This window comes from Aythya marila (assembly GCF_965140915.1).
Source record: "Aythya marila genome assembly, chromosome: 2".
Taxonomy (NCBI): Eukaryota; Metazoa; Chordata; class Aves; order Anseriformes; family Anatidae; genus Aythya; species Aythya marila.
This window is the reverse complement of record NC_139043.1, coordinates 135,648,037-135,791,448: the sequence shown is the minus strand read 5'-3', so window position 1 is coordinate 135,791,448 and position 143,412 is coordinate 135,648,037. Positions and strand designations below refer to the sequence as shown.

Below are 143,412 nucleotides of genomic sequence, written 5' to 3'. Positions count from 1 at the left end.
CCATAACGATGCCCTCTCCAGCTCCTCCTTCTGTCCTGAGGACGTTTATCACAAGTTTATCATCATTTACGTTTTGGGTATCAAAGGGAGAAAGGGGAAAAGTGCATGCTATCAAGGAACAGGCAAAGACAACCGGTGCAAGCCAGAAAACATATGCCAAAAATGCTTTCACTGCTATCTCTTCAGCAGCTACTGACACCAGGAAGCCTTCCCGTATTATCTGTGGAGGACGAAGTTGCAGAAACGCCTGCCAGAAGTGCTGTGTGACTGCAGCGTGTGCAGGAACAGCCCGTTCCCCTTCCGAGAGAAACTCCAGGGCTTTCTTCAGAGCTCACATCTTCAAAGTGCTCTGAACCCTGCTTGTACACTAACAAGGAGTCAAGGGCATGGCAAAGCCTGGCTATTTAGAGGACACCCAGCTAGCTGCCAGGAGGCACAAGGTGGTCTGGAGGGAAGGCGCACAGAGGTGTCCTGATGAGGACTGGCAGGGAAACCAGGCATAACCAGCTGTTCCTTGTGTCCAAAGCCGACCAAGATGGATTTTTCCCCTGTGGTCAGATAATGCTGCTTCCACAGAATCTTCTCAATTTGCCTGTTTTTCACATTTCCCAGGACCCTGCTGCCTGGTGATGGTCTAACACAAACAGCCTGACGTGTGCGCAGCCCTGGGTGGGTGGTCAGCAGGGGTGGGCTCTTCCCACTGCTGGTGTGCAGGGATGAACAAACAGGCACCAACAGGGCTTCTGGGACTGGGCTACAAGACATCATCATCCTGTATGTGGGAAAAGGGGTCTGCAGTGCCAACTTATCTGCTTTTTGGGGCCTTAGGGCAATGGGAGGTGTGCCAGGGTGGTGGTGCCTTCAATGGATAAGGTGGCACTGGGACTTCTGAGTGCAGGCAGTGAGATGGCATGAAAAAACGCTCTGAAATTATTATTTTTTCTTCTTTTTAATAAATCAGGCCATTTATATGCTGGTATATTTAGCAAGAGTGTGATATAGTGCTTCCATGTGAGGGTGCAGGCTGGCAGTTAGTTATTACAAATTAAACACCAGCAGCTCCTTAGATAAGATAAGCTACACGGGAGTGAATGGCAGCAGCTCAAGGAAAGGGGTAAGAAAAAGTGGAGAAAAATGAGGGAGTGGAAGCACAGGAAAAGAAAAATGAGAAAAGAGCAAAAACATTTGAAATTTGCCAAGTGTGATAAATGTTGCAAAGATTTTTTTTATTTTTTTTTTGAAGTAGGAAATGTTCCTTTTCAACATAGGTGGGACTGAAACACAGATGACTGAATTCCTGTTACAGATTTCTGTTCCTTTCTCCCTGCTGGAGAAAGATTAATTTGGGAGCAAAAGGATATTTCTATCTTGTTTCTTTTGTTTATCTGCACCCGCTATCGCTGTGTGCACGGTTGGTTTCCACCAGGCTGTCAGGCACTTGGGCTCTCATCCAGCAAATACTTAAGCCCACGTGTAACATCCCGGCCGGCGTAAGGTTATCCATGTGCTTGGATGACTTTGGGTCAGGATCTTAATGTCTCTGCTGCTCAGATGTGACTTCCACACAGCAAGGAGGAGATGCGAAAGAGCCAGACAATTAGAAATGTTATTGTGAGACCACAGAGATCCTGGCAAGAGGGCTCAGGGGGTAATTCACTACCTGAAATATTACTTGGACACTAGGGAAGAGAAAAAAAAAAATAAAAAAGGCACATCAGTTATTCTCCAGAAAGTGCTGCTTTGGGGTATTGGAAGCAATCAGCAAATTCAGTCCAAATGAGCCAGGTTAGATTAAAACATGGAAACGGGAGCAGGGTGAGTAGTGGGGCTGAGAGCAAAGGGGCCGTGCATCCCGGGAGGCACCCTGCCCACAGAGCTCTTTGCTGAAGCCCCACTGCAAACAGAGACCTTTGTCTCCAAATAGCCTTGCTTGTTTTAAAAATGTTCAAAATGCCTTCTTTGATCCAAAGCGATTTTTTTTCCCCCCAGCAAGTTGCCAAGTAATGCGTTCTTCTTCGATCCAAATGGCTTTTCCTTGGTTTCTTTCAATTTGGCCCTCAAATGAGAAAAAGAAAAAAAAAAAAAGAAAGAAAAGAAAATGAAAAAATGAAAAGAAAAAAAAAAAAAAAAAAGCAAGTGCACACAGCTCAAACACATCAGTTAGTGGGAAGCATCTGCATTCGGCAGCAGAGTCAGTCTTCTGGCTGGTCCCTTAGGAGGCGCTGACGGCAATTACTAGATGATGGGGAGTTTTTCCAGCTAGGAGTATTTTGGTTTTCATCCTCTCTCTCACGTTTTTGAACTTTTCTCCCGGTGCTTCAGTGCCCACCAGGTGGGATCCCTGCCCCTGCTGCTGCCCAGAGGCCACTTCAGCTCCTCTCGCTCCCCTGGCTGTGACCAAGGATGTCTTGTGGTGCACCAGGAGCCCTGAGCATCACACCTCCGAGGTGTTTGTAGGGGAAGGGATGCTTGCAGCCCATTCACATCTCCAGCCTGGTGGCATCTCCCACTGCAAGGTTGGGAAGTCCCCAAAACTGCTGCAGGCTGCTGCAGGGGAGCCCAGGGCTGCTGCTCTTGGACAGGGAATTGCTCAGCCCCTGGGAGCAGGAATAGCCCCACTGAAGATCCGAGGCACATACACGGAGAGCACGGGGTTTTCTTACAGCGCTGCATTCCTGGGAAACCATCTTCCACCTGATTTGGCCTGAACAATAATTCTTTCTCTGGGCCACCTTCGGTGAATGGGGTGGGCCGAGCCGCTTGTGCTCATTGTTTTGCTCTCAGCACCCCCTTTGCCTGTGATGCCGTGTCAGCTGCATGACAACCAAAATGTCTTTTCCTGCGGGTTGTTTTTTCCACCCGTTTTTTTCTACAAGCGCAGAAGTCAACACGGCAACATTTTGCTGAGCCCTGTTTCCGTCTCTTTTTTATCTGTACTTCTTATGCCAATGGAAACATTACCCCTCTCTCAAACTGCAAACTGCAGTCACCAGCAAAACACATTGGCTTTTTTTTTTTTTTTTTTAATGGAGTACATTAAAATCACATCTACTTGCTTCTTCTTTTTTCCCCCCTTCTATTTTAAAAAGCAGTAGATGTCATGGATATTGGGAGGGAAGATTGCAGCACAAAGCACTTTTCTGAGCATCATTTGTGGAAGAGAAAAGTCAAGTGGATTCCCAGCTGCCAAAGTGATGGGGATCCTTTCTGGGGGCAAGGTTGCCTTGCTGGCTGATACCGGGGCAGATTGAGCCTTCTGTGGGTTCAAAGACCAAGCCAGATAGTATTTCTGCTCGCTGTGTGTATTCCGGTTTATGGGCAAACAAATGTTATCTATTGTTAGCTCTGCAGAGCCAGAACAAGAGCGGGATGAAGAGCTGGACCCGGTCCCACTCTGCAGTGCTGTAACCGAGCGTAAGTTATTGCATATGTCTGGAAGCGAGCCTGCTCGGGGTGTTTTAGATAGATACAGACACAGATATAGATACAGATACAGATTATAGATAGCGATGTGTGTGCTGTGATCATGGCACTCATTACTGTGCTCGTTGAGGCTCCAGCAGCCTGTCCTTCGTGCTGAAGGTGAGGGCGGGAAGGTCCAGGATGCAGGACGGACACATCTCCTGCACCAGGGTGAGAAGCACAGGCCCAGGTGGATAGACACATTTGCTCCTTCGAGGGCTTCAGCCCTTAAATATCTTTTTATGTGTTTTTTTTAACCAGTGCCAGCATCTCGCTGCTTTCTGCTCACTTGGCTGACTGACACTACAAAAGAGACAGATTTTGCACTGGGGGATTTATCACGGAAAAGTGAAGCTAAGTCAGGGGATAGCCACTTTTCTGCCACGTTCAGCTGGATTTTGGGGCCTTCAAGGGATGAATTCTGCTGCTTTCATCTCTGGGTGGTGCCTTCCCCCAGCCTGAGCAAAACACCTTACAAAATGCAGAGGTTTATAGCATCTGTTTTTGCAAAAAGGACTTTTAAAGGAGTTAAAGCCTTTAAATTCCCCCCCATGTGCACACATCTCTGCCCCAGCAGCAGTTTTGGCAGTAGCGCACCATGCGGTGCCTGAGTGATCTCTTTCTAAACTGAGATCCCAAACTTTCTGTTGCATTTTACAAACATTGCCATTAAATGGAGAAATATATCTGTGTGTTGTTATGGGACGGCTTTATTGGTCGGTGTTGACACGCAGCTTCAGCCCTCTGTGGTGGATTAACACATGTGGTTATATGCAACACATGTAGCATACGCCGGGCTTTTAAAAACCCATCACATTATCCTTGTTCTGCTAAACTGTCACAGGCTTTGCAGCGAACCGTGAATATTTTCTTTTTTAAGGCAGGGTTTTGAGGCAGCTGGGGCTGCCTTGATGTATTGCCACCACTCCCTGTGCCCTCTTCGCTCTGAGGAGAGGGACGAGCCGTGAGGCGGCGGAAAGATGCGCACCGCGTTTCACTCTGCCTGTCTGTCCTTCCAGGCAGCCCACGTATTCTCAAAGCATTTTCCAGTTATTTGGGGGCTAGGTGAAGGTTGGGGGGGTGTCTGGGGCCAGGTGGAGCTGGGAGCTGCTTTGTCCATGTCTCGGGATGTCCCGGTGGCCGCACATAACCGAGGCACCCCGTATGCGGATGCCCCATCGCGTGGGTGCACCAGGCAGAAAACTTTTGTGGCTTGTTTTCTTTTTTTTTTCTTTTTTTTTTTCTGCTGCATGTGGGGATGCAGGAGGAAGAGGAAGAGGGAGGTGCATTTTCTAGCGGGGACACGTTCCCCATCGGTGCAGTACGGGGCCGAGCCCCGGCCGGCCGAGCCGCGGGAGCCCCGGGTGCTCGGGCCGCCCGTGCTGGTTGGGATGCGCGCCCCGTGTGACAGATGACCTATTGAAATAATTTCGGAGCAGTGCTGGGGTTGCCACGACAACCAATGCTCTCTTGGCTTTCATCTGGCCATGTGACAGCCACTTTGACGTCAGCTGGAGGCAGAGCCTGTGGTTTCGGCCGCGCAGCCAAAGCCTTGTGAGAACCTAGTGGATGCTGGATTTATCCCCGCCGCCGCCGCCGCCGCTGCTGCTGTTTCTCAGGGGCTGCCAGAGCATGGACTATTAAAAACTTGCATTTCTGCAGTGTGAGGTAACCCTTTGCTTTATGTTCTCCTCAGGTACTTCCCCCTCCTCCTTTTATTTGTCCTTTTTAAAAAAAAAAAAAAAAAAAAAAAAAAAAAAAGAAAGGGGGATAAAAAGCAGTTTATCGTGACCGGTATTTCTTTCACTTGTTTGTTTTGGCTGGAAGTTTGCCTTGATGAACAAGCCCGGCGCTATCAGATAAATGCAAAGCAGCTTCCAGTTGCTAATTCTGCGTGCAGACGGCTGAGCAGAGTTAAATTTAGATTAATGATCCGTGAAAGCGGAATAAAATGATATTGTTCTCGTGTGACACCCTAGGAATATAGATGAACGTGAGTAATCCCAGGCTAACCCATCCGGGGGTCCAAAGAAATATTGCCTGGCTATGTTGCTGCTCTGAGCATCTACCCAGCCCTGTACCTCTGCTGGAACTTGGGTAATTTTTTTTAATGCTGCCCAATCCGGGCGGTTTTGTCCCCAGCGTGTGCAGGCAGCGGAAAGCCCGCGACAGATGCTGCTGGGAGCAGCTCCCCGAGTTGGCGGCCGTAAACCAGCTTTGTTCACGGACACGGCTCGTGCTGCCTGTCCTGGCGGGAGGGACGGATGGGGAGCTTCCTGAAAAGCCACCCGCAGTATGCCAGGAGAACCAGCGGCTTCGGCGTTTTGACCCTTTCTCTCTCAAGCACGGCTTTCCCGTCCGTATTTATTCTGCTGGGGGTGCAGCGTGGTTAGCAGAGTTAAAAAAGGAGCCGCAGGCTGAGCAGCACCATGGCGATTGAAGAACGAAATGCTGTTTGGGTGTTTTCTTATAAAAAGGGAGCTCGGCTGTCTGTTACAGTGGCTCAGAGGAGGCTGCTCTGGAGCAGGAGATTGCAGGGTTGCTGAAGTTGAGTGCCGCAGACGGAGTTTGTCTGCGTGTGACCATCTCCGTGCTCGCCTTGAGAACAGGCTGCCGACGAAGCCTCGTGTGCGTTATTTCCTGGAAAAGTACGTTAGACCGTTCTTATCTGCGCTAATTAAATACTCCTGTTCCCTTCCTCCCAAAGTTCAAAGGGTTTATTGATAATGGTAATGATTTGCTAAAGGCAGCTGCCACTCCGAAATGACTACGGAGCTGCCAATTTAAAATACGGTGCAATAAAAGATGAAAAAGGGAAAAAAAGTGTAAGAATGATCCTGATGTCACTAAGTGCAGCAGAAATAAGGGATTCAGAAAGGGAGCCAAGGCGGAGATTAAAACTTAAGGCACTTCTGCAAGGAAAGTTATGGCTTAGTGCTCTGGGTTTGGCACTCCTAGCAGACCCGCAAGGATAAATGCAGCTCAAACCCTTGAACCGTCTCACTTGGCGTTATCTGCTCTTTCCAACATAACTCGTGTGTCCGAATGATCGATGTTTTGGAGACTGAAATGTTTTGAATCGTGTTTATTAAATTCTTCGCCTGATGCCAATGCATCAATGCGTGAGAAATCCCCACTCGCTCCTCGTAGGTGCAGCTGACAGCATCCCATGCCCGCCTTCCCTCCGGGCTGCCCTTATTTCACTGTGGTCACGGTCTGTGCCCCCTGCCAGCCTGCAGGCACCCCAAAAACACCCAGAGGGTTTGTCCTGCCTGGCTCCATCCCCTCTGGGGGGCTCTGGGCACCCCACTGTCCCCTAGGAGCCTGGGGACAGGGTGGCCGTGACGGTCAGCGAGGCAGCTCGCAGGTGCTGGAGGCTGCAATGCGTGGGGACGGCACAGGAAGGGAAGTGAGAGTGGCTTTGGGTCCGTGCACTTCTTTCTGCTGATTTTTTGCTCTGGTTTCGTTGGTCAGCTCCGTACCAATCTCTTTGACCAAACGCTTGGGTTTTACCGTGGTAGCGTGTGGATTTCCAAGGAAGCAGAGCGCTCAGCTCCGGTGTTGGAGCACTTCACCTAGGGGGGACCTTGCCTGAAAACCAGGCTGAGAGCTCCTCGAGTCACTGCTCACAACTGGATGCAGCCGGGGAAATTAAAAACAGGCTCAAGCTGCTGATGCCTCCAGCCCAGTAATAACAACACGCTCAGGCCCTCGGTGTGCTCTACCTTGATCTGGTTGAGTTGATGGGCAATGACAATCTAAATTTAGGCTAGGAGCATAATAAAACCTTAAAAAAAAAATCTTAAAAAAAAAAAAAACACACCACTTGCAGCACAGATCACTGACTCCTTCTCGCATTTCTCAGACCAAGGAGGTTTCTGCTGTCATCTTACAGGCCCCAGATGCTACTCAAGGCGGTGTTTTGGGGGGGAATAAAATCCCCCCTGTGGGGAGAATTGTCAAACAGCGGGAACTGCTGTAGCTGTATTGAGTTTCAGGCTCTTAAATGACGCGCTGCAGAAGTTGGTTTCCACCCTGCTCAGAACCATTACGTTGTGCTAATTTAATGTCCCGCCTCGACTCGAGCAACAACTGGTTTAAATGATGGCTGAGCGGCAGCAGAGGGCTGGCGCTGCAATCAGCAGTCGCTGTCGCAATTAAACCCAGATGCCAGGCGTGTGGTGCTCCGAATGCAGGATAGAAGTTGACCCCACGGCTGGTCCCGAGCTCAAGCGCAGGAATCCTCGCTCTGGGACGTGTTGGTGGCCATCTCTTGGAAATAACTTTCCCTGGCGAGCCAACGTCTACGCAGACAGCTCCAGTCAGATAGCAGCTTGAAAAATAGACTCTGTTTTGGCTGCGCTCTCGCTGCTGTTAAATTTGTCTTCTTAAATGGCAGGGAGGATGAGCTGGGGTTGGAGAAACAGTAATTTCGTAATTATTTTACATGGATCGAATTATTCTGTCATCAAATCTGCATTTCAGACAGCATTACAGTACGGAAATATAATTAGAAACTGTAATTCAGGAATTGCTGAACGCGGTATTTCCCAGCGGGAGCGCCGCGAAGAAGAAGCTGCCCTTCGTAGGGCTCCGCCAAACGCTGAGCTCCTGAAGGTGCAAAGCGTGGAGCTGCAAAGTTCCTCTCCGTCCTGTGACCACTCTGCGGCCTCAACATGCCGTTGACTTTCTAATGAACTTCTTTTTTTTCTTTTTTTTTTTCTTTTTGTAAGATTCATTTCCACAGAAACTTCTAATCATTAAGAGCTGAAGTGCTCAGATCCTGTTCTGCTGAATTTCGGTCTGGCTGTGCTGATAGCTGCCGAACTGCTTGCAGCCACAAAATGCACGAAGATAATGTAAGGATCTGTTTTACGCCCAGAAAAGCCAAGAAGCTCACACTTGGGGCTGAAATGCTGCTTGGAATTTGCCCAAAGCCTGAAATTCTCAGCAATGCTCCCTCTCGTTGGGGTTTGGCTTAGCTCTGTTTCTCCCCTTTCATTAATTCAAGGTGTTTTGCTGCTCTCATTCGCAGCGTTGTACAAAGTTTTAGCTGCATAAATCTCACTGATGTCAATCCTTAAGCTCTTATTCTAATGCTGATGATGATCTCTGGCTTATCATAGATATCTTAGCTGGAAACAAGCGCAACCTCCTTGTAATTGGGCTCATGCCGAGAACCCCCTTCCTATTTTCCTGGAAACACACGCTCCGAGGGAGAGCACCATCCCTGGCAAGTTCTTCCCACCACCTTGCTGGGACATCGGACGAGGCAGCGTGCGGAGCAGAGCTCGTGATGCACAAAGCACAGCTGAGAGGAGGCAGAAGCTGAGTGTGAGGCTTGTTTGGTGGTTCCCTCTCCCCAGCTGTCCTTCAGGGTCCTGCTAAGGAGGGTCCTCATGGCCCCTTTTCCCATGCCAAGGGCCACCTTCTGCACCCAACCCACCCGGCCGTGCTGCAGGGGCAGGCGTTGCCCCATCGCCTGCATTTTGGGTGCGAAGCATCAGCATCACAGCACCAGCACAAGCTGGGAAGGCAGTTTTGTGAGGAAGGATGAAATAAGGCAGATTTGCTCTTCCTGAACTGCCCTGTGGCAGGAGGGACGGGGAAAGCATCACGGCCAGCTCCTCTCCTTGCTGACGGTCCCAAATTACCAAAGCACAAGGGATGCAGTCCGTCTAAGTGCCCAATTTCACCCGGGGAGGCTGCAGCCATCCTGCCCTGAGCACTTGTAGCTCCATCAGAGAGCTCTGCTCCCGCTGCGCAAACGCTCCTCGCGGCAAACCCCAGATGCCAGGGGGAGGCGAGCACAAAGCTGCTGATTATTCCCCCGACTGCTGCATGCTTCCTATCACAACACTATTCTTTTGTGCAGAATGGCAGCCTGATTGCACAGCCCTCTCTAACTTTACCATTTTAGCCAGCCCAGGTCCAATTAGAGCAATTATATCTCAGCAGAAACACTGCCTGTTGTCCTCTGGACCTGCCCGTCAATGTCCTATTCAGGGCTGTTTGTCTTGTGTGGGGTTTTTCAGATAGAATCGCTCTGACCCTACTAAAGCAGCCTGCATTTCTGCGGAGTTGTTTCACAGGCTCACGTGAACAGGGAGAGTGCAGACTTGCAGCACCAAGGATGCATCTTCCAGTCTAACTGCGGTGCTTGAACACTGATTCGACGTGGGACTCTTCGCTTTCTCTGATTTTACTGCTTAAAATGGATTGCAGGATCAGAATTTGAGCTCTTCCTTGCTGTGTTGGATGGTTTCTTTGATCAAAATCCCCAATCTGAGCTTCAAGTAGTGTCAGACAGCACGTGCTGTTAGACCCCACAGCATTCAGAAGCCTGTGTGGGACCGTTTGGTGATTCAGGAGCGCAGGCACTGCTGCAGAAATCCCATCCACATGCTGTTACTTCTGCTGTAAAGGCTCGCTGAAGGAGCTGAGGGACTCCTGCAAAGGAGGTCTTGCTCGCCATCTCTAAAATAGGAGAAGAGAAGCGGAGCCATGTGAAAGCAGAAGCCCTGGGACTTGGGAATGTCAGAGGTGGTGGAAAGAGGAACTGATCTCCTGAACAAAACAGCCTTTTATTTTCTCCTACTTCCCCTGGAATGGGAGATTTAGGGTGCAGGTTTTTCATGCGTTCAGAGTTTTCTTCCCAAAATGAATTTAGCTCTTCTTTGAGAATTGAGAAATGAGGAGCTGAAAGCAGGAGCTCAGACCTGAGCTGCTCCTCCTCCAGCAGCACCACAACAGCGGCTCCACCGCCCGTTTCCCAGTTCAATTAATTCAATGTTTAATTTAAAAGTGTATTTTTGCTGATATTTCGCTGTGCCTTAGCTATGAGCTCGCTGTGGCCTTGCTCCCATGCTGGGAACCTGCAGTAAAATCCTTTCCCTGCGCTCAGCTCCATCCGTACTCGTGGACGGTGTTCAGTGCAGGGTGGCAGAGAAGGGGTTAAACCAAACCACGGTTCCCAGTTCGAGGCCTTTTCCGAAATAGCAGCTTTTCTTTTGTTTGCTGAATTCCCCGTGCTTTTCCAGTGCTGCTCCCATTATCCATTTCTCGCCCGAAATAACAATTTTTTTAACCAGAGGAATGGCTGGGGCTGGGAGAGGAGGGGACCTGCGGCCGGGGCCAGACAGCTGCAGGCTCTCGTGTGTCTGCATGAGCAAATACTGAGCTGCAACGGGATGCCTGTGGGACACCGCAGGGCAGGTGGTGATTCCCAGCACCTAAAGCAATCGTGTCAGCCTTTTTGTGACATCCCTCAGCGGTGCTCCTTGGGGAAAGCTTCAGGAGCTGCCCCAGAATCATGGCAAAAGTCAGCAGGCACCAGGGTGGCCGTGCCCGGAGCAGCCACCCGCTGCTTGGACAGATGCTGCTGCTAAATTCACACACCTCAGCTGTCTCTGTGTTTTTTGGGATGAATCACCCAAGCCTTCCGTGCTCGGTGCTGGTAAAGGCTGAGCCCACAGAGGGCTCACCCCTCAGAGCCTCAGCATGTCCAGCACAGAGCCAGAGGTGCTGGCAGAGCACATCCCACATGATTTAGAGCCTAGATCCCAATCCCCTTCCAACTCCTCTTTCCTACGAGGTAATAACTTGCTTCCCCCGGGTCCTGGCATTCAGGAAGGTGAGGGTGTTCATCAGCAAGGAAGAGGGGATTTCCCTGTCAGTCAGCCCCTGTGCTGAGGAATGCTCCCAGATGCATTTGCTTTGTAATTGCAGGTGATGTGGTGTATGCCGTCAGGTGTAATGAGGTGGAAATTCTTGGAAAAGCCCTTAAAAATAGAAAAGCAGTGTTCCTGAAACCTGGTGCTGGGGGAGCTGGGAGCTCTGGCTGCTACCAGCAGGAGCCCACCCTCAAGGGCACAACCCCCAGGCTGGCAGCTCGAGCCTCTCACACAGAGCATCCCACCTGGTTCAGTTTTAAAGCATTTTCAGTTCACAATGCATTTATTTTAAAGACGTGAAAATTGCAGATGTGGATATCCCGTACTACACCCCTCCTGCTCTCCAATTCCTCCAGAATGAGTAAATTGTTATCATCTGTATTAACCCTCTCAGAGATCAGCATGACCCATGTTTCCAACGCCCTACTGTACCTAATATCTGGGTTTTAAACCCCACCTTGCCTGCAGTGAGCCCTGTGTGCCGCTTAACTGCCCTGCAGCTCCCAAAATTTCCCCCAGCATCACCTCCATCCTGCTTTGAAGCATTTCATAGCTTGCCCTGGCCAAGAGATGTCTGAGTGCTCTCGTCGTAAAACCTGAGTGTTGGAAGAGACGGAAAGCAAAGACAATGTCTGGGTGATGTTTTCCCCCAGTGTTTCTATTTTTTTGTATCCTACAGTTGCATTTTTGGCCTTGGAGCATCATGAGGTGGGCTGTGCCACCCAGTACCGGGACTTGTCAGGCTGGGGTCCTCATCCAAACCCCCCCACCGACCCACCTGTAACCTCAGGCAAGTCCCAGTCAGGCACACGGGACCATGACCGTGATGTCTTGTCAGGCCCTTTCATGGGAGCTGTCACGCAGTAGCACCCTTTGATATTATTTCCAGCTTTACATCAAAGCCAAACATTGCTGGGCTGTATTTCAGGCTGTGCCATTTGCCAAAGCAGGACCCCAAAACGTGAGCGTGCCCACATGAAACTGCAAAGTTTTCCCTTCCACTTCCAAACAGAAATTGTGGTGCTCATATTGCCCCAAATAAGGGGCAATGCTTGTCTTTAGGAAGACAAGCATTAAGACATTTTTCAGAGTCACTGAGTGTTTTTTAATCCTTATTAGCCCTGAGCAGTTGTCTCCCGGTGAACTCACGGAAGGGGAGGTGTAATTAAAGACGTGCCCGGCGCAGCCTGCCGTGCGTGCACAGCCACACAGCTGCTCTTTGTAGTACAGCTGAAATGTCTTTCTGAACGACAGCTCAACAATGGGAAACATTTCTTTCTGAAAGAAAACTGAAAACAAGCTTTTCTTCCAGGAGTCATCAGAAAAAAAAAAAAAAAAGAAAAAAAAAAAGAAAAAAAAAGAAAAAACTTCCTTAAATTTCTAGTCCCACTAAGCATCTGGCTCTAATGTACAGTTCCTTGACTTTGTTCATTTCTTAACCAGAATGTGCTCCTGTTTCAAAGCACAGTCGTTTCATCTGCTAATAAAAGCCCATTCAAGTGTCTGAGTGCTCCGGCAGTCTTTGCCTTCATTGTTCTGGGCCATCTTCTGCTTTCTGCCTCGATCTTCCCACTGTGGATCGGCGTTGTCTGCGTCCCCCCTCACTACTCCTCGCTGATCCAAGCTGCTCGTCTGAACCTGCTGGTGGGTAGTTTCGATTGAGATTTCAGAGCATGCTAAATTTGTCCACACGGACAATATGGTGACAGGCTTTTCTCCCCAAGTCATGTCTGAAATCCCCTCTCCACCAGTTTTGAGCCTCTGTCTTCAGGCTCCTGGCACCGATGGGAACTGGCTGCTGTGGGATGTGCCTTCACCTGCAGGGCTGCTGCGAGCTGGATGCTTTCTCACATCCATTTGAGCACATTATTTCTGAGACCGCTCCTCCTCCAATCAATAAAAGACTCCTTAAAATTGTCTACCCATATTGACAAAAACGCAATTTGCTCCAGGAATCTTCGTTGTATTTCATTACGAGACGCCAAATCTAATATACAAAGATCACTTTAATTGTAAGTGGGCAAAAGGAAGATCCACGCCACGCTCCCACTAAGCGACTAGCAGCACCATGCACCCTCTCCACCTAATGCAGTTACATAAACTAATTAGGTTTGGGGCTTCTGATGGGAACAGTGCTTAACGACGTTACACGTCCCCCGAGAGAAACCGGTGTCAGATTAATTTGTTAGGTATCGTGGTATCTATTCTCAGATATTTTTTCCTGCCCCGAGGAAACTGGTGAGGTCTGCCTGTGTCCTCTCCAACTGGTTTCCCTTTGCCCTGCAGAGAGCAGGGCACAGCAGAGCTCCTCTCCCTCTGCAGCTCCACGCAGCACGTGCAGGGCCAGGGTTCATCTTACAAAGCTAAGTACTTAGGTGTAATTCACCACTGTTTTGTGCTTTATTGCTTACTGCTTTTATTTATTGTCAGCTTGGGCAGACAGTTTCACGGAGAGGAAAAGATAACACCCAGTCCAAGGTGGCATCCTCCAGCTCTGTTCCTCCCTGTTGGGCAGGCAGCTGACAAATTGCATGCAGGTTAACTTCTTGTCTTTGTGCACAGAAGCACCCTGTAGCTAAAAAGCAGAGCGGAACACCTCCTGTACCCTGCAGCACCCCAAGGATCCGTGCTACTTACCGCAGTGGCAGCTCTCCCTAAATCTGTCATTTATAATAACTTGAAACATCAAGAGAAGACACATCGAACTGTGAACATCATGTCATTTTGCTGACGTCCTTGTCATGCTGCTAATTGCTGTTTAATTACTATAACTACCTAGGAAGTAGTTCCCAGATGTGAATAGCTGAGGGACATTTTTGGCCTGTGGAGCAATAGGGGGTTGTGAAGATGCAGAGGTGATGTGGTGCTGGGGCAGAGCAGGGATGCAGAGCACGCAGCTGAGCAAACTGTGGCTGTGAGAGACGAGCAGCCCCGTGTGGCCAGGTGATGGGTGATAGGCAGAGAGGCCGTCTCTCATGGTGGGTGAGGTGGGGAGTTGTACGAGCCAACAGCCTCTGAGCCCTGGTAGAGTCGTACAGCATCTGAGGAGTGTCCATCCTGTGCCTGGTCCCCTTGAGAGTCCCTGTGGGTGCAGCCCCAGGAACCGATCAGCTCCTTGGGATCTTCAAAACCTGACCCCAAGTGGTCCAGGAGCACAGGACCAGCTGATACAAAAAGCCACAGAGGTGCTGTAGAAAATCCTTTCCTGTGCATTGCTTCAGTCAACACTGCAATGCAGGCGCCACAATCCTAGTAGGGCCATCAGAGATCTTAGATGAAAAAGCTGTGTTATTGTGTTGCCTATAGGAGAGGAAGGGATCACATTGAGAAAGAAAAGCTTTGTAGAAAACCTGAACTGACTTAAAAAATACAGTTGCCATCTGCCCCATCAATACTGAATGGAAACTGGGCACGTGGTCCCCTTTCCAAGAAAACCAAAAGCTTATTATTTCACAGATTTGGACAGCACATTCTGTACAGCCTCTTGACCCCAAGGTTAAACCCAGCTAGCTGTGAGTTTTATTGAGGCTACTTCTAGACCGTAATTTCAATTAATTTATTGTGATAACTGTATTGCTGCTTGTAATGCTCCCTAATGCTGAATTGACACAGCTCCTCTTGACCTGTCTGCTGCACCCTGGCTCTCAGTTACCTGCTCGCATAGCCCTGCACTCAGATTCCTGCTGCACCACTTTATGTGAAGTGCTGTGGGGGAGATTGCACACTGCAGGGATGGGCAGGGGTATTGTAAACACTTTTCTGCCTTTGGATCTCCTCTTGGACACCCTTTATGCTCCCTCACATGAGAAGCACACTCACCTTTTAAGATACCATTTCTCTTCCAGAGGAGGACAGGCAGGAGGGGACCTCCTGAGGCATCCAGCCTGGTGCAGGTAATGATGCTATGTAAGCCCAAGTCATGCATTTTTCAGGCTCTGTTTTCACATGAGCTAGGCCTTTTGTCTTGTGATCTTAGGAGAAGGCTGTTCCACAGACTTCGCTACTCCAGTGGTTAGAGATTTGCTTCTCATTCCCAGCCAAACTTTATTCATGGCTAGTTTATACCCATTTGTTCCTGTGCCAGCATTGTCCTTCAGTTTAAATAGCTTTTCTCCTTCCCTAGTATTTACCCCCTCTGATGTATTTATAGATTACAACCATATCCCCTCTTGGCCTTTCTTTAGCTAGGCTAAACAGCCGAGTGCTTCTGGTCTCCTCGGAGAGTGCAGGCTTTCCATTCCCTTATTTAGCCTAGCAGCCCTTCTCTCATCCCCCGTGGGCCTGGCTCCCTTTCCAGGGCATGCCAATTCCCTCTCCATGCACTACAGAGGTCCAGGTGAGTCCTGGTATCACCAAACCCTTGTACACCCCGCTGTGTTTTCATCAATGGCAGTGATGCTTCCACTCCCTGGGCTCACCAGATCGATCCCAGCAGGTTCGTTAGGAAGTGGCATTTGCCTCCTTTGGGTCTGATCACTCTGGTGCTTTATAGTTCCCTGCTGGCTGCATAAGAACCTCAGGTCTTCCTCCCATTACATCATTTCTAGTTAAAAGTGTGAATTCTTCCTGGTGGTCCCTCAGAAATTGCACTTTCTAATTTGCACTATTCCGGTGTTAAAATTACCCCATTTTTCTTGAGTGATAGCCTGTCTCTCCACCTAATGGTGCCTCCTGCCTTGGTGTCATCAGCAAAGGCACTGCTCTGAGATTATGCGTCATGGTTATTAACAAAAATGCTCAACGAGATCCATCGGGAGGCTCCTCTCTGAAGAGCTCCATTGTAACCATCTTCCACCTGAGATTTCCCCTTTCAATTCAACCCATTACCCTGGAAGAGGAAACATCTGTCAGATTCTGGCTGGCACGTCCCCCAGCAGGGGACAATTTACTTTGATTTTCTCTAAGTGGTTTTGAATTAACCTCTGCGTATATCCATTTATATATCTATTAGAAACGCGAGCTTATGTGCTGGTTTGTGAGCCAGTGCAGAGGACTTTCTGTGAGGTTTCCATATAAGGTCCGTTCTGCCAAGAAACTTCAGTTCTAACCTCTCACATTTCTACAACTTCGCTCTGAGATCCCTCTTCAGCAGGACTTGCCAATTGTGGTGCTCAAGTCGGGGTGTTAGCAGACATGTTTTGCTCTGCTTCAGTCTCCCAGCGGCTTATAAAGCCAAATTCATGATTCAAATGACTAAACTCATTATTCAGGCTTAGTACATTTTTTTATAGGAATTTGGAATGGGGTGAAAATTCTTTTGTGCTCTGGCCTGTGTTGCTCAGATCTTGGCCTGCAGAGGAATAGCAAAACTGATGTTTGTACCCTTTACATTCAAAATGGGTGAGACTATAAATATCCCGTAGTCCTAAAACAACATTCCTGCTAGTTCTTCAATTAAGACTGTGAGATTCTCCCCCAGCATCTCCCGGCACTTCCCCACAAAGATCTGACTGTCTTCCTTTCTTCTTTGTGCCAAAGGCTTTAGAGACTTTTGGAGGACTTGGTGACAACCCGCAAACCAGAGAACAGAGCTCCATCTCTTTTAGGCTCAAACAAGACAGGAGAGATTATTGAATCTTTGGCTGCCCTTTTGATGACTGAGAAATTAGTTCTTGCCCTCCTTCCTTTGAACAGTTCAGGTTTCGGGTGTCTATGTTATCACCAAGTTCTGAATGTGCTGTTCAAATGAGAACTGAATGATTCTCCCTTAAAAAATAATAATAAAATAAAATAAGATAAGATAAGATAAAATAAAATAAAATAAAATAAAATAAAATAAAATAAAATAAAATAAAATAAAATAAAATAAAATAAAATTCAGAAAAAATAATTCAGTCTTTAGTTAAGGCTGTTCCCTGAGTGGTATATTTTTTATTATTATTATTAACATTAGAGCATACTCTGACCCTAAGAGCAAGCTATCACCTTTGCATGTGGAGGGATGGCTGACAATTCTTCCCCCTTTGCCCAAATCTAAGCTGATCTAAAACCAAGGACCAGAAACCCCCATGACACTCCAGACTTCATTTAACTCTCTTGGTGGGCAGTTGTCCTGGTACAGCCTGAAGAACGATTGATTTGAGGATTTGCCTGCTGAACAGAGCAATCAGGCAGAAAAGGCTTTAATTGGCATGAAGCTGCATTTTCCAGCTCCTTTTGCTAAATCGAAGGAGCTCCACGACAACAAATGATATAATTTAATTTGACACTGGATGTCGAGCAAACGGAGGCCATGTGGAACCAGCCTCTGATATTTCTGCTTCTGCCTGAAATCAGGCAATGAATGTGGGGTTTGCTCAGCCATCCTCCAGACTCCAGCAGTGGCATTGACTGGCCTTCCACAGCTTGCATGGAGACAGCTACATTCGGGTTTCTGAATCTGGAGCGGGATTCCCCCTGCCTTTTGTAGATAAGTAATGTGGAGAGCTTGATACTAAAATGGACACCTCCTGAGCTGCAGTGCACAGTCAAGAGCCTGGAGACAAATCTCTCCTCTCCTCTCCTCTCCTCTCCTCTCCTCTCCTCTCCTCTCCTCTCCTCTCCTCTCCTCTCCTCTCCTCTCCTCTCCTCTCCTCTCCTCTCCTCTCCTCTCCTCTCCTCTCCTCTCCTCTCCTCTCCTCTCCTCTCCTCTCCTCTCCTCTCCTCTCCTCTCCTCTCCTCTCCTCTCCTCTCCTCTCCTCTCCTCTCCTCTCCTCTCCAAGAAAAATTGTATGTAGGAAGCATCTGAACCAAAAGCAAGGGGAGGGGACCGTAGCAGCCTGCAGCTACTTAGCATCTCAAAGGAAAGACTGAATTCCTTGTATCTGGCAATCAAGATTCAAGCAGTCACTTTATTGACAGAATTAGTTCATATTCCAGTCCATCATGTGTACAGATAATGCACTCTGAGATTAAGCTACTGTAGCAATAAATTTGCTAACCTAATTTTGAAAGATAAAAGCTCCAGTGAAGTGAGGCTTCATGATGCACTCCACTCCATTAGATTTCCAGCACTTTGGAGGAGCAGACAAGAAAGCCCTCCCTCAGGTAGCGGCTCCCTGCCTCTGACCTCCTCCTCTGAAAGCAAATCTTGCAGGGAAGGAAATAGAGCAGCACTAAAACTCCTGTCCCTCTGGGCACGAGCATCTGCCATCGCTCTCAGCAGCACACATGAAAGGCCGTACAAAACAGGAGGCCTGCATCCCCCTGCCCTGGGGCCCTGGGTCTCTTACTGGTCTGGAAACTGGGGTGCTCTGAGCACTGGCGGCACAGGAGATGCTCATTGCTGTGGGCCACTGCAGCAAGAAGTGGGATCAGGAACAAGAGGGAGACAGCATAGACTCAGAGAGTCATTAAGGTTGAAAAGACCCCAAGATCACCTGGTCCAACCATCATGCTGCCATCAATGTCACCCACTGAACCATGTCCCCAGGCACCACATCCAACCTCTCCTCAAACACCCCCAGGGACGGTGACTCCACCACCTCCCTGGGCAACCCGTCCCAGTGCCTGGCTGCTCTTTCTGAGAAGAAATCTCTCCTCATTTCCAACCTGAACCTCCCCTGGCACAACTTGAGGCCATTCCCTCTAGTCCTGTCACTGGTTACCTGTGAGAAGAGGCTGACCCCCAGCTCCCCACACCTTCCTTTCAGGTATCTATAGAGAGCAATGAGGTCTCCCCTGAGCCTCCTCCTCTCCAGACTAAACAACCCCAGCCCTGCTCTGGGCACGTGCCAGGGCCTCACAGCCTGTGACATGGTGGTCCTGGGCAGACACCTCTCTGGGCTTGAAGACCTTTGTACGTGCTTTGAGGTAAAGCACGGCACGAGGTCGGATGGTGGCCAGGGATTGCTCAATATCCACAGGCCTCCTGTGGCAGCAATTCTGGGAGAGATTTTGCAGCTGATAAGGAAACCTCAAAAGCTGAGCACTACAGCCCGATGACAGCTCAGACCTCAGCAGAGGAACCTTTGGCCTTGTCCATCTCTGCAGCCTGAGAGATGGGAATGGCTCCACCGGGAAAGGGGTGGCTGTGTGTGCATGGGGCAGCTGTGCAAGGAGGCCATCAAGAGTCCCCCCACAAAAACATCTCAGGTCTTAACGGGCCACTGATTTTCACCCATGATCAAGCTGCCTGGTGTTGTTAGCGGGGTGGAGTTTCTTATGTAACTTAACTGAATTAAATTCTTCATCTGGCCATGCTACAAGGATGGCGTTGTTGAAAACCACAGGCATGAAGTCCATGTAATGTTGGTGGCAGTAGCTTTATTGATCTTGGCCATGCTAGGAAAGTTTGCAAGCTGTGCCGAACTTTGCCTCATATTTAATTTTCTTCATATTTTGAAAGGTAATATTTACATTCCAGATTCACAATGTGCTCTGTATGTCTTATTTGAATGTTAATTGGGAGCTGTAATCAATCAGGTCAAAAAGAAATTATTGTGTTGGTTATGTTGTCTTCCTTTACGAAGGCCTAAATATATGATGCTGCAAAACATGTACCAAAAGCATCTATAGCTAGCTGATTGTGGAACCTTGTTATCATGAAACCCACCAGGAGCAAATACATATCACTTCTATATGACTTAAATCCAAACATATTAGTTCTGTTTGTGCTGCATGAGTGCTTACAGCACACAAAAAATATAATATTTTCGGGCACTCCCATCCTGTCCCTGGCTATTACCCGTACAGAAAGCTGTTACTACCTACTTACTTGAGGTTCACACCAGTTCTAGGTGTGAGCCTCAGACCAGGTTTTCAGGAAGCCTCCAAAATTACAAGTTGGTGTTTTTAGCTGGGTTCACCAGTACCAGCTCCCCACACCTTCCTTTGTCTGTTTATTTTCAGCCCTTCTAGACATTTCACGGTGTGTGCTTTTCAAAGAGGAGCAATTTCTTTATGATATCAGGCAGTTAGGTAGAAACATGTTAGGTAGAAACAGTGTGTGGTGGGATGCCAGGTGGAGATGCAAAGCATTTGACCCACATTCCCCAGGCAGGAGAGCATAATAGGAGACACTGGAGGTATCTGGGCAGTGAACAGGTTTGTTAAGGGCAGGGGTGGTTCATCAGTTCTGTCAGTTCTTCCTCGATCAACCCAAGGAGATCTCCAGGCTCAGATCTTCAGGATCCTCCAGGAACAGTGCTTTCAGACACTGGGATTCACTCTGGTGTAAGCAGCTACTGCTTCACTGACCTAAGGAACCCAAACAAGTACAGTTAGGGAAGATCAGGCCCTCTTTCACCACAATGCTTTGCCATTTTCTACAAAAGCATTTAACAGCAATTGCTCCCATCCATTGCCCAAAACCAGCAGTTTTTCTTCCTTCAAATAAAAATGAGATTGATACTTTAGCCACACCATGCTCTTATAAACGGTAGTTTCTCGCAATAAATGTGCCACATACATATGAAGAAATCATAGCAGAGGGACCAGAGCCCTCATCAAGGCTCTGATTGCAAACTTCCAGCTCTGGGAAGGAGATGAGCAATCTTTATGTTGAATTATAACTGCAGATATTTCCTTTTTTCTAAGCTAGTGTCTGTTACCATGGCCACAACCTTCAGAATATTCTGGCTATTCTACAGTCATTAATAGGAGTGAAAGAGCAGATGTTTAATTATGGTCTTATTCCATTCGTCAAAGTACAGCTGACATATGAAAAGTCTTCAGTAGAAGAAAAAAATAAAAATAAAAAAATAAAAAGTATTGTTTATCAGTTTTCCTAGGGAAAAAAATTTGCTTGGTCTCAAACAGGCTGTTCTTCATACATTCCTGTTTATTTAGATAAAGTTATCATGTGTGTCACAGTACAGAAGATCTCTTTATCAGATATCTCTGGATAGAGAAACCCAAATATAGGGCTGAATTCCTCTGCTCTTCTCTTTCCTTCTGATCACACAAAACCTTTTATCAAACCCTTCCATGTAACTGGTACTGATTTAAAGCTTTTGTAAAAAAAGGGCAAAGGACAATCCCAACTTTTCCTCCAAATTAGAGAGCAGCCTATGGAGGGAGATCCAGCATGGGATTCTCACTGAAACCCCAGATGGAAAAGAAGATGCTAAAGTAAAAGGTTTGGGTCAGGGTCAATATTTATGGAAAATCCAACAGTGAGAGAGGTGTGGTCAGCATACAGCAGCTTCTCACAGTCTCTGCTCCGATGCGGTGCTTGCAGCATCCCCATGGCACCGCTGCTTCTGGGTGGGCAGTGAGCAGCTGCCTGGGGAGCAGGCTGCTCACACCATGCAAAGGCTAAATGGCATGTTTTTCTGTTTATTTTTGGCCACACAATTATTTTGCTACGTTGCAATCCATTTTCCTGCTGTAAAAGCTGCTTTTGTCTACAAAATAATTTGTAGACAAATTATTTTTAATTTGTGTAATTAAATGTGTCCCCTCTCATTTCATGCCTACAGTGCACTACCCAAAACTCTCATTTCCCTGCACTTTATCAGTTCACCTGTTTTTCAGAGGCAGTGTCATTCCCCCAGTGGCAGTGAGCCCATCTCACAGAAGGCATGAGCTCTGGGCCTTGGGAACTGATTTTTTCTACATGAACAGTACTTTGCGACAGACTTACCCTAAAAAATTGTGCCAAAAATTAATGCCATGCTACCAAACTTGGCTGAATTAATATAGGACAGAAATAATATTGCTTATATAGACCAGAAATGTAACATCCCTGGAGAAAGCAAGGAACTGAGAAAGGGTCCATTGAGTGGGCAGAACATTTTTAGGCAATCCTTTACTTAATTTTTCATTTGCTGTCATGGAAGAGAGGCACGCACCCAGCTTCCAGCATCTGCTTCGCACTCCACGCATGCCTGACCACATCTCTCTCTGCAGCAGCTCGGCAGACCTGCAGCTCCAAGGGCATGTGAAGGTGCAGTCAGTTCCGTGCAAAGCAGCTTTGATGGCTGAACTCAGATCTATCCTATCAAATCCCATTGCTAGATGTGGAGGAGCCGTTCAGTTCTCTCCTCAAAGCACTTGTCGTTCTGTTTGGCAACCCACTTCTGCAGCCCGCTCCCTTCTCTGGCTTGTTTTAACTTATCCAGCAAAGACATTATAGGGAGGTCCCTAGGTCCCTTGTTTTGTCCTCTTCTGGCAGAGCATGCAAGTTTCCATATTATTGAATGCAATGTCATACACAGATATATTTATATATACTGTATGTACGTATACACACATGCATATTATATTAAAATATAATGGTGAATTTTCAAAGTCAAACACCTGGAAAAATTAAAATTTGAGTGATCTGTGCTTTCATTTCTCATACCTTTTAGCTTGCATCTATATTTGTATAATCAGAGCATATACATTAATACGGTGAGATCTGGCTTTCCTTTATTCTTCATTTTTGTGACATGCTGTGGAAAATTGTTGCAGAAATTCTAGAGTGAGATCTCTTTGTGAATAAGATCACTTTGGAGAGGAAGAATTTACTTATGATTCAAAAGGTGTGCATCCCTGAGCCTGTTATTCAGCTCTTCCTTAAACACAGAGAAAGCCTTTGTTTGCAAATCAATGGAACCTCCCCTGCATTGCACCACGGCTCTCCTCCCGAAATAGCTTGAGCATGTATATGTGTGAGTGTACAAAAAGACTTATTACTGTCCTGTAAGTTCAGCTTTACCCATTTACTCAGGTATGGGTCTGTGAACATCAAGAAATACCTGGGGAGATTCCTGTTTCAGGCAATTCAACCTGTGCATCATTCCTGGAAAGCAGGTGCAGCCAAACATTCTTGTTCTGTGGTGATTTCCATGCATCTTTAAGTAGGGTCTCGGTGTGTTTCTGGAAGATGATCTCATCAAGGAACCTGATTTTCTGCTGTGAATAAGATATTCCAGATGCTTTCCAGTCTAACATTAATTAACTTTGTTTTTGTTATCAGCTAGCTTTGTAAATGAGTGGGTTTAGAAAACATAAGAGATGGAGAAATCCTAGATGAAAAAGTGATTTCCCGAGCAGCCATTCAATGGAGAAAAGAGTGGTAATCCACTGAGACAGACTTGTGCAGCAGAAAAATCAACAGAATAATTCTTTTTGTTTTAGTTAATGTGTTGCATTGTTTTAGGAAGCAACATATTGCTGAGTTCAGTGATAAAATTTTTGACCCTTTGTACATCATTTACTTGCTTTGCTTAAATTTGGGTGTGAAGTTTGGCAACAGTATTGGAAAAAACAGTCTGTGTTTTGTGTGTAGTGTGTATATATGTAATACAGTAAGGTTATACAAAATTAAATAATTATTCTTTCATCTCATTGATCATTAGTATGTAGTTAATTCATCATATTATATAGAAAATGGCTCAGAAATGAGTCAGAATTATCCTTACTAGGACACGATATCAAACACTGTTGAATGTAGGATTTTAGTCTCTAAAATGTAGCTTCTTTCATCTTTTCTCCGGTTCAGCTACTATATACAGATGCTACTTTCTTTAAGTTTCTCACTCACATTCTCAAGAAAAAATAATTTAATAATAACCCTGAGTTACCTAATCTTTCCTGAGCATCCTTGTTTATTTGGACCCACTTTAAACCTGTGCTTGAAAGTGCTGATATTTATTTAACGAATAATAAAACTGGCTTCTAGATGAAATCTGCAAAATACCAGATGTCCGTGCTGGTGATTCCAGCCCATACTCTGCTCAGTGTAAGGCTTCGTGTGCTGCCCTGTGCAGAGAGCATTTGGAGGTACGTGCTCCAGTCATTTTTACATGCTTGGCTTAGGCAGCCCAGCCCTGACAGCCTTCTGCCTTGGGGTAAAAGGAAAAAACTGCCCTGCAGATTTGCATAGGGTTGTAACTTGAACCTTTTAGTTGATAATGTGTTGGCAAAACTGAGCATCTGCTTAGCTGTGGGATGTCTGTGTTTAGACCTCTTCAGGAGCTGCCACCTTCATTTCTTCCTGCTATACCTTACTGTCACCAGTCAAGAATTAGACAAGTGAACACAAGTGTGCATGGAAATATCTGCCCTAACCATGAAGGTCTAAGAGTATAAGAGAGTTGTAAAGGAGATAATGTTTTTATTAGACTAATTTATGTACCAGTAAAAAAGTAGAACGCACTTTTCACATACGCTTGCGAGTGTTACAGGTTGAATATATATGGATAAATCATTAAAGAAGTATAGTCTGTGGTAGAACGAGGTCACACCTTGAAATATACATTCCCCACAGTCTCCCATTTGTTTGCCAATCTCCTCCAGCCTTGCCCAGTTCATCAGCTGAAGTCAATTGTGCCAAGAAATAATTAAGTGAAATCAGGTCTTGCCAGAACCCCAAAATCTTCAAAATTCAGTGGGTTCCACACACATCTGTCCCTATATATTGTGCCTATCTTCTGTGTATCATCTGCCTCCTCTAAAATGAAGATCACAGGATCAGAGAAAGCTTTTGGTAGGAAGGGACCTTAAAGGACTTTTCATTCCATCCCCCTGCCATGTGCAGGGACACCTCTCACCAGCCCAGGCTGCCCAAAGCCCCATCCAGCCTGGCCTTGAGCACCTCCAGGGATGGGGCAGCCACAGCTTCTCTGGGCAGCCTGTGCCAGGGCCTCACCACCCTCATTGTAAAGAATCTCTTCCTTTTATCTAATCTAAATCTCCCCTCTTTTAATTTAAAGCCATCCCCCTTTGTCCTGTCACTATGCTCCCTGACAGAGACCCTCCCCAAGATGAGACCACATAAGGTCTGCAAGTCAGAACAAACTCACATGGGCAGCTGAGAAGTACAGAGATATATAATCATGATTGGGAAAATGTTTTTTTGTAAACTATCCAGTCTAATTCTGGCCTTGCTGTCCTGATCCTTCGCACAATACCTATGTAAAATCTGTAATCCCAAAGTGTCTAATTCAGACTGTGACACAGCTTGTGGCCCTCTCACACTTTTGCTAATCTGCTGCTTTCCAGGTGCTAAATGCCTGTAGCTGTTCCACTGAGGTTAACCCCTTTAGTAATACCCCTCTCCAGATGTGATGATTGCTTCCAGGAGTTCCAAACAGGCTTCCAGCCAGAAATCAGACCCACTGTTGGATTTCCAAATGCAAGTCTAAGCAGTGACCGTAGAAGTGTACACGAAACTTGTTTGGAAAGACATTTGTTCTTTATGGCTGAGCCAGCATCAAGGGTCACAGATCCTTTTCCAAATACTCACATTCCTTGCCCCTTGTCAGAGGCCCTAACATGCCCATGCCCCATGCTCCTTTGGAAGGAAATTTAGATATGTGAGCAAGAAGACTGCTTCCAGGATTATGTAAGATAAGGCAGAATTTATTCAGGGACTGGGAATAGGGGGATCACCATGTAATGCCCTCCACCCATTGATGCACAAGTTTCTGTGCACATATAAATCTCAGAGTAAAGGGATCCCATCCTTTAAGTGAAGTGCATGTAGTTGAACTTTGGCCTCGACTGCTTTGACTACAGCAGAAAACAAGGGTCTAAAAATAAGGAAATGTTTGCCTCTTGGAAATTTTCTGAGCAATTAATCTAAGAATTATTGATGTTTCTAATTTTGTTAGCAGAGGGAGGACCATCAGTCACGCTCAGAAATGCCAACTCTTTGCTGATAAGTCATAAAGTGGTAATAGCTGTTTAATGAAGTTGCCAGAAGAAAGGTTTGCTGCCAAAATCAAGGATATTGCTCTATCTCACTCCTACTCCCTCATCAAGGAAACTTCCAAGAAAATTCTGGCTTTTTTCCAAAGTTGTCATGTGGGGGGTTTCTTTTCTCCCCCCTCTCCACCTTTTTTTTTTTTTTTTTTTTTTTTTTGTGCTTGGAAACCAACTCCAAAGCCAACTTTACTGCCAACCTTTTAAAAATCAGAGGAACGACAAGCTATGGTGATAAAAGGTTTCACAAATCATTCATTATGAGCTCACTGAAACCAGTTCCCATCTGATCACAAATGAATGAACAATGTGTGGGTTTGAACTGTGTTCCTGATATGATGATAGTTACATCTTTCATTTAGATTGAGATCAAATGAATCTTACCAAGTGCTGGGTGGTAAACTGTTGATAAGTGACTGTTTTATCATTCTGTGGAGACTAATGTGAAAACATCCCTATTTAAATTTAACAAAGTGACAGATTTTAGAGCACCTTGCATGAAATATATACTGTTTCTTCATGAATGTCTCATTTTCCTAGATCGTTCATTAAAAAGCTGTAAGTCTCACAGGGAACATCCTTCATTTAATAAAGAAAAGCAAGTGGAGAATCAGAAGTTTTATATCTATTTGCATAGCTATCCATTTCTTAATCTTTCTGGGAGGATTCCTTTGTCAATTCACAGGAGGATCCCTGCCTTGCTCACTGATTTAAGTGACTTTCCAGTGAAGTCATTAGAACATTAAGATATGAGACATGTTTGGTGGAACAGGATGTGCTTTAATTATTGAACAAGTAATTTGTATGGTGATTTTATATGGCACTTTACAAACAGTGGACTGATTCTTCAGCGTTTGTGCTCTTTCTAAGCAGTGGAGCTTCAAGGATTTTCATAACATTGGTAGCAGGAGAGATAATTAGGAAATGCTAGATGCCTGAAATGAGTGGAAATATGGAGTGTTCGGGGAGTGGGGTCGGGATAGAAATTATTGGTGAAGATGATGTGTAGGACAGAATTGTCAGCTAAAGACAAGGACATTATAAGGACATTTTAAAAACTATCTGTAGCAAACAACAAGGGGGAGATGTTTCCAGTAAGAGGTCTTTACTTTTATAGGGCATGATACTGAGAATGCCAGAAGTCAAGGTTAGAAAGAAGATTTTGGGAGTACACAGCAAGAAAAGAATCTGGAATCAATAGGGCAAGAGAATGAGATCTCTATTGGTGAGATTATGATAGCATAAATGCATACATCTCTGAATGGGTCTGAATTACTGATCATCATGTAACTAATATATCCTCCACTAGTTACAGGCAAAAAAATATATATAAAAAAAAAATATTAGAATTAGTGTCTCTCATGCTTGCTACCACTTCTTTCAGTGTCTGAAAATTATTGTTTCCCAGGAAAAGAAATCAGATCACCAATATGTGAATTTCTAATCAAATGTTTGTGATGACACTGTAAAGATTTCAGAAAATGCTTCTAGTGGTAGCAGTACTGGTACTCTACCATTAAGACAAAAGCAACAAGATGAAATTATGGTAGATGAAGTGGTAATAGTTTGCAGGGAATCAGAATAGGACTTCCCTACCTACTTCTTTTGGATAATTTCATCAGAGAGAGACACACAGAGGTTGTGCTATAGTTAACCTCCTTCCATAGTTTCCAAACCCTGCTGCTTTGGTCACAACATACTTCATTTTTAGGATACTGTTTCCAAACACTGCACATTGTGGGAATCATGAATACCCAGAAATATTTGTAGTTGGAATAGAAAAACATAGGAAATAGAGAAAAAGTGAAAAGAAATGATATGACATGGACATTTTCAAAGATAATAGAAAATGTGAGAATAATGGGTTTTATTCTAAGGAGCTAGGAAATATCAGAGAAAAGTAAGAGATAAGAGAAAATGAAAAATTAAATCTCAGAGAAAGAACAGAGCTTTATACAGTAAATAAACACAACTCTCAGGAAGTGAAAAATGGGTAGAGGTGCTGAAAGTCACTTACAAGAACAGAGAATTGCAAAATGAAATCTCAGAGCAGCTGACATCTTGAGAACAGCGGAGAGACAAAACCAAACAGGCCTAAAAATGCAATAGGAACAGAATTTTTATTTACTTACAGTCACTAGGAAGTGACAGTTTATTTCATGTTGGATAAAATCTGGTTTTCCTGGAGTTAAACTTCAGAAAGAAGCTCTCTCATTTTGCCACTTCTATTTTTCAATAATAATGCAAATTGTTGTTCACATGAGAAAAAAAAAAATGGTTCATTTGTTTGAAAACAGTTATCTGATGAACTTTGTTTACTTCCTCCGAGGATGTTAATAATGAAGGCAGAAATGCTGTTAACCCATTAATTTGCAGAGGAGTTCATCTTAGTTGGACTTAAGAAAAATTATTGTTAGTGATAGCAGGAAGTATTCAAACATATAATTCAAATTTTTCAGTCTAGATGCAGTTCTAGTTTTTATACAATGTTTCTCCCTGCAGTTTGTGCAAGGCTATGAACATATAAATATTCTTCTTGACTTCATGCAAACAAAATTATTTTTGTTTTACTAGATGGAAATGATTATTATCTGTACTGTGACTATTTAATAGATGTCATTACAAGGTTTCTTTTATAAAGCAATACTGCTTATATGAGCAGCCACTACCTAAACTTAATATGGAGAACCACCAGGGTTTTGCCTATTAACAAAGAGAGTAAGAAAATTCAGATTATACCAGCATGTGCCCATATGTGTGTGAGAGAGAGAGACACAGAAGTGCAGTAAATTATTTTTGTGCTTCGTTTGTAAAATGTTTTCCTATGCCTCTTAAGGGAGTTTGCTTACCAACCTCCACCATGTTGTTCAAGCTCCCAAATTCATTCCCGTTGAGTAATTTCTAAAATCAGGCACTGCACTGTTTTGCACAAAGCAGCAGTCGGGTATGACATGCGTCTGTGTTTTTCACGGCATCCTGTCAGGGCTGGATGTCATTCTGACTTTCAAAATGAACACAAATCAAAGTCTTCTTCTAGCACCGTTAGATATCATACCCAAGATAAGTTTCCCAAAAAGTTAGTACACAACTGGTGCTCGGGGGTGCCAGAGAAAGCACTGGCTCCCCATTTTGGGGGCATTTAAGCTCCAGTTGAATGCCCCATGATCCAGCCATCCCACGTCACCCACCACATGCCCGATGGAGTGGGGAGAACCAGATACCACAAAGACAAGCCCAGCTCCACCTAACTTCACCTCATCCCTCTTTCCATTGCTTGTGTAATGAATGAGGTGTCTGAAGAGGACAAACTGCATCTAAGTGCATCTAAGTGAAGTGTCCTCCTCTCTCAAGGACAGGTTATGTTAACTACCTTCTAAAAATGGACACTGAGCTTCTCTAAAAATGGACAGCAAGAGCAGCAGAGGCCTCACACCTCGGGCAGTTTTCTTTATGCTGAGATGGCTGTGAAGGACATACTCCATGCTTCACTCCTGGTGGGGTTTTAATTCTGGTCAGGTTGAGTAGATCCCACATCCCCCTTGAATTATCATCATATTATTGATGATATAAGTCAAGATAATTCAAATCATCATATGACTCGAATTATCATCATATTATTAGGGGAAAAAAAAAAAAAAGAGACACAATCATCAGCAAAGCTAGTTACATTCTTGTTGACAGGGAACTTTTCAGAGGACATAGCAAAATTCATGAACTGGGGTTGTGGCTGAACTTAGCAACTAGGTTGGGTTGCTGGACTAGCATTGTGTGGTTGGTTTATTTTTGTTGTTGTTTTGTTTTGTTTTGTTTTTTTTCTATACCTTATCTGCAGAATGAAGAATATATCTAGGAAAACAGAGAAGAGTTTTGGGGGAAAATAACAGACATTGCCTTAAACAATAATAAAAATATTACTTTATTTTGTTGATGCTGAAGTCCATCATGCCAATGTGACTTCTCAAACAGAATTCAAATTATGACTCATCTGAATGAAGTTACGAAACACAGATTTTTCTTCCTAGTAATGTTCAAAAAAATAGGAAATAATCACGGAGCAAATATTTTATTTAAATTTTCGAATAAAAACCATTGCAAAATGAAGGTAGCTTGCTGTATTGCAGTTTGGAAAACATTCTAGCTGTTTAAACAAGATCCCTTCAGATGCAGGGGCTGTAGGCTGTGCCATATGTCACTGGGAGGATATTTTCTCAGACATTCACAGGAAAATCTTGGGTTTGAATGATGAATTCCTTGAATTTGGCAATGCAGAATGGAGAATAAAAGTGGCTAGCCTAAAACTCCCCTAGACAACTAGGAGCTAGAAACTCACCATATGTCATTGACTTCCATGAGCTATGCTGAGCAGCAGAATATCACCCTGTTCTGCAGAGCTACATACTGCCCTAAGTCATTAATACAAAGCAGATGGCTTTGTTGTTGATTAGAGCTGGTTAGAATCTGAAATTCCCATTCCACAGGAAACTTTGACATTTATATTTATTTTCACTACAAATCGGAACAAAACATCAAAATTTCCCGGTGGGATGGAAGTTAAAAATGATTTGGAAACACTGAGTTATTTCATTGCACTGGTAATAAATTGTTTTCTCAATAATGTCAAAACCATTGTAATAGTAAAATTAACATCTAAAATGAGTGTCAAAAAATTAATAGTAAGATAAAGTCACATTGAAACTTTACACTTTGTTAAAAGGAAATGTAAAGTTGATAAATGAAATGATTAATTCTGACATTTTTCCAGAATTTATTTTCCTGAATGTGACACATTTCCATTAAACATTTAGATTTCAACTAAGCTGCATTATTTGATGTAAATGGATTCTACTGGAAAAAATGTTCCCCCAGTGCTGCTCAGAGGATCATCCTGTTAATAAAGGGATATAAAAATTCTTAGAAAAGACATGCACAATGAAAAAAAAAAATAATGTTTTCTCTGCAGTTAAAAAATTTTATTTGAAAACTGTTCTTGAAAATTATTACAATTCCTACAAGATTCCTTTAGTTATAAATGTCATCTCTTACTTAAGTCTGTTGAGTTCAGGAACACTTGACAGCACTAGGTGCTGGACAAGTCATCCCTGGCATGGGCTTTCATATTCATGAACTTGTAAACTTCAACATTAACTTGGAGCATCTTGTTTCCATCTCTTAAGATTCTGGTCCTGACTGCCAAAGCCTCCTACTCCCATTCTCCTGTTGCTGACTTTCCCTGAGAAAGTTCCACTAAATTTCTTCACTATGGAACAAAACCTCATGGTTGCTCTCCAGGTGGAAACCTCCACCATCATTCCTTTTCCCATCACAGGAACATCTTTATGAATATCTAGTTTGCCAGTTAATGGCTCAGTTTTTTTCAATATCATGCTTTCATTTTATCTGTCAACACCAAGTCTCTGCTGTGGGATAGAAGACCATCTGTTAGCAATTTTTTTAAGGGCAGAGTAAGCACAAATGTCACTCTTTGGGAGTCACATGCTATTTATTTACAAAGATTAAAAAAAAAAAATCAAGATCATGAATTCACATCAGCTTCTCATGTTACTTTGTGCAACAGTAGCTTTCTGCTTTAGTTTCCACTACCTTCCACCAAGGTATTGCATATATGGTTACATAAAGGGACTGAACAAGATGTAGGACAGATTAGAAACCTGATAAAGTTGCTGCTAGATGAATCCAATGACTGGTCTGCTTGGGTGCATTGGGGAGGATTATGTTACTACCCATGAGTGCCTTACACAATGGAGAGAAGCACTTTAGAAGAGAGGAGAATAAACTGTGTTTGACATAGCTTGAGCTGTGAGTATCAGGATAAAGACAAATTACGGTGAGGCAGACATGTAGGAAGGTTGGCTTTTCTAAAGCACTCAGGCCCTTGTTAGGTACCAAAATAAATGGTGTGATTTTCTGGGATAAAATCCTGGAGAATTTGAGAAGCTGCCTATTATGCAGGTGCCCAAATGGAAGATGAGTTTCTTTTGAGAAGCCTGAATTAAATTGTGGGTGCTGAGCAGTTGAACAATGTGACCTCAAGCATTTTAGAAAACATGGTCCTGAAAGGGATTGTTAAACAAAGACACTTCATGCTCCTGAGCTGGTCTCAGAAGACAAAATCACTGTAGAAAATGTTGGCCATTTGGATCTTGATATAGGGTCTCCTTTTGAACGAATGCTGCTAGATAAAGTCACCCCCAGTTGGAATGGGCTGAGAGATTTTGTCAGCTCCCCTGCAGCTAGTTCAACACCAGTGTTTATAAATGCTGTGCTTAATGAGACAGTTGAATGCAGCAAAAGCTGGAAAAGCATCCTTGTAAGGATGGATGTCCTCATGTACTGCAGTAGCAAAGTCTCTGCTATCCTTTATCTTAAAATATTAGGCAAAATTAAACATACTTCTATAAAAATGCTCTGTCTGTACAGTTTGAAAAATCAAATATATATGAATGTGTATCTAATTCACAAAAGAGTCATCTCAAGTCTGCCAAGACAAAGAGTTAATCATTTTAAAGACCTTAGATGGTTCTACGTAGGATGAATGGGAAAAAAAAATGTTTTGGGGTTGTTGTTATTGTTGTTCTACAAGACCTATGGCAAACTGTTGTTCCTCAACTCTCTATAAAATAGTAACAATTAACCAAAAAAAATCATGTGCAACTTGTTGTTTTTGTTGTAGTGAGTTCTTAAAGAATGAGGGAGAAATGAAATGGTGAGACCCTTTGGGATCTTGGGAAGAGGGCTTAAAATGTGTGCGAGTTCTTCCCCTTTTGCCTGCTTTCTGCTATCTTATCTCCTTATTTCTCACTAAGCAGAGAAAACATTACTTTCAAGCTGTTCTGGGTGGGTGAAGCCTGTGCTGGGCGGCCCGGGGGGATGACTAACTAGCACTTACTGCATTATTTTTCACACTGCTCATAGAGTGATGGGTCCCTCCTCACTTTCCAACGTATTTTGGACAAAGCCCAGGCACTGAGCAAGTCTGGAGGGCCAGACTCCCACCACGTTCACAGGGAAGCGGAGTGCCGAAGCCCACTGTTTACACCTTGGAGGGCCACTGTAGGGTTTGGGAAGATTGATTGCTTTACGTGTAGTTCCAGTAGTCCCTCTCCTCACAGCCTTCACTGCCTGTCTGCACCTGTGTGAAGACAGAGGCTATACCTTAATTAAGGAGAAAGCTCTTTCCTAAAGAGCTCTCGTTGAGCTGCTCTTGAGCTGGTGGAGATTTTGTGCCAAGGGGAGTGACCCCATCCCGTGTGCTATGACCGTGCTCGCTGTGCAGCAGCAAGTCACTGACTGCCGGTAGCTGAAGAGCAGGCCTGATGAATGTCCCCCAGCAACCAAAATCTGGTGGGCGGAGATGGAGCAGACAGGGCCCATGGGGTAGATGTACATCAAGTTTCAATTAGCATGGTTTCACAGGCGAGCTCTGTGAAGTCCTGAATGCAGGGCTTTAAATGGAAAGAGTGACTGACTGCAAATACAAGAGTAATTAATGCACTATATGCTACTCTGTGCAAATCTGCATAACGTGGTCTTTTCCCCTGACTCCAATACCAGGAATACTCGTGCCTAGTCATATTTTCCTGTAGCACACACTCAGCCTTGCAGGAAACAGCCTGGAAGCAGAGACCTTCTCCAGAGGCTCTGCAGGCTGAAGATGCTGCAGTTGAAGGAGGCATAAGGGCATCAACCCGGTGAATGCTCAGGTCCACAGCATTGCTTGCTGGTCACAAAATGATTCCAGCCTAACCCATGAACATTGCCGAGAGTACCATGATGAGTTTTGGGCAGTTAGCTAACATCTACCACTGATGCTGAAGACCTTGGTAGTAATGCATCAGCATTTATTGGCTGGGCAGTGCCTTTCTGTTCCTTTTTCTCTCCTCCACTCCTATTCCAGCTCTCACTGCTAAAATGCACAAAGGAATTATGATAAAGAGAAATGGGAGACAACGTGGAGCAGCTGTAGCATTTCTCTGCCAGGGTAAATCTGCAGGGATAAGAGCCTGGGCTTTTGATGTTCAATACCCATAAGCGCCTCCAAGTTCAAAACGCATGAACCCCGTGCAGCTGCTCCTCCTTGGGCAGCCCACCCCGTTTCAAGCACGAAGCTATAAAGGTTTTGCTTTTACTTCTTATCCTTCATTTCTCCCGGGCGCTGTACCAGGAAAGCAAGGAACAAGTCAAAGGGGAAATTAGGGGCACTTTCTTCAGGGGAAGGCTCCCCTCTGAGGCGGCTGGAGAAGCACAAAGTTTTACTCTGTAGAGTATGTTTCAGGCATTGTGCACTTGTTACACTGCACTGCAAAGCTGTTTACTGCTCTTCCTTCTGAATATTCATAAGAGAATGTCAGATTTTTTAAATGAATCTTGCTGGTGAATTTTATCCTTTTTTTTTTTTTTTTTTTGCCATTTGCCAATAAAATCAGAAAAACTGAGGGTGGCTAGGCTGAAAATTTTACTCTGCATGTGTTTTTCTAAGTCCCTGTGTGATTTTTTAATGTTTGGTTTCCTTTCAAAAATATGTTCTGAGCTGCTGCTTTAAAAAAATTAAATAAAAGCCTTCCCTGGCAAGCACCACCATGCTGGTTACTCAAATGAACTTCTGAAAACGAACTAGAAATGGCCAGAAGGAAGCAAGGTGGCTGCTTCCAAGAGCCTGCAGGTTTCTGTAGAGCTGAGAAGAAAAACCTCCTGACAAGACAGGGAGCTGAGCAACTGGAGAAGTTGTTCTGCCCGATGCTCTGACCAAAACCATGACATCCCATGAGCATCAGGAGCTCCAAGGAGCTCAGTGTATGTCCACGGCCTCCTGGGCCTGGGGACTGCAGAGGTCACTGGACACGCCACCTTCCCTGGACAACCCAGGCCTCACTGGAGAGCTACAAGGTGACGAGGACACGCCACCTCCCCTGGACGACCCACAATGAAAATCCATGCCTTGCCCACCTACTGTTGGGCCCACATGGGTTATCAGCCCACACCAACATCAGCATTCCTGCTATGGGAAGCAGTACACAGAGATACAAAGAAAATGTGTAATTTTAGGTAGCTGCTGCTTTGAACTGTCTCACTGCAGTTTGTACAGTGGTTAGCAGCATTACAGCCTAAAGAAATAACCAACCTTAACAAGGAAACCCAGCTTTTCTACCAGAAAGTACTCTCAGGGGCCCTGATTTCTGTGACCAGGCACTCCTTCTCAGTGTGTTAGGGCACTGATGAGGAGCAGCCACGGGTGTCTCTGGAGCTGCAGAAGGAGAAGGCCAGGGAAATGAGCTGTGCCGTGGAGGCTGGCATGCAGTGGCAGGAGATGACTGTCAGTGGGTAGGGCAGGAAAGCTGTTGCAGAGTGATGCTTTTATCCCACTCAGCTCTCAGCTCGTTCCAGCTGCTGGCAGGAGCTGCTTCGGCTGCCTGGCAGAGAGCGAAATACCACCACCGCTATTCTCAAGGAAGTTCTCAAATTAGGTGTTAGAAACGTAAAGACAGCATCGTCCCGTAAGTGGATTTTTTCTTGGAAACAGATCAGACTGTGTGTATAATAAACCAAGAAGTGGCAGCTTCCGAAGACAAACAAAGAGATGGTTCGTCCTTGCTTTCTGTAACATTGCAGAGCCATGCTGCTGGTCGAGCAGGATGGTAGTGGTCTGCCTTCATTTTGACAGAGATTGTCTCTACAGACAAGTCTATGGTGTGATTTGTCTCGCTGTCCCCATTGGAAATATATTGGGCAGGACTTGTGTCTCCACTGGTTCTTTACATCTTTCAAATGCTTTCAACAAGCTAGCTACAACCTGCCCAACATTATACATTTTCCATTTTCAGAGCAACACTTCTCCCTGGACAAGTGCTCTTTTTTTCATTGTACTTTTTCTCAGCAGTTCCTCCAGGAACTGGGGAGAAAAAAAAATAAAATAAAATAATGTCTTTATATGATGGGTGTCAAGGTAAAAGGGCAACAGATCTTGTAAGCATTTGAATATACAATACCCTTCGTGCATCCCACACCACAGCCGTTGTTAGAAATGTGTTGCTAGCAGTTGCTTATGTTACAGACAGAAATATATATATTTATTTATTTTAAAGAAATATGTTCAGATGCTTCCATTGTATTCACATACATGATGGTGATGGATTAGCTGCGTGTCCCGGGCTGCCGTGGTGTCAGCAGGCAGGTCCCTAGGGGACAGGCGATACGGTTGCTTTATCGTGAGGTTTCAGATAAAGGTGATAACTGCACACGCTGTCTGGGGACATGGTGCAGGAGAAGGCTGGTTGCCTTCCACTCCACCAGGTCTCTCTGCCTGAGGAGAAGGCTGGAGCAGTGCTGCTGTCCCGTCTGCGTCCCAGGGAAAGGCAGCCCAGCAGGAGCCGGTCACTGTTTCATTTATTTATTCTCATAGAATTGCTACGGCGTGCTGTCTGCCAACAAGCTCTGCCTTCAGTCCCATCTGCAAAACTCCACTCTTAGGCCTGATTAGATCTAGCTCTAAATATTTGATTTATGGAGCATCCCCTATGACATTTCCTACAATAACCAGCAAACAAATTCTTCCCATGGCAACCACACAGCAGTGACACTTCCCTTTACCATCTTCTATCTTCTGTTGGCTGAAATGGTATGGACTCTTCAAGCCATAAAGGCATCAACAACACCTTCTTTTACCAAACAATATTTTCCTCAGAAATAAGACATTAATATTTTTGTATGTCATGTTGACCCACAGAAGAAGCCATTCACGTACATTATGTCCAGCACCATTGTATTACAGGAAGAAACTGGTGCAGAAATGTAATTAAACTTAATCATTAAAAAATAATTTCTCTTTTTTTTTTGTATACTTCCAGCCATTATTTTTCAGAATTGTCAATGTTTTACTTCACAATTGTCATTGCCATTCACTACTTATTTGCTCTATTATAATGTCTATCAATTTATTATAATTCTGAAAGATCTACAAGAGGTGATAAATTGTGGAAAAAAGGCCTGAGATAAGATCCAATTTTATTTCATCCTTTGTATTTATTGCTGCCATTGCTAACTGAAAGACTCTTAGCTCACTGTACTCTGTCCATAATCCAATCTGTCCTGAAGAGGCAGGCAGCAGCGTATGAAGTGATTATAAGGATCTTCAAGTGTCCTCAAGGATTTTCTGTACTTGGACTGCAAAAGCATTTTGGTCTGTTGTTGATAGAATGGGCACAATAAATCCCATCGTTATTGTTCCTAGAACACCGGCTATTAATAATGAGCAATTTGGAGGGCAAAGACCATGATACATATTCAGCACAAGTGTACTCAGGAATAATACCACAGCTTTTGACTGTGTTGCCTGGAATCACGGTGGCTATGACTCTCATCCCCTTTCTGCAAGCCACGTACGATTGGTTCTCCCTTTGTGCCTGGAAAACAGATTTTTCTCGTTCTGATGTTTTGCTGTTACCAACAAAAGGCAAAGAACAAAAGCTGTTCTGTTATTCTTTGTTGGTTTTTTGTTTGTTTGTTTGTTTTGTTTTTTTATTACTTGGTAAAAATATGTTGCACCTGCAGCCATGTGCAGCTATAAATGCACCATTTTTTGGACTGAAGCACATCACCTTTGGCTGCCCCATGAAGGCCAGAGACTTCATGCTACCCCACGATTTTGTTTTTCGTAAGACTGTGGAAGTGCACAGGCTGAGTTTTGCATTTTCTGATGTTTGAGGTATTAAAAGGAGGCAAGGGATTATATTGCTAATGCCAGCTCCCTCCTACTGCAGCTGGCTTGTGCGTGATTCAGAGACCTTCCCTTCCCCCTCTCACCCTCTGAAAAGCCCCGGGGCTATGGAGCAGTGGCAGGCCGTGGGCGTGGGGAGCTGCTAAAAGCTCTGGGGACTGTGCTCCTTGCTTTTTGTTAAACTGGTGCCGCTTGAAACCAAGCCTCACCACTTCACTTTGCCCAGGTGCTTTAGTGTCCTGCTGGCAGAGCCTGCTCCTGCCGTTCCTCTTAGCCTAAACCCTTCTCATGTGGTCCATTCGCTCAGCTCACCCCCGGCTTGTTTATTGTGGACCTCATCCAATGCCAGCTGAAGGCAACGCAACCCTCAGCTGCCTCGGCAGCTGTTGGAAAGGGCCTATAGAACAGGGACATTTTTGCCATTTTCAGGGTATTAAGAGCTTGGATGACTTATAAACCACACACTAGGCTTTCGTCAGGAGGAAAGGCAGCAGAAAAAAAATACCTTTGAGGTTGTATCTTCCACTTTCTGAGTGTTTTAGAGATGCTATGGGGGGAAAAGACATCATTTGGATTAAGGTAATCATCCAGGGTCCTGAAATGTCCATGAGATGCAGAAGCTCCCCCTCTCAACCCTGTCATCCTCCCTGTGGGCAGGGGATCTTCATCTCCATCAGGGCAGCAGTTCAGATGAGACATCTGGCTACCAGCCAGCCATGGATCCTGTGAAGCACGGCCAGATCTAGGATGGATCCCCCCATTTTACCTTTGAGCAATACAGCTTTTGGGTTGTTGTGGTTCAAGAACACAGGAGATTTTAAGGCAGTCTTCTTATTCCTGGGGGGGTTCAAATTCACCTTGTGAGAAGTTCAGCTTCTCACCAGTCAGTCAGAGGGAGCCTCAATTTCTTCCTCATTTTTTTTTTATTTTTTTCTCTATTTAAAGTATTACCATGATCTAGAAAGAACATTTTACTGGATGTTCATTTGCCACACTAGATATAATTCATAAATCCATCTCTGCAACTTGAAGACTCTGTTCTGACAACAGCGTGGGAGTCTTGTATAAATTATTTTGCAATTCTGCTGAAGTTGTCCATACATCAGATTTTAGTGGTGACTGTCATTCCCATGATAAATTCTCAGGAAGGTTTCTGTCGATAAAGCACAGCTTCCCACAACTCAGGTATAATGCTAAGCTTCCAGTAAAACTGATGATGCGGGCTTTTGGAGCCAATGCACTCACACCCCTAAACCTAAAACCCAAAGGGCATCAATCGTTAGCAAATCTGCTGCACAATGTGATATGTAGCAACTTGCCTTAAATAAAACAGAGCTAGGGTGATTTAACTGAAACAGCGGAGATAAAAGCTGCTTCCAAGAATATTTCTTAATTGTTAAGTGAAATGAATTTCCAGTTTTGTTGTCTGGGTATTTTTTTTTCTAAAAGCCATGACCACCCAGCTCACTATTGCTCAGTTATAGCTCCAATTTATAGCTACAAGGAGAATTTAAAAAAAAAAAAAAAAAAAAAAAAAAAACATTTTTAGTTTGGGGTGGGGGAATCCACCATTGATAAAATCTTGCCAGATTTAATCTGCATTTGAATTGAAATGAGAATTGGTCCCTGCCAAACAGAAGAGGCAATTTATGGGTTGCTCTGACTGACTCTGGCTATAAAGATGTGACTAGAAGTGGAGTTCCTGGTTTCAATGCATGCTGCAGATGCACTCTGATCCCATTTTGAAGTAGGACCAAGCAAATGTAACCTTCTGCAGCAACCTGGTTTCAACCAGGGTTATAAAATATGTTAGCTTCTTCGGGTGAGGTCCCTGAGTTATTTGGGTGCCCTGGCTGGAGGCTGTGCCGCAGCACACGGCCTACTGCTTACTTTGTGATGTAAAAAGGAAAGTGGGATAAATTCAACATAATTACAGTTCTCCAGACTGTGAAAAGGTAATGTAAATAACGTTAAGTTAGTCTTGCTAGTTTTTTCAGATTATTCTTGTAGTAGGGTACATATCCCAAAGTTTTGGTTGCTTCCCAAGTGTGAACTATCATCAGAAAACTCCAACACCCAGTCCTTCTACTGCCTCCAAGCTAATTGTTATTAATATTTACAAACATTATTAATTACTATAATTTAAATGAAGTTGTTTTTCCTCTGCAGGTAATATTTTGACACCAATATGGGAAAGCAAAACAGCAAGCTACGCCCTGAAGTCATGCAAGATTTGCTAGAAAGTACAGACTTTACAGAACACGAGATCCAGGAGTGGTACAAAGGCTTCTTGAGAGACTGTCCAAGTGGACACTTATCTATGGAAGAGTTTAAAAAAATATATGGGAACTTTTTCCCTTATGGGGACGCTTCTAAGTTTGCGGAACATGTATTCCGCACTTTTGACGCCAACGGAGATGGAACAATAGATTTCAGAGAATTCATCATAGCCTTGAGCGTAACGTCGAGAGGCAAACTGGAGCAGAAGTTGAAGTGGGCATTCAGCATGTACGACCTCGACGGGAACGGCTACATCAGCAAGTCAGAGATGCTGGAAATCGTGCAGGTACGTGCTGCTCAGAGGCACCCCTTCGCCTCCCTCGTTCCAGACAAAGCACGGAGAGATGCCACAATGAGAACTGAGTGGAAAGCTCTGGCAGCATCTGGGAGGTTATGTTCTAGTTTATCTGTCTAGTGCTCGAATATAAAATGTTATTTCCTTTGGCATAAGGAAATTTGGGGGTTTTGTAGCAATCCATACTATTGCGTTTGATATCCAGTGTAGGTTTTTTTTTTCTGAGCAACGTGCTGCATGGAAAGCTCTCCTCCAGGAGCTCTGCTGGGCTGAAGCACAGCAGCTAGCATGATGATCAATGTGGTTCTGTCCTCTGGGAAATCACTGTCAAGGAATTACAGTTAATTACAGTTGAACCAAGTATCTTAGATTAACCAGGTTTTCTACTTTTAAGGAAGGCAGGCTCCCTCTACAAGAAATTTACTTTGAAACCACTTTACTATTAAAAACCAGCTCACATATTTTAAAACATATCTGCCTGTCTAACTCCAGCAATGTCTGCATACTTAATGCCATGCTAGCTATCTTCATATTAACTTGCCAGTATAGATAAACCTTATCTGGATAGATGATGATTCCCTTCGCAGCTTCTTTGGATGCATTTCCTTGTGCTGTTAGTAGGAGTCCCACCTCATTTTGTCTTCCTCTAACATGTTTTCAGCCTCGAGGCACATCACTCTACTGAAAGCTTTAAAACATTTTTGGTACAGTAGTGTATTTACACAGCTTGAGTCTGTGAAAGGCAGCACCATACAAGAAAAAAGAAAAAAAAAAAAAAAAGCCGGTTATCAAGATTTTTTATTTCATGGGGGGGTTGCCATGCTAGCTATGCACTGTATTATTCAGATTTATATTTGTGCTGGACATGAAGTGAAAGGAATGCATACAAATTACAGTCCATGATGGCAAGCTGCCTGTATGGAATCAGTTTAATGCATGGTGCCCTTGTCTTTTTGTCAGGGCACTTCTGTGTCCTCCAAACAGTAACAAACACCAGCACTCACTCTGCTTTGGTAAGAGCAGATACATGTCTCTGCTGCAAATGCAGGGTTGTTGAGCTCTCTTTCAGGCTTTATTTTGCATTCTTGTATCTGGGTTAAGAAGCAGGACTGCGCTGAGCTGCAGACACCTCCCTGTCTGAGTGTCACGGCAGACTCCATGGAATATTTGCATTAGAAGATGCTCTGTTCCTTACAAATCTTCCACTCCCCCAGGCAGGGTAAACAGGCTGCCAGTTATTGTTTTCCTGGCTGTATTTCTCCTTATGAAAAAAAAAAAAAAAAAGACAAACCAAACAACCAACCATAAAACACAAAGAGAATCCCCAAAGAACCAACAAAAAGCACAAAACAAAGACAGGGGAGCCCAGCCCAAGCAAGTGTCTGTTCCTCAGGAGAAGGCGCCTCAAAGACTGCAGGACCACTTCCTGCTGACAAGTATTTCGGGAAGGCCTGAGTGCTCGACGGCAGCATAAACCCCCAAGATCAGAAGGTTTACAAACACAAAGGACAAGCCCACAAATGTGTTTGAGTCAAATTTAATGAGAACATCAGTGGCTGGGATCTCTGCAGCGATCCAAACTAGGGCCAGCAGAACTGGCAGCTTTTCCCATTTCCCACGGATCTGCTCACTAGGATGTTTAGAGGCTGAAATGCTTGCTCTCCTTCGTCCTCACGTTGGTACCAAGTTGTATTGTTGTCTTTCACAACCATGCTGCCATCAAGAAACGAAGCTGCAGCAGAAGGGTACGTTCAGGGTGATGTTTTGTCCACCTGTACCTCCAACCTAAAGCCTCCTGGGGGCCAGTCTTTCATTAGACATTTCTGTACATGAACAGTCAGGAAAGCTACCCCTTTCATGAGGCAGTTGATTTGTAGATCTCACCCTGATCTCTTCTTCCAGTTTTCACGGTCATGCTGATGTTCCCGAATTGCATGGGCCAGCCCCAGCTCCTCCCTGTTGGGTAGGATTTGCTGCACGGTCTCTGGAAGCACCTTCAGCTGATAAATGAAACACGTAAAGGAGCACCTTTTGTGCTTTATCAAGATACCTTTGATACACGGTGATCAGACTTACGAGAAAGCAGCTAGCAACTATCACTTTCATTAACAAAAGATGATTATTCTTTAATATGGAAAGACAGGATTCTGCATCAGATGTCTTCCTGGGTACCCTAAGCCACTGATAGTGAAAAACAGAACTCTAATATCTCTGATACATGTCTCAGAGGAACCTATTACAAGTCCCTTATCTAGCATACATTTGCATGTTGCTATAGCAGGATTTACTGTTTTCATCTGGATTCTTGCATGCGACAATACATCAAAATGGATGCTAAAAGAAATGCAATCAGTCTAAAAGTCATAGATTCACTTCAAAAAATGCCACCCCCATTACACTTCCAGGGTGCCCAGAATTTACTGCACCTGAAATAATGGGGAAGAGAAGTGAGCCACCCTTCTCTTCTTTCTCAGTCTGCTTTTCCTTGTGCTTTTACAGCCATTTCTCTGCAGCCATTTTCCCTGTTATGCTGATGGCTACTTGAATTTCCTTGCTTTGTGCCACCTATGTCACTATGAATGGTCCAGAACAGCTTCGTGAAGCCATTGTGGCGCTACTACCATGCACAGCACATCTGCAAGTACTGTGGGAAGGGGTTTCATAGGCAGGCCTTGCCGCAGGTCCTCCTGCTCTAGAAATGCTTTTCACATCTCTCAGATGTTTACCCATAATCTAAATAGCCCAGACCACTCAAAAAATAGCTGGCTAGAAGGTTTGTGTTTGCTCCCCTGGATGAAGTGGGACATACTTGGCAAGAGTCTCTTGAAACAAGCCTTCAAATAAAAGACGGGAGCCTTGTTCTAGGGGCACATTTTTTCACACCGTGGAATCATAAGGCACCTTAAGAGCACTTAGCCAAGAGATGAGAGTAACACTTTTATTTTAATAGGAACAAGAGGACATCCATTTCACTTGCTGGGCTAGCTTATTTGTAAGACAGGAAGAAACAGAAGCTGCTATGGGAAGAAGCAGAAGCTGATACGGCTCTCCGTAGAGGCAGCATCAAAAATCCCATTTGGGCTGAGAGGAAAGCAATTTTTTTTTTTCAGGTTGCTTAATGCCCCCACTGGCTTTCCACCCCAGCATGGTGAGGCCAAGGCCTTTGCTCCATGTGGAGCAGAGCCCCAGCTGCCTTTCGGTCCCAGGTTACACAACCCAAGGTGAGCACAGCCCGGCTCCATGGGACCACTGCAAGGGACCAGCTTCCTTCAGAGCTCACCCTTTCAAACCCACAATCAAGAGCCCTGTGTAGCTGCACTGAATTAACACAGGGCAAATCCCAAGATCCTGAATCAGTTTGAGCTGTTTTTCATTTTGGGAAAACTTCCCACTGAGCTTCTGAGTAAGGGCAGAAGAATTTGTCCAGAGTAACCATTTTCAGCATGAAAGGAACGCTCACTATGTTATTCCCATCTGGCTTTCCTAGAATATCTCATCTGTTATTCGCTTCACATGCCTCTGTGAAAAGGACCCTGTAGGATGAAGTCATCTTGAAGAGCTTTATTTATTTATTTATTTATTTTTGTCCTTAAAATCTGCATATTCTTACTATGGTTGCTTTGATCAGAGTAAACACGGCTGCGCTGCGGGGCCGGGGCATTCCTCCCACACTTTCAATAGAGACTCTGCCATCCTCTCGCCCCGAGGGAGGCAATGACCCCTCCACCTCTCTTCCTCCCCCAGACAAAAGCCAGACAGCTTAAGATGCTTACACAGTGGCAGGTTTATGAGCCTCCTCGCTGCTCGGATCCCCGTGAGCCTTGCATGCTGATCAGGACGAGGCGGGTACAACTTATCACTGCTTGCCATCTCCTTTTTTTCTCTTCCCCTGCCCCCAGTGTTCATTTGCCTGCTTCTTCATCTCTTCTTCTGTCCTCCTGGCCATCAGATGATCAAGACTGTATGGACAGCAGCTACTGAGGCTCTTACTCTGGCACCCTAAATCCCTTGGGAGCCTTTGGGCATCCCCGCACTGCAACTCAAAATAATGATGATTAAAAGGGTACCCACCATGTTCCCATTCATCCAGCCATTGTCCATGCTGAAATATTCTCCCACTAGGGTCTACCACCAGAGTTACAGACTCAGCAGAGGGAAGACCAGGGAATCTGTGGCCTCAGCCTTGGTGACAAAACTGAGGGAGCAGATGCTCGGCTGCGCTGAGCCTAAGTGATAAATATTTCATTAAACAGACAAATGCCTTTCTCGGGGTGTCATGCTTGATGTTATTTAAACGCCAGGCAGACTGAAAGGTGAGCTGGCTCTGCTGACAGAGGAGAAGGCAGTGGGATGGCCGAGGCAATGGCTGTGTGTAAAATGTCCGTGCTGCTCAGCAGCGTCCTCCAGCTGGTGAGCCCAAGCTGTCATGGTCCTGGGGCTGTCCCTGGGCCAAAAGACTGTGGTGTGCCAGGCAGAGTGCTTTCATGGGTGGAAAGTGGGGAGGGGGAGCCACAGTGAGCCATCTGGATCCTGCAGGAGGACCCAGCCTCCAGGGCAAGGCGAAGCAAAGAAGTGGTCATCGCTCTTTTATGTTTTAAAGTTAAAGTTACCTCTCTTTTAGGGCAGCTGGGATCGTGCAGGACTAATGGATTTGTCTGTGCAAAGAGTGAGGATGAGTGACAGCCGTGCTGTGCAGGACCAGGACATCTGCTCCCTGTGGAACGAATTATGAATGGTGCTTTTTTAGCTGTGGAGGCACACAAGGAGAAGGCCACCTCGTTGTTGGTCAAGCCTTCTTTATCTGTGAGCCTTGGCAAAGGCAGGGATGAGTCACTGCTCTCACGGGCAGGGTGCCAGCCGAGCAGGGAGAAGGCAGATGGGTGCACACAGGGTGGGGAGAAGGACAGGAGAGGTGAGGATGGAGCCCAGGTGGCTGAAACTGAGGTGAGCTTCAACATGGGACGAGACCTCGGTGGTCCTTCTGCTCCCCACGTCCCGGGAGCTGCTGGTGCCTAAGTGCAGTTCAAGTGATAAATTCATCCAAAGACTGTTTTCATAATGGAAAATGTAAGCTCAGTACAAGCCCAGATTGTGTTCAGCTGTGACTAAATAAGGCAACACATTATTTTCTAAACGAGTGTCCCACTGAAGAGGGCAGCTGCATGTACTGCTGCCACCCACTCCCCTCAGCGTCTGCAGAGCAGATCCCAGACGATGCTCTGGGGAGATTTTCTGCCTCTTGTGGTCACCAGGAGATAACCATACCCCTAACACACTGAGATAACGTGTTTCTTACCAGCTCTTTGCCGCTCTCGTATCACACAGGCAATCTATAAGATGGTTTCTTCTGTCATGAAGATGCCGGAGGATGAGTCAACACCGGAGAAGAGGACAGAGAAGATCTTCCGTCAGATGGACACCAACCGTGACGGTAGGCTCCCTCCAGGTGCCGGGTGTCCCCTCGGACTCACCGCTCCTCCTCCGGCCCCCTGGGCCAAGCCACGGTGCCCGTGGTCCCTCCTCGCCAGCCGGCAGGGCTCAGAGGGGTGCAGTACTCAGAAACACCGCTCAGGAACCCACAGCCTGTTTTTTTGTTTTCCTCTCAAATTCTATTTCTTTTCCTGTCGGTTCATTAACTTCGCAGTGGGAGATGGTTTTCTCTTAGTAAACACCCAATATTTTCCACTGAGGAGCAGGGTATAGATTTGCCTGGATTTTAGGTTTTTAAAAGCCCGTGCCTGTGTTGTCTGCTCCCACCTGGAAGGGTTGTTGTTGAAGGCAAACAAGAAAAACCACCCCAAACTTCTGCCAAAATAACTCTTATCCCCATAAAACCTCAGGAAATTGTTGAACCATGGGAAAAATCAATGTGTCTGTGGCCTCTTCTTTGAAAGGAGGTCTATCCAGGGTCCCACCTCAGCCATAACCAGGGCTTGTACATTTCGCCTTAGCTCATCCCTACCTCTCTGTAGGATGATTTTGGGACACCACACCTTTTTCTTTTCCTTAAGGAAAGGGAGCAGGAACCACAGCACCTTCTGGCACCCACAGAAAGTGCTGCCCTGTGGCCACCAACCCCAAGCCATCCTTCCTCCAAACCAGCACCCCGAGGAAGGGCCCCTCTGTCTGCCATTGCACCCCCAGGGATTTTCCTTACCCCCTGCCAGTTTCCTTCCACCACACGTGCCTGCAGGCTCAGCAGCTGTGCAGACCCACCGCGCTAAGCCGACGTGTCTCTTTTCCAGGAAAGCTCTCTCTGGAAGAGTTCATCCGAGGCGCCAAGAGCGACCCGTCAATAGTCCGACTCCTGCAGTGCGACCCCAGCAGTGCCGGGCAGTTCTGAACCCAGTCTTTGGATGAATTATGTATCTGCTTTTTTTTTTTTTTTCCCCCCTTGCCAAACAACATTCATGGTAGTGTTGCCTCTGTATGGCCAATTATGCCTTCTTTTGTGGCATCTTATAGCTTCTTTTGTCGTGGATTAATTATACGAATGCTGAATTGCTCTTAACAATGTGTCCAGAGCACGGGCAGTACTGTTTTAAACAGATATTGTGGTGTTATCATTATTTTGAAGATTTTTTTAATTTTTTTTTTTGTTTTTAATGTGTCTGTTTTGGAAAGTACGCGTTGAGAAAGAGAAAACCAACAACAAAACCCTTGGCAGCAAGACATACCGATAGGTCTGAGGTTGCTGCTTTAGTAGCAGAGCATTCACCCAGAGGACCTGAAAGTGTAGCAGAGATTGAAGCAAAAGGGTTGTGGTGGGGCAGGACTCACCTGGGACCTCCTCTCCTGTCCAGGAGGCACCAGTGAAGCTCAGAGAGAGGATGACGATCGTACGCAACCGGTGAGGGCTGCACCATCCGCACCCCTGCTCCTACACCTCCTTGTTTCAATGCTGTGAACATTTTCAAGAAAAGAAAAGGAAAAAATCAACAGCTTTTACTTGGTTTACAGTGGTTGGTTTCACACGGCTTTATCTGAAAATCCAGCAGTTTGCCGTCCTGATCCCCAAATCCACAACTGATGATACCTCTTGCCATTTGGGGTCAGCAAAAGCAGGCACGGATGTTGAAAAACTGGGTATTGATGATGAATTTAAGGGAGACACGTGTTGAATGTGAAGTTTTCAGGTTAGTAATAAAATAGTTTCTATGAAGGAGAGTGGGCATTGAGCCAAGGAAATGATGCACACCTGTAAGCAGCTAAAACTGAGGCAAACCAGCTCTTTTGAATGCTCTTGTACAGTACGAAGTTTTGGGGGTGTTTTTGTCTCTCTCCACGTAGCTGACGCAATTTCTGGGCCTGCTCCGAGGGGGAAGGCCGTCATCAAACCTTGTTTTAAGCATAACGTTGTAGCATTTATATTTCCTTTATTTTAGTAAAGCTCAAAAGTCTGTACTGAAACAAGGAAATGGTACGCTTTACGGTATATTTATATATATAAAAATTAAAAGGAAAAAAAAAAAAAAAAAGATCAGCTCCCAGAGAAATGTTGAATGTTTATCTTTTCGCCTAGACGCAGGACTTCTGAAATTTGCCGCTGCAAAAACCCAAAAACCTCCGTCCTTTTGGCCAGAGGCGCTGAGTCCAAAGCTGGGGTGCAGGCGTGGGATTGCTCGGTACCTGTACGAGCGCTGCGGCGACAGAAAGGCTTTTGGTGGCAGGAGGCATTACGCTGGCTAAATTGGCATTAATCTGTCGTTAGCTGCAGGCTGCTCAGTGATCCCCCTGGCGAGGTGTCCGGGCGGGCAGTGGGCTCGGCAGGACGACCTGTGCCTGGCAGGCGAGGCTGGCGCTTTGTCAAGTGGCCTTGTAGATGCTAATCCCCCGGTAGCCTTAATTTAAAATAAACAGGAGTGAAATAAGTCTGCTTCGCAGATGATGATTAACTAAGTACTAATTAGAAGTCATGAAAAAGGAGCCGAGTGTGAATAATTTTTTTGTTGAACACTAGCTAGCGTGTACGATAATTAAGAGAGAAAAAAGAACCCTAGACTTAATTTCTCATTACCATTTGCTTTGCCAGGTTTGATATGCAAAGCCTATTAAAATAAAATAAAAATAAATTAAAAATAACATTGTTAATCAGTTGTACTAAAACGATCTCGAGTGGCTAATTGCACATAATAAAAATCTTCAGGCGCACACTTTTGTCTCAAATGATCACAGAAAGCCAACTGATGATTTATTCCTGTGAAATTAATTAAAATCCTGAGCAGAGGTGTGTGGGGGAGAGTGAGAAAGCAGGAGAGGCCCGAGCACAGACGTGAACAGCTCGCAGTACTTCGTGCTCTCAGCTCTTACAAGCATGCGGGCAAATTTTGCACTGATTTTTCCAGTCTGTCCGCTATTTCTCCCTAACCTCCAGCAGGCATCCTGTGCACAGCTCGGACCTGCCAAGGAGAGCCTGTGCCTGCCCTCCTGTAGAGCCCAGACCTATAAAAGCTGGCACTTATGGCACTTATTGGGGATGGATGTGAAGGCTTCCTCTGGTCCCATCTTCCTTTTGCTGTTGTGACTGAGACTTTTTGCACGTGACTAAGACTTTTAAGACGTCACCTTTTATTTAAGCATCTGCATTCCATCTCTGTTTAGTTTTACAAGGCATTTCTGGCCCAGCACCTAACTTTAGCTTGTTTTTACTCGGTAGTTTCAGGGTTTCACGTGTTAATGCTGTCCGACACGTGCTGGAAAACACAACCTGCGACGTGACCCCAGGCCAGAGGAGATGTAATTCTTTCCACAGCTCATGAGATCTGAAAGAATAAGAGCTAGCCCCCAGCTGCAGAGGACATAGCTGCAGATAAAAGTGTTGTATAAACATTTACAGAGTGAACGCAGGTTACTCTTTTACCTGCCTACCGCTGACGACTGGTGTTGTTTTAAATTATTAACTATCCTTTTCTGCCTCTGCCTCTGCGTGTGCTTTGAAAGTGAGCCCTAGCTGGGCTGGTTATGGGAGCATCTGCAGACCTCAGAGCAGCAGAACTGAAGCATTGAATGCTGGATTGTGTTTTTCTGCTTTGCTACTGTTAGCATTTGCAGTCATTGCATAAACCTTCTGAAAACAAAATGACTGACCTCTCTGGTATAAAATTACGCAGCAAGTTAGGCACTTTGAAGAGATCAATTAGAAATATTTCCGTACAGGAAGGCTGGCAGACAGCACATGCTCTTGCATGTCACCTCTCAATTTCGCAGATACATCCTCTAATAGTACTTGCTGGTGGGAAAAGTAACCTTCACTCAGTTATTATCCAGACGAATTAATGAGCACATCCAGCACGCAGACCGGATCCACATAGCTTGCGAAATTCTGGGCCAGAAGATGCCAAGTGATGTCTGTGGCTGGTGCTCTTTGCCGTCTTTGTTTGGCAGTGCTTTGGGAAGGGAAAGAGGAGCACAACCCTTGTAAGAACAGCGTGTGTGTGTTGTGAGCTCTTATGGCTTGAGAGGGGATGAAAAAAGATCTATGTTTCGACGTGATTCGGAATCCTGCGAGTTCACAGCAGGGAGTGTTCCTGAGATAATGGGGCTGTGCTGTTCCTCCTAGGAGCTTTTAGGATTTTTACCTTATTGCTGTGGCATTTTGTCCTTTGTTGTTCTCTGCTAGAAAGCATGACCTCCGCCTTTTCAGGACACTGCTGCTTAAAACACGGAGCCAGAAGTATGCAAATTCTGTGGCTGGAAGTGGTCTGCGTGCAGCAGAAGCGCCCAGGGGCACAAGACAAGCTCACACATCCCCAGGTCCCCAAGATTAATATCTGTCCCCATGAGCTGAACCCGGGCTCGGCTGACTCATGGAAACTGGGTGAGCTGTGGTAGCTGCTGCTGAGCCCTAATCCGCGGCATAAGCCGAGATGAGAACGTGGCCGTGGCCGTATGATGCCCGGTACATGTGAGCGGGGGGACACAGTGACAAGTGGCAGGTCCCCGGGGACACGCGGCAGTGGGAGGGAGCCCCCTGCACCGCAGTGAGCGCAGCTGTCCCCACTGTTATAAAAGTGTCTTTTTTTTTTTTTCTTTTAGCAACACCCATGAAGATGCAGAATCATAGCAGGGTAAAGGAGGCTTTCTCCAAAATGGTTTGTTTTTGTGGCCTGGTGCAGGGACACAAAGCAAAACAAGCTGAGGAGGGCTGGACGAGACCTGTCCTGAACACCCGGCACACCAGCTCCTCTTTTTGTCCTTCTCATGGTTCTCTCTCGGTTTCATGTGTCCAGGGGGTCTCTGGTGTGAGACCAGTGGAGAAGGACATTTTATCTGTCTTTTGCACAAATATTCGGATGTGTTCATTGCTCTGTCATGCTGGGTGTGATCTCACGTAGGAGCCTGGAAGTGGGGGAAGTCGGTTTCCCTGGTACCACGGGCAGAGCCATGCTCAGAGACATGGAGGAGTTTGGCAAGCAGCAGGCAGCTGAGCAGAGCTCCAAGAGGAGTTTTTGATTCGTGCACCAGGCAGATAAGACACGAGGCAGCGACGTGCCAGGCCCACAGAACAATGTAAGACTAGCACAGAAATGGTATCTCCTAACTGGGTAGCTCTGCTCTGCACATCCAGGCAGAGCATTGCTGGCAAAAAGCTCTTTAAAATACCTTTAGCACGAATGTGCAGCTGCAGAAGCAGCTCTGCTCCCCCTTGCAGAGCTGCTCACCGTACCCCAGTTGGGAAATGCCATATGCTCCCCGGGGAGCTGCTGGTTCGGCTCCAAGTGTAGCTGTGGGCAAAGCATGATGAGCATCTTCATCCCTTGCAGAAACCACCTCTGGCTGCTCTGAGGGTCTCAGCAGCATCCCTTGCTCCAGGCTGGCTTTTGCTGCTGTTGGTTTCAGACGTCCACGTGAGCTAATCGTTGTTTCAGGGATGGGGATTTTCACAGGATGAGGGAAAAAGCTTTTCAGATATGCTCTCCATACCTTAACCAGAAACAGCCAGAAAGGCCAGGAATGCACAGATTGGATTTCCTCATGGCTCCCACAGGTCACCTTATTTTATTATGTATAGCTGGGATTAAGATATCACCTGTAAAATGCTGGCTAATGCACAATGAGCAAGGCAAGAAAGAGCTTGGGTTGTGGCGAACGGAGTGAAAGGACAAGAAGAATGAAAAACAGTGAGGCACATCGCTGCCTTCAGACCAGGGTCTGAATCCCCACGGCGAAGCTCCCTGTTAGCAATTACAGAGCAGCTCCTTTTCATCCTTCCAGCCCGTGGGATCTCTGTGGCTGTGTTGCCCTGGGTCACCACGTGCTAAAACTGGGGTTTGGGGTATGGCCACAAAGATGTTCATCTGAAGCACGCGGTGGCCACCCTCTCCGCTGTGTTTGCTCGCTCCGCAGCTGAGAGATGTCTCAGATCTTCCCCTCTTGCCCTGATCTGATCCCAAAGGCGTTCTCCCCTTCCCAGGGCTCAGGGTGCTGGGCTCCCCAAGGCTTCCCTCCCCTCTTTTAGCTGCCATCCCCACCCTCTCCCTGTGAACAAATAAAAAACCCCAGGCCTGTGACATCTGGAGGAGCCAGGCTGGACGCATGTAGGTGGAACAGCTTCTGATTTGCTTCCCAGCCCTCGGCCCTCCAGCGTGTACCTTGCCAGCCCCACTATTTATTTACTGTTTTCAGCAGTGGCAGCGTTAAACATTTCAGGAACGTGCTGAACCCCTGGAACAATGTGGTCTCCATTATCGTGCGTGTGTGTTTGCTGACACGCCGCAGTCTGAACCCAACCGGTGACTGCTCTCCACTCCTGCGGCTTATCCCATGGAGTCCTGATTTCTCCCAGGCAGGAACAGCATCTTCCTATTCAGCCTGATGCTGCCTGGAGCATCCTGGTGCTGTGGTCCGAGAGGTAATTGTGGCAGAGTGGAGTGATGTCGGGCACAAACTCTTCCTGCTGCCTGTCAAAGGCACGCGTCAAGGGTGCGACCTCTGGTTCTCTCCTCAGGGCTGGCCTCATGTTCCCTCCCCTGAACAGGATGGTGGCGATTAGTAGACCCACCTGAGGAAATCTTCTTAAATTCTAATCACAGTTTGTGCCGTTAATTGGCTGCACTCGGAGGGGAGATTAATTGGGAGAGAACCCGGAGCTCCTTGCCACCAGCACCTTTTCATTTCCTGTCAGTAGCTTATTCCCATTTTCGGGGCAACCAACTAGTTTTTTATTAGTATCTGAAAGAAAACAAAAGAAAACAAAACCACCACAAAAACCAAAAAAACAGAGTTTCAATTTGATAAAGATCGGAGGAAGCTTACTAAAGACATTTTGCTGTGTTAGCCTTTTGAATGCCCTACAGGATCATGTTTCTGTGGCATTTTCTGTTTCATTTCCTCACTCATGGTTTAGTTGTGTTCTTGATTTATTTGTTTTAGATCCTCCCAGATTCAGCCCTGCACGTCGTGTAGCTCACATGCTAGGAGAAGTCTCAGTGAACCCAAAAGCAGATCTGCCAGAGCAATTACGAGCGAGGTGGGCTCGCTGTGCCTAGGAAAAATGAAGTGCTTAAGCAGGTTAGGGATTATTTCTGTCTGCATATTTCCTGCAAGGAGACAGAGTTGCATTTCAATACCCTTACTTCTTCCACTTGCTCTCTTCATTTCCATCCACGCAGTCCTGTAGTTTATATCTGTGTATTCAGTGCTAATTTGCTCTTGAACCCGAGGTGACCTTTACGAGCATCTTCTGACAGAAGCACTTCATACCTTTGATTTACAAATATGCCCCAGTCGGTGACAGAATACGTGCAGAATTAACTAGTTATAGGTGTGTTTGTGTGAATTTGGGCAAATGTTTCTGGTGCTGTGGAGGCTAACAAATTGAAATAACCCACGGCCGAAAGCTGAAGGGATCCATGTGCCCCATTCCCTCTGAAGTCCATGACCACAGAGAGCTTTCTCACCACTGCTCCCAGGCTGTCTCTGCGTCGCAGCGTAAAGTAGAGGAACCAAACCTAATTTTCAATAAGCTACCACGGGCAGACTAAATGCAGCAGCACGGCGTTCAGCATATTCTGTGTCTTGGCAAAAGGAGATACCTCTCTAGACGAATGCTTGGTAAGCAAACCTACATATCCTAAGAAAGACTTTTTGCAACTCGGAAAGGAGAGGGACAACTACGAATTACATGAATTTGGTCTGCATAGTTTTCTTATGGCTGTCTCGAATTGTTAGTGTCCCGCGTGTGCTTGCCTGTAGCTATTGTGATGTGTTAATTTTTCTCCCCACTTCTGTTGTGATCTCCTGTGGTGATATTCTGAGTCTCCGGCCAGTTCTCACCAGGCAGCACCCACCCGAGAGGACTTCCAGAGTGGTTTTGCCTTCAGAAAGGCCGCGGGCAGCTCTCGGGATCTGTCTCTGTGCCGCTGCGTGCTGTAGGAACATGTACCCGCAGCGACGTGCGAAACCCACCCTGCGCAAGGAGAGCAGACGACCAGCTCACGAGAGGGGACAGAGCCTGGCGGAGGGCTGTGTCTGTGTTTTGTGCCCCTCAGCAGCACGCTATGAGCTCCCAGCTAGGACCTTCCTCGAATTTTTGGTGTTGGAGTCAAGTTTTCTTATGCTGATAATGTATTTGTATTATGCAACTCAGAAAAAAAGAAAAAAAAGAAAAAAAAAAAAAAGGAAATTCTCTCTCTCTGACTGTCCTCTCCTCTCGAGAAGCTCTTCTCTTCTGTACATATGATATGCAGAATGTATGGAAGTCTTACCAGCGTCGGTTTGCATTTTGAAGACTGTACTAATTAACGTGTGATACTATTGTGTTCTCGTAGTGGCATCTTTGATGTAAGATGTAAAAACTATTTAAAACAATTTATTTTTTTTTTGTTTTGTTCTTGTTCAGCTTTTAGAGCTAGCACCAAGGACTGCATGTTCACTAGGATCAGCCTTTCCAAGGGCCGTCGTAGCTGCACACAGGCGCCGTTGTTCGACATGGAGTGTAGTGCCCGCCTTCTCATTTCCATAGGGGTCAGTTCTGAGCTCATTCTTCCCCCAAAAGTCTGTTCTTCTGTCATGCTCTCTCTCTCAGACTCAAGCATCCAGATCACACACTTTGGCCAGCCCCACCACCGCAGGCTGCAGCCGGGCTGATGTGAGACCCTCTGCTTTATTTGCCTTTTCGGGCTCTAGTGGGACAAATGTACTGGGTTCACGTTTTAAGACACTTTGCACAAGTGACTTGAAAAAAATTTAACTAAAATTGAAACATAATGACACATTATCCAAGAAGGAAGTATTAGCCTGAGCTGCAAGTATGGGGTTAGAATCCTATTGGGGTGTTTAATGTAGTAAGAATTTGGGGTCCATCCAAATTTGGGGCATCTGGGGGGCTCAGATCTGCATTTCTGGTCAGGCGTGGTGGGGGCAGAGGGGCTTGCACCCAGCCCTTCAGGCAGGGCCGCCGCAACAGACTCTGAGAGAGATGCTTCTCCCATCCTGGGCCAAGAGGCAAGACATGCTGCAGCTTACCAATTTAATTTTTTTCATATAAATATATATATTTTTTTCCTTTTTAAAGGAGAAAGCAGTTCAGCCTGCACCTGACAAAATGACTGACTTCAAAAGCATGTTTTTCCTTGTTCTATAGACACTCACAAAACAGCATCGTGTGGTTAAAAAGGCGCATTTGTGATAGTTTCTTTTTCAGTGCCAAAATATATAAGCAGTATTGTTTGAAGGGAAATAAGAATTTTTTTACTGTATTGTTATTACTGTTGAACAAATATTGTTTTTAAATGTTAGATTTTGAAGAATTTTGTATTGTAAACTGTTTTGTGACATGGTGCTTTTTCATACTGGAATTACTGATTGCACCTAAATATGAATTATTTTGTTTTCTTATATAAATATGTAACCTTGAACAATCTTGATGAAAACCAATGTATGGTGGATACCGAAGGTTCACACGAATCCCCCTACTGAACCCCCCTAAATGTTCTTTCCTACTAATAAATATCCTGCTGCAGCCAGTTTCGTAGCACGTGCTGTTACTCCTCACACCCTGAGCTTTCTCCAGCCCGCAGCCACAGCCCCCAGCCCGCTGATGGCAGGGGGTAAGGGGACAGCCACCGGGCTGTGCCCAGCTAAGCCAATTTCGAGGGCTTAGCAAGGATTTAAGCCGTGCATTCGCGCTGCATTGGCACGTTGCAGTGGGCAGGACCACAGGCTCCATAGGGGGCTGTCTCCTGCTCCTATTGCAGCCCCATGCATCTCCATTAAGCTCTTCAAATTTTTACCTGGGTTAAATTTGGAGACGGGATTAGCACCAGGATGCTAAAAGTAGTTTAAAGCCCATTGGAAGGTAACTGAGCCCAGTGCCTGATTCCTGCTGAGAGTGATAAAACCCAGCCTATTTGTGGCACATGTCACACCCCAGGACTGCCCGTCTCACCACCTCAGGGCCCCGAGACACTTCTTATGAGCCCTGAACCTGGCCCTATCTAGGAGGCTGAGAACTCACAGAGCTGATAACTTGGGAACATGCTGAAAAACCCAGCTCTGCCTGCTGAGTCCCCCAAAGATTCAGTCAAACCCTCCAGGAGGGGTGTTTGGTTGCCCTCTCCTAGGTGAGGGTCAGCTTTTCCTAAAGACCTGGCGAGCCGAAGTGCTGACTCTCATTCAGTTGCACCAGAATCACACCGACCTTTGGAAAAGCTGAAGGTGCAGCAGCTCCCATCCACTTAAAAACACTTCTCGCTTCTCCACAGCCTCCGCAGGCAGAGCACTTCTAAGCACTCGGCTTCTGCAGCGTTCGCTTTCCAAGAGCCACTCAGTAAAACAACTTCCGATAAAACATCATTGAATGCCTATCGCAGACAGCACCCAGGAAATGCGATTACTCTGAAGAGCCCCACGCAGTGTGTCATATCTAAAAAATACAGTCCTGTGCACATTTTCATTTCTGCTGGAGCTCAAGTGGAGCTGCAGGGGGCTGGAGGGGAGCAGGAGCTGTGCTGGGGACCAGAGGAGCCATGGGAGGGGATGGGTTTCTGCACTTCGTGGTGTGTCTGGAAAAAAAATCCCTCTTTTGCTCTTGTTTAGGCAGGCAGGCTCTCCAAGCTGCGGAGTGATGAGTTCCTCGCTGCCCTGCTGTATGAGAAACAAACAGATGACAAATGCTTTTCAAAACACTCAGAAAACACCAAGCAGGCAGAGAAAGCTCTGGTTTTAAACCTGTGGTGGCTGTGGGAAGGCTCTTTGAGCTGGACACAGGCAGACGAGTTTTGCTCTGCTGGGGATGGGGATGGGTGGGAGACCTTGGCTCTTGGTGCCAACTCTTCACTGGCCAAGCATTTCAGGTGAATTTACTTCTTCTGTCATTGCCTGGACATTTCCTTGTCTCAAGGAAGAAAGGAGAAGTCAGGGGTTGGCTTTCACACGGCAGCTCATCCCACGTGAGACTTGCCCTCGGCAGGAAGGTATCGGCCCTGAACTTCCCCACCCCACAGCACAAAGGGCAGCCCCACCACTGCGTCCCCAGCTTGCGTGTTCTCACCTCCTGGGCTCTTGTTTCAAAAGACAAAGTCAAATGGTGAGGAGCAAAATGGTCAACAAAAGTGTTTGACTGCAAGGGGCATGGCCTGGTATATTCAGAGCTTAGGGCTTATAGGGCCTGGTGGGTACAGGTGGGGGGCGAGGATCTCATCCACGGTGCCCTTGTGTTTCCATTGGGTTCCCAACGCGTCAGGAGATCAGGACACTTGGGGAAGTGCTCCCCAGCTGCCTGACGATGGAAAAAAGCCCCACCAGGCCATGCCCATCCAAGCCTGGCCCCACACTGTTCACTGAGGTGATGCCAGCCTCAGAGACGCGCAGGCTGGCATCGTGCTCCACCAGGAGAAAGGCAGCCCTTCTCCTTTGCCTCCAGTTAATGTCCTCTGTGTCTCCCTCCCCTGGCTGTAGTCTAGCTTCCTAAGCAGAACTGGGCTTGTGATGAAGGTGCTTCAGCTTGGTGGCATGAATACAGGCCGCAAAGACCGGCCATCAGAGGAAGCAGGTGGCTGTATCTCGTCTGGTTGCACCTTGATGCCAACCATGGGTGCTCTGAGGACACCAGGCACGCTCAAGTGCTTTTTCTACACTTGTTGTAGCCTTCCAGGGAGGAAAGATCCACCTTAAATCCTCTCAGTTCAGCTCTTTTCCTAGTTATTGTGTCTAAAGAGACAGATCTGGTGGATCAAGACAAGAGAGAGATCCTCTCTCTCACCCACTTGCTCAGCAACATGTGAGCTCAGCCTGAGTTTCCTCCTCCACTTGAGAGGTTTTGCAGTTGAATAACTCCGATGAACATGACAATCCTCCTGCCCAAACGTTTTTCCAGTTCTTCCCTCTGAGGCTGGACTGCTTCACAATGCTAATTAAACATTTGGCGGAAAAGTGGTGAGGGAGAAAGAAATGTGTGAGCTTAGGGAAGACTGAAACGTTAGTAAGTGTAAACAGATTAGTTTTCTTCCCCCTTCCTATTCATCAGACAGCCACTAAATTATGTTTTCTATGTTAGGATACCTCAGCCAAGCCTTTGCTATGGATTGACAATCTGGGGTAAAGAAAGGGAGGGACAGAGAGACAGGATGATTAATAAACTCACATTGTTTTTGCTGATGGAAAACCAACATTCACCTATCTGTTCCATATTCTGCTGGGACTAAAATCAGCCCAAATTTCTGCCTTTGCCAGATGCTGCTCGCTTCTGGGTCCTAAGGACCCCTGGACCACTGCCACATCACTGCTCCTACACCACACACAGAGGCCACTTTTGTCACCAGTAGGCACCACCTAAAATGTAAAAGCTGTAAATATATTTACATTTACAGAAAAAATCACAAAAAAAAGTTTTGGTGATTATTTTTTTTCAGTTACTGTCTTTCTTTTCTTGGTAGCATGAATTCCCTTTTTCTTCTTTTTGGAAAGTTTTCTGGGCTCAGAAATAGGAACTCAATCCCCATTTTGCAGTAACACACACCAGAGCAACAGAAATATTATCTCATACATAGGAATATTTATTTTTGTCCTTCTTAAAAATGTACAAAAAATAAAATAACTGTATTTACAGTTTATCAAACCCCTCTCCCAGTTGCAACACTATTAAGTTACATGAGCTATTTTCTTAATATAAAAGCACACTATTTATACATAAAGTTTCATATTTTTTTTTGCCAGAGAGGGCTTGTCACAACCTTTGGCACAAACACTCTTGTTTGTATCTTGTCTCAATTCATAGGAAATGGAAGAGCATATAAAACATTTTGTAAGCTTTACATTTGAAAGCCATAAAACACTCCTTTCCAGTCCCGCATCGATCAATATGCAGCAACTCTGACAGCTGGAGAGTTCAGCGTTTACTAATTGTTGAATTCATTTACATTTAAACCATCCGTAGACTGAAAGAGGAAAATAGACAAGAAAGAAAGACACTTGATCTCTGAATTCCATTGACCAAAGACTTCATGAGAGAAGACACACAGAGAGAAAAAAAAAAAAAGAGAGAGAGAGAGAGAAAGAAAGAGAGAAGCTATTTTCTTTCTTTCTTAATGTTCAGTGATAAAAATCCTCCAGAATATCTTGATGAGGATATCATCATACACCAACAACGCTTCGCTGAAAAGATGCACTTTATTTTGGGGATATAAGCATATAAGCACCTGACTGTGTAGAAGGCAACTTAAGGCTGAGGTTTGGGTTTGCATAATAAACCATCAAATGGACAGTCATAGTGCCGAATCTGTGGTAGGAACAGAAGTTAAAGCTTAGAAGCCTGCTCTGCCTTTTGCATCTCTCCGTCAGCGTCTTTCAAAACTAACACATGTGCAGGCACAACACAGCTCTCACTCTTCATATGGAAAATGAGCTGAGCAGCAAGCCACCCTTGAGGTTACACTAGCTAAGGTTCAAGACTGCTGTCTTGAAGAAGGAAAGGAAGTGAGAGTTTTGTTCCTTTGAAAAAAAAAAAAAAAAAACATTGCAGTGCCACAAAGAGACAAAAGGAGGACACAGATACTTCTGTCCCCTGCTGAACCATAGCCAAATCTTGCTTCCATTTAACTCAGAAGATACAGTGCTAATCAATCTTTGTCATGAAACAAAAGCAACATGTACATTTAAACAATACATATGTAAGAACTTTGTACTCCTCGTGACCTTTGAATCAAGCAGGGCACAAAGCAGGGCCCCTGCTTCAGAAGTTTGCGTTACTAATACTGGCCCTTCCCCATCGCCTCGGCATCCTGACTTTGACCAACAAGCCCTCAGAGGTGGTGAACCCCGAGAGCTTGTAGCTTGCTGTGACCAGCACCTGGGGTTCAGTGCTCCTCCAGCAGCTGATGCTGTAGCTACAGCCAACTGGGTGCTGGGTGGTGTGCTCTTTGTAATGTCTTTGGTGCTCATGATGCATCTAGTAGCTGATTTAAAATACTCTTACTATCTGGGTAAGTCTTACTCTTCTTCCTCAGCCCTGCTACCTTCACTGAGACTGTGAGATGAAAATAAAGGCAGGAGGATCGGCTCTCTTGCTACTGACCAGCAATTTGTACACTTACAGATATATTTAGAAAAGCTTTCAGTTAATCTTGGAAACAACTTTCCTTCCCTGGACAGTGCCTGACCTAAAGCTCCTAAAATGGCATTGGAAAGGCAGCTCAGCTCCTTAAGCCCCAGTATTTCCTGGAGCATTGCAGCTCTTGCTGATCCTTGCAGTGCAAGATGCTGCAGCACCCAGCAGGTCCTAGCTCAGCTTACAAAAGAAGATCCACCCCTGTGTAAAACAAGAGCGAAATATTAACCTGCGTGCTGGTGCTGCCAGGACAGCCCTGCCCTGCTCTGTGAACCCCAAGCTCTCGTAATGCAGCACACCACGACCCAGCCCAGATTGCCTGTAAGTGAGACTTTTTGGATGGCAGCTTTGTTAGGGGCAGAGCCAGGGCTCAAATACCTACATACCTACACACCTGCTAAAACTGCCCTATTTTTCTTTGGGAAGAAAGCTATCTGGGCTGTCAGCGTAGACTTTTTATCTGAGCCCGAGGCAAGCAGAAACAAATCAAATCTCCCTAAATCCCTTGTATCCCTTGTCTGCTCTTAGGCGAGGTAGCGAGAGCATCTTTGCTGAGCGTGTATTTGGAAAAATACAATGGAATTAGTGCACAGCTCAGCACGATAAGGAAGAAAAGCACAAAGCAAATGAACAGAGAAGGTGAGAGGAAGACAGACACAGAGAACAAAGACTTTGTTTTGCAGATATACCTGGAGTGTGGTTATGCTAGCTCTGACACGAACAGCCTGGAGCCTCCACAGGTTCTGGTCCCACAGAACCTTTTAGAGGTGCCTGACATTTCTATTTGAAGAACAGATTTCAATGAGATGTTATTGCTAATGAAGTTAAGAAACCGTGCAAGAGCTTGCAGGACAATTCATGCAAAAATGTGACCAAATGAGGCTGGTCAGCTATTCCAAGTCCTTTGCTTGGATGTAAATAGCTCCACACCACTCAAACACTAGAGAATGAGCACTGTTAAACCAGGTGGTGTTTCTTTACATCATTAACCAGCTAATGAGAAACAAAAATACTGTGCCTAAATGAAAAACAGATTTTAGAAGGAAAAAAGTAAGGAAACAAAGACTACATATAGGAAAGGCCCCACGTTTCTGTCTGTCTCATGGGGTCCTCGTACAGTGCATGGGGAATGAACTGCTCACCACTGAAACCCCCAGGACCGTGTGCTGTGTGAGGAGCTCTCTGAGACAGTCAAAGGAGCTGGAAAGGAGGGAGACAGGTGCCAGGTTTGGATGCGCTGGGGACATTCAGGCCTTGGATCCCTTTTCTGATGTGATCAGCCTGCAGCCTTTCTCTCTCACACAATTCCTGAGACAGAGGTGGAATTCGATGGCATGACTTTGTAGCTCAGCCTGGGCTCAGATCCAGCCTTTGTGAGAGAGATCTATCTCCACACCTCAGCTGTGGCCACTCTTGGTCTCCACCGGCAAAATTGTTCCAGTTTCCATAAAAAGCCCAGGTTTCTACCTCATCCAGCTGTCCTAGGAATCAAAATGGCATTATTCAACGGAGATACAAGAGCAAATTCCCTTAAGAAGAAGAGTTTGGAGTCCTGTTTCTTACAGTCTAGAGGAATGCTTTAAGGAGCAGGCTGCTGGGGAAAGCACCTTTCCCTCCACAGGTTTGAGATGGGCCCATTTTGAGAGCCCCCACTCCACCAGCAGAACAAGCAGAAGTCCCTCCTGCACCTCCAGGCACGCCAGGCAGCAGACAGACGGGTACCTCTAGGATTTCGTGACAGCTGGATGGGGCCCTCAATTACCTACAACCAGGACCTGGGCACCTGACGTGGGCCCCGCTGTGCCAGAGCACTCCAAACACTGCAGCGCCGTTTGCTCCAACATTTCAGTATCAAACTGGGTGGGCAAGGGTGGAGTGCTTGAACGCAGACACAGCCATCAACTTCTCAGCACACACTCCTTAACAGATCGCAGACATCTAATCTTCTAGGAAAGTTTCTGTTAAACCCTAAGCCCAATACATACAAAAACATAGTGGCAGTAAACGTGCCCACATACGGTAGTTAAAATATATTATTGCATATTATAAACATTATATACAAGGTTAAAATGGTTTCTTTACCATTTACTTACAAGTGACATTTGTAGCTGAATGCCTTACTTACAAGTCCTCATTGCTACGTGCTGAGAACTACCAGAGGTATTTGGCAAGACTATACACTAGAGAGAGATACGGATCAGTCTGAGCAAGTGAACTCTTGTCAGCCACTTTCCCCATCTTTAGCACTTAACCCTTTTTTTATTTTAGCAATGGTGGAGTGAGCTCTGTTAAAGCGATTTATCCCAGTTTTCTGAAACTGGACCAGCACGGTTCCTTAACGTGTTTTAGAATGAGTTTATCCACATTAAAGTGTGGATGAAGACGCTGCATTTCACATTTGCAGTGGATCACCTGGTAACAGATCTGGGGGCTGGTAACTGCTTGTACACTGGAGAATGGGGAACAATAAATAAGGGACCAGGTTAACGAGTGGCCTTGCGCTTGACAAACCCAAGCCTATATGCAGTGGGCGTGCAGAATGGACAATGTTTGCAAACCAGTCTTGTAACAGTTTCTCTGATCAATGTCTGTCAAGTTCCTGGGGAATCTTCTGCTTTCCAAGGAGAATGAAATGCTGTGGTTCCTTACAAAAAGGGCTCTGCCTGAGGCTAGATCTCAGTCAGCGTGATCTTGAAGCCTTCAAGCATGCTCTCCATGTGCAGGATGAACGTGTCCTCATTGGAGTAGTGCTCAATAATGTTGTCATCCATGTTTACCAGGATACTGGTGACAAAGGCAAAAATCAGTATTTTCACGTACCAGAAGAGCAAAAGGGAAAGCCATGCCCTCCACCACACGCATGCACTTAGCTAACCTGACAGTGATGCAGGAAGAGACTGCAGCACACGCCAGTACAGGGACAAGAGTGAGAATCAGCTCTGAGACCTGCCCCACAGCCCCTTACAGCCTTTGGATTACAGGCTGCCACTTGTGGAAGTAGTCACGAGGTAAAGACATAAGGAAGTTAAAATGGAGAGATTCAGATTTACGATAAGGAGCAGCAGCCTAGCTATTCTAAAACCACAGCTGTGATGCTCATGACTAAATTTACTCGTCTGAAACCCCTGCAGCAAGCGCAGCCTGAATTCTGGTCAGACACAGCCTGGATTTTCCTACCTCTGACACCCCTTGCAGTCTCCATAAACAGTAAGATTTTAGGGTTGTGGGCGTGTATCCTAGAAGTGTTTATACCGTCCAGCATAATGATGCCCCAAGTATGGCTTGGATCCCTGAATACTTCTAAAGGCTCCTGCCATAGTTCCTAGCTAGTGTTGGTTTACTTACCCCTTTTTGCTCTTCTTATAAAGTTTTGCAATCTTTTCGACTGGGAGCCCGTATTTCTCAGAGATCTGAAATCAGAACAAAAGAAACATCATTAAAGACTAATGAGGAATAGGATGTCATCACCTTTCTCTGTACATAAGGCATTAAAACACTATCTCTGCAAACTTCAACAGGATAGCTATACAGAAAGGTCTCTCACTATCACACTATTCATTTAAGGACGATTTGGGGAGGAATAATCCTAAAAGTCTTGATTAAAAAAATACTACCTTTCCATCCAGAAACTCGGAGACTGTAATTTTCCTAGGTGTGAGTCATCAAAACTGCTTCAGCATCTCCTACTGCTCCACTTGAGGAGTCAACACTATTCCCAGGTTTGGATTCTACCCAGGAATTTCAATCTGATCAGCATCCTTTCTGCCTCTTCTTGTTCTGATTTTTTAGACTCACGAAAGCAAAGGATCCTTACCCCAGGTAGAAGAAAGATGAGTACCAACACAACAGGACCCGATGGATTGATGGTTCAACAAAAACATTTCTATTTCCCAATGGCATTTCAAAATGTGTTGAGCTAACAGGATCCTTCATCTGTTAAACTAACAGGATCCTTCATGGTACTTCTTTTGTCTGAAAAGTATCTTCAAGGTACCTTTTCCTACAAGAGGGCTACAAGCATGCTACACACAGGATTAGGAAGCTTCTGTATTCACGGGCAGTTGATTCAGCTTAGTTACTGGGTAGTAAAATGATGACAATATTTGGCGGACGTCTGAATATACAGGTAACAAGACGAGATGCCTCTGACAAGTCTGTTAACAAGGTAAAGGACTTCTAAAATCAATCCCTTGACATCCACTCAAGTGATAAAGCAGAAAATAGAGAAAAAATTTTGAAGGGAGAACTTAGCTGACAAACTACCAGCACCAACAAACACTTTGCTGGATTGCTTTGGTACTGCTTTGCAGCAGGGTGTTGAGTGACTTCTTTGGATGTCCATTCTGCAACAACCCCATGGTGTGTTCATGGAGCTCATGTCCCTGAGCCCTCAGTCTGAGACAAGTTTCCTTTCCAAATTATGACTCTTTTTTGAGGGAGCAGGTCTCACCACTCATACTTTTGAAGAAGATTTTCCCAAGAGGCAAAATAATTATAGAAAAAAAGATTATTTCTTTTTGTCAGTGATTAATGTGCTGTGGTAATCTACTGCTAAACAAAGTAAACTTCCTGCTCTTCCCAAGTGAAATGAGGTTGCAGCTAAGTAGCTGACTCTTATCTTCTGCATTAGAGAAGTGGAATACACAATTTAAAATCCTTAAAGACTGCCAAACTTCAGTCACTGTTAAATCCTTTCTTTCTGTTTGTGCTCAAAGTGCTCAGACTTCTGTTGAGAAGAAGTCGTATTTTAGAAAAGTAAATTAAAGCAGTCACGATGAAACAGAAAATGAAAAGCAAATGATGGATAAAACTCAGCACCAAGGACAGATTCAAACAGCCACAGGTTGAACCTCAGGCATGGCTTCCATCCAGAGAGCTAAGGAGCTCTGTGCATGGTGTGGAAATGCATCTGACAAGGAGGTTCCAATAACGTGCTCCAAAATTCAAGGTTTTCCTCCAAACAAGGTAGAATAAGGGTGACCAGACTTGCCTTGTCCCTGCGTAGGACACAAAATCTCCTTTCCTTCAGTGCCTCCTCCTGTGCTGCCCACGGAGGGCAGCTGCCTGACCTGAGGCCAGTGACTCCTCTGGGGCAGGCAGGTGTTAGAGTATTCAGCAAATCTCGTCTGTCTTTGAGAAGTTTCCATAGAAACTTCCATGTTTTCCTTTCCTTTTTTACCTTCTAGCTTTGCTTACCGAAGTCTGAGTAGAATGATATTAGGTGTGCAAACTGGTACTGGACTTTTGTGTCTGTGGCTTTGTTGTACACCTAATTTTAAGCTTTCGTGTACAGCAGTAATAAAAATGGCTCCATTTCATCAGGCTGTGGAAGAAAATCCTTTGTAATAGTACCAGGAAAACTGCAGCCTGAAACTGCTGAAAACATCACAACTGCTGTGTGAACGTGAGGAAATGCTGCAGCTCCTTCTCTGGGGCGTTAACTCTGAAGCCTAGCGATCCTGTAAAGATGAGGGCTGAAGACACTTTTCGCTGACTCCACGCAAGTAAACAAGCACGGAGAAAGAGCCCTGTGCCAAGGAGGTTTAACAGCAGCTAATACACAGCGTTCCGCACATTCCAGCATAAAACTTCCCTAAGATATTTGGGATACCTAACACTCACCCACACCAAATGTTGCTCAGAGTGGTTTGGGACTCTGGGACACCACTTCCTACACAAGCTCTGGGAGGTAGAGCTGAGAAAGCCCTGCCTGTCACACTGCCTGTGACAGGTGTGGGGTTTATATAACATGGAGGGATTAGTGAGCTTTGGGAAAGACTTCCAGCTGACTGAATAAGCACATTTCTCAGGAACCCCTAAGGATTCAACCAATTATACTAAATGGCGAGCTGCTGAAGCGAGGCTCCGAGTGGGGGTATGGGAGAGCCTCCTACTCACAAGGCTCAGAAAACGAGTCTCCAGTGCAAATGTGCTAAGTCCTGCTGCAGAATCTGAGAAAGCAGACAGCTGGCATCTGCTAGGGCATCTCACTTAACACCCTCTTCTGAAACAGTTTTGATGCCAGCTCAGGGGGAAAAACGCTGCTGGCCAGCCTCCATGCAAAACAGGATTTCTCACCTGATCCCAAGCATGATATAATACAGTAATGAAAGATATCTTTATTTAGAGTATTTTCCTTCATCATCTCCATTTTCCAGTTCCCTGAGTAGAGAATTCTCTGCTTCCCTTAGGATGCCTGAGCTCAGAGTGGCACTGCACCCCCTTGCCATGGCAAGCCTGTCTGTAGCACACATCCGATTGCACAAGCCACCAGAAATGCTTTCTCTGCTGGAGTCAGGAAGATAGTAAAGGCTGGTCGAAGCATGTATAAAAACATCTCTGCCGACTTATTTCTGTGGAGTGGTCTGGTACATTGCCCTACCTTGGTTGGAAGGACACACAGACATGTATAAATGTAATGTAATAAAAGAAGGAATCTGATTGTTCATTTGGAAAGTGAGTATATGAGACAATAAAATAAACATAGGACCTGAGAAAACAGTGTCATTAACCATGGAAAGCTAGAAGAAAGATACAGACCAGGAATAGTGATAAACAAGCCAATGAAAAATATGTTTAATATGCAAATAGAGAAGGAGGGCATGAATCAGGATCGTTGGTGTTGCCTTTCGGAACTGGGGATCTATAAAATTCAGAGCCTTGGTTTCTAGGATCTTTATACTGAGTTTAGAAGTGAGCATTTAGGATGCGTGCAATTTCCAAATTATATTATTTGCTGTAAAGACTGCAGAGAGAGTATTTAAAAGTATGCAGTTTGACAGCTCTTTGGCATTCACTTACCCATTATATCCTACCAAAGAGAATTAAAATTTCCTGACTGTGTTCCTTTCAGTGATCTGGGACATTTTACAACAGATCAGATTTCTCTGATGCTGAAAACATGCCACTGAGTCAGCAGCTGTGCTGAGAGAGGTATGCAGAAACCTGTGCTGAAGGAGCTATGCAGAAAAGTTCTGGACCAGCTTTGTTTTTATGTTACGCAGTAGCTGGAGAACAGGCATGGAGAGGCACTGAACACTGAAAATAATATATTAATGTTAGCTTGAAGGGTTATGGAAGGATAATAACTGACTTTTCACACAAAGCCAAGATAAAATTATGTTTATCATGAATCAGATTGCAGCCTCTTCAAGTGAAGCCTCGCTTTTATTGTACAGAAGTGTTCTGCCCAACAACTGGCCTGCAGTCACAGCTAGCTTTACTTTCTGCTTCTGGCCAAATAGCTCTTTGCTGCATGCTAAGTGTTTGATACATACAACAAGACACTGATAATTTTATGAGAGCATGGCTACATATACTTCTAGCACCCAGCTGAGCTCTCTAGAGACACTTTCACCCATTCCCATCTTCTTTCCTACATGTAGCCAAGGCTGGAAATCAGCTCAGTGTCCTGCAGGTCAGTCTCATGCTAGTTGCCCCCACCTAAGCAATGAGACACGTTGGCTTCTTCACTCTTCACTCACCAAATTTCACACATCTACGAGCCATCAGCTCATATGAGTAGGAATAAATGTGAAAATACAGTTACAGATAACAAACACTCAAGTCAAAGAAGCAGAAAAGAGGCAGGCCTGAGTAGGTCACTCTGGAGTGAAGGCTGGAGAAAGCATTTGAGACGGGAGGTATGAATGAGCTGCCTGCACTGCCTCACGAACTGTACGCTGAAAAAGCAACTGCGCAAAAGCCATATGAAATTCACATGGAAACGCTGCATCCTTGGGCCTCTTCTTTAAAAGCTGGCTGTGAACACACCAGTGAGCACTGCAGGAAAAGATTCGACAGGCTCTGAACCATCGGTTCAGAAAGAAGTGTTTCAGAAAGCGGGTCCTTCATCTCACTGCTTCCTTAGCACTGGTTAATTACTGCCATTCCTCAAGGGTCAGGTCTCCAGTAAGTCAGCTCTGCGAGTCTATTTTATCTCAGCAACCTGCTGACAGCACTCAATTCAGAACACGCCAACATTTCGGAGGTGTGCTCCAGAAAGCCCTTATGAAATGCTTTAAATATATTTGAGAGTAACTTCGTCTCTATATTATATCTCAGCAACACGTTTCAAGTCTCAAGATTTTCTTACCGAAGAGGATAAACAACGTGAGGACATTGGATACTTACCGCTTCCATTAGCCCCTTTACTGTGGGTGATTTCAGCATCAAAGCATCAAACACCTCATCCGTCTCCTTCCTCACATACAAAAGCACTGAAAGAGAAAAAAAGTCAAGCTTGGAGCAGGTCCAGTCAATCAAACAGATGAAACACCCCACAAAGAGTAGAAAAACAAATATTAATCCATGACAGATAAAACGAAGTGCTGAAGCTGGTTTTCACTTTAAAAAAATATCTCATATCAGCAGTGATGGAAGACACACTGTGGTTGCTTTGAAAGTACACAAAGAAAATGCAGTTGATTTAATGTAATATGAGAAATCTATATCTTCAGGAATTTAAACCTTCATGTACTTAAATAGGAGAAGCTCCAGGAAAAAAAAATATATATAGCTGGGGCTCTATACCTGGGTCTTGGCTTGCACCTCTCCAGGCTGCATCCCAAAGACTGGGAAAGACATTCAGAAAAGGCAAAATTACATGGCAAGAGCAAAGCAGGCAGGTACAAAAAGAGTTAGTTGTAGCTAAACTTCTGAGACAAAAGGCAACAAAAAGGATAGGAAATGGTAATCTGACAGAGATTACATGGCAAAAGCAAAGCAAACACACGCAAAGTGAATAAACGTGAATACTGGAGAAGTGGTTTAGGTGGAATTTCGCATTACTTGGGTAAAATAACACGTTAAATAAGATGTTGTGAAATTGATTTTTCCTGAATAAACTGCCTTTTCAACTAGCAGTACTCTATGTTAGGTACACGTATACTCTTAGATACGTCTGCATGACAGACTGCACTGGTGCCACGATGGGAAAAGGTAATTTTGAAACTCATCACCCTTGGAGTCCAAAGGAGATCTTCATTGGGTGATTTAATTTCACAGGAGGTGACTTGTAGATGGCATTTTTCTTAAAGAAGCAACTGTTTGGAAGCTAATTCTCAGTTTAAGACTGCAGCAGGCCCATTTGCACTGAACTGTAGCTTCTTTGCCCGTGTTTTCAAATGGCTGAAAAAAGGTTTAAAACTCGGCTGCCCAGATCAGTCTCGTGTCTTGGTCTACAAAACCAGGCATCGGGGTCAATGGTGGGATTTTTGCACCTTTAATTCAGAAGGACTGACCACCTTGTGCCCTGTTATTCTGGCCTGTCCCTGAGAATCCTCCTGCAGGTGAACTATCTCAAAGAGCAGATGCAAATGCAAAAATAACCCTGTTTTCTGAGTCCTTCAGACTAACCAGGTCCATGCTGCAGGTGCTAAGGCAGCCCACAGACCTTTGTGCTGGCACAACAGCAGGGAGAACCTCAAGCCCAAGGAAAGCAGGGCTGGTAGCTGTGACCAAGCTTTCTTTTACTACATTTGGACTTTTCACAGATTGCCCAGGCACAAATTCTTCAGCTACCAGAGCCACCGAGTGAATTCTGTGCTCCACGGGGATGGTTCACAAAACTCAAGTTCTTATGAATCCAAAATTCTTGAGAATAGTTTAACCTAACTCTCTGAAGAGACAAAAACTAGAGCAAAATATTGTTTTGTTCAGGCTGAAAACTGCAGGACTGGAAATCACCCTGACTTGTAACAGGGCTGTTGGGTTTATAATTAATAGGAAACTCCCACTGAAGTCTGAGAGGTACAATGACTTGAAAACTGTTAGTGAGAACACAGAAAAGGGCCACGAGCCCAGCTGAGTGACTAGCCACGCAGCACAGCTGGTGCAGATTAACATACTTCACATGGCTGGGCACTTGTACCTCCCTTAGAGGCCAAGGAGATGAAAGACAAATTCAAAAAGATGCGGCTACCTGTGTGAGGATATGAACCCTGTTTGACTGGGGGTTTGCAAAGCCTTTTGGATCCCTGTTCTCGTGAAGGGAGATTATTCTTCCCCTAATACTTCTGTTTCCACTGGAGAATATTACAATTAGCTCCAGCAGGCAGAGGTGAAACTTCAGCTCTTTGGCTGGGCTTGGACCCCTCACTGGGTGCTACTTACCTGTGTTGCCCTGATAATGAGCCACCTTGGGATTACGTTGCCTGCTATGCATATTTCCTCGTATCAGACCTGCTCTTTCTCAAATATTACAGCCCCACCTATACCTGCTCTCAAGTTATTGATGCTGATGTACCAAATAAATCTGGGAGAAAAAAATCTGTTACAGCTAAGCCTGGGAAAAACAGCAGAAGATTTTAATACCCGGTGACTCCTGTGGCAAAGACAGGATTGTCAAGTGGGTAGGTTCAAATGGAGCTGCGCTCCAGCAGCACAACCCCAGATGTAGGGCTCCTGATGGCAGGAAGTTCACCAGAGCAAAGGCTATGCTGGAAGAGGCTTGGCCTCCAGCCAGCACAGCCCAAGTTGCGAGAAACACTGAGCAGGAAGAGAGCATCCTCCAGCTTCTCCGGCTCCGTGCCTCTCCTGGATTTAATTATTTAGCATAGTTTTGTCACCAGTTGAAAAACATTTTTTTTCTTTCAAATCTTCCCCTCAAAATGGTTGAAATTCCTGGATGATATTAAAACAACTAACCACAGTAAAGGACAGGAATAATCAAAGCAAATCAATATCTCCCTGCAGGAAAGTCTCCAGGCTTCCAGCTGGGAAACCCAGGTGAAACTGCAGCAAAAGACAGATCTTTATGCAGCCCTTGTGGCTGTCCCCTTCTGCTTGATGGAGCTCACATTGATAATGTGAATTTGGTCAAGGCCTTGAGTCAAACAGATACGATCCTGTGGTCAGTGCTGACCTCACATTACTAATTGGAGACTTAATTAAAGGAAGAATATGTTTACATTCATTCTACAGAGATACCAATCTCCATCCTGTAGTCTTGTATGCTTCCCCTGCTTCAAGCACACCATCTGCACCAACAGAGAAAATTTAGGATTATAGAAAGTGTTCCTAACAAGCTCAAATGAGTTTTACAAGTGCAATAGATAAGAACAGCTGAGCTCACTTCTACACATTGCTGCCTTGTTGTCTCATAAACTAATGGGTGACCCTCAAAACATGTGTGAGTTTGAGTTTCATAGCTCGGTCCAACCCCTGGGTTCTCCAATAAGCTTATGTGACAGAACCTGGGAGACTGAAGGAACGGCAAATATTCTCCAGTGCCCAACCGTGGCAGTGTGGTGTTTTATCACGTATATAGCTCTGCATTGTGACTGTACACAAAGCATATTTTGTGGACAAAGCCACCACATGCTCATCGTTACCTTCACGTGAATTTGACAGCTCTGCCTAAACCACTGCTTGAATGTTACTCAAGTTAACCTGCACTGAACTGGAAAACAGGAGCTGGACTTCTCTTGCAGCACATACGAACTGTGACTGTGGCAGTACTCTCTAAAGACAACAAAAAGCAGTTAAAGGAAACAAACAATTCAGCTGGGTCAGCTGGAGGATATCTCTCCATGTGTTAATTTTCTAATTGGGTAGGGAAGTTTCGAGGTTTTATTCAGGCTAATCTCAACTCTGCAGTGAGTACAAGCATGAGCTTGCCTGTGTAATGTCTCTGTATTTGACCCAGTGCATCTTGCATATTTGTTTGTGATCCCAGCCAGAACAGAAAAGAGGAGCAAAAGTTAAAAATAAACAACCACAGACTCGCTACTAGAACATTTATGAACTATGCAGCTTGGCCATGCACCAAGAAACTTTCGAGCTTTTTTGCATTTTATACACACTTGTGTCCTAATCCCTTCTTGAGACAGTCCCCAGTTCTTTCTCGTGTTTATTTTCTGCTTTTTAGCATTCTAGCATTTTTAGCATTACTAGCATTCGCTAAAATGCCTCCTTGTACTGGCAGGTGTGATGGTATCTTCTCCCATCTGCCCCATATTTGCACTAGCATCAAACAACTGCCTTGGTCTGAGCCAAACAAGTTCTCTGCTTGAGGGCAGAAGTCGCAGAGCATTAGTAGCAACCAACTAGAACAACTGTTACCTCTTTTCAGGCCTTCTTCTTTCATTTGTTTCAGAGGGGATGGACCAAACTCCTCCTCCACAGGCCGGAACATCCTCTTGACCAGGACACTGCTACTAGAAAACACACAACAGGGACCACGTCACGGATAAAACTGTTCCCAACAGAGAAGGGACAACAGCAGCAGTTATGCCTCACTTTGTTCTCTGGCAAAAACTCCACTAGCTACTCAAGTAACTGCAGAAACTGCACAGATTTAGCTTTTGATGCTTATCTGAATTCTCCGAGCCTCTCAAGTTGCCTGGACTGACTGACTGGGACAGGTGACAGGAAAATATACTCCGATGTTGCATGCTATTTGAAAAAACACCAAAGGCTCTTAACTGCTTAAATATTTAGGCATGGGAAGTCAGGGGAAAGAAGCAACTAAGAAAGGAGGTGGAGCCGTATTTACACATTGGTTCACCTCCTCTTTTGGGTCAGAGACAGCCTCAGGAAACACTGACCACATTTCCAAAATCCAAGGCCACACAACCCAGCGAGTTTCAAAAAGTCTCATATTTTGAAGTCGATGTTAGCTGTTGGTGCTCAGCCACTGCCTGCCACAGGCCACCTTTTGCAGGCATTTGTGAGCTCATTTTGTGGGTGTTCACTTGGGATTCGAGAACCTTACAAAAGTATAGAGGTTGCACACATCACAATTAATATTGGCCGACTCTAAAGCCCATATTTTGTGACATCTGTTAACTATTTTAGGGACTTTCTGAAATTCTCCAGTGCCTCCAAAGCCAGACAGTGGGTGCTCCCATTTCCAGCCTTCCCCTCTTCCCAAGAACTCCCATTCTCTCTTTATCTCCTAAGGTACTGGGGCATTTTCTCTGCATTTCCTATATTTGTCACATACACGTGTGCTGTGAAACAGCCTCCAGGAACAGGGCAAATTTCCGTGCTTCATTATTCATTTTTTTAAGATGATTTGAGAATTCTTATATAAAATACACTTTATTATCAAATATATTGTCCTGACCCTACGTTGAACCTTATGGCTCTTCAAACCGTTTTACTTGGAAATGGAAGAAAAAAAATAAGTATAAAAAGAAGCCAGTTCACAGGAAGGAAAAGAAAGATACCATAAAATAAACCTTCCCTCGACCAGTTCCACCTATTACTCACCTACCATTAGGGATGGGAGAACATATGGGAAAGGAGAGAGAGGGGACCAGTTTTATCTGATTTCAGGTCTTTATGCCTGAAATCAGATAAATTCTATGAGTTTGAACTGCTAACCACAAAAAATTGTGAAATAACAAATGCCTTACCCTTCTCTCTCATCATCTGTGTTATAGTAAACCTAAAATGAAAGAAAAAGAAATTATTCCCCAAACTCAGACACCTGCTTAACAGAATAATTTCAAATGGGAGAAAAGGGAAGTGGTTTGCAGTTTTTAATCTGTTAAAAATCCTTCTATAAAACACAAACATCTCTACTTCTAATTTGGATCTGGAGAAAGTGCATCTTGGCAAAACCGCTGTTGGATATCATCTGGTGGAAATACATCAAAACATTTTGACAGGCATTGTCCTCTCCTCTGTTTTGTATCATTTTCCAATTATTTTACAATTCTCTAAATCAGATCACTCCTACCTAAATTATCCTTAATGCAATTTAAGCCACAACACTCGCAAGAGTTTTGTAGGTATTTAATACTGTCTGAAAATCTAATTACACAATCAGGACCGATATTAAACCACGGGCCTAATGGAAAAGCAATTGCTAATGGTACAGATGATATTTCTTGCACAGGCTGCAGGCAGGAGCAGAAGCCCAGATCATTGCTTCGTGTAAATCAGTTTAGCTCCCATTTGCTGGGAGCAGGCTTACAACAGCAGGAAATGTGGCTAACGGCAGCAGCAGAGGTATAAAATCACAGTCCACTGCCAAAGGCTTTACACAACAGGCAGCCAAATTCCTTTACGAGATGCCTGCGCTGCGGTTCCAAACCAACAAGCACACCAGGGCTTCAGCTGCTGAGCGTGCTCGGGGTGAAGGCACGGCACTGGAGCCTGCTGGGGCAGAGAGAGAAACCCCAGAAAGGTTCCCAGTGCTTGCTCTGGCAAGATGCAGCACACATCTGGCTGGCACTGGGAGCCCTGAGTTCTGAACATTACAATGAATCTAGCTCAGAGGTGTGTGTGAAGTTGAATTCTGCATTATCTGAAATTGATTTCAAGTCCAGGAGGTGAAAGTGGCTACAAAACACTGTCATAATAAACCATTCTTACATCAATTGATACACACCACAATTTTTAAAAGTTCAGGATAGCAAGAATGCTGCTACTGCAACCTGGGCAGCAGTAAAAGAGAGGGCTGAACGTTGCCTAAGAGCTAGCAAAACTGGGGTATCTCCCAGTTAGTTTAGAAAATTATTTACAGGGTTACATGTACTGAGGAATGCTTCCACCTTCTCCTGTTTTGAGACGAATCCTCGTTTTGATTTGAAAGCCATGAGGACAGAAGGTACCCAGCACTGATATGTGAGGGGGCGTCTTTCCAATTTGGGAGAGTAAGGCAGTGACAGCTGTGATTGCAATGTCTGCACTCTTTGTGCTTTGCTCCACCACAATCCTCCCGGCTTGAAAATAAATGACGATTCCAACTCGGTGTAATTTAATCTTTGTTACTTTAATATTTTGCAGCAAGATGCATGTAAAATTTCATCATCAACAATTCGTCTTTATAAACGCACGCAGAAAGGTCTCATTGCAGTCCCTGAGAGGCTAATAAATAACAGGCTCATATTCAAGAAATTGTCGGAGCTGACCCTATAGTTCAGCTTTGCAATTTACCACCATGCAATAAAGCAGGTCTTTAAAAAGTCAGGTCAGCAGAGACTTCCTCATACTTACTGGGGATAATGATTCCATGACTTCAACACTAAGCCAACACTGAACGTTAGCATTAGTGTGATAGATTTTTCCTTCCTATACTGTGCTGTAGAGTGCAAATGTTTTCTTCTAAAGAATTAGCAGGTCTCTAAGTTGTGCCTACAGAAAATGGGCAGTGGAATTTGGGAGCCTACTCTTGACTCCTTTATAGGAGGAGCTTGGTCTTTGTTTTCAGCCATCACAACGAGGGAGATCTCTTTTACCACAAGGTGGCACTTCATCTCATCAAGCCATGTAGCACATTCAAAATAAAACCCCACACAACTAAGACTCAAGTCACAAATCAACCTATTTCAAAATTCCTGACTGCTTGTTCCACTCTTTCTTACTAGCAAAAGAATGACAAAACCACAACAAACACAAAATAGTTACTAATGAAGTATAAACTCCCTCTTTTTGCACCCAGATATAAGAAAGGCATTTGTCTCTTGCAAGCCCTTTGCTAAGTGACTCACCAAGAACTGCATTTACCAAAAATGAGAGGTGAAACAAGCAGCCACCAGTAACAGTGCTTTGTTTTTGTAAAACCTGCCTCGGAGCACGTGCAGCTGGACAGCAGGTGGGCACCTGCTCACCTCATTATCATTTCCTACCTGTCCAGTTCTTTGTAGGTTTCCGAAATGAACATCTGGTATGAAGAGAACTGGCTGGGAATCCAGGTCAGTCATTGTTTTGAAGAAGGTGATATCACTCTTCTTTTGCAGAGGGACTGCACTCAGCTTCCCCTCAGCTGCTAGGAGGATCACAAAGCAGTGTGGTTATGAGAGGGGACACGTTAGGTGTGACTTAGTCCAAACCAGGGAGGCCCGTCTTACTCACAGTTATTACATGAGCTTTGGGAGGCCTGGCCTTTGCCTTTCTTCCTGTTCTGCTTCCTCTCTTCATCTCGGATTTTCCTTTCTGCTCCCTGATGGAAAAAAGACAACCACGGACATTAGCCTAAGAGGAATCACTGCGAGCACCATCCCCTGCAATGTAGCTGAAACTCCAGCTACAGGCACATCAGAAATGCCAAAACAGAGGCCGGTTATCCCATCACAGCTGAATTCCACCAGGTTGTTGGGGAATGTGCAAGGCCAGCCAGCTCCGTATCAAGCATCTGTCTCCCAAACTTGTGCTGGCACACCCAGCAGCCCCCAGGGCTTGTGCCAGCAAGAGGAATAAACTCGTGTGCATCACTGCAGCTGGCTTGGAGGAGATGGGACCGATGGTTTGAGTACTGTGTGGTCTAGGGCTGGCCTGTTGCTGTCACAGCAGGCACACAGGGCATCCTGAACCCAGCACAACGGAGGGCTCAGCCCAAATACTTCGTGTGCGTACTGACGTAAAGCACCTGCAGGATTGCTGTCCTCTTAGATCACGTCTATGTGAAGCTCTTCCCTAAACTCTCAACCACCCACCTTGTGTAGGGGCAGGATAGCTTTGTAAAGGCCTTTGAGGTGTGCCAGTGGAAGAACTCTACTCCAACAGCTTGTTTGCAGTGCAAAGGCTCGTACAGAAACATACAGGCATTTCAAACAGGGAAAAAAAGCCCTGGAGAAACTGGAAGGCAGGGCAGCACTACCCTAATAGGCCCTAGGAACTCCTGGGAAGTTGCAGGCTTCTGTTATGTAAATACAATCTCAATAAGTTTAGAAAATAAAAGTTGTTATTGACATAAAAAGCAGCAACACCTCCTTTGAAGTACTCCTAATTTACTTTATAAATATGAATACAGTCATCTTGTGAAGTGTATTAAAGATCCATATGCTCCCAGACAGTCAGCATGCAAAATTAGAGATCTTTTGCAAATTAAAATTAGAAGTTTCTCTAAAAGAAAGTGGAGGGAGGGGAGGGGAGGGGAGGGGAGGGGAGGGGAGGGGGGGGGAGCCAAAAATATTCACTCAGGAAGGAAAAATTCACACCACAGCCAATGAACAAAGCTTGAAAAGAAGGCAAGAAAAGATTTGCTCCCGGCTGTGATCTATCAATGGCTTTCCAGAGGCTGGAAGAGGTGGAGTAAGAGACACCTTTTTAAAAATATGAGGGTATCTAACAGAAACATTGCCTTCAGATCCAGGCTCCAGCCAGTGCTCACAGACCTCAGCCACAGGCGTTTCATCAGCTCCAAGAGATTCAGAGCTGTGCCCTTATCAATATTGTTTTTGAGGGTTCCTGTTCTTTAACAAAGGGAAGAACACGTCCTCCTGCCCGTGTCCTGAGGAGGGCTGACCACAGCCCTGCCTTTTGGTTTCACAGCTCTGACTGCAAAGATTTTCTTTGATGGTCTCTGTAACTACGCCCCCAAGGAAGCTTGACAGCTCTGTCTGCACCCACTTGAGCCACGGCACCCAAGCCCTGAGAACACCAACGATTTAAAGCAGGCTGGAGATGAAGCCATCATAACACCCCCATCACCACTACGAAGCTCACGTGTGCACCTCCTTCTAGATGAAGGCCAAAGTGTTCCCCATGGGGTAGGACAGGCCCAGAGACTTCATCCTCCTTCTCTCTGTAGCTGCAGACTTACAGGTAATTAGAATTGCACCGTGCCTTCTAACAATCCAGTTACTCTACCGCTGTCCAAACTGGAGACAAGATGGCAGGCACTGCATGTACTCAGAACAACGTGTACTTCGGAGCAAGGAAAACAGGATTGATTTATTTTATTTTGGAACAATATTACGGTATTTGGCCAGACAAATGCTTCTGCTTCTTTTTAGCAAGGCTAATCGCACAGAGAAAATCAGAATGTCTCTGAATTCCCAGTTCCTTCACACACGGTGGCTAAAGCATCTCGCAGTACATAAATATAAATAGGCCTGGTGGCAAGTTTCCCTGACAACCTCCTTAAAGAATAAAAATTATATTCCCTTATCATAATGTAGCATCAGAGATCTGCACATGACAAAAAGATAGCAAGGGCAGAGAGAATTGGCACTGAGAAAACAAGATGTGCACTCTAACAGCTGCTTGGAAGACTGTCTACAGGAAAATAAACATGGACAAAAGACTGGAGAATGAATGGGGAGCAAACAAACGATTACAACCTTTGCAGCCCTTATCTCCATACATTTATGTTACATAAAGCACACGTTGGATCCGAGTCTGTGTTGCTCCCTAGTTTATATGTAATAGAATACTAAAATTCAGTAAGTGCTCAAGTAAATACTAAGATATACGTAGTATGTGCCCCTTAGCTAAATGCTGCTTTATTTCTTCAGAGATTCTCCTTCCACAATGCGTGTGCTGTGTTTCAGCTAAAGGACGTAATTTATCAGCAAATGGTTTTCTTAAAAACTAGCCACGTTTACCTGTGAATTAACTAGGTTAATGTATAAACACATCTACTGGTCCTAAGGAGGCACCATGGCTGCAGACAGACCATTTGTAAGAACACTAACAGGAACAGAAACATTTTCTCTTCCACGTTTCAAACTCAGATACATTTCAGCACTTAGGTGGGAGGAATTTACTGTGTAGTTCCCCTAACCCAGATAATTGTAATAAATTAGGCAGTTTTCTCATCAGCTTCTCTTTATGGTTGTCAGATGGGGGCATAACGATGCAATTCATCCTTCTAAAATGTATAAAATGATTATATGTTCGCTGCTTTTTAAAATGGCCCCGTAATACTTTTCTTTTTTTTTTAATTAATCATGACAAAGAGTTGGGCAAAAACTGTCTTGGCTTCATCGCCTTTAGCAAACAGGCAGTAAATCCTGTCATTGTCACTAGAGGGCGAGGAACAGTCTTGGAGAAGAAACAGAGCCAGGGACCCTCCATTAGCAGCACCACATCAACTGGGGCCCTGAGTTATTTTGGTGTCTTGGAGAAGATGACCACATCCAGCCCCACCACCTACCTCTTGCCGAGTGCAATGTGGGGACGGTTTCTGCACGGCTCCTGTGCAGACAGAAGCACAACTGCCATGCTGAGCTGGTAATCGAGCTTTGATTCTCCAATCTTTTATTTACTTACAAAAGCACAGTGAGTAAGTGACGTCAGTACACATACACCAGCACCAAGTGATGGCTGAATCAGGCCTCAGCCTCTCCAAGTGCCAATGAGCACCAATTGTTGGTGAATTGACCTAGATACTTTTCATTCATTTTCATTCCTTTAATTCATCTTCAGCCCTGCATTAAGTTAAAAAGCTGTGTGTGTGTGCACGCATGTATACGTTTCTATTACACAGACACATATCCCATTATCAATACCCTGGAGCCCTCCAGTTCCCGCTCTCAATATAGTTTTGATATGCAGAACGCTTTAACTACCCCTGTGATCTCTTCTACTTTGAGACAGTTTTGATTAAAAGTCTTAGCATTCATTTCCTGCTTCCTCGTCTGGATGTTTGAAGTACCAATTAAGCCAACAGATGCAATGAACATGTATTATTCAAAATCTCCACCAGTTGTGGCTACAGGTCACCCTTGATGAGTTTGTGTTCTGAATTTCCTTCCTTTTTTTTTTCTCTTTTAATAATTCAAATTTTTCTAATTGCTTTTCAAAAACAGGTAGATGAAAATGACTTGTTACTTTGATATTTATGGAGCTTTTAACATCCACCTGTAGCCTCAAATCTCTAAATATTTGACATTCAAAGTTACAATTAAAAGCGTAGCACTTTGACTGCAAGAAGACCTTGGTGCATACATTTCCATTCATTACTTTCAAAGTTTTTGCTCCAGTAATACAACTGACTGATTAGCCCTCAAGATCTTGTTGTCAAGACAGCAACAAGGGAACTGACTGAAAAAGGGGAAGGAGCAACAGCACAGAGACCAGGAACAGTTGAACTCTTGCCCTTTCCATTAAAAAGTTAATGCTGCGTCTTGCCTGGGGCATGGCCTTTTGCCTTTCTGTTCCCATCGGTAAGATGGGAAGACTAATTTAGATAAATTTTCAAGTCACTTAAATAGATGCAGGCTCCTGAATCCCTGAACCTTGACTAGAATCCAGGCACCAACCTTCCCCTGGAAGATCTTTCCCAGCAGGGATAAAGTCCATTGGTTGCCAGGTGTTAAACACAAATGAAGCACGGTGATGCTACGCATCTAAGAATCATCACAGAGAGAACATTTCTGAGCAACTGTTTCTACCTGGTGATCTATACAGCTGCCCATGACATTGTCGGACTCATTAAAGCAGGCTCTATGCTTTGATGATGAAAATTACAGCCCAATCTTACTGATTCCCACAAAGGAGTGAGGAAAACCATTGCAAGTAAGAAAATTATGCAAAAGAAGTAGTGAGCAAAAATCAAAAGTTACTGAATCACAAAATGGGAATGCTTAACATATTTTTGCAGTTGCCTTTCAATAAGAAAGCCCCAGCAACACCTAAGTTTTACTGACGCTCCCAAAATAACTGTAATCAAACAGAAAAGAAACAATTAGCTGTATCATTGGGACGTGTTTTGTTTTGTTTTGTTTTGTTTCTAGTGTATAGTAAAAGACAGATTAGCAGGCTTTTAAGGAAAGGTGCCTTTTGCCATCAGAGACCTCTCCACAAAGTTTGTGTGTTACCTATCCTGGCTGTTAGAGACAGAAGGGATAAAACCATCAGACTGGCACTTGCATGAACCTATGGTTAACTTTCCAAGCAGAGATCTTTACCTTCGTGCATTCTGTGACTATTTTGATGTTCCTGTACCATGAGCTACACCATGCTGTCCTTACACAGTCCAACTACATTGCTCACAAGCCAAGGAATAAGGGCCAAAGAGGCTGCAAAGCAGTAAAATAATTGCGTGATAACCTGCCAGGTTTATAATACAGCTGGATCAAATTCGACTGTGCAACTTATAAATTCTTTCAGGAAAAAGTCATTAGGTCTAAATACAGCAATAATAATAAACTGTCAAACAAGGTGTCACCTCTATCCAGGATAATCGTGCTTTCCACTTACCTTATCACAAAAAACCTTGATCTGGCAGTAGGCTCGGTGGATGGGTTTATTGCTGCGGTTGTTGTAGCTGTACGTATCTATCTGGATCATCAAAGGAAGCCCCTTCACTCCTTTTTGCGAGGAGAAGTCCGTGCTCAAGCAATTCACGGTGATGAAAATCTATGTGACAGAGAGATGACTTTAAAAATGTGGTGCAAACAACTATTAAACTTCTGGAAACACATGACAACAAACAGGGAAATAAAAGCAGATGTCTCCCCAAAATATTTTAATTCAGCCAGTTATCTCCATTCTGACAACTCACACATTTATTCTCCACTTCTCTCCTAAGTCCAGCAAAGATGCTTCCATGCTGGGAAGAAGGCCAGCCTTTTAAGGTGTGTATCAATGCTTTAGTTCAGATCAGGAGATCGCATTTGAGGTGAATCACCTGATTATCCCAACTTACCAGGCTTTGGCTCACACCACAGAGCCAGAACACATAAGCTGGATTCTTTCTGGAGGAGTCAGAGCAGATGTGTCCCAGGAGCACACCTCACATGCTCCAGCTGCTAACAGTTGCTCAGGCCGTGGGAACTGACTGAAGATAATCTCAGATAAAACCTCCAAAACGTGTCTCACGTGGATGTAAGGTCTTTAGCCCTGACTTGTTCCACCCTACAAACCTGCTCCGTACGTTTGTGCTGTTTGTTAACACAGACATAGCCAGATAACCTTGCGTTGTCCTTTCCAGCCATCTTTTGGTCTGGCTTGTTCTTCTGACATCTCATTACTCAAATTCAGTGCGGCCAAGCAAAAGTCTTACCCCTTTTTTCACAAATTCTCTTTGCACTGTCATCAGCAGCACTTCATCCTCCAACCTATCAACAGACATCCCTGACCATTACTCTAAGGGTCCTTCCCTGTCTCTCTTCATTTTCCAAAGTGCATCTCACCCTGCCTGTCAAACAGGGAAGAAATTTCTCAAATATTTCTAAAGCTTCTGCCCACCGTTGCCACGCCCTCAGTTCCTGGCAACCCCTGCTCATCTTCTCTTCTGAAACCTGTCTCATGCTTTCCTTCTACACACACTAATGCCTGTAGAAAATCAGTAGTCACCTCCTGTTTTCTACCCACCATCCATACTATGGGACAAGGACGTGTTCCTACAGCACCTGGCAGAAGGGTCTCTCAACACCAAGTTCATTTGGGTGCAAAGAAAGCTGTTACCGTGATCTGAATTATCACTAGGATCTTTTCAGTCAGGACAGTGTTTGTGAAAGACGAGATGATGCTGTACTAAAAATGAAGTTGCTTTTCGCAGCGAGGATACGTGTTTTACATAGGACTTTTTGCCAGTTGTGTATTAAGCTGCGTCTACTTTTCACTTTTCCTTGGTTTAGAAAACAAAACTCACACAGAAATAAAACAAGCACTGTGAACTAAGAAAAAGGACATAAAAAAACACCCATGTGTATTGCCTGAGCCCTGCTGAGGCAGGATGAGCACAGTAAGGCTGAGCTCTGCAGGGACTCCCAAACACGGCCGATGCACACCTCGCTGATGCACATCTCACGGGGCAGATCTGAGGCCCTCGGGCCCCTGGGATCTGGGAAGATTCAGGAATGAAAAAAGCCCTCCCCCTCAATCCACAAACAGGGCTAAAACCCAACACAAGTGAATAGAGCGCAAACACCCCTCAGAGAAATGCGAGCTGGGAATAAAGGTCTGCGGTGCGGCTGGTAGGGGGATACTTTACCCTAATGGCAGAAGTTACTTTGCAGTCAGGGTTTTTTTTTTTTTACGATGGAGCCAGAGCAGCTTGTTTGCCTGACCGAGCTAATGGCACCTCCGCATTTCTGCTCCTGATTGTATCGCAGAGCTGCATTTACAAATGAAATGGTTGAACTTTAACTGCGGGGAGAGGAGGAAGGCGGGGAAGGGCCCTAGGTGAAACTCTGATTTTGAAACCGATAGTGCTATTTCTGTTTCAAATTACAACTCGGTCTCCTCTGGATCCAAAGGTAAGCGTGGATCGGGGTGCACATGCCTTTGAAATATGATGGCCTGGGTTTTTGTTCGCCTCAAGACTCCTTCACGGTGTCAGCGCAGTGCTTTCAAGTGTGTGTGAACACAGAGCGGTGGAATGAGGCCTGGCACAAAGCAACCCGGGCTCGCTGTGCCTTAGCCCATCCTTCTGCACAGGGATTTTCCAACTGTATGTTAAAATGTGAGAGGGGATGGCTAGGCTCTGCATCGCCCCAGCAGTCTGTTTTTAACTTAAAAAGTTTAATAAAAAGACTTTGTCCCACCTTCTCCGACCACATCCTCTGTGTTTCAGCTCTTCCACTGCCTCCAGACACACGGAGCACAGTAGGAGCGACTGGGGAAGGCAGACTTTCTGGTTTCAGGAGTCCCCGTACAGTAATAACAGATTACTCAGCATGAATAATAGATTGATGCTGTGAGACTCAATATCCTCGTCCTGACACCGCGATACATCAGGATCTCTCTGAGGAGCAATGACTGTAGATTCATGCGTCTGAAGTGTACGATCTTTCCTGTCATATTTGTGCCTCACGGAGAGATGGATGGATTCAAATTAACACAAATCATTTTTTGGGGGAAGAATTTTCCCCCTCCGCTATCTTCTACTAGCCCTCCTTCGAAGCACAGCGCTGACTGGATTTGGAGAAGGAGGGGGAGGGCAGGGCGCAGAGGGAAGGAGATGAGGGCATGACTTGTGTTACTTGAGTTGCCTTTAAGGTTTTTTGCTCAAGATTTGCACCGGGGACCCAGGGGACACGTGTCTATGGCCCTGCCCTGCCCAGAAGCAGCCACTATGCCCACTGCCTGCCCTGCACGGCCTACACCACCCTCCCTCCCTGTGTGCAGGCCCTCGGTGCCACAGGCAGCAAAGCAGCCTCACGGGACCTGAGGAAACACAAATCCCACCTGGCCTTGCTGGGAAGACACACAGGATTAAGAGCCTTCTTCCTCTGGCCTCTTGTACAGCAGGGCTACGTGGCTAGAAAACGTAAGAGTTAAGTAAAACTGACAGTAGCAGGAGTAGAAATCACTGTGTTGTTTTTTTTTTTCCCCAGGGCCCCGTCTACACTTGACTTAGAACTATTTTAATGGTTGTGACTACAGCTGTACCTGAATTCATTTACAAACATTTCTTTTTTTTTTTTTTTCCTGCACAAACTGGATTTTAGCACCGTTTTGCTATCAGGAACAAGTCGGGGTTGTCATTACAACGATGTCTTTTTTTTACAATGTCAGCATATCTCAGATTAGAGCAATTAATGATAGAGCTCCACCCATCCAGTCTCTAGCTCGGGCATGCCACTGGCAATGAAAAACTCATTTGGAGAAACATTCGGTGCCTGAGAAAGTTTCAGCAGTGGCCTAAGATAAGGGCAACACTTCTGGTTGTTACAGAGCACATCTGGAGGAAGCACCCTCTCTTTCGGGGAAGGCGCTCCTCCACGGTGTAGCTGTTATTATGTGAATTGCTGCCTGTTTGTTAAACACGGCAGCATAATTAGCGAGGTACAAGACAGAAACACAGTAACCTGCCTAAAGAGAGAGCAAGGCTCCGAAATGCATTTCCCCTTTTATCACTGAATCCAGCCAGCACGACTCCTGCTGCGGTCTCTCAGCTTATGCACTTTAAAGGTCTCCAGTTATGAAACCTCTAATGTAAGCCTTTTATTACTATTTACATTTCTGGCTCCCATCGACTCGGAGGGAGCCATGGGCAAAAGGGAGGGAAGAGTGTGTTAGAATCAGAAACTTAAGGCAATTTTTCTACTGAATGCTGGCAATACACAGAAACTGTGCTTGGGTGACCGGGCTTTCCAAAATCCTAATAGCCCTGTTTTAAAAGGGTTCGTCCCTCCAGCCTGTAGCAACAAAGAGTTAAATGACTCGTCTCTTTAATAACTCACATCAATCCCATCATTCCTCCCATGCACAAAAAGTGTGGCTTTATAGTTTCTCCTGCCAGCCGTTACCTTATAAATCCCATACAAAGCTAAGACCTTTGTTTTATTTCAATACAAATGTCTCTAGCAAATGTTTACATTACTCTTTTGAAGCTTCCTCAACCCACACCACACCCCGGCAACTACATAAAAATGCCATTTGCCTTGAATCCCAGATGCATACTTACTGAACCATTTGTATACCCTGAAATTTCACCATTATTTGCTATCACTGCTTAACTCTTCTCTAATATATAGAGATGTTTGCACGTGTGCATATCTATATATATAAAAGACATATATGCACGTATACACACAGATACGGCTTATTAAGGCAGCTGCCAAGTATAATACTACATAATTGCTGGCACTAATTCCCCAAAATAAAGTGCTTTTCCTCCAACCTTTAAATTTTGAGAGTAGAGAAAATATTAATTTCCTCCCTAATGAAATGAAATTTGATGCAACTAAAGAAGGAAATGAATAATTAAGAACAAAATAACGCTTGTACTGTTCAAAACTCATCCTACATATCCCTAACCAACGTTAAAGAAATACAGATTGTCGCAATTCAAATCACTGCTAGAGACTGTGCTGTTTTATCAGCTTCATTTTACAACTGTGCCCACTGGAATCACAGCTCGCTTTGGCCCACGATGTCTAAGAACCTAATCCTGCAAATCACTCACTCACTGAAAACACAGCTTATTACTGCATGCTCAATGCCAAAACTCATTAAATAACTGGAAAGGTTCCCAGGGGCTTCAGCGTGCTTTGGATTAAAGATCTACATTTCAGTTAAATATAGTAGGACAATGATTGCACGCAAGTATACACAACAACTGCACGGCACACAACTACTGTACACACCAAAAACCATGTGCCAGCACCCACATGAATAGCTTATCTGCCAACATGCCTCTTTGCTGCATGTCCAAGTTGCATGGCTTTGCAGAAATCAGTCATTTCTTGCTATCACTGATAGGTATTTTGGTCTGCTTCAAGGTGACAGTTTTCTTCACCGAATGGTTCACTGAAGTCACAACTCAGAATTAAGGCTGAAAAGCACTGCCCATAAAAAACAGACAAATAAACCTTGTTTCCTTGTAACCTTGTTTCAAAGGTTACATCATCCTACCCATTTCAAATTAGCAAAGTATTAATCATAGAGAAGGCATATCTCAAAGAGGTGCTATGATTTATTACAAAAATATCCTCATTTCACCAGGAGTTATTCTGCTTCTTAATTACCTTCCTTGCAAACTCATTTCTGCCAGCAATAAGCAGGCAGAGGTATGTCTATCAAAAAAAAGAAGCTCTCTATTCAAAAGCCTCCACTAAAACTTTGTCAGGCAGCCAGATACTGCAGCAAAATCTTCAGTAGGGCAGCAGCAAGGCAACCAGCTTCCATTTAGCGTATCATAAAAAGACTTTAAAAAGATGGTTGAAAAGTCAGCCAGTTCTTGTTAATTGTTATTTGTTTCCTCACCTTCTTTTAAAGAATTCTTTTAAAAATACCAAACGTGGTATTCGGGTTCAACCAAAGGGAACCAACAAATCACCGTGCCCATAAATGCTGCGTATTTATATATAGAAGTAAATAGGGGAGTGAATTGAAGATGGACCATGCAAGAAGTGTTCTGCACTTCCTACCACTGCTTCCTTACTGCTCGGTGTTTTTGTCTCACGAGTTTGATGTGGCTGTAGACCCTTCCTTTCCCAGTACCCCAGATCTGAACCATAAGCCCCAGGGTAACCTATAGGTCAGAGCCCCACCAGATGAACGTGTCATCCTACAGAAAGGTCTCCGCTCCCCCAAAAGGGCCCAACTCTGCTCTCCTGGAAGACAAAGGGAACTGTTGTCACCAACTTCTGGTACACCTGAGGAAATAAAGTGACTTGTGTGCTGTTTCCCCTAGTCCCCAAACAGCAAAGGAGGTATTATTCCACAGTTCAGCCAGCGCTGTACAAGATCTCCTCTTTCCTTCCAGCTCCTTTCAGAAGACGAGGGCACAAGGAGCTGGAGGCAACACCTCGGTTCCCCCCATGGTCCCGAGGCGACAGAGACACCTCTGTCTGTAGACTTTGAACACTCATTTCCTTCACACGAGATCCAACTGGGATGCTGCCTTAGGAAACTTCAGCAGAACGACTGCTAACGGGTGGCTTCTGGGTGTCACGCTCGGGCTGTCGTACCCCCATCCTGCAGGGCTCCCAGGAGGAAGGAATGGCTCGGCTCGAGTGTGGGAGGAGAAAAAAATCTGGATTCGAATCAAGTGCCCTCCAGGTGGAGCATGCAAGTGAGAAATCCGATGCTGGAGATAAGTCTTCCTGGATGCAGGATTTAGTCTCCCGAGAGAGACGGGGATATTTGGTTAGGTGAGCTCTGGTTCTGTTTGATTTTAAAGATCGCTCCCCTGTGCGGTTCCAAGGTCTGGTCTGTTGGTTTTTTGTTGTTTTTTTTTTTTTTTTTAATTTCTTCCCGGGCCAGTAGAGCGCTTCATCACATAAAGTCTCAGAGGCCCTGGCAAGAACTGCTCTGTGCCGCTTTTGTCTGACTCAGAAGAGAAAGGTCTTTGTGCCTGTGAGGTTAGTTTTAATCTTGAAATTGTGGTGAAAAGGGAAAACAACACTGAGCAGAAACAATGGGGCCAGTTTAAAGATCGTCGCTCAAAATGCTTAAGAAAGGAGAGTCTGTAATTAGGGCTGGAAAATCTTCATCTCTCCCGGATGAGGTAATTGCTGGAGAAAAAGCTGCCTTCGGTGACGTGACTCCGAGTCCACAGCTTTCAAACACCGCAGGGGGATCCTATGGGAATCCCCACACTGTGTGCAACTGGTTATTTTATTAAAGCCTCCAACAAGAACAAGCATGTGTGTACGTGTACACGTGTGTGTGTGTGGTGGGGGAGTCTTCAGCAGGGTGACAAGCTTACCAGTACAACCTGATCTATGCTTGATAGCCCAATACCAAATAATGTTATGAATCCTCTTATTTTTATCAATACATTCTCAGTTCACAGTCCTAAAAGATCAGATACCTGATAACAACCCCCCAAAATAAATAAGCATAAGCCAACATACATTTTAATCACTGCTTCCTGCAGAAATACAAGTGACTCTCTTAAATTTCACCCCTGACTTTTTTTTTTTTAATTCCAGCAACAATAAGTCATTGTTTTAAAATCTTCCTATGCTGTATTTCTGGTGGTCATAGTGCAAACTGTTTCCTTAGTGCTTCTGTGAAGGCCCTCGTGAAAGTCCATCATGCTGGAGATGCCAAATGAACTGCCACATCTGCTTAATGTGCACAATGACCACATGCACGCAATGGTCATCTGTTGTGACTGCAGGGGACAACACACTGCTGTATTTTGAAACGGAATCGCAGAGTAGGGGATATCCATATTTGAGATATCCTTGAATGTTGGGCATTTTGTATTCAACATGACAACAGTACGAGGAGTTTGTTCTGCTGGACAGTGTTGGCTGTTTGTTATTTCTAAGCCCCTGAAAGTCCTGCATTACCCCCACTCATTTTACACCGCCTAATTTCTGTTTGCTTTCTGGAGGCAAACTTGTTCTCATAATTACCTGCAGCTTTTCATTTCTCCTGCACTGGGTCCATGCAGGTAAAACACTGCTACTCTTTTGATGCCTTTATCTATAAGGCACTTCTTAAGGTGCTCTGATGTCCTGGTTTATAACTTCACTACAGCAGTCACAGCCCTGAATGTAAAACCCCATGTCTGAGGGTATCTGACCATTTAAAAATAAAATTTTTTAAAATGCATCAGTTCTCAAAAATAAGCTCATTTCCCCTTGAAAGGACAGTCTGTGTAACACTATAGGAAAAAATGGCACAAACACAAGGAAAGACAGCCCAGCTTACAGAATATTGAGATGAGTATTACAAAATATGGAGATGTTAAAAGTGCAGAAAGGAAGATGCTAATTTAGAGAATGGGAAAATGTGCCTTGCAGTTGACACTGAGTTAACAAGTAGGAAAAATAACTTTTAATTTTTCTCACTAGTAAGAAACTCTGCTCTGAAAGCCCCACAGGTTTTCTTCAGAACTACATCTACCATTATTTGACAGTGACACAGACATGGCCACAACATCATCCTGACAGCTCTGACATACCAGAGCTTTTCTGGGTGGCCAGAATCCCTGGTGTCAGAGAAGGACCACAGATCTCAGGAGACAGAGCTCCCTCACCTCCATCTACCCTTCTTATTAAATAGGAGAAAAGTGGAACAGTGACTGAGGATGGTACTTATCAAGTGATACCATCTGCATGGCTTTTCCTCACCTTTGCCTCCTCATTGACATCCCAAGTAAAGGACACAGCATTGAACGCGATTTCTTCGATGTTCCCAATGGTGTTAAAACTCTCCTTGTAATCAGCTGTAAGAAACAAAATACAACAAATCTCATGAAGTTTTGAACTACTGAAGTTATTAGTAAGCTTAACTGCAAAGAGGTACTATACAGCAACTTGAGTTCGTGTCTAATACATTCCTAGCTAATGTTCTTGCAAAATACTGCTTGCTTTCAAAAAAGGAATCACTGTGACTGCACTGGAAAAGAGTGGGTTCATTAGCTTGGCCAAGGAATGGCCAAAATTGGAAAATTAACTAAAAGCCTTTTTAAACATTTAAAAAGAATCTTGAAGGCTTGACATAAATAAATGACATTTTGGTAAAGCTAAAGAAGCTTTCTAACAGGCTAACAGTTATCAGTGGAGGAAATAATCAGTAGGGTACATTTCTTGCCCAACAGTTTCAAACTTTCTTCAGAATTACTGCACTGGGGGCTGGATCTCTATTTAAGAAAATAATTAAAACACAGAGATCCTTTCTCCAAAGTGTATCCGAGAGTAAAATAGATAACAAAAATGTAAACAATTGTTAAATTGTCTGAATACAAAATCAGCAGCCTCTTCTCACGTACTTCTCACGTACAGTTGATGTGGTGTTACCAAATAATTAAAATTACAGAAGGAATCAAAAGCAAGAGGGAGGAAGTCTGAATTTCAAAGAGGATGAAAGCATTAAAAACAACAACAATAAACATTAAGAGGAGAAAAGGGGAGAAAAACATGTAAGGAAGATGATTTGTGGCTCTTTCTAACCGAAAAGTGAGGCAGGCCCACTTTTGCACTCCCTTTACCAGTCTGTTTAACACACTTTGTTCTCTTTGATGGCATATTAAGAGAAACACCCTGCTTATAAGGAAGTAATAGCTGCTTGATTAAAGGAACTTCCAGATTCTTCAAGAAAATGCAGCAGCTTTCTCTAGGCCCTATGTATCTCCTTAGCATCCCTTGAGGGCTGCAACTGGACTCGGTGCCAAGGGACTGAGGTTAGATGATGCAGCAATCTCTGTCATTTCAACTTTTGCCCAAATCTGCACTTCAGAAACATGCTGATTCTTAGCGTTGTATTCAGCTATAGAAAGAGGATGTTTTTGTATTCTACAAATGAGAGAACCGAATGGTTTTGATATGCATTTCCTTTGCCTTTCTGAAAATAACCTCTTGGTCTCTAAAAGTAATTTATTGGCAATAAGTGCATTAAAAGCACTTTCAACAAAAACACTCCTGCAAGAAGAATGCTTTAGCACGAGAGATGTGCAGCTAGTACATTTTCTCTCATCTGAAGCACAGGGATGCTGGCATTTCACTGAGCAAGTGAAGCTGTGTTCCTGGTCTACCTGAGTGATTTGGGCTATGGTAGGAATCCAGAGGCACTTTAAGGTGATGCAGCAGCTGACCATGGTGTTTGCTGGCGGGCTTTCCATTCCCACCATGAACTCAGATCCCCTCTCTATCTGAAGTCATTGGCTTCACTCTCTAAATTCAGTGTGGGAATGCAAATGAGAGGAATTAGAAGACACAGAAGTGGTTTAATATGCATGTGCACACATCCACCCACCCCTTAAATTTATGATTCACCAGAAAGTGCCTCGTGTAACTGACTGCTGCATATGGGCGTGCTGTGTAGGTGCTCTTTGGAAAGACATGAACAAGATGTCTTGTAAAGACACGTGTTTTCTTCTCATAAAAGGCTGTCAGATCCCAGCATCCCACCGACCTTCCCATTCCCTTCTCCCAAGACATGCCCCCGCTTCCTTAATTGCCATACACAAATCTCCTGGATTGTGTGTGTGACGTGCTGCTGGAAAGCAGAATTCCTTTCCATTCCCCTTGATTTACGCATAATTAAAGAGAGATCCTTTGTAGATTAAAAAAGCGTTTACATCCAAGGATATTTGGAAGTTGTTAGCAGGATTGTTATTGTTCCTCGTCTGCTGCTGTGAGTTACCAGAAATAGAAACTTGGGGTTCTTTGGTATGCAAGAAAACAGCTCTACGGGAAATATTTCCTAGTTTGTTGGGTAAGCTCCATATTAAATGATGACAAATTTCAACATTAGGTGCTAATCACTTTCTTGCATTACATACCATTGTAGTAGGATTTTTATTGAGCACATAAATAATACAAACTTTCCTAGAAAATGCAGGGGTAAAACTCTGGAGCACAGTTAACCAATCTAAAGCACACACTCTCTATGTTCACGTTTGAAGCTGCTCCAGTATTTGTCAATTTATGGTACTGATTCTGAAAAATCAATATTTGACATAATCCAATATTGTATTCTTTATTCGATCTTATTAAAATAAAAAGCTAGTGACCCAGTATCACAACACAGCAGGGTGTCAGCAATATTTCTCATTTCTGCTGGTAAAAACAATCAAAGTGCCTCCTTCTTCACAAAAATCTATAGCAGCAAAAAGCCAAAAAGGCTATTCACAGATAGTTTTAAAGGAGCCTAATACATACTTAACCCTCTATATGTTGATAGTGGGGGTGAGATCCCAAAGAACTACCAACAGATATTGCCCCCTGAAGATGGGGCAGGTCTGATACACACCCCCGCACGTAGCAAGCCTCTCCCACTGCCTGCTTAAACACTCCCCAGGGAGCATCCTGGCATTTGCTGTCTCACTCATGGACAGCCAATTCTCCCCGCTAACTATAGGGGGTGTGGACATCCAGTCCTTCACAGGAGCTCGTCAAGCGTCTTGGGCTGAATTCTTAACCTAAAGGGAAATCTTCATCATATCACACGGTGAGGGTGTTGGCACTGCCATGCAAGGAGCTCCCCAGCACACACCTTCAGAGGCATGAGTACTGCAAGCTTGCAGGGACTAGAAAGCCTTCAAAACAGCCTTCAAAAACAGCCCTGACATGACACTTTCACTCTTTTAATGTGTCATGAGAGGAGTCATTCGGGCTGGGGCCACTTTGGGACTGCTTCCCAGTGCTGGTGTTGTCACCCCTAAATTCCTGCAGTGCTCTCCTGGGTGCTATCAGGAGTCAGCCTGATCCCACCACCACCACCGCCGCCCCCTCTCATTCCTACCATTCAATGGTTTGGTTCCCTCAGGCGGTGAAAACAAGATAGACTTTGTCTGCTTTGGTCTGACTGGGATCGGCTGCAGATGGCTGCTGTGTAAACTGCCCGTGGGAGGGGAGAAGTGCTTGATGTCTAGACACTCCCACAGGCTTCGACTGCAGGCTCCTTGGCAGCAGGGACGTGTTCTCCCTCTGCTCCAATCTCCCAAGCATGCAGATAGGGCAGCTGGGACTGAAATGGGCTTGTAAATACCTCAGGTGGGATGGCAGTGAGCAGGTCCCTCAGGATAGCACAGCAGGGCTCGGGGTTTCTCCCTTGTTTCTCTCTGAAACCCGACAAGACAAAAAACGGGAGGTGTGGGAGTCCAGGGAGCTCATTTGCTGTCACCATCGTGATGGCATCTCAGCTCTCAGGATGGGCTTACACAACACTGGGGCTCTTGCAGCGACACAGCCCCAAAACACTCACATCTTCCTGGGCTGGAAAGCCTCCTGACTAGCTAACAGAACTGATACGTGGTCAAAGAATGGATCAACCTTTGAGGAACAAAAGGAAACAGACACTGCTGAGGAGGCACAGACATTGATTTCCCAGCAGCAGAAGAGGGAACACTAACAAATACACATGCAAGTGGAAGATTTTCTTTGCGACTACTTTGGACCATTCCTTCTGCATGGTCTGCTTCATAGACCATATATACAACACACACATACAAGCCATGCACACATTGCCAATGCATCCCACTGCATCCTTCTGCAAGGTACCAGAACTTGCCACACACTCTGCCATCTTCTCCAAAACGTCTTCTCATACGTACCAATGTCAAGGACCCTCTGCTTTGCTGTGTGTTGCCGAGAGTGCCAGTATTTCCAGTATTTCAGCTGCTCGTCTCTGTTTTTATCCTCACTAAAAACAACCATGACCACGCTCTAAGAAAATCAACAGCAGAAGGTGCATTAGTTAGTAGGTAATTAATAGGCAAAACCCACAAAAGTTAAACTCTCCCATATGCTTCTAATGCTGATCCACTCACTGCCCTCCCACAGCACTTGGATTGTAAAAGATTGTTGTTTTTTATTCCAGCCCCAGACTGGAATATTTCCTAGGAGAAATGCAGTTTTAAAGCAGTGGTGGTGTTGTTATGAAGCTCCGGCTTCCTGGGTAAAGGGAGGACATTTTCAAAGAGCAGTTCAGCCGTGCTTGGGTTACTGGTGACAATGCCAGGGAGGAACAAGAACTTCAGAGGGAAGTCTCATGGGGTATCTTCGTGCTTTGGGGAGTTAAGAGAAGAACCCAATTTGTGTGGGTTACATGAATAATAATAGGTCCTGACAAAAAATGTAACAGGTAACTTGCTGCAAAAGCCAAAAACTCACACAATTTTTATTCCATAAAATAGAAGTATTTGAGCATAATTAATGAGTGGTGGCAATGTTGATGCTTTTCTTTATCTTCTTCCATGAATATACAGCTTTAGCGTGTAGTCCAAATACCCTTAGGAAGAGGGCTCTTGCATGCATGCATTCAATGATAAATTCAGTGTGAACATTTACTGAGCTTTTCAGTTTAAGTTCTGGATTCCCCTCATTTAAACCGCGTGTTTCAAAGGAAACAGATTGAAATTTTATGCAAAACTTCACATGAGTAATGGAGGCTTTTTCACAGGAGCCCCCTGCTGTAGTCAAGCAAAATTAAAAAAAAAAAAACACAAAATGATAAAAAAAATGCTAGGTAACCTGCAAAGAAAAGAAATAATGGAGGACAAAAAAATTAACTTGTGAACATCTTTTGCTTCCATTCTTCCTTTAGCCCTGAGTCACCAGGTTCTTAAAAAATACCAACAAATTATTTGATAAGCAAGGAACTAGATCAGAATTGACATGCACGCTGGCTGGCCAGCAGGTGTGTGCTAGCTGCTCAGCTCATACACTCAGCAGGACTGGCAGCTCAGACTGTAGCTTTTCCATCAAGGGCAGCATTCATTCGGGTCTTTTTCCTCTAGGAACCACTTATGTGGAACTTGTAGAGGGTTGATACCTTCAAAACCTCTTGCCCCTCTGTCAGGTCTGAATGGAATTGGCAGTAAATTAATCACTTGGGTGGGCGCCTGGCAAACACAACACTATTGTGTTGTGTTTGGGTGGGATTTCATGATCTTCTTTAAACCATACATCCACTGGAAGAAACGGTCTCATCTCTGCTTTACAGTTTCCATCTCTTCAGCTGCCACGGCTTCAAAACTCATGTGGCTATGCAGTGAATCACTTGTGAGGATTGGTTTTCATCCAGATCAGTGAGCTCCCGATTCCTTTCCAGCTGTACTAGAGCTGGCACTACAAAGGGTGGCTGTTGGGTGCAGAGACTTTTCACCAGTAGGGAGGTCTTACATCAGCTTCAGCCAAAATGAAACTCCGTCATCAACCTCGTGTTCTTCAGAAACCAGGACAAAAATGAACCCCTGTTCAGGTTTACAAATCATTGCTTCTCTTTAAGAAGAGCATCTCCAAACTTATGACAGAAGCAGTTAGGTTGTCGTCTGCTTCACTGACATTGCTTTTCATTGGATTGTGTGACTAGAGTCACACCATTTTGAAGGGACTTCATTTCTTTGGATGGAAACACTTTTGCAACCTCATACGTATGCAGCCCTTTCAGCTTCAGGGTGAACTTGGCAGGGCAGAGGCTCTGAGGCTCATTGTTCATTCCAAGGTTACAGGGATTAGGATTTGCTTACTCCAAAACATTACCAGGGAAATCAGGAGGCCTGCTCACCAGGCAGATGTTGCTGAGCACCCAGCTCCAGCTCTATTTTCAGAATCCAAGATGCAAATCATCCATTTTGGTATACCAGGTGAATATCAAGTGAAATTTCACACTTCCAGAGTTTTAAAATTGATGTCACAAAGGATGGTGTGCAGTTTTTCACATTTTATCTGAAATGCTCTGGAGAGCACCTGCTGAAGTGCACGAGATGGACTTGCAGAGCAGATGTAGCAGTTTTCCTATTTTATTTTATTTTTATCAGGGCAATGATAAATTCATCGATGTTGAGAGCGATATCTGTGCGATCATTATTCTGTTAAACCATAAACTAAGGCAGATACATATGTAATCGATTAACTTATAACTCATTGATTAACCCCAACATACTCGAGGCCACCAGCAACATCACTCTCCCAACTTTACACCAGGCATAAGCATAACCTTTTTCCGTCCTCTCCCACAATAAAATAAAAAAAGAAAATAAAAAACCAACCAACCACAACTACATTTATCTGAAGAGCTCCGTTCCCATCAAGGAAAGAAGTTGGACTATACCCTGACTTTGCTGATGGGATGCCGGAAGCATTTGTTGTCACCCGTCTCGCTCAGGGTAATGGCGTAGAACTGTCCTTTGTTTAAATAGGTCATGGGCCCCTCCCCTTGCTTTTGGCGCAGGGATTTGGTAGCTTCTAGCGTGTACTGAAAAGTGCTGTTGAAAAGACAAGGAAAGAAACAGCAAGAAAATCCACATCACTTTCTCTTTTTCTCTTTGTTTCCATGCATTGCATGTTGCATACAGTAGGTACACATGGCGTTAAGGCATCGGAAGCAAATAACAAAATAAATAAATTTCCAGGAAAAGGACACGCAAGCACAGAAAAATACAATTTTCCTTTTTTCAAGTTCATTAGATCTGGAGATTGAGCATAAAACTATCTGGACTGTGAGTCTCTTGGATCATAGGCCACAGCTTTACTTACTCTGGAAAGAAGCATCACAAAGAACAAGGCTGTGCACCCCACAGCGAGCGCCACGTGCTAGGAAGGAACACGGCATAATTTACAGTATTACAGGGAAATCATCTGCCTCCACAGACATTTAAACTTAGTAGTGCCACAGAAAAAAAACAGCTCAGGAAGAACAGAACAAAACTTGCTGCAAAAGATGCACATGGAGAACAGAAAGTGCAGCTGCTGCTCTCAGCACAGGGCAGAGAAGCAACACAAACAGGAGGGACAGAAAGCTGATTTCCTTGCAGACAACATGCTACCAAGGTTTTTACATGTCTTCTCCAAATTAACCAGAAGAAAACAGTCAGATTTAGTTGGGTTCTGCAATTAAGCAACCTCCCCTGGAAAAAATATAAGAATTAGAGAAAAGGGAGGGCTTGCCCTTGTGCCCGAAGTGAGATTGTAGAGAAGACCCTCCCTCACAGGAGATCTTTTCATCTTTAGGAGCAGAACATGAGCTATGAAAAGTTTAAAGCCCTATTAACAAGTGAACTGCTAGCTGAACACAGTTCCCACAGAGCCTCTTCCAGCCACCTCCTCCAGTGATGGGCTTGAATAATAATCCAATAAAAACCGTGCCCGCAGCTCCTCACATTCTCTTAAATGGAAAATAATGTTAACCCTGCAGAATAAATCTTGTCTTCAAACTGCATTTGGCCACATTCCTGATCAATTCTTTTTTAACTCAACAAGGCACTTGCAGGATGTCCCCACAAACTAAGGACACGGGGGAAGCATTTTCACAGAGGTCCCAATTCAGCACAGTATTTAAATGGTGCTGGAGAAGAACCAAAAAAATGAATACGTTGCTCTAAAATAAGTGCAACCTTAACTTCCCAGTTCAAACAAATACTTTGGATCATCATAACACTGCCATAGCAATATGGAAAAAGGGAAAGAGAAAACATTTTTAACTATCCAGTGGAGGGGAAGCACTAAAATGCATGAATAATAATAATGTTTTTTAAATATCTGCTAGAAGAGAGTGCGGAAGTAAAACCCTGGTCCACAATTTCTGTCCAAAAGGAAGAAGTTTCAGTTTATCGTTAACCAAAAATGAAGGCAATTTCTACGAGCTTCTAAAAGCTTAATCTAGCTTATAAATTGAAATGTGTGTGTTTCAGAAAGACTTCACAGAACGTAAAGCCCAGACATGCTGCACCTGGCCAGTTTTGCTGTCTCCGTGTGGTACCACTTGGGAAGTTTCTTCTTGTTCCCAGCTGGCAATCGGAGTACACACAGTAGCAGGAGGACTGCTATTACCCTTAAAACTTAGTTCAGTCACTCAGATGATTATAATGCTATTCTGAATCTCACCACGGGTACTAAAGCCCCATGTAGTTAAGGAATCTTGTATCAGGTCTTCAATTACTTTCACATTCACCACTTGCTCTTTTTCAATCCAAACCTTTCATTTCCGAGCACTTACCACTTCCACACAATTCCCAGGAAAGACATATTTTGCTTTTCTTAGCGTAGATTTGGAGGTTACCTTCTAAAGCGGACCTGGGTCACAGCACAAAAGACTTAATGTCTGAGAACCATTGCTTCAAAATCCCATTTTTTAAATATCCAGTGTAAGTGAGCACTTTTTATTAAAGACCTTAATGACTCTTTTAATATTGCTCAGAAAAAAAAGACCAGGCTGTTAGAAACCTCCACTCCAGAAGCAATCATATGGCTACTCCAGGAAAAAAAAAATGCAGCCATGTTCGTGTTTCTAAAATGAGAGTCATCTCTCAGATATAAACAGAACTATTCACAAGATTAAAACTAAGCATTAGCTTATAAATTTTACTGATAGCAATCTTCAGCAGTTAAATGATTATGCTTTCTTTGCCCATTCTGTGCATTCATTTTTCTGTGCTTAGCAGAGAGGATAATAATCCTTTCGAATTTCAGTTTCTAATTTTTTTTCAAAAATCCTTGAAATCTTTTTTTTTTCTTTTTTTTTCACGATTTGTAAGAAATGTTTTACTTGTATTATTTTGTAAGTAAACATGAAGAATGTCAAAAAGCGGTATGAAAAGACAGAGGGTTTCCCAGAAAGCCTACAAGGAGTACCTAGGAAAGCTGGAAGGAAAAACATAAAGCCATATTTCATAAAGCCATATTTCATAAAGCCAAATTTCATAAAGCCAAATTTCATAAGGTGAGTGGAGCCAGTTCAGCCATCCTGAACGTTTGGGCTGTGCATCCTGCTGTCCTGAGAGATGGGAAAGATCTTCCCTGACACAGCTGTCAGAGCTCTGCCCTGTTACCTGGGGGGGCTTCTCTTAACAGCTTTAATCTCACATAACTCCAGGGGGGTCAAGAGGAGTTACAACCCAAAACAGTGCTGGGGAAACATAATAGATGAAGATACAAACCCATCAGATTTGAAAAGTAACACACAGAGGAGGATAAGGGGAGAGCCGTGCTGGTCAGTGTCAAGTGAGGCCTGCAGGTGCCTCGGGGTGACAAGAGGGAGGGTGGGAGCCCCTCCTAGATACATTCTTATGTGATGCCAGCCAAAACATTTCAAAGTTTATGCCATACCTTGTTTGTTCGTAAATATATTCCTCAGCCCCCACTGACACACTGCGATACTTCTGAAAAATGAAAACAGCAATTATGTATGGTTTGATACAAACAGAATTAAAAGACCAATAAGAGCAAAATTGTGCTTGTTTAAGGACGCTTCAGAAGAAACCATCAGCCATTTAAAACTAAAAGCCCTAAAAATTGAGGTGGAGTGTCCATGGTCTTTATGCTGGAATTGATAGAGATAGTTCATTTATACCAAGCTTTTAGTTTTTCATAACCTAAGAGCTCCAGGAATGTAGCTGAAACACACCTTGTGCATTGTTGTACTCCCTGCCTGCATATTAGCCTATTCTAAAGCAAGCCTGTAAATGCACATCCCATCTCAAAGACAAGCAGACTTTCTAAAGAAATCCAAGTTTTCCTACTGATTTCCCAGTGATTTTGTTTTGTTTTACCTTATTTAAAATTATGTGTGTGGACGGAGGTCCTTAAGGCCTATAGTGAAATGTTGATAAAACTTACAATATGCCTGTTTTGAGTAAGTGTGGTGATGCTGGCTAAGACTTTGATCAAGGGTCTGAAGCACCCTGAGGAGAGCTGGAACTGCTCAGCCTGGAGAAGAGGAGGCCCAGGGGATCCCATCACTGTCTGTAAATCTCTGACAGATCCAGGCTGTGTCAGTGGTGCCCAGTGCCAGGACAGGAGGCCCTGGGCACAACCTGGCCCCCAGGAGGCTCCCTGAGCACCAGGAGCCCTTCTGTGCTGTGCGGGTGACGGAGCCCTGGCACAGGCTGCCCACAGGCTGTGGGGTCTCCTCCTTGGAGCCCTTCAGCAGCCGCCTGGACGTGGTGCTGGGCACCCTGCTCTGGGTGTCCCTGCTTGGGCACGGGTGGCACCGGCTGGCTCCAGAGGGCCCTGCCGGCCTCAGCCACTCAGGGAGTCTGTGAAAGTATTTCACCTTCAATATACCATTCTGTTGGAGTGAAATGCACACTTTACTAGATGAAAGAGACCAAGAGTCGCTCTTCACAAGGTGAAAACACACCTATCGAAGCTATCAAAAATTATATCAAGAGGTGAATTTCTCAAAAATGAAGTCTTATTGCAAGGATTTTTACCTTGCATGCCTCTCCATACAAGCCCATTTGTACTCTATTACACAAGCCTTGCATTTTCTTCTTTGCTTGCCTTTTGCCTGAAACACATTTTTAGCGATTCTCATTCCCTGATGGATCATTACATTTAATCTCCAGGATTTATTTTTTGATCACCACTCATCAATAAAAAGCTGTTTCATTTCCAGAAGCCTCAAGTCAGGTCATCTTTAAACAATTTTTAATTCCACCTTGTGTGTAACTGTGCCACAATAAATACCCCGTAAGATACTAGTGAAGTGCAAAGGCAATGTGTACCAGTTAGGAGGATTTCCTGAAGATTAGGAGTCACAGATTAATGCACATCAGAATATATAAGCTAAATACTGTAAGAAATCTAACCTCTGATGGGGTCTCGTGGGAGGTGTTCCTGTCCATGGCAGGGGGGTTGGAATTAGATGATCATTAAGGTCCCTTCCAACATTCAATTTACTTACCTATCCTTGAAAATTTTGTCCTACATTATAAAGGACTCATAAACTAATCACAGCTAAATAAGAAAACAAAAGAGATGAGAAAGGTATGTTTACATTCCTAAAATTGTACCGAAAGCACACAACACACATCAACCAAGGCATCCACTACCACAGGGATCTATAAAAACTCGGCGCTCCTTCAGTATAACAGAACTGAGTCACTCAGTAAACATCTTAAGACTATTTCAAACACTACAGTATTTAGGAATACTTTTTTTTCTAAGTAAAAGTATTCTAAAATACTTCTTATTTCTAAATACTGCAGTATTTAGAAATGCAGTGGTTGAGAACAAATGAAGGGACAGGCGAAGTGTTTCTGCAGTGAGGTGGGAAAGCTCCTCCTGCTCCCCTGGGTCACATATATGTGAACATTTTGGGCTGGGAGGCTGCTAGCAGCAGTACTAAGCTCACCTATATTTCAAGCAGCTACAGATGGGGACCTAGTTAAAGCTCATTTGCCTGTACAGAGGTGAGGTGAAGACAGAGGAGAGAATGCCACCTGAAAATTCATTCCCCCCACTTTTGCTCTTAGGTTTGAGCTGCCTATTTCTCCACAGGCTGCAGAGAAAGCCTAGGTGGCAAGTATCATACTCTGTTTTAAAAGATTAACAGTAGTTTTAAAAGATTTTTTTTTAAATAAATTTAAAATGACAGATGCCATATAAACAGAGTTTGGGATGCAAGGACAGAAGACAGATGTAAGTTCCCATTTTACCCACCAGGCTGAACAACTTTGCACTTTAGACACAGCACTGTGAGCAGCACAGACTGCCTGTGTGGGTAGCTTCCAGCAGCAGGTCCCCTCAGGAACCAGCATGGTGGTGGAACTGCTCAGCTGCAGCTCGCCAGGGAAAGCCATGTGCACGTTATCAGCAGACTTCCATAAAAAGTCATTGACCAGTAACAAAGAAAAATAGCTGAAATACCGTGATTTGCTGATGCACAACTGTGTTTCTAATCCCAGGTTTGATTTTCCTGATTTTGCAATGGCAAGCTGGAATTCCCTCATTAATTGTTCATTTAGTTGACCTAGAAATGTTTCTAGATCTTAAAATGGATTTCACTTTCAGACGGCTTGATCTACAATGCTTGTGTGGGGACAACTTACTTTTCTACCATACAAAAACACACCAAATTTCTCATACATTCAGTAAGAGCCACTTACCCTTAATGTGGCTTGTCTTGTGCTTTTGTTTGTTACTTGTACAATTTCACAGAGGAGGAGGAGAAAATCCGAGGAGAGCTTTACCACCTAAGATGTCTAATTACTTGCAGAGGCACTGTCAGCCTTAAATAATTTTTACCTTTCTACAGTTCTGACTTGTATGCATTATTTTGCTGCAGGCAAAAGCAGCCAGAGGTACTTCTTTTCCTGCCTGTTAACTTCTCCATTCCCCTCCAGCCAATTCATTCTACTAGTTTAGCTCACTTGCATGTGTTGCAGAGCAGTGCCTGGTGCAACAGACAGCTCCTGAATAAATTAGGTTTATCCAGCAGCACAGACTGGCACTGCTCATTTGCACTTTGAGGAGAACATCAGGAATTTCCCAGTTACAAATGGCTGCTGTTTCTTACTGCTCTGAATAGGTCTGAAGGCAGATCTAGTTAATGGACAACATCTTTCAGAATGGCAACTATCCTCTACTTGCTTCAATATCCCTGAAGACAAAAGATCACTGTTACCGTCCGAGTTTGGAATAAACAACTTTAAAAATGTTTTCTGAAACACCTCATGGTGTCCCCCTATAACGAGAGCACAGACAGGATCATGATGAGATGAGTTTGTTGAAAATAGCATTACTGTTTTTCTAATGGTTCTTGTGGACAGCTCAAATCTCCTTATCTTGTTTACAAGCTCAAATCTCCTTATCTTGTTTACAGCTTTTTATTGAGTTCTGAGATGCTAATTGGAGATGAAAAACTTACTTCTGTTCCTCCATCTTTGAAGGTGTCACTGTAGGTACTGTCAGGAGTACTGCGCTGGTCATCTTTGAGATAATTTGTGTGGGGAGCAATGTTGGACACTTCGTATGGCTCGAAGATAACCCCTCGGTGCTCCTCATTTTCTCCTCTTGCATAGTGTGCTTGTGGGGTCATAAAAACAGGGGTGAACTCCTCTGCTTTTACCACAGTCACTCCAGTCCCCGTGATTGGCGTCGAGCTGCCAGACACGTTTGTGTTGTATTCCCTTTTGGATGACTCCAGCGGATCTTGGTTCAAGGACAGGTTAACGGGCACCGTCTTCAGGACTTGCACGCGGTTCTCTCCCCCACTCAAATTGCTCTGAGCTTCCGTGGTGTTGAGACAATTTCTGGGAGACAAAACCAAAAAACGTTATGGACTGTCCCGATAAAGTAAATCTCCTCCTCAGATAGCTGAATGGTCTGAGATGGCAGGGAAGGAGATGTGTGCACTTTCAACCCCATAACAAGCAGTACATTAACAAATACCAGGCACACGACGTTGCCAGGCAAGCAGAGAGGTCCCAAACTCTTTAACATCTTGGGAAAGACAATTGGGAGGACTTGTTACGATAAAATTCTGCACATCTGGGGTTATTTTTGTCTTGGCTTATAATTTGGATGCAAAGTCAATCCACCAGTGCAACAACCTTTGGGCACAAAGTAAGCATGGAGAGCAACACAAGGCATGAATCACTAACAGTAAATAATTTGCATGTGAAATAGGAGGAACAGCAAAATTCGTGTGCTGACACATGCTGTCAGGCTGCTGACGGGCCGCTACGGCTGGTGTGAGCCTGGTACCAATGCTCCTCTGCAAGAACAGGCTCAGGAATCCCGTGGTATCAGGGTAGATCAGTAACGAGATCGTGGCTGCAAGGCAACCCCCAGCAGCATTCCCACGTCTCTACCTGTGGCTGCTGTAGAAAACAATCAGATTGTTCACAGCAGCTGCGCTGACATTAGATTGTTAACCTATAAACCTTTCAGTAGGTTTCTGCTTTGTCTTCAGCCCAGGAGATCTGTTCTGACACCAGGGTTCCTCTCGCTCGGCTCCCCACCGACAGCCAGCTTTGTCGATCACACTCGATTTGGGAATTTGTTTGGAGTTGGCAGATGTAAAGCTGTCCCTCAAAACACTCTGGTGTCCTGCTCTGAAACAGTGACTTTCTACCTACTACCTATTTAAACTTTGTCACAGCACAGCCAGTAAACACCCCAGAGGGCAGTCCTGAATTAGCTACATTGAAATAAACCTCATGCAGCTCCTCTCCGCTAGGATTTTTCATGGAGATAGCTTCCTAAATGCAAGAACTTTGTTCTTTCTCTGTAACTACAGGCTTTCCCTGGTGCACAAGCCTTAATGAAGGCAGGAATCTGCTTCCTCTGACTCATCGAGTAACTTGTAGACTACTGAGAGGGGCTGAAATCTGAGATCAGTAACAAAAGCTTTCCAATGGAGTAATTTTAACAGTTATTTGCATATGGGTGGACATACAGTTATGTTAAATTAAACTATATAAATTAGGCTACTGAGTCAAAGTTACTTAGACTTTGCCCTAAAAAAAAAAAGAAAGAAAGAAAAGCAGTCAATAGCCAACTATGGATATAATCTGGTTTTACTGATCTCAGCAGCAGCAAAAGAACAAAACAAAACAGAAACCATGAAACTTTCTGCTACTTTTCAAATTGCATGTTTAATAATCCCATTCTGTTTTTTAATAAATGAAAAGGGAGCAAACTTTGCTTCCCCAAACGCTCTTCATTCTTTTATCTTTTGGAAGAAAACCATAAACCCTCAGGCTCTTATAGCTTCTTCAGTTCCCAACCGATCACCACTGTTAGTACCTGGGTGTATGAGTTGGAGTAATACCGTACCTTTTATCTTGGTCTTCTTGATTATCATTCACTTTGTTAACAGACAACAGCCTTTTATCTCTGGGAACCTGAGAACAACATCAGGCATGGGGTCAGGTAAATGCAACTGGCAGGTATTTGCAACTTCAGACTGCTAGAAAAATGTAAATCGATCAGTTTTGTCTAATTCACAAACGCCAGGAGCTGTGTTTCTCTAGGAGACTGATCGTGAACAGGAAGAGAATTTTCAAAGGGAAAAACGCAGAGATTGCGCTTTTTCCTAGTTTTTGGGCACACAAATTTGGACCAAAGCTCTCTTCGGCATGTCTTTATCTTTGAAATATCAAGCTAGGTCTAGGCTTGACAAAATCCAAGCTTATATTCCCAAACACTCAGACATGCACACCTTTCACTGGACAACAAACGGTGGGGATGAAGAAATGAACCTTTGGTGAGCACTGCGTGGAGACCCTTTTAGCCCAGAGGAAGCAGGGTTTTCAGTTCAACCCCAAGAGCCAGCTGCACAGCCCTCCTGTTAGAGAGCAGTCGGGAGGATGCAGAACTCCTACCACGGGACGTCTGCAGATCCTTTTCTTCACTAGCATGGGGAGAGGTCGGGGCACCCTGGTATGTCATCAGAGGACACTGACTTCTGCTTTGCTGAGTGCACTGGCAGCCACAAGATGTAAAAATGAAGTCAAATCTGACCCCAATAGCCTCAAAATCGACACCAAAAGTGACTTACAGATTTGCCTTCCCACATACTGGATTCCTGACACCAGCATAGAAATGAAATCACCAAGGGCAAAGCTGCTGCCGTGACTGTGTTTTTCTTTTCTTGCTGAAGCAGTATATTTGGAACTAACATTTCTACTGTTTTTGACAAGAGAAGGTATACCCACTCCATCACAGCAGCTAACTCAGACTAAAGAGCAAGAATAGACCCAAGAACAGGCTTAAGTCTTGCTTCTTATCTCTAAATACTTCACAAAAACATCAGGAAAACATAAATTTAGAGAGAAAAACAATACAGTGCACTACAGTAGCCAAGGTTAACATCAGCTATAGCTGCAAGATAGCAGCAGAGTCCAAGAGTGCTAACCAGAGACTTTCCTGCTCTTAGGGACATCCTCTCTCCCTATTAAGTGTCCTGCTGGTTAACAAAGCTCTTTCATGTATTTTAGAAGTGGGATCCAAGCCACAGTTCACACACTTTGATTCCCATGTTAATATCATGTTTTTATCCCTGAAGGAAGGTCTGTGTTTAGGTAAATATCAGTACAAGAAAAAGGAGAAGGAAAAAAAGGAGTTATATTCAGCTAATTCCTATTGACTGGAAAAAGCCCTTCAAAAAACCACCATTACCAGGCACATCAGAACAAATGAGCCATATGATAAACAAGGACAATTCAAGGGAGCCTTGTGCACTGGAAGTCCTCCTCTGCACTTCCACAGTACAGCACAGAGCTGAAATTAGGTTTTAACTTCCTCTTTGAGAGCATCAAGAATAATCCTTTTCTCCCACTTTGACAGAAGTAATCATTGAATGCTGGAAAGGGCTTTGAGATTAACACAGTTTATTCCATCTGAACCCCCGAGTCTCTTGCAACTGCCTGGAATGAGGAACAGATATGTTTATTGGAACACAGTTATGGGAAGGGAATGGGCTGTTCTCTGTTTTTATAAAAAAATCCAGCAGATTAATGAACTGCTAGATACCAGGGTATTACTAAGACAGAAGCCAATACTCCAGATGGTCATACACATCCCGAATTTTATGAAATTAACTTCAGACTCTGGCATTGTGGTAAGTCTGCGAAGCAGAGAATAGGATCTCTCCTCATTCTCACTGGGAAAAGTCCTCTACTGACAGCAACACACAAAAGAATGGAACATCTCTTGAAATATTATCAGTAGAGAAATAAAGCATTATTTAATCATAAGGTTGGTATATGGCATCTTGCAATAATACCCTTTTTCCTCAACACACATTTAATGATTGTAGCAGAGACTAGGAAAAGAAGCCCATTCTCTAAAAGCATTTATAGTAATAAATGCCAGCAGCAGAGGTTTTTCATTTTTAACATCCATTTCCACTTCCTTATGAATTAAGAGGGGAGCTGGCATTGTTCTACTGCCTTTCAAAGATCATCCGTCTAGTTCAAGCTGAGGTGGCTTCAGGAGCACTGAGGTAGTTTAAGTGAAATGAACAATTTCATATTTTAGTGTTTGCTAGGCAACACAGATTCTGTTTCCAGAGCACAAAGAGGTGAGCCTAGGTTTCAGAGTGAAATTTCTGCGCCCTGTAGGGCTCTCATCCAATTTCAGCAGAAGCCCTGTTTCAGCTATGAAATATATGAAAAAGAAATGCGGTATCAAAATGGTAGGCAAAGCCCTGGGCATAAAACCAGATACAAACTGAAATTGTTTGTCAACGGCTCCCCTGTAAATTGAATTAGATCTGTGTCCAGCTCCATTTCTGTCCTCCACCTTTTGATTATACTGCAAACTTCCAGTGCAAGGGCTAGACCTCACTGTGAGTTTGTACACAGCCTGCTGCAATCATTGGACAAATAAAAATAACATGGGAAACTGTCAGATGAGAGATACTGCAGCCAAAGAACAAACTGAAACACGTGTGGAATGAAGCAAAATGCAGACAAACCTACACATGGACAAGGTCTCCTGTTTTCCACTTATTAAGGAATATTGGAAGTAAAGAAGCACAAATAAAAAGGGGGCTTATTCATCCATGGTTCTTCCCAGGTAAGAGGAAGAATACAAGGCTGAAAAAGAAATAATGCTTGCACTGATATGACATTTTTGATTTTGTTTTTGTTTTTGTTTTTTTTTCCTTCCAGAACTAAATACATGAAAACAGATGCAGACAGGCTTCCTAAAACAGAAAGGATGCTCGATGCAAGTAGCAGAGAGAAAACAAGACGTAGTGACTCCTGTCTTTGAAAAATGGCTCTTTGGATGCCTGTTAAAGTCGGGCCTCTGCCAGTGCAGCAGGGTGGAATAAAGATGGAGTTACCTACTTTATAATAGTCATACAACAGGCCAAGAGCAGCAGCACTGTCCTCATCACCATTTATGCTCATCATAGCCTTGGTAGCTGCTGTTAGGGGGTTCTCCAAATACGACTTCCAGGCTTCATCCTCGCTGGTGTACGCTCGTCTGGTGTTGAATGAAGTGTCATTTGGCACTAAGGCCACAAGTCGCTTGTTACTGCATAGACAGGAAGAATAAAATTGTGATCCAGCAGGGATTATTTTATTTGTAATTCACAAGGCATGTTAAAGAACATCACATAGCTAAACGAAAGTCATATGATTACATCAAGCATCTCTGTAATAAACTTTGTGACATATTTATCAGTATTAGACATCTTCAGAACTTAACCAAAAAATTATGTGTGTAGATCTTCTTATAATTCAAATGGTTTTTTACTAATACAGTTAGATCTATTAAAATATTTTTAAATTATTTGTAAAAAAAAAAAAAGGAAGCAACAATACAAGAGCAACTTTGCACCAATATTTCTGCCAGATGTACACTTGATTGGGGAAAAATGCATTTATCTAAGATCATTTACAGTAAAAAGACATGAATGGAAAAAAAAAATGAAATTTATGCAATGGTACTCTAGTGTTCACCTAAACTGAGTCCAGTTCTGTATTTAATAACTGGGTACATCCTATAATTGAGCTATTCTCTGCTTTTGGAATGCAATTTGTCAGCAACATCAGACAGCCTGTGAATAGAAAAGATATGAGCAATGGGTCCAGCGCATGGAACACAAGAAGTTAACATATTTGGGCTCGGTTCCCACTTTATCACTGACCACATGTAGTTACAGAGCCATGGCAAATATACACAAGCCCATTAGGAGGTGGGATTTGCAGTGGAGCGGTTTCCTCCAGCCCAGGAGTGGTACAAACTGCCCAGTGCCAGAGGATATCATGGGAGATTACTTTGCCACAGATGGGGCTGAAATTTCCAGTATCACGGAAACATTGATCAAGATAGTGGTACCTGCTTTGGTAAAATGTTTAATAATCGCAGGGATAAAAGAGCTAGGGGAAAAAAAAAGAAGTAGCATTCCTATTACACAAGATAGCAGGAAAACAGAGTAGGCAGGGAAATAGTTGGAGAGAGGTGTGCTCACTGCACGTTGCAAGAACACTGCCAAGGTTTATGGCTCAGGTTACACGGATCCTGATGAAACTTTTAACACATTACACTGCACAAATCCCAAAGCTGCAACGACTACGGAGCGACTGAACACACTGCCTTCACTGGTGAGACTAGCCACGCTATTCCCCGTGACTTTTGGAAGATATTTTGTGCTATTTTCCACATATAAATCGTCTGTTTCTCAGTCTCCTCTTTATGTTCTCCCGTCCTACAGGGCCAGCACGACAAAATTGGGCTGTTGCAAGGAATTGTCATCCAAAAACCACACAGCCAAGGTGCCTGCTCGATACGGGCCCTGCTGAATCCACAGGTCGGACCGGGCACGTCCTCTCAGCCACGGGATGGGAACGTCTGTAGGATCCAGCCCACAGCACACGGACTTCATGCTGAAGCCAAATGTTTTCTCTGGCCTTTGAGGAAGAGGAGGGGGTGGCTGAGATTAGCATCTCTTCGGTACAAGGGCACTGTTTACAGGTTTCTTTATTTAATGAAAAACAAAATCATCTACGTGGAACAAGGAGTACAGTTTTGTGAACTCTGGGGGGGAAGAGGGCATTTCATAGCTTCACAAAATACACCCAACAATTTCAGTTCGGGTTACGTCTTCCTTTCATCTAAAACACTTGGGTTTTCAGAAGTTTCCCTCCTTTCCTGAGGGCCTTCCTTTCTGCCTGGCCTTTTGCTACCTCTTCCAAAGATTTCTGCCCTCCTTGTATTCACATCTGTGTCGTCGCAGGTTTGTTAGAAAAAACAAAAGCTGAAGCACAAATTAGGAACCGGGGGAAAGACAGCACTGCTAGGCCTGCTTTCCTTTTCAATAGTTTATTGTTAGCGACTCAAATCAGATCTGCGGCGGCCCCATTGTTTGTGCCAGGGGTGGCTGAGGGCCTGTTCCCGTCCTGGAAGAGCCAATCCTCTCTGGCTCGGAGCTCATTTTCCATGCAGGGATTCTCCTTTCCTCAACAAAGCTCCCCTTCAGCCACGCCGCCGGCGTTTCGGGGCAGGCAGCTGTCTGGTGAGGCACACGAAACTCCTCGCCTTCCTGAAGTGATCTTAGCTCACCGTCGAGAGCCGTCCTTTGTTAGGCCACGCTCTCGTGTTAGTTAGAGTTAGAGTTAATTAGAGTTAGTTAGTTAGAGTCCTAACTGATTTATGAAGGCTACAGGCAGATTGCGAGGTGCCGTTTAAAAACACCTCAGCAGCCGTGCTGTCTGAAGAAACGCTGGAGGGGAGGAGCCCGCCCGGCCTGCCCTAACAGCAAAGGCAGTCCAAAAGTGATAAAAAAGTAGTGCTGGCCCTCAGAGGTGTCGTGTGTGATGCTGTTGGGAAGGGTTAAGGTAAAGGAGACCCGGTTCCAGCACAACCAGGCCGCGAGTGAACAGCGGGGATGGCCGGGCAGCCACAGGGGCACGGGCCCAGAGCCTCCCCAGCATCTCCTCAGAGCGTGTTTGCGCTAAAACCTCGGTTTTCATGTTTAAAACTTCAATAATCTCCTCTGGCCAGAGACGGTCTGCAGCATAATCAACCGCCACACTCGTTGTGTTTACTCTGCAAACAGCCCGAAACAATAGCACTAAGAAAAATAAAAAACTTCCTCTTCCCCCCCCCTCCCCAGCCCTGTAATCAGCTCTGTGGGAGGTTAATGGTCAGGCCTAATTATCATGATTTAACATAGTCAATCATTTCAAAGATTATACCCAAAGCAGTCAGCCAAAACAACCGTGCTGGCTTTCAGAAAACTCCTCTATTAATTAAGGTCGTTTGGGTGGGACAGAGGGTGGCCCTTGGGAACCAAGGCTGCTGTGGGCGCACGCAGTCCCCTCTCCTCTTCCTGATCCTCAACATCAGGGAAATGTGACAGAGGGGCAGGGGCTCCTCAAAGATCAAGCCCCCCTAAGCTAAGGAGATGAATATTTTACATTTTTTAATATCTTCTTCAACGGGGATAGCAAGGCCGGCATCTAGCCTCAGGTGCATCTTCTGAAAGAGCCCAAGGCTTCAGCACAAGCCAGGCGGTGGAGAACAAGCCCAGCCCCGACTGTGCCCGCTGCTGATGGGGCTAACCCACTGCTCGTCCTCGTCTTCCTCCTCCTCCTCGCCGCATTCGGGACGTGCACTAACCTTCAAAGCCAGGAGAGGCATGCCTACACACGCCGAGATCACGCCACTGCTGCACGGCGTAGAGACAGCTTAACGAGTGGGGATACTCGGCAGGGAAAAGCTGCAGGCTTCCTTTCAAGCTATCCGATGAGCCCCTAATGAATGCCAAATATTTTTCTCTTGTTTTACGTTAAACAGTAGTAGGTGGTTACGTGTTTTAGTTTATAGGTGTGTAAGGATGAAGGCATTTTCTGAGGTATGGTCTAGCTTAGGGGCTACATTTCCCTGACACCTGAGTGTTTGTATCAAGACCAGATTTTGCATGGCTTTTATTTTACAAAATCTTTTTTCCCCCGAACTATTTAGTAGAGATTTTCTTGTTTATACCAGCCTTGCTGGTATAAAACAAAAATTTGTGTGCTTTGCTCCTAAGAGGAGTATCTACAATTTCCAGATTGATACCGGTGATCTCTGCATCTGGCAAACCGCTGCTGTTAAAATTACTTTAAGAAAAACTATTTCTCAACTTTATAAAACCAGATACTACAAATGTAGTGTATAAATAGAGACGTCCACAACTGTACTCACTGTTTCATTTTAGTTCCTGTAGTAAAGCAACACGGGTTGGGCAGGACTCAACCATCTTAATGTCAATACACGAAGTGAATGGAAAGGGCCGGCCTTTCGAGTCCTTCAGATCTGAGATAATGAACTTTCACCAGCCAGCACTTGGGGCTACAAAATCCTACCGGGGACAAATTCTCACGCAACTTGATGCAATTTGTGAACCAACTTGCACAGAGCCATAAATGTCCATTAAGGCATTCACGAAAAGTGGTGAAAGAAGGAAGCTTTGGGATCAGAGTTTGCTTTTCATTGAGAAAAGATTTCCTGCCTTCGAGTCTCTCTGCCCATTGAGGTGCTCATGAGATTACCACTGGATTTGATAAGTTCATGCAGCCTCTTTAATTTGCCACCAAATTCAAAGTATGCAGATGCAGCTGTGTTGCAGAGGGTACAACCCACTGATTCAACACAAACCATGGAATATCCTGAAAGACCCAAAAATAGGAATCCCATTGATCCTGGCTGGAATAAATCAGGTTTGATGTACCCCTCTCTCCTTTCCCACTACGAACTGCTGGTGCAAGAAGTGCTGTGGGTGTGGAGACAAAAATACCTTTAACCTGAGTGCATGGAGGGACCCAGACACAATATGCCTGGAGGAACTGTGCAGTCACCCTTCTGTCCTTTACCATATACTCAGCATCGCGTGCCGTTCCAGCTGGTGTTTGTAGGAACAAAGTCTAGTCCTGCGCACCCCCAACTTTTGCCTGGCCCAGGAAATTCACCACCAAAACACAAAGCAGACTTGCCAAGCTGTGCACCCAGCCCAGGCATTTCCTGGGGTCTGAGTGCTTGTTAGGACATTAAAATTTGTTAAAAGAATGAATGCAAAGAAAAATAATAATAAATTAAGAATTGAAGTGCTCCATTGCATGTCTCTACAGGCTTCTTCATCCCCTCCCTGTGCAGGCGAGGTGCTGGGCAGGAGCTCACCAGGCAGGGCAGTAAGGGACTGGGAGGAAGCCCGTTTTGGCCCAGCCCTGAGCCTGGAGAAGGTTCTTACTCCTTCAAGACCAGAGCAGCAGGCACACATGTGCGGCACCCTCTTCAAACAGTTGTTTCAGGAGCAGAGACACGAGGCTTTGGTCCACACAACTGTTACAAGGCACACACACGTTAGCGCCAAGCAAGTAACTGGAAAGGGCAAGACAGACTCACGTCGTGCTGGCTCCCAGCCCAGCCCGTCAAGGCCACGGGATATTTATCAGAAACTCACTTTTTGTTGGCTGATAAGAAAGTGCACAGGGCAACTGTCTCCAATCTAGAAAGCCTGGGAGAAACACAAGTTCTACGAGACATTAGCCAAAGGGACTCTGCTTGCAGTCTGGCTTTCCCATCCCTTAGATGTCCGGCTCAGAGACCTGGCTGCAGGATGCTGTGACCCGGGGTGCCTCGGGAAGGAGACCTGCCTGCTCAGCTTTCCTCCCGTGCAATGAAAGGACAACCCCAACAGCGCCTGTGTTTCGTTGGCTATGACAAAAGGGACAGGAACATGCTCCAGCCACAGCCAAGTGCTGGAGAAGGCTCCCACTTCAGTTGTGACACAGCTAAGGAGGGCAGAGCGTGATCAGTCACTGCTAAGTGTTTCAATAGCTCTAGAGCCCTCTGTAAGCTTAGTTGACACTTGCACAACTCTGGGGGCAGCTACGAGGCCGCTATAAAGCAGATTTACGACAGATGTTCGTACAATCTGTCTTACAACTGATGTACATACCCATCAATCCACGGGCACAGATTGAAGTACCATTTAAAAAGCAGCTAAAGGACAGAGCCCATGGAAGCTTTACAAGTTAAACTTTAGATCACAGACCATAAATTCCTGTTTGTGCTCGTTACAGAAAGAAGTGTAAATCCTAGCCCTACTTCTCCTAGTGCTGGAAAGTGAGATCCAAAGGTTAGCCCCAATTTACTACCCTCAGCGTACTGCTCTTCCTAGACACGAAGTTAAAAAAAAAAAATACACCATTGTCTCACTGCAAGTTTTATTTAGTTTTTTAAAAAAAAATTGACTCCTCAGGTTTTATTGCCAAAGTTATAATTAAGAAGTCAGCAACATTTTTGTTTCAATCAGAGAGTTGTGTTCTGTTAAGACTCCAAAGGAACGTGAATGCTTAATGACCAGGAAAATTATGGCCCGTGCATCTTGGTGTCTTTATCTTTCATAGCTGACAATCACATCTTCCCCAGAAGCATGAATTCCTCCAAAATGCACTTAGCCCAATCCAGTGGGCATATAAATACACAAATGACTTGGGAGTGAAGGAAAAAAAAAAAATCAAAGCACTTAGACCACCAGGAAAGCAGAAGATACAATGTCCTCTGGCCCAGCCAGCTGCCCATACCAAGCAAAAAAATCCCATTAAAGAGGCCGAGTAATTTTGCCTGCTAATGAATGCAGGTTTGGGACTCTCGCAACTTTGGGGCAATTATTCTTTTTGAGTGCAAGACAACTCCAAACAAGATCAAACATGTTAAATGATTAAAAGAAATTATTCTACCTTTCCAAAACACTCCGAGAGGAAGTAAAATACATTGAGAGCACAAACAGAATGGCAAAACAGACTAGTTCAACAATTACATGTGTACTCCAAGTTTTATTTGTTTTTACTCAGACCCAAAATAACTTAACCATGGAATAGTGATTAACAAGATTAAAATAAATCGGTGATTCATTAACATTGACAAAAATATTATTAAGCATGTCAAAGTGGAGGTACAAAGAAAAAAGAGCTCTGTAACAAAGGCTAGTAAATGCCTACTGAGGACTCTCACAAGCAGGCAATTACTCATCTCCAGACAGGCTTTGGATCTGTGATTTCAGACTGTTTTGTTTGACTTCCTTCAATATCATTTCTACCAGACAATCATTTTTATTACTGCACTAAGACTGTTGCCTTTTTTTTTTTTTTTTTTTTAAAGCCAAGCAGAGAGCAACCTCAAAAAAAAAAAAAAAAAAAAAAAAAGTAGGTTTCAGCATATTGGTAGAAGAAACAGCGACATCTCCTCAAAAAAAACAAGGACTCTCTGGAGCTCAAGCCCCTACAGCTAACGGAGTTGATCTAAACTAGCAGTAGCTGAGCAGCTTCAGATCAGGCCATGCTCTGGTTTGCTCAGAAGCATACTTCCAGCACGCACAGCGCCCAAAGTTGTTTCAGCTGCCTTGAAGCAGCAGCAGGAGGCTTTAAAATTAAAAACAGGTCATGACAAAGCTTCCTCGGCCTGCCGCAGGTTAACCTGCCCGCTGACCCTGCAGCCCTGGCTCATTCATTACTCCGCGTGGGTTAATGGGAATGCAATCGGTGCTGCACTAATAGCAGATGGCTGGGTTTTCAGCATACAGAAATGTTTTACATGGGCAGAAGGGGAGCATGTATTCCAGGACCGAGCAATCCTGGGAGTCGAGATTACCCAGAACACCAAACAAAAAAGAGCATAAAAGCAAAAGCATACTTTACAGAACTAAAATGTAGGAATATTCAAGATGCCACTACCTCAAACTATTAGGAAAATCAACAAATCCGGGGATATGTGTAACCCTCAAGGTTGAAGACATTTTTAACTTACAGCTATGTTGCAATATTTGACTTCTTCTCACTTCACATGCACTTAATATGGTTTCGTTGGTTAAATATTTCATAAGCAGCAGCTCTCTTCTTCACAAAGTTAGTGCTATTAAAGAACAGAACCGTGTCCCCACATACCAGGGTATCTGAACTAATTAGTCCTTTTCTTTCAATTAGCTGCTACTGTCCCAATCACTGATTAGAAAGCTAATGAAGATTCATCCCATGATGAATTCCTAATCAGCATTTAAAAATGCTATTTTGTGTGTGTGTGTGTACAAAAAAAAAAAAAAAAAAAAAAAGGCAACTTAATGGGCTGCGACATAATCACAGAAGAAATTACTTGTGGTAACTATCATGGTCTGTGCTGGATTAATATTTGTGAAACTTTTTGACAAAAAGTGTCAGTGTAATAGTATCACTTCCCCTTCACGTGTCCCTGCAAAACATGCGGGATGTCTCTGCTGTTCCTTCACGAGGAGGAGGTTATGTGATCACCGCAAGCAGGTAAGTGACCTGGGAAAAAACCCTCCCTCCTCTTCTGCTTTGATCTTCTGGTCTCACCACTAGAGCCACCCCGCTGTAACCATTTCATACCCTTACTCCGCTCAGCTAAATTACTGTTGCAAGTTCTGGGAGGTTCTGCAAGCCAACTTTCCACCTTCCTTGTACAGAGATGGGCATTTTCGGGGGAACGTGGACATTTTTTCTGGAGCAAGTTTGATGCCTGAAAAGCGCAAGCACTGAACACCTCCAATTCCCATTTCTCCACTCATTCCGGGATGTGTAACACTGGAAAACTCAATGGATTGTCTATCCAGACCCTCAGAAGTGAAAAAAATAAATAAATAGGGGAGCAGTCTGCAACCTAATTGCTGTTGCCCATCAGTTGGTGGGAACAGGTTCGGCCCTCAGAGAAAGAATTAAGGATAATTCACAGACTCGCACTGTAAACCATAAATGCCCTTTGCTGTTAGAGCACAGGATGCTTGAGCTAAATGTTATGAAGGCAGCAACTACATGTACAAATTCAGGAAGAAATACAAAATCGGGGCCAAATTACCCTGTGAAGAGCCCACGATGGACTTCAGCCACGGGCAAGCTGGATGGGAACGTGCCTCCGCTGACACACGGGAGCAGGCCTGAACCCATTCCCACATCCCGGCTTGCTCTCCCCTCACTGATTTACCCACACGGACGTGCCGGGTGCCCTCCTTCATGTGGTCAGCCTCAGCATGCCCTGGCCCCGTCTGCCCGGTGTCCTCAGCCGCTCTCGTGCGTACGGAGGTGGTTGGAGCCTGCCCGGCCGAGCTGAGCTTCCTCACACAACTTCAGCCCCAGCCCGTGTGGGACTCGGGGCTGACACAAGAGTGGGAGCGTGGGGACAGTTGTGTCACATCCCACAGGCCACGGGGCTGGCCTCTAACGCCTCGTTAAGACTCTCAGGTATTGAGGTCACTCGTTAGCTTCACTAGCCATGAATCTGCAGTTGTGTGGTGATAAATTAGTTCTAAAAATTACGGTAAGAGCAACTTTCCAGCCTACATCTTTGGATGGCGTGATGAAGCCAGACTGAGGAAAAGTGGGTGCCAAAAATAACCAGGCTACGCTCGGCCCCACACTCCTCTTGCCCAGCTCTCCCGAGGCACAAACAGCTCTATTGACACAACCGAGGGGGTGGCAGGGAGGCAGGAACAAGTGGCCACAGCCCGCTGAGGTCGGTACCACCTCTGAAAAATGCATGTGAAATCATGTCTTATCTCTTCTGGCCGATAGGAGCTCGGGGAAGAAAGCAGGCAAGACCCGGCTGAAGCACAAAAACTAAAGGCAAAGACGGGGAGATATGCAGGGTGTCTTAGGGATAATCTCCCCTTCCAAGCTCCTCACTTAGCATAAGAAGCAAAGGAGCTGATCTTTAGCATTTTCACCTCCCGACCACCCTCCAGGCTTAAAGGTGATGGCGCAGGTGGCACCCAAAGCAGCCCCTCCGTGCTTCCAGCACCCCCCCTGCTGCTTACTTGTCTGCATCAGCATTCACCAGCACAAGTCCCTCAAAAACACGTCCAATGACACTGACAAATTAACTGACCTCGAAATAACGAGCCTCCCTACCCAGTCCTGCCTGTAGGGAAGGTTTGTTTTTAAGTAAAAGGAAGACCATGTGGGGGGAGAATAACTTTGTACTCCCCGGATTAGGTTTTCATTGGATATAATTAGAGCCTTAAAAAAAAGAAAAAGCCTTCCCATGCAACCCCCTAGTCTAACTTCTCATTCCATCTTTTCTGAAAACAAACGTATTTGTCTTCTCACGTTACACTTGTGTATACAGAGCCCAGGGGATTTACTTTTGACTTCCTTTTCAAACCCTTACCTACCCCCTCTGGATTTTCTCAACACCTCCGACCAGCAGCAGATCCCGGGCGTACCTGCAGCAGGGGAATTACTACTGCTCGAGGGTACTGCGTGCTCTCCCTCGGTGGTAACAGCAGCAGCACCGCACAGAGCAGGGACAAAGGGACAAATGCCCCGGTCCCTGCAGCTCACCCCTACGCCATAGGGTGAAAGGAAGGATGAGTCCCGTGGCTTAGCAGCATCCCAAACCCGGAGGAGAAGCACTTTTGCCCAAGTTCCTATAGTCTTAGGTAGAAGATAGGTTTCCAAGTCCATTATTTTTCTACTTCGAAGCTGGCCGTGGCACAAAGTTGCTCCCTTCCCCCTCCAATTCCCCTCTCGCTCCTTGGAGCTGTGCTTGGAGTGCCCTTCTGAGCCATGGCTGGCCGGGGAGCACCTGGTGGGCCCCTTTTCTCCTTCTGGCGTAGCTTCTGGATGGGCTGCTTGCCCCTCGGGTCCGTCAGAGTTAACCTGGCTCCCCTCCCAGCTCAGTCACTGCTCTTTCTGCTCCTCCCCGCCTCGCCAGCATCCCTCGGGGCTCTCTCCTCATTCCCTTCCTCGCACTTAAATCACGGCCCGATGGCGCTTAGATGGCGCTGATCGGGGCCTCCCGAGGCCCTGGTGCCCATTCCCACAGAGATGGGGACAAGGCGAGGGCTGGGAGCTCAGCTCCTGCCACAATCCCCTTCATTTCAGGGCTGGCACTCACCGGGCCCCCCGTGGCACTGGCTCCTGATCCCGCTGCCACAAAGATGGGCACAAAGCGAGGGCTGGGAGCACGGCTCCTACCACAACCCTACCATTTCCACATTCAGCTACCACTGTCGGACGAGGTTTGAGAAGGCCAGGAGGAATGGTTTTATTACAAAAAATCCTTCTCCTCAGAAAGACTCCCCACCCTTTGGCGGAGGATCCTGACGGAGCGCCCCTATCGCGGCACCCAACCCTGGCGTTTTCTCCCTTTCTTGCTGACAGCCGCCTCGCCACCAAGCCTCGCAGCCCTTCTCCGGGGTCCCCATCGCGGGCAGAGTCCTCCTCTCCACCTTTTTCTCCACAAAAGCCCCGGGGGAAGCTGAGGGGAGCCGGCTGCGGACCCGGCGCGGATCCCGCTCCCCCCCGCCGCCCGCCCGCCCTCCATCTTCCTCGCCCCGCAGCCCGGGCACCCAAAATGGCCCTGGCGGCCGCGGCCCTGCGCCTGCTGCCAGGCTGCTCGGGGGGCTCCCTGCACGCTGCCTTCTCCCCCACACACCCCCAGGGAGTGAAAAAAAATAATAAAAAATAAAATAAAAAATAAATAAAAAGGAAAAAAAGGTGGATGTGGAGATTTGCCCCACCGAGCGCTGCGTGAGCCCGAGGGCGGCCGGGGGAAGGAGGCGGCTGCCCGTGTGCTGCCCCGGAGAATTTTTTGGGAGCCCCGACGGGAGGAAGGAGGAGAAGAAGAGGATGAGGAGAAGGAGGATGAGGATGAGGAGGAGGAAGGTGGCAGCGAAGCAGGGCCGCGGGGCCTTCCCCACGCCGTCGGGGCGGCCCGGGGCAGCTGGAGGCGGCCGGTGGGGAAGCCCAAAAACTATTTTAAAAATAAAAATAAAGGAATAAAGCCCCGAGGACCCCCTTCTGGTGAGGGGTTGGGGGGGGGATCCGGCCGCGGCTCGCTGCCGGCCCGTGGCTGCGGCGGGGCAGGAGGGCACGGGGCGGGCGGCGGGGCGCAGCGTGCCTGCTGCCATCACTTACTTGTCCGTCTCTTGTGACATGTTTGATCCAATGAACTCGCTCCCCCTTTTTTCCTCGGTCTCCCCCGGTGGAACTGGACTTTCAGGTCTGTGCAGGTAAAGGCGTGTGCGGCGGTGTGAGAAGCAGCGGGACGGCAGAACCAGAGCTACAGGTAATTCTGCTTTCTTTTTTTTTTTTTTTTTTTAACAGCTTACTTTTAGCTCCCCCCCCCCCCCTCCCCTTCCTTAACCTAGCTTGGCCCGGCTGCCAACCGAGGCAGGACCGCTGGAGAGAGCGAGAAAGCGCAGCCCCCCCCCCCCCTTCCACCTCCACCGCCCGCCCCCCCCCCCCCCCGCCCGCGCAGGTGGCGAGCGGCCGGGCCGGGCGCGCGCAGGTGACTTGGGCCGAGCGGCGCCGGGGCTGCGGGGGGTAAAGGCGCGCGGGGCCTGGGGGGGGGGGGGGGAGCGGAGCCGAACCGCGAGCTGATTGGGCGGGGCGGCCGGGCAGGTGCGCTGCCATTGGCGGAGGCGCGCCCAGGTAAAGGTGCCGCCGCCGCCGCGCGCCAGGTAGCGCGCGCCGCCGGGCAGCCGCTGAGGGGAGAGGGAGGGAGGGAAGATGGCGGCGGGAGGGCGGCCGTTGGGAGCCGTTAAAAGCCGTTAAAAGCCGTTGGAGGCTGTTAGAAGCCCTTAGAAGCTCTTAGAGGCGCGAAGCGGCTGTCGAGGCTCCCTCACGAGGCAGCCGCTGCCGCCTCACGCGGTGCTGGGGCTCGCAGCGCCTCCCCGCCGCCGCTGTTGTCGTTGTCGGGGGACGGCTCGGTGTTGGGTTTTTGTTTATTCTGTTTTCTGTTTTCTTTTTTTTTTTTTCTGGATGTGGAGTTAAGGGTGGGGCCGGCTGGGTTGGGTGTTGGGGGTGTGGGAGTGCGGAGGGCGTGGTGTGGTGGGGAGGGGAGGGGTGCTGTGAGGATTTGAGGGATGAGGGGCTTGAGGGGGCTGCCTTGGCAGCCTGCACAGAAGAGGAAAGTCAGCCTGAAGAGACGAGGAAAGCCAGAAGGAGGTGTTCTGCACGGCGGTGAAGTGTTTGGAGAGGACCCAGTTGTCAAACTGAGTCACCCACCCTCCTGCGCACCTTGCCTGGAGAGCTCGGTGCTGCCCTAGGACCAGGCTGTGCGGGCAGCAGCATTGACACACTGGGGAAAGGAGAGGATGAGGACCTCAAACCCAAGGGGTTACTTTGAGAAAAGGGAGCAGAAAGGTAGCAGAGAGACTTCCATCTGCTTCGCCTGCCCTCAGTCCCCATTCCTCCACTGGGGGAAGGTCGGGACCCTACTCATTTTTCTTGCTCAGGACCCTACTCATTTTTCCTGCTACCACACTTAAGCCCGTTTGTTCTTTGAGACACCCTCCTATCCTAAGCATCCAACTTTGGCTCTGCCATGTATAGAGAACATACACCAATATATGCAACAAAGTCAACTTGCTGAATGTTTCAAAGCCACTGAATTTATACTGTCCTAGGAGAAGGGTTTTCTACCTTCGATTTCACCTGATGGGAATGTACTAGAAGGGCTATTCATAGCAATAAATATCTATATAACAAAATCTACGCTTCTGCATGTGTCTCTAACCATGTAGTATTGCATCCTAGGGTCTGATCCTCGTCTTTCACCTGCAGCTGAAGTCAAGCTTGACTCTCTGAAGTCTTTGATGTTACAGGATCGCAACCAGGCACAAATAACTGTTACTGTATCTCCGGCCTTATCTGTATTCACAGTAAATAACCAAATGAAGCCAGTTCAGGAGATACCAGTTTAAGTCAGCTTAAGCGTAGCTCTGTGAAGATTTCCATCGTATTTCTAACTAAGCAGAATTAGAGAAATGCTTCAGCTAGATTAATGACGCTTTGATTGAGCACAAGGTATTAGTTAGCCTTTCTCTTCCTCCGTTCATCAGTCACCGGAAAGAAACATTATCATGCAATCTGCGGCTCCAATCAAAAGTTGCTAATGTGGCCTGAATTTTGAATAGCAAATACTGGTTTTAAACTTTTCATTCTGTAGGCCGTTATTTATAACAACGTTTGCATAAAGTGCTTTGTGTAATGTGTTTTGGGGAAGCCGTGAGGCTTCATAAAACAAGAGAAACAGTAACTTATTCATTACAAATAAAGCAGTCGTTCTGAATACAGAATTACTCTGTAGTCTTGAAACAAGTTGAGCCTCTCATGCACTGTGAGATACTGCATGTTGTTCTGGAGAAGTAGGGGGAATGCTGGAAGAGTTTAAGATAATGAAACCTCCCTGCTAAATGCAGAAATGATAGCATTTCTTTCACAAATATTTGTTATGCTGAAAGAAGCCTGAAAAGGTTGCCTATTTGAGCACTGCCAATAGGATTAAGCCCAACTCAGGTATCCACTTTCTCTTTTTTAATATTTTAACTATGAGGAGTATTTGGAAGTGGATTTATTTTTTTTTTCCTGTAAGAAATGTATAGCAAAAATTGGGGGGAAGGTCAGTGATGAGCACTTTTGGGAATGCCAACCTCCCCAGGTAGAAATGCTGCTGATGTGTGATTCTGCAGGAAAGAAAACGGCATTTGATGCTATCTGCAGTCTTGGACCAAACCCAGACTGCAGCTCAAACTGAAATGGAGTTTGTTGTTCCAGTACTGGGTCAGCTACAAAACTGTCTTTAGCAGCCCTCCCTCAGGAGAAGTTCTCGTAGGACGAGGTCGCCAGGAGGCTGAGCTCTGCTGCTCAAAACCTGCAGAAGCGGTCCAAGGTCAGGGGTAGGCACAGAAGGGGAAAATGCAGCAGGGAACGCACGGCTGAGGTTGTTGGGGATGACAACTGTTATTCAGCTGGGGCTTGCTTAGATGGAAAAACAGACCCTGGAAATTCTTTTAACCAGGTTGCAGGCGTTGGGCTCATCATTTTCTGGGCGAGCCTTGTGCTTCAGCCTGCAGACCGGAATCCAATTGTGAGCGCCGGAGTCCACCTCTAGCCGAGCAGGTCAAACAAGTCCTGCCTAATCCAGCCCCATGCTCATTCTTCACGAGTTACAAGATTATTATAAACTAATCTGTTAGTCACTGAAAAAATCATCTAATGTTATTTCTGGCCAGACCAGTCTTGCTTCTTCCCATAGAAGAAAGGCTTCATAGAGCAAAAATAAAACGGTCGTGCGATGCATTATTGAACATCCAGGACCTGTCTTTGGGGTGTCCAGGGACAACCTAAAATAGCAGATCGCTGTTTTTCATACTATTTGCTTTTTTGCACAGCAGCTGCTAGTTTTTTTGTGGCGTTGTTCTAAGGATTCGGTGTAGAATCCAGCTGTCTAGAGCTTTACCTCGTGTTTACGTTATTTGCTCCATAGCATCAACGTTGTTTGGACTTGCCAGCGCTGGGCAAAGGAAACGGAGTGTACAAATAAGGCTTAACTAGGCTTACTAATTGCACGAAGCAACTGAAATCTCCTTCAGAAAACTATTAAAAGTCTCTGCGATGGAAGACGTTAGGGAGGTATTTATGTCAAAACAGTGTTCGGGGAGAGCTGAGATGTTTGGAAACACAGGTTTCGAGTAGGCAAGGATTACCACCTATTTTTATTTCTATATTTCTGTGTCGCTGATGGCTGTTGTTACAAAATGCACTCTGGCACAGTAAGTTCAAAGACAACCACCTACCTACGAATTCTGCGATCCGTTTGCTGTTAGTCCTTGCCATAGCCCTTCCTTTGTAGTCATCTTCTGTCTGAACTTATGCTTGATGAGATTTGCACAGACCTTGATCTTTGGCTGACTTCAGTGAAGCCTCACGTACATCAAATAAATAGAATTGAGCCCTCCAGGATCCCAAATGGATCGTTCCTATGCTCTAATAATGAATTATGTTGCACTATTAACTTTTAGGAAAGCACTTCTAGTAACCAAGATGCTAATAACACTTGCTTTTAATGTTTCACAGGAAAACTATGAAATCACTATCGGGATACTGTGATTCATGGCGAGTACCTGCTGCCAGGAAACTGCAGGTTGTGCTCCCCACACAGGTCAGCTGGGATCCCTGGAGCAAGCTGCAGCTTCCCCATGCCTCCCTCCACATCTCGTGAGGCAGCAGCAGAGAGGACCGTGGAATATCAAGCATTTCCTGGCTACGAGGCAGGGCGTGGAGCTCTTTTTTTTTTTTTTTTGTGGCGCTTTCTATTTGAAACGCCGATTTGCATTTCTTTCAGAGCCCTCAAAGCAAGGTGGAAACCCGTAAGAAAAAAGGATGGGGGTTATTTATTTTGGGGTTTGCTCTCTACGAGTATAGGGTTCATGATTCTGAAAGATGTTGGAGCTGTAACGTGAATATCCATTATATCAGCAGCTCCCATCTGAGGCGATGTGGTTTCAACTTAAAAGAGGAGAAGTCACTTTTAGTGATGCAAATAGCTCAGGGCCTGGCAGTCCTTTGGGGACTGAGACAGCCTAGAAGGCAGCTAAATCTGACAACAGATCGGAATATTAGGTTCACACTTGATTAATAGACGTTAAAGCACCAATCCATTTCGTAAAGATTACTCACAGTTTTGGAATTGATTCAGTGGAGTTTAGTACACACGGATAACTTCTCTGCAGATGCTTTGATCTCTCTGATAGTATTTTTTTAGTGATTCACCCCAGCCTTTTGAAACAAGGGGAAAATACAGTTAGGTCACCTAATGACTGTAATTTTGCTTTTAGTGAAAAACTGTAGTGTGAAAAAGAGTGAGAAAGCATCCCTGAAAGACAACTTAATGTGTTGTGGGATCCGGGACTCTGGAAATACCTTAATTAAACTGAAATTAAGGTTGTATGATGTCACTGTGGGGCAGAACCTAAATAACCTGATCTCTGTATTAAGAGTGTGTCTCTCTGAGGGTTTGTCCAGCATCCCCTGTTAAGCAACAGCACCTTTGCATCATCATACAACAAATCTGCAAATCCATGGGCACATTTTGAGCTTGAATCCTTAAATTCAACTATTTTGTAATAGAGGTGAGATAATGCTAGTTCACTTAAGTTGTGAACGGAATTTCAGAAGCAAATTGTTTTAATACCTACATATCCTTTTGTTTAATTACCAGGATACTCGTTTGTGGTGTTTTTTGTTGTTTTTGTTTTTAGTCCTTAGTAGTAGTAGTTTCTAAACCAACATTTTTTTCCCCAAAATTAGTGTTACGGTCTGCAGTGGGCTGGGGCAGGGCTCTCACTGGGGACTGGGAACGGCAGAGAACGCCTTGGCCACTGAGGCTCCCGCTCCCAGCTCTCGTCAGTCAGCTCTTGAATCATGATTTACCCAGCATCACTCGAAAGGAATCTGAAATAGGTTTTCACATGTTGATCACTTCCCTGGGAGCTCCGTGTGCCTCTGCATCAGCTGGGAGCTTAAAAAACATGCAGACGCTCCGCAGGTCTGACAGCGCACCGCAAGCAGCAGCATTCTGAAAGCGATGAAGTCTCTTTTTTGCTCTGACACTGTCTTAAAATAGGTGCGAGTGTTCCAGCAGGCACATGGGGAGGGATGGCACATAAACAGCTGATGGTTTACTTTTCCCACACTCGGGAACTGAAGTAAATTCAAAACAAAGCTTTGGATTCACTTAAAATCGACGCGTTTTCTTCCCCCCAAATAAGTCAGTGCTGTAATCAAAGGGCACGGCGCTGAAGGAATCACAGCGAACGGAAAAAAGCTGCTTTCAGGGCTTGCTGAGGAGGAGGTGGGGCCGATAGCCCCCGGGCAGTTGCTGAGTTATCCTTGTGGCTGCCCTCAGGAGCAGGCAAATGTTATTCTATTTGAAGGGCAGAGGATAAAGGGAATTGTCTGGTGGCACAAAAGGAACCAGTGTCGGAGCCAAGAGATTTGTTCTGAGGAAAGGTCAGGAGACCGGGTGTCTCTGCGCTTCTCTTTAAGCTTTGTCAGCCCCGCTTAGTGCCTTTGCAGGCAGGTGTAGCGGCGTCTCTCTCTAATATTTGTGGCTGTTCCCTTCTGAAACGGAGGAGTGCTTCAGAAGAAAGCACCCCAGCCGACCCTGCTCATAAATATAAAGGCCGTATACAACACCACTCCATCAGCCTTTTGGGGCAACGTAGGATCAGAGCTTGCTGACATAACCCTTGGCCTTTCCTTTAGCCCAGGCTTGGCTCCTCAGTGCTCAGGAGCTTCAGGACCGTTTAGTCCAGGATTTGGGGAAGACCCCATATCTATCTCCCCTGCAACCGCGGCCTCAGCCCGCGCTATCGGGCTCGCATCTCAGCCAGGCCGTGTTTATACAATGCACATGCCCTGCGTGCGCCTACAAGCCCGCTTTATCTCTGCTCGCTCTCTGCTGCAAAAGGAGATTTTTGCTCTTCCCCTGCCGCTGGGAGGACGTCGCTGACAGCCCGGGACAGGTGGTGACAGCCCTGCCAAAGCCAGGCCCAGCAATTTACAACATCTGTGCGTTTTCTTGGCGTTTTTCTCTCTTTTCCCTTATCCCAAGCCGATGGAAACCTCAGCTCCTTCCGAAGCGAAGTGAAAGTATTCGGCAGCGAAGAGGTTTTACGTGGCTCCAGCCACAGGGATGCTGAGTATTTGCTTGCCTCTATTTGACGAGAAAACAGAGCGCCTGGCCACGGCTGTTTGTTTATACGGGGTGTTTGGGTGTGAGGGGGAAAGCAGGCACATTTACATTGACATTTCTCTACTGCTTTTTTTCTCCAGCTCCCACACATGAGCAATAGCCCTGCAGGGTAGGGTGGGGGTGAGATATGTGTGTTGCTCTTTATTTCACTGTAAACTTTGCTCTGAGTGCTAGGACTTCTCGGGGGGGGGGGGGAAGATAAACCCTCTTTTACCATCAGTGGGGGTATAAATCACTCCTAATTAACACCATGGTTAAGCTGCCTGGGGTGGGAGGCGAAATCATAGAGCTGGGCTGTGTCATTCCAGAGCGAAGGAGGTGCAGGAGGACACAAAAGCTCAGGAAACCTGGAGGAGAGGGAAGCCAAACTGACACCCTGCCGGCCCCTAGCCCCGAGCAAAGACTATTTTGCTCTCACGCAGTTGCTCAAGCTCTCACCGCCCAGGTGCCCGCTGCCAGAGCCAGTTCCCGACCTGTGGGGCTTTCGGAGGAGGTGCAGATGCAGGGAGGTAGGTGCAGCACCTCTCCGTTTTATGCGTGAGGTTTTTCAGCAACTGACTTGCCAAAGGTTATGTGGGGAATCTCCGCAGAGCCAGGAATTTATTACCCCTTGCCCAGATCTCCAGTTGCTGCCAGAAGCAGTGTGCTGAATGCTGCAGCCCGACTCCTGGAAAGTACTCCTGCGTTCCCACTGAAACCAGTGAGTTCCCCAGTACAGCATACATTTATTTTTAAACTCTACAGGCAGGCGTTGCATGTTTTGACAAACTAGTGCCAGAAAGTTGAGTGCCTTATGGATTTTTAGCCCCTGAAACACCATCATGACTAACTTCTCATTAAACCTGCCACCTCACCGCAGCCCTCCGTGGGCTCCGAGGCAGTGCCCAAGTGCAAGATGCCTTTCGTGGTCTAGCCTTGCCCTGTTTTAGCTTAAATCACCTGCAGAGATGAAAGTAGAGTTTAAGGGGGGAGAACAATTCCGAATGAATTGTGCTCACAAAACAGACAAGCCGCGTTTGAAATGTAGGATTTCAAACCCTTCGTCTCGTCTTATCAGAGCCGCTTGGTTTAGCTCCTGTGCAGCGCAGGCTGTAGTTAAATATTGCACTGATAACTCCAAGCTGGCATCGGTATTTACGCACGACACCTGATGATGCAGCGTCGTAGCTGGCTTCAAGGACAGCTCTCGCCTTGGAACACCTCGAGTGGAGTCCATCCTCACCAGGGTTTTATAACTCGTGATAAAATCTTTCTCAGTATTATTTGTCTCCCGTATGAAGTGCAGGTGGTGAGCACTGAGCTTGGCACCGCAGCGCGGTGCAGCAGGAAGTAATCCCCTGCTGGGGATTTCCCTGATAGCCCCAAGGTCACCGCAAAGAGCAGGCAGCAACCTGGGGAAAAGCAGCCTCTCGCAGGACGTCCCGTCACCCTGGCTCTCCTGGGACCTTGTCTGTAAGAGGTGAGGTGTGAGAACGGCTTGATAACAGCATACTTCAACCCTTCATCTTGCAGTGAAGTTGAACGAAGCGCATTTTTGTGAGGGTCCTAACAGATAAAAGCATTTGAGTCACCGTGGCTTGGCTCAGCCCACTGGAAGAGTACGTGGCTGCCCAAAAGAGCTTTCCCTCCTTACTCTAGGTCATGCATTTCTGCCCTCTTGTGTCACAGCAGCAGCCTTGCTCTTTCCTCTTCCAGAAAAGTGTTTTGTCTCTGGTTTTAGTAGAACTAGTTCTCAGGCTGGTTTGGCCCCATCAAACTCCATTGCCAAACTGTGGAAGTGCTGGACACGATACGGGGAAGGGGATGGGGGCTGTAGGGCAGGCCCACCTCTTTTGGCAGTAAGTCGGCTTTAGTGTTGAGTTAAAACAATTGAGAAAGTGCATGAGAAGCGGTCTTTTGTGTTTGAGATGAATGAAAGCCTTCTAGGTGTAAGCAAGGGGAATTAATTAGAGCATTTGCCCGGCCCAGTTCTTCTCCTGGAGTCTCACACGTGGCTGCCTCACGTGATGTCTCTTGGCTTCACAGAGATGGCATCACCAGCAGCTCTGCAGCATCTGTTTCGTGAGCCTCTCAGCCTCCTCCAGCCGCTGGAGTGGTGGTGGATGCCTGCAAGTGCAGGACAACCTCACAGCATCAGCACCACGGTAGTGCCAGGGAACCTCCTGAAGGAACCTCCTGAAGGAACCTCCTCGTGGAAGTCTATTGAGAGAGCAGCTGTCTGGTCAAGAAGGTGTTTTCTAAGCCACGGGTGAAATGGCCAACTTTCCTTCGAGAAATGTGCATATGGAGGGAGTTTTGCATGGTTTTCAGACAGTACTATGAAAAAAGTCAGTCATTTTGAGTTGTCCTTTGCACTGCATCACCCTTTGGAAGTGATTTCACAGCTGGCCAGTGCTCAGATTCTGTTAGCTGCAGACAGCGGGTGCCTGGGGTTAAACGAGATGTTTTGGCCCTCTGAACCCAGCCTGGCAAGCTGTGGGGCAGGCAGGGGGGATTTCCCCTCTGCGCTGCTCCTTCTGGGTGCCAGAGCTTCCAGGGAGAGGGGAAGGGCGTCGAAGGATATCTGAAAATCTTCAGTGTAAACAAGGCCAATTATACAGACATCAATTACCCCAGTGTAAACAGCCAATCGCACTATAATGGAGAGAGCCTTTGGGGCCTGGGGAGAGCGCTTTGAAGTGCCTCTGCTCAGAGATTGCCCGTAAATGCAGGGAACTGCACCAGCAGCGGCCCTTGGTTGGTGGGCTGGGAGGTGGAGGATGTCCTCCATGCGACAAAGCAGCCAAATTCCATCACCCAACACATGTGAATGGTGGCGGTGTGAAGGAAAGGGATTTGGGGATTTTTAGCATGAATTTCTCCCTCAGAGCACTATACTGCTTGTTTCAGGTCTGATTGTGTGGCAGGCGGAGTCCCCTGAGCACCTCTTTATTTTGGGGGAGCTGTGGATCAGGCCCCACGGGCCTGCGGGTGGATCCTGCAGCCTGCACAGCGCCAAGGGCTGCAGCAGGTGCCCTGGCCCCGGTCTCCACTTCTAGGAGAGGAGTCAAACACGAGGATTTCTTTGCAGGCTCTTCTCCCCATGCCACATGCCTGCTCATCCCTTAAAATTCCCCCAAGATTTGCTGTGTACAGCCCCCGTCCAGCCTGAGATGGAGGTGCTGGCCTTGCCCCCCTATCCCTGCAGTCTCTTCCTGCTAGACATCACACACCAGCACAGGAGTTTCTCACAGGTTTCCCCTAGATCTGCAAAACTGAATTCCACTTTTGTAGCACTGCCTGCCTGATTCTTGCATTTTCCATGGAAGAACACCAGTAAAGTCAAACCCAGGTTAACATGAAATGTGACTGACTCTTAGCTGGGAAGAGGATTATGTCAATTTAGGCTAATAGCTGCCAAATAATAGACGGGCAGATACTCCTAAATTGGTTTAATTTATGTTGGCTGGCCCTGACAATTGGAAGAAAAGATAAATATACACAAAGCTCGGGGTGTTATGATGCTAATTGAAAAGTCACCAAAGGAAGCCTTCATGGTGTGTGGGAACCTTGGTGCACGGGATTAGTGGCTAATTAGTGGCTAGGAGCTGGCGTGCACGCCTCCCAGCTGTCTCACACCCAGCACCTTGGTCCATGCAGTCAATTCCTGCCCTTGATACAAGCATTAAAGCCAGGGCTGTGGGCAGCAGGCAGTGTGGTGATGGAAAGATAACAGTGTCAGCACCATAGCAGGCTCTCCTAACACGCACAGAAGCATTTGCTGCGTCCTGAGCCACAGCAAGCATACAGGCATTTGGCACCTGAGCTCCTTTTTTCCTTTTTAACAAGTGCACAGACCTTGCTATCTTACTTTCTGCCTCTTTCGTGTCACGTTTGCAGCAGATGACAGAACGATCTCCACAGGCCCTGAGCCTCACACCCTGCTCCAGACTCCAAAGTGAATGCACACAGGCAGCGGCAGCCCCTTCCTTGCATCGTGTTGTAGAACCATGACATTTAAAAATATTTCATTTGTCAGTGCCCCAGTATTTCTTTCTCAAGCTTTTCACTGGTATGAGAATCAGAGATTTTTTATATAATACCTTGTTGTTATATGAATCCAAGAGCTTGGCATCTGGAAAACAGAGGTATGCAAAATGGTAGGAAGTGGTGTCGTCGATGCATCACTGACACCACTGAACTAATCAGGGCTTGTTTAATTGGGAGCACATCTATTTTGCTCAGTTGTTTTCCGTCCATACGTGGGAATCCCTCATTTATATTTTCATTTCAGAAGGCTGTTTTGTAACTTTGCAGAGTTACCTGTCTTCTTCGTGTCCCCACATTTGGTTTTTCAAACCTGAAACAAGTGCAAACACAGCTTTAAACTGTTACACACCCTCTCTATTAAATTAACAATATTAAACCTCGCAAAGGCATCAAGCAGCAATACCAGCAAGTTTCACTTGTGATCATTAGAGAAGCTTGAAATCTTTCTTTCCACGTTACCAGCTCTCTGAGTAATGCAGTTTTGCACAAACTGGAGCCAGAAGTGGGATAATGTAAGGAGCCCATGCTCATGGGCAGTGTCCTGGTGGTGGGTTGTGGAGTCAGCTTTTTGGGCAATCAGCAGGTGGGCACTTGGAGTCTGATTTCCTCAACCCTCCAGACAACTAACCCTCTTCTCCAGCTGATGGAGAAGAAGCTGAATCACCCATGGTATCCCCAGGAAGAGCTAAATACAAAGAAGAGGTCCTCTTTGGAGGTTTCAGGTGCTACTGGACAGTAGTACTGAAATACTGAGTGGAAGCGGGTCAATGTGGTGGCTGATGCAGAGTGGGAATTTGGTGACAGCACTGCAGGCTGAAGGATACTCCAGGCTGGAGCCTGGCAAGGAGCTAGGAGGAGGTAAAACCTCTATTTAATCTCACTGTGAGCTGAAAAGATGGGGGAATCCCAAATCAATCAGCTGATTGGAGCTTGCAAAGGGACCTCCATTTGTTTGAGGAGCATTTGGGGGGATTCTTAAAAGGATTCTCCCCCAGGGCAGGGACTTCTCTTTTGTGTTTGTTCCTCCTACAAAGAAACTTAGTGAGCTCTCCCACCAGCTGCCACTCACGGTCCTCACCAGGCGGGTCTGGGAAGGCCTGGCAACCTGCTGGAGACCGCTGCTTCTTTCATCACCTTGCGGGATATCCTATATCGTACACTGCTTTCTTTGCAGCAGAGAGAAGAAAAAGAAGGAAGGAACTATAGAGAAGAAAGTGCACAAGAGATTCTGATTCCTGTAGGAATCTGTGCCTGACACATTGGGTCTGCAGGAGCCCGAAGCTGTGCTCAGCCCCATGAAACCTGGTTGCTTAAGTGCCAGGATCCCTTCTGAGCGAATCCCTCACCATTTAGAGACGGTGCTGGACTAAATTGTGCAAGTACATCTTTTCTCAGGTCAGCTAAAATATTTATATTTATATATAAATATAAGTTTAAAGCATTAGCTTGTTAAAAAAAAGGGGGGGGGGCAAACCTCAGTCCAAAGTTTCTGTTGAATTAAAAAATATATATTTAAATGGGAATTATAAATAAAGCCCATTTAATTTTCCAGTGGTCTAACAACTGCTTTCACTGGGTCACTTCCAAAATAAAACTCACCCGTAGTCTGAGGTGACTCCTGGCAGATCCACAGAAGTCTGGTTTAGCTGGGGTGAAGCTGAGGTGAGAGGCGGGTCAGGACCAGGCTCACCATGGAGGCTGCCCACAGCCCTTGTGGAGAGAGATTACCATCGTGCTGGGGAGCTCATGCTTCTGGTAGTACCAACACCAACTGGTTTGTGCCATTCCCTCTCCCCTCTTTGTTTTTTAGGGTGTCTGTGACAGCTGGGGGACTCATCGTGACACGGGGTGAGCGGTGGTGAGACCGAATCGTGGTACGGAAGAAGAAGTGGCAGAATTCACTTATTTCTACATTTTGATGTGGAATTATAAGAAATGTTTCAGGTGTTACCGTACGAGCAGGCTGCCTCTCTGCGAGTGCTTCTGCAAGGGGAAAGGCTGTTCTGTGAAATTTGCCTGGTCTGAGCCTTTTTTTCCTCAGGAAAACTGATAAATTGAAATCCTGCCGTCCTCACAGGCTTGCTGGGGCGACAGCAACAGGCTGCTGCCTCTGCCTGTGTGCTGAGAGCCTCCCGCTACGCGAGCTGCTCCTGCCACGCTCCACAGAGCAAGTCTGAACTGGGCGAAAGGAGCAGGAAACGCCAGGTTCCAGCCCTCCCACACGGCCCCGGGCTACTTTGCACGCTGATTTTTCCAGCCTCCGGACCTTTTACAGATTCATCCCTCGCCGTCCCCACACCGATTTGGGATCGTGTGATTTTGGAGACGTTTGCAGCGCCGTGTTTATTGGTCTGCCTGCTGCTCTCTCCCCTTTTTGGTAATCCTCTGCTCTCCTGCAGGTACCAACACGCACAGGAAAGCTTCGTCACAACAAATAATAGCCAAACACACCACTTTTTTCATTTTGTTTCCCCATCCGTTGAAAATGCCAGATCAGTCCTGGCGAAAACCGTCGGTGGGGCTGCAAAGAGGTGAAAGGTTTGCGGGTGTAGGGTTTTGTGGAAATCTATGCCTGTCTGGACTTGGCCCAAGAGCTTCGTTTACCTGCTTGACAGGTAACAATTAGCGAGCAATAGCTCTGCTGGCTGGAATGCAGCTGCAAGGGCCAGCAGGCGCTGGGTTAGCGGGTGGGCAGGTGTGGGTGCAGCGCCCAGATAGGTATGTGCATGCACAGCATTCCTGGGAATCAGCTTTCCCCTAAAGATGCAGCGATGACTGCAGGGCACAAAAGGGCTGGGCTTAGCCCAGGCTCAAAGACGGTGAGCTGTTTGCAAGGTAAAGAAGTAAAGTAAACAGCGGGAGAGAAGACAAGCCGAGGGAAAGGCTGAGAGAAGCAGCTGCCCCCTTTTTATTTTATTTTATTTTTTTTTCCACTGAGAGGAAAGTTTTGATTCTTTCTCAAAAAACAAGAATGTCACGGGAGATAAAAAAGGAGGGAAAAGATGAGATGGAGTAGAGTTGATTTGAGGAGAAACGCGTGTCTGTCTAAAAGTTACACTAACAAGTGGCCAGCATGGCTCAGGCACTGCTGAAGGATCAGTCTGCAGGGGTTTCATGCGCTGCTCCCCAGCAGCAGAGGTGCAATGGCTCATAGCAGACCTGAGAAGCTCACCGGGCGTGGTATAAACATAAAATGTCCCCATAAGCCCACATACATCAGTGGGCTTAGAAACACTTAAACAGTGTATGTGCTCCGCCCTCAGCTCTGCCCTTAGCGTGAATCCAGGCGCTGATGAGTTTATCGAATTAAAGCACTTTGTGAAAAACAGCCTGTCTCCAGAGACTTTGCAGGTGTTTTTAAAATCTTTGATATTTCTTCCTCACAGCAGGTAACCCCTCTGTCTTAGGAACAAAATCATTTGCTGATTCTTTTCGTATTTTGTTCCCGTTTGTGAACAGGCTTTTGCATTTGTGCAAACTTACACGTTTCACACTTGACAAGCAAGCTATTGTGTGACTGGAGAAGCCACATCCTCTTTCCTGCTCTCCTGTAGACTTAGAATCTTAACCATGAGAGACGGATGATGAGTACTGCTAGTTATGTACACATATGTCATTGTAAATCTCTATTTATTCATAAATCTCTATTTATTCATATCACACACACTGTCATTCACTGTAACCTTATTTCACTAAAATTACAAAGTATTTTATTTTTATTTTTAATAAAAATAACGCGTTTTATTATTATTATTATTTATAAATGTCTTCCCTGGCTGAAATGACTTGATTCTGATTGATGTCATTTGAGGAAGAAGAAGTCCAAGCATAATTAGAGACCATTTTCCTTGATCTTAAAGGACTCCGCATTGCTTTGAGCCATCAGACCCTATTTGTACGCTGTTATTTGCCCTGATCTTCATTAAGAGGGAGTCTCTTTGCTCAGCAGTGTATGGCCTAATACGTGCTCATTAAGCCTGACGAGTGGCTGACACTACAGCAAGGTCTGTACTGCTCCTCATCGGCTCCAAGCAGGCTCCAAGCAGCCCCCATGCAGACATCTGTGCTCTGTGGACCAACGCTGCTGTCCTAAGGCCAATTCCCTCGCCCTTGCCACCACCCTGGTGGTGGGGCTGGATGGAGAAGCTGCAGGGGCCTCAGGAAACTCCTCCTGATGTCCAGTCTGAAGCTCCCCTCCTCAGGAGGCTGCAGAGGGCAGTGAGGTGGCCTCTCGGCCTCCTCTTCCCCAGACCAGACAGCCCAGTGTTGTTCCAGCCTCTTAAGCTTTCCCATCACCTCCCCATCAGATAGGGCAGGACCTGCGTGCAGTCTTGGAGCCCTGGGGCTCTGCAGACCAGTCACACCAGCGGCGTAACCCTGCTCTCTGCTTCTTACATTCCTGGCATTGCTTCGGCCCGGCCGCAGGCAGAAGCCACACGTTCATCATGATCTTCATGGTGGCGATCACGCCGCCTCGTCATGGCAGAAGAGGAGTGAAAAGCACTACCAGGGAGAGTTTTCCCTCACCCTTCGCTTTTGTAAACGCTTTCCGTGAGCAGAAGGGATTTAATCTTCCCATTCGGTTGCTGCTCTATCAGCGCGGCCGCCAGAGCCGCTGTAAACACTCCGAGTGGCGTCAGTGAGAGGTGACTCAGGAACAAACGCGATACAAGGAATTTGGAAAGGCTGGGGGAATAGCCAGTGTACCGAGTGCTTTTCTAATGGATGCTGAAGGGATGAAGCTATGGAAGGGACGGTTCGGGAGGCACCTTCCTGCTGCAGCACAGAGTAAATGTGCCTTTGGGAGCACACAGTGTTCTGAAGGGGCATCGTGCCACCAGTGAACGAAGCTTACAGTGACCGACCCACTGCGAATAAAAAGCAGGATGACTCCACCTGCTATTCGGGTTCTGCACAGGAGGCTGGCACTACTTTGGGTTAAATTTGGGGGCTCCAGAGTAGACGATGAAGGCTCTGTTGAAGGAATTCGCCGCCACAGGTCACTCACCAGCAGCACCGCGCTGCGTCAGGAGGAGCAGCAAACGCGTGACCCAGCTCCGTGAAGTGTTTGTGGAGCTTTTGTCACCATAGTACCGAGTCACCAAACACAGCGAGGTCCCTCCCATGGCTCCTAACCGAGCACGCAGTGGCTGTCGCTGGTTTTTGCAGTCCTTCGCGCTCTGCCCAGGGTAGAGCAGCTGAACGGGGCACGTAGGGGCCTCTCCCTCCTCCCAGCACGCTGCCAGCAGTTCGGTGCTCCCAGCAGCTCCAGGAGCTTTCCTGGGTGGCCAAATAGAGCAGGTGGCTTCATACAACCATAGGTCTGACTGCCACACGTCACCCGCTACTACCTGGGTAAGGACACACAAAACTCTTCACACCATACACCTAGGGTTGAGCTGTCCTTCTCCAGACTTCACCTGTTTAGAAATTTGTAAAAATATTCATCAGTCTGAGGCTTGCAGATTCAGAAATTGTTAGCCAGAATGTTTCTGCTGCATGTGACAGTAAGAATAGATAAAAAATGCAATACTTTGTCCAATTCTCTCCTCATATTTATGGGCATGAACTCTGTTTCCTACCTTCTCCTGGAGCCCGATTGCCCAGAGATCCCAACATTACCGAAGGGAATTACGCCCCCAGGAGCGGTGTCTCTGCAGGGTGACACTTCCCAGATGTAAGCTAGACCACGAATGCTGTTTCCGATGGCAGAACTAGACATTTTGGGTGGGACAACCAGAAACTAGAGAAGTAGAACTTCTGTACTGCTGCAAAAAGGCTTCTGCTGCCAGAGGAGGTGCACAGAGAGGAGAGGCTGCGAGGAGCCTTGATGAGGTAACCAGCAGGAAGCAAACAGAACAATTGAAATTGAAGGGCAGTGTTAGCACAAGGACAATAGGGAGCAAACTAGCTTTAACATATTCTGGGTGGTACACAAAGGATGGCATCCTAGCAGGTGAGAAGCAAGTTACAGGGAGATGTCCCCATGATGAGCAGGGCAAGGAGCGTGGTGGAGGTTTGGGGGTGCAGCTCCATGGGGAGCCCCCATGGGGCTCGTGAGCCCTTCCAGACCACTTGCTGGGGCAAATTCTGTGTTGGCAACTCCTAACTTTGGAGTTATCAAGACTTCAGGGCACTGGGAGTACCATACTCGATCTCCTGCAGCATTAATTGTGCTATTTCATTGAATAGGGTGACGCTCGCATAGTCTTAATTAAGTACTTGCAGTTGTAGTAGAAAAAGAGAAACAAACAAAAAAAAATTAAAAGAAGCTATCTACATTTAACAAAACACCAGTGATTCAGTCCTGACACATAGAACTTGGCTCAGCCAAGACCGGCTGGGACAAAGCAACCAGTGCGTTGCTTGCCTGCAGCCCAGCTGTTGATGGCAGGGCTTTGTGGAAAATAAACCACAGTTCGGTGGATTCCTCCCCTGCCAGGGATAACAAGGGTTATGAAGGATGAGAAGCATCCCCTGGATAGGCACCAAAACACAGACTCTCCTTGAGGCTGGGGAAAGATCAACACGAGGGAGTAATGCCTTCCCGAGGAATATGTTGTGATGGAGGAACAGAGATTGTAAAGGATCGGTGACTTCAGGTGACATGCATAATTTATGAAATCTTTTCAATCCGGAGGAATAAAGAGCAAACACGAGTCCCCACACCCAGGCAAACACACAGATAGGTTCTTATGCAACTCCACCCCCTGTGGCTGCTTTTTGCCAACTTCCGCGATGACTTAATTTAAACAAAATCCCAGGACAGACGCACTCAGGAGCACCTCGGCCTCACCTCAGCCTGAGCTTCCTTTTAAAGCAGCAGGTCCCTGGGTCCTTCAGAGGCACGTGTGTGCTCGTTAGCATCATACCTCGTCGAACAGAAGCCAGCGAGACCCACCTCACTGTGAAATGTGCCTACGTCTTGGTAAGAGCAGTGCTGCTGGGGACAGCTGCTGGTGCTTCCTTGCCAGGGTAAAGTGAAGGTTTTGGGGATTAGCACTGTCCTCGGTACTCTTTTTGGCAAACAGCGCTGGATGGGAGCTATGAGGAAAAAAGAAACTTCCTCCCATCTTTGAGACTTTGTTGTTCTCATAAAACAATGGGCCAAGTCATTTTCCTCCCATTAGTTCAGCTTCTGACTTTATAAAGAGAGGACAATTACAATCATTCCCTACATAAAAAAGATGTACAGGGAAGCTGAATACAGAACTGTCTTTGAGAGCAAGCTACAGAGTCTCAGAAGTACAGATTTGCTAATGAAAAGGCTCCCTTCAGCCTTGTCACAAAGGAAAAAATAATTTGTCTGTGTGTTTTTTAGACAATCTCACCACTCCACTCTTGGAATATCATATTGAAATACAACCTAAGGCTATGCTTCAAATATAAGACTCAAAAAATTTAACCCAAAAGACTCAAAAATATTAACCTAAAAGATGCAAATTGGAGCTGACCCAAGAACTAGGGGCATGGGCTTGGTCTATTGCTAGGCTACCGAAGCTGTGATGGCTGAAGAAACAGCAGAGTTCAGCACAACTCAGCTGGAGCTGGCAGCCAGAGCTACGTGACCCTATCCAGAAGTTTGTTTTTCCCTGTCCCAGCCCATCCTTAGAGCTGGGAGAGGAGCAATAGGGCAGCGTGGAGTGAAGGAAGGCTCTCGGGACATTAAGGTGGGTTGTAGTGAGCCATCAGCAGCATAGCGGTGTCCCTGTCGGGAAGGAGGGGTGAACTTCTTGCTGCTTTTCTATTGGAGCCAGCAGGAAAAAAAAAAAAAAAAAAGAAATCACTAAGTGCTTTGGGTAATATTCAGCACTTCTGTCAACACTACCCAAATTACCAGAGTACTTACCAGAGAGGCAAGCCTTGGGAAATCACGTCAAGTGTGTAGCAAGCAGTGATCTCATGGCTTTTCTTATTTGAGCAGCGCAGGATGAAAGCCTCCTACAAAGCCTGAGCAGACACCCGACGTGTCCCAGCCTGTTTCCTTCAATGGCTAAACGAAGTCGTGGCAGACACTGAAATAAAATCTCGCTCTGCGTGTGCAATTGCATCTGAAACTACAGCGGGGCATGGCCAGCCCTCTGGGCAGCACAGGTAGAGGTGGTGTTTGAGGTCCTCCTTGGGGAGATGTTTAATCTGGCCTTGGAGTTTCTCACTACACTCTCTTGAAGGAGGACACTTGCCCAGGGCCTCTGGTATTTGAGGACGAGTGGTTTGCACAGGTTGGCTTTCTCAGGAGATGGCAAATACTCTGAGGAGGAAAATCTGTGGTTCTTCACAGAACCTTGTCCTGGAAATCCTCACAAGCCTCCTCTGCCACACACCACCTCCAACGCCTGCAGCCAGACGGGCTGCAGAGGACAGTTATGTGAGGAGGAGCTCTGGGCAGTGCACCAGGAGCATCCCCTGTCGCCAGGCACCCACACAGCACGCAGTACAGGATTATCAGGTTTGCTTTCCACTCCGAAGCTGGTGCTGGTTAACATCTCCGTAGTCCACTCCTCCCCTTCCTCTGGTGCTGCTGTGTAAGTCACGCCTCAGGACCCATAAACAAATGAACATCCTACCCTATCTCAGCTGCATCTGTCCCTAATATCCCATTAAAAGCCTCGTGGTCTTCATAAATGCACTCTGCGAAAGGCAGAATGAAGCAGGGAGTCAAAGAGAAATTTACCTTTCCCCTTTCCAATAAATGTCCCGCTGAGAGAGAAAATAAGCTACAAAGGACACTTCCAAAATATTTATTTATTTTTTTTTCCCCCAAATCATAGGCTAGATTTTTAAAGGATGTTTTTATTTCAGTGTGAAAAAAGCCCCATTAGGTTTTAATTCATTTTCTCGTGATTCAGACACCCTTAGTAAAATGTTGGCTCTTTTCAGACAGGTTTTGTAAATAATTTGGAGCTAAATCTTTCCAACCTGTCTTCCCTTTCCCCCAGGAGCCCAGCCCGAACACCAGGGCACCCCGGAGGAAAGGACTTCTACGTAGCAAGTTGCAATTTTATGATGGTGTAAAACAACAACAAAAAAGCCCTAAACAATTAATGTTATACCTGGCACTTCTTTACGAGTGCACAGAAGCAATTTGAAAGCTGTAAAATCCATCACCAGCCTCGTTTAATCTCTCCCTGTGAAAGACATTGGTACTTGTCACTTTTATTACCGTCAGCGCAGCGACTGTGTATTTCAGAGCTTGTTGAGTAAGCTGGGTCGGATCCACGGGCAGTGTAAATCAAGCTCCTGTGCTGGCTCCAACATATCTGTGGTCAGGGATTGCTCTGCGGGGCCATTGCACAACCGGTTCCGCCCCAGGGGGCTCTCACATCAGGTCCTTGAGCTGCAGAAAGGCCGGGATCTGGCCCCATGGCCCCTTCAGCTGGCCTTCTGGCTCTGCTTGGGGCTGGCTCCCAGCCCCATATCCCTCTCCTGGAGCCTGTGCTGGAGCCCTGTGGCCCAGCCCCGTCCCCTCACAGCCCCAACACCACATTCAGGAGCATGGAAGAGGCAGTTGTGAACAGATTCATTGTTTTGGGGGAACGTCAGGGTGAGACCAAGGGCTGGAAGGTTTTTCTCCTCACCGGGAAGGGGAGGAGGAGCCGGGTTTTGGCAGCGGGCTGCGTTAGCGCAACGCTTCAGGATGAGTAAACAGCTCAAGGTAAAAGGGTGGTGAAGATCTGAGCTGAGCTGCTGTCAACCGAGCAAAAACACTCATCACAGGCTTCTCCCACTACTGTGGAAGGAGCCGGCATCCCAGCTCCATCCAGCTGCCGGCCCCGTGACGTGGGAGTGACGAGGCCGTGACGCCCAGACGCCGGGCCTGAGCCTTATCTCCCACAGAGCAATAAAATCCGCCTCGTGAGACGTTATAAAAAGCTCCTCTCGGCTCTTTCCCAGGTTTTAGTCTCTCTGCCCGCACCATCCTTGCCCTTGGAGCTCCTGCTGTGGCAGCGCCACCTCATCGTGAAGCCAGGACCCCGCGTCTTCCCTCACGGCTTTTATCGTCCAGCACTCGCCTTCCCAGCAGCTGAGGGATGAGTGGCCCCAGCAGCAACATGCCCGGGCTTCGGGTCATGGCTCTGCGGCCGGTTATCAGCCGTGATCCATCAAATAGCCGGGGCTGAGTAATGTGGACGCTGTACACACGGCCTCCTCTTCAGCCGCAGTACTCTTCAGCCGTGCCGAACGTGCGAATTCGTGAGTGATGCTTGTGTGAATAATCAAGATCAGCTAGATCTTTTTTCCGGCTGGCTCGCCCACATCTGCCCCTGCCTTCGCTCCAGGAGCCTCTATTCCCCTTGTTCCCAACGTGAGCTCCATCACTTTTACAGCTTTGCTGTATTTTAAGCGTGTATTTCATGCCGCTGCCTTCTCCAGGGCTCCTCTCACAAGCTTCTCCACGAGGCTTGTGAGCCAGCGCAGATGGAGAGGTTCAGCCAAGATGTCCAAGAGGAGGTGAGGGACGGGTGCTGCCGTGCCTCAGCCTGTGAAGAGCACTGGGTTGTAGCACCTTCCCCTTGAGCACCTCTCACACGGCCGCTGCAGGTGGCACCAGACATGTCCCTTCCCTGGGAAAATCCACCACAGCCAGCTTACAAACCTAAAAGCAGCCCCAAGCGGACAGAAAACCTGATCTCCTATGGGGTTTGTGTTGTTGAGGGCTGAATTGGCTTCCAGGAATAAATACGTGCCAGCTGGAGGCTTTTTTTTTTTTTTTGTGGCAAGGACATTTGAAAACCACTGCCCCACGTATGCCCCTCTGGTGGGTGATAAATTACAAGCTCCTGTGGCCACTTTTCCCATAGTTTGGGAATTTATTGCATCTCTTTCCTCTCTCTGCTCCCTTGTTTTTGTGAAATGAATGCGGAATTGATGATAAGTGTGGCATCTGAAGGAGGCAGCCAGCAGCTTCCAGGCACACACAGCTGCATACATGGGCACACACTCGTGTATGTCTGCATAAACCTTTTCTCTTTTAGAAAACAAGACTTCGGAGGAGCAGCTGAGGAAACTCTGGTTGTTTAGTTTGGAGGAGGCTGAAGGTAGACCTCGTTGCTCTCTACAGCTACCTGAAAGGAGGATGCATCAAGGCGTCAGACTCTGGATAAGACACAAGGAAATAGTCTCAAGTTGCACCCAGAGAGGTTTAGATTGGATGTTAGTCCAATCCATTTTAGTCCGGGGGGGGGAAAGGACCAGTCACTGTCAGCACCTGATAGGTCTCCAAGACCCGGGACCAAGATAGGCCAGGAAATGATCATGGAAATCTCATTAAAATGTGTCCATCCTCTTTCTGCGGGAGTTAAAAAGCCCCGGGGCTCCCTGCCAGAGCAGCAAGTGTCCCAGCTGTGTGCGCTGGGCTGAACCAGGAGCTGATCTCAACACAGCCCGTTGAGAAACAGGGCCAAACACTTCGGGGTTTTCCCTCAGCCAAGCTCTAATTGCAGGGTCTAGCAACCGTCGGCAGCTGAGAGCTGAGGTGTGGATCAAGCAACAGCTTGAGCAAGTGAGCATTGCAAAAAAAAACAACAAAACAAACAAGAACAAAAAAAAAAAAACAGCAACAGAAACACAAAGGGGCATTATTTTTCTTAAGAATGAATCAAAAAGCTCCTTACTGTGCAACAGGGCTAGGGTCTGAGCCAAAATCACTTCTAGAGCCCAGCCTCTGTGTCTGGTTCGTGTTTAGCTGTTGCTGGCTTCACTCAAGAGTGCAAGCACGGGGAACTTGTGCAAGCAGCGCCTGCTGAGGCACTTCACCTTTAGAAGGCAGTGGAGCAATAAGGTGCTTGAGTCACAGCTGAACACACTCGCTGATGTACTTCACTAAATTTAGATCGGCCTGGGTCATCTGAAAAAGAAAGTGGGGGAAAAAAAAGGAAGGAGGAGGACAGAGAAGGCATTTTCTTTCATAAAGATGTTAAAGAGTAATCGGAGAGAAATGATAAGGGCAAAGAAAATATTAACACGTTGCATCTCTGGCTACAGGAGAACAGATATTTTCTTAACCAATTATCTGATTACTGAGTGCAAATGATGAAGAATTAAGAAACCGGGAGATAAGATCAAGAATAGTTAATATATAGCTTGGGATCCATAAAAGCAGTAAAAACGAAAGACCACATGCAGGCATGCTGAAGGAAATGGGAAAAGAAATTAGAGACGCTTTAGCAAACCTCTTCAGAAGTTCAAGAGAAATCTCTTAGGACGGAGAACATAACAAAAAGCAATTGCTGAGGGAAAGCAGCCTGAGGGCAAGTCAAGGCTGCATCTAGTCAGCTTGAAATCCTTTGCAGGAAAGTCTAAAAGCTCTCTAAAAGATCAGTTTGGATAAATGCACAGAAGAGCACAGCCTTCCCAGGCACCCTCCCTAATTTGCCTGAATTCATGGAGCCTGCTGCTGGCAGGGCACAACAGAGCACACAGCAGGAATTTCTGAAACAATGTCCGCCTTGAAAATTAGTTTTAAAAAGAGAAACTGGGAGAGGTATCTGACTGGAAACCAAATGACCTACACAGGAAGAGGAAAAACACACCGAGACATATTTGTCACAATTGTCCTTGCAGTTTCAAACACAGAATCTCATAGGATCAAGGAATGGTTTGGGTGGGAAGGGACCTTAAAGCCCACCCAGTCCCAGCCCCCTGCCGTGGGCAGGGACACCTCCCACCAGCCCAGGTTGCCCAGACCTCCAGCCCCGAGGCTTCTCCAGTCGCTGGACAGGTTACATGGCAAACCCGAGTGTCATCACGGGAGTTTTGTAAAGCAGTTTTAAGTTACATTAAACATCACAACAAGGCATCTGCTATTACAAAGACAAACACATCCAGCCCTATGTCACGTGGAAAACCATTACCCTGGCTCTGCTCGTTGGATTTAGTTAAATGTGGAAACAAATTTGCATGGTCTTTGCCTGGATGACCGGCGGGTTGGCACAACGGGGATTGCAAGAGTCATGCAGCTGCAGTATCATTAAAGAAAACGAAGCAAGGAGTTTGCACTGTTTGAATTAAGTAGGTGTGATTTATTAACTAATGAAAATAAATTCAGAAGATTCTGGTCACATAAATATATACAAATAAAGACAAGGGCAACCTAGAAATGAAAGCCTAGGATACATTTTTTTAAAAACATTTTAATTTGGTAAAATATTTAGCTAGGTGATAATGTTTCGGCATTTTGGTCTCAGCTTCCCCCACCAGGATCAGTACTCAAGAAATGACACAAAGTTGTTATATCTTTAATTTCTACTGTTTTATTTCCTATGCTCTGTGTAATGGTTATTCTCTGTAGTTTTGGCTCTCTTAAAATAAGTGCTGCAACTCATACTCTTGGTACTGCTATAATGCTTTGTAACTCCTGCCTGTGCTCACATTTCAAAAGTAGCTAACCAGAGGGGAAAAAAAAAAACTTAATGTAAATGTTGTAATTCCGTCCATTTCATTAGACACGGCATCTTATGAAACAGAGAGCAGAGTGACCTCATTTGCATGTCCTGTTAATGATGCTGTTGCATCAGTGGGTGGGAGCCTGGAGATGAGCCCAGTAAATCCGTGGGCACTTCACCACTGTAGGAACACCAGGAGGAGCTGCAGTGGGAGACAAGACCCAAAGCTGCCATCTCAGGAGCCCCAGGGTGGCTGAGGAGTCTGCAGGGGATTTCACGTTCCCACTGCAGCTGAGAGTGTTCAGAGTTCAGCACTCCATAAAATAATGCAGTGGCCCAGCAGCAGCATGTCACACAGGGCTTGGAGCACTCCAAGCTTTGTCATTGTAGCACAGAGGTACTGGGACATGGGGCAGGAAATGAGAGAACCCATAAAAATGCTCCACCTCAAGCCCTGAAGTCAGAGGTGAGGAACTGCAGACAGCTTCAGTGGCATAAGTGCAATGTTTACGGAGCTGGGTTGAACAATTTCCAGTATGAGGAACTACCGGGAGTTTTGCATGCAAGTAAGTTGGTGAGTACAGGAAATCGTGATGATGCCCATACTTACATCTACATCTACATCATCTCTCATGGATTGACTATCCAGGAAGAAGGACTGACATTTCAAGAGAAGCAAAAAAAATAAAATAAAATAAAATAAAAAATAAAAAAGCAAATTCTTCTAAATCCTTCAGGGACATCAGAAAAGCCCTGTACAGTTTTGTTACTTGCACAGCACACACAAGGACAAAACACAGCAAGCAAGCACTCCAGCACTGGCAGCCTCTTATATTCCTCTTATATTCCTCTCTGCATGTACGGAAGCTGGGTACAGATTTGTGACCATCTCTTGCCAGAGTGACCACGGAAATACTGAGCCTGTGGCTCTGGAGGCCCTTATGGGACAGAATCACAGCATGAGCATTGCTGAGGCTGCTGGGCACCTTTGGGGACCATCCAGTCCCACCCCTGCTCAAGCAGGCTCAGCCAGAGCAGACTGCTGAGGACTTTGTCCAGACAGGGCTTGAATATCTCCAAGGATGGAGACTGCACAGACTGTTTGGGCACACCTTGCCTGTGTTGAACCACCCATGCAGCATT

The 143,412-nt window shown here is 45.5% G+C and overlaps 2 protein-coding genes and 1 long non-coding RNA gene across 6 annotated transcripts; 2 read left to right on the top strand and 1 right to left on the bottom strand.

The window, feature by feature from the left end:
- Positions 1–4,982: 4,982 nt before the first annotated feature.
- Positions 4,983–54,998, top strand: NCALD (neurocalcin delta). 3 transcript variants are annotated; one of them, XM_082752264.1, is made up of 5 exons: positions 4,983–5,130; positions 39,649–40,045; positions 45,380–45,485; positions 46,300–46,419; positions 53,895–54,998. In XM_082752264.1, exons 2-4 carry the CDS (start codon positions 39,668–39,670, stop codon positions 46,395–46,397), a joined length of 582 nt encoding a protein of 193 aa, XP_082608390.1. In that variant the 5' UTR covers positions 4,983–5,130; positions 39,649–39,667; the 3' UTR covers positions 46,398–46,419; positions 53,895–54,998. The 3 variants fall into 3 exon arrangements, with proteins under 3 accessions (XP_082608390.1, XP_082608388.1, XP_082608389.1); XM_082752262.1 differs by having other exon boundaries at positions 46,300–54,998; XM_082752263.1 differs by having other exon boundaries at positions 5,066–5,158; positions 46,300–54,998.
- Positions 54,999–58,050: 3,052 nt separating this feature from the next.
- GRHL2 (grainyhead like transcription factor 2) lies at positions 58,051–118,424 on the bottom strand. 2 transcript variants are annotated; one of them, XM_082754323.1, is made up of 16 exons: positions 118,231–118,424; positions 106,660–106,849; positions 103,640–103,707; positions 101,727–102,111; positions 98,183–98,235; positions 95,190–95,343; positions 92,689–92,800; positions 88,763–88,857; positions 80,481–80,639; positions 75,408–75,495; positions 75,182–75,321; positions 72,962–72,993; positions 71,664–71,758; positions 67,734–67,819; positions 62,946–63,010; positions 58,051–62,384 (listed from the first exon to the last, which is right to left on the bottom strand). In XM_082754323.1, the coding sequence occupies exons 1-16, from the start codon at positions 118,248–118,250 to the stop codon at positions 62,270–62,272; spliced, it is 1,857 nt and encodes a 618-aa protein (XP_082610449.1). In that variant the 5' UTR covers positions 118,251–118,424; the 3' UTR covers positions 58,051–62,269. The 2 variants fall into 2 exon arrangements, with proteins under 2 accessions (XP_082610449.1, XP_082610450.1); XM_082754324.1 differs by having other exon boundaries at positions 75,182–75,318.
- A 6,923-nt stretch (positions 118,425–125,347) lies between these two features.
- On the top strand, positions 125,348–126,290 carry LOC309874195. Its single transcript, XR_014316794.1, has 3 exons — positions 125,348–125,364; positions 125,474–125,555; positions 126,141–126,290. It is a non-coding gene; the product is annotated as an uncharacterized lncRNA (long non-coding RNA).
- Positions 126,291–143,412: the final 17,122 nt, after the last annotated feature.

Coding starts and splice junctions, on each gene's coding strand:
- NCALD (XM_082752264.1), top strand. CDS start 39,668: ATGGGAAAGCAAAACAGCAAGCTACGCCCTGAAGTCATGCAAGATTTG. Junction 40,046..45,379: donor AGATGCTGGAAATCGTGCAG/GTACGTGCTGCT, acceptor CGTATCACACAG/GCAATCTATAAGATGGTTTC. Junction 45,486..46,299: donor GATGGACACCAACCGTGACG/GTAGGCTCCCTC, acceptor TCTCTTTTCCAG/GAAAGCTCTCTCTGGAAGAG.
- GRHL2 (XM_082754323.1), bottom strand. CDS start 118,250: ATGTCACAAGAGACGGACAA. Junction 103,708..106,659: donor TGTTGTATGACTATTATAAA/GTAGGTAACTCC, acceptor TGTTGTTCTCAG/GTTCCCAGAGATAAAAGGCT. Junction 62,385..62,945: donor TATAAGAAGAGCAAAAAGGG/GTAAGTAAACCA, acceptor CTTTGTCACCAG/TATCCTGGTAAACATGGATG.